This window comes from Manis pentadactyla, chromosome 4 (assembly GCF_030020395.1).
Source record: "Manis pentadactyla isolate mManPen7 chromosome 4, mManPen7.hap1, whole genome shotgun sequence".
Lineage (NCBI taxonomy): Eukaryota > Metazoa > Chordata > Mammalia > Pholidota > Manidae > Manis > Manis pentadactyla.
Genome location: NC_080022.1, coordinates 23,902,227 through 24,024,122, shown reverse-complemented (window position 1 = coordinate 24,024,122; position 121,896 = coordinate 23,902,227). Strand labels below are relative to the sequence as shown.

At 40.1% G+C, this 121,896-nt stretch overlaps 2 protein-coding genes and 1 long non-coding RNA gene across 11 annotated transcripts; 2 read left to right on the top strand and 1 right to left on the bottom strand.

Annotated features, from left to right (window-relative positions):
- Positions 1 to 438: 438 nt before the first annotated feature.
- KHDRBS1 (KH RNA binding domain containing, signal transduction associated 1) lies at positions 439 to 36,230 on the bottom strand. Of its 5 annotated transcripts, none has more exons than XR_005024760.2 (12): positions 35,703 to 36,230; positions 22,983 to 23,107; positions 22,063 to 22,179; positions 20,789 to 20,935; positions 17,991 to 18,124; positions 17,309 to 17,510; positions 16,719 to 16,786; positions 15,880 to 15,938; positions 13,416 to 13,608; positions 10,769 to 10,825; positions 7,697 to 7,744; positions 439 to 751 (listed from the first exon to the last, which is right to left on the bottom strand). XR_005024760.2 is itself a non-coding variant. In XM_036885154.2 (9 exons), the coding sequence occupies exons 1-9, from the start codon at positions 36,082 to 36,084 to the stop codon at positions 13,511 to 13,513; spliced, it is 1,332 nt and encodes a 443-aa protein (XP_036741049.1). In that variant the 5' UTR covers positions 36,085 to 36,230; the 3' UTR covers positions 12,260 to 13,510. The 5 variants fall into 5 exon arrangements, 1 of the variants encoding a protein (XP_036741049.1); XR_005024761.2 differs by having other exon boundaries at positions 439 to 607; XR_008996954.1 differs by lacking the exon at positions 7,697 to 7,744.
- A 215-nt stretch (positions 36,231 to 36,445) lies between these two features.
- Positions 36,446 to 79,341, top strand: LOC118912278 (uncharacterized). 3 transcript variants are annotated; one of them, XR_008996957.1, is made up of 6 exons: positions 36,446 to 36,582; positions 73,796 to 73,908; positions 74,115 to 74,204; positions 74,824 to 75,375; positions 76,781 to 76,937; positions 77,014 to 79,341. It is a non-coding gene; the product is annotated as an uncharacterized LOC118912278 (long non-coding RNA). The 3 variants fall into 3 exon arrangements; XR_008996956.1 differs by having other exon boundaries at positions 76,781 to 79,341; XR_005024762.2 differs by lacking the exons at positions 76,781 to 76,937; positions 77,014 to 79,341 and having other exon boundaries at positions 74,824 to 76,713.
- Positions 79,342 to 81,102: 1,761 nt separating this feature from the next.
- On the top strand, positions 81,103 to 107,176 carry PTP4A2 (protein tyrosine phosphatase 4A2). 3 transcript variants are annotated; one of them, XM_057499938.1, is made up of 7 exons: positions 81,103 to 81,497; positions 90,015 to 90,048; positions 94,817 to 95,509; positions 97,459 to 97,551; positions 102,232 to 102,362; positions 103,682 to 103,756; positions 104,762 to 107,176. In XM_057499938.1, the coding sequence occupies exons 3-7, from the start codon at positions 95,414 to 95,416 to the stop codon at positions 104,868 to 104,870; spliced, it is 504 nt and encodes a 167-aa protein (XP_057355921.1). In that variant the 5' UTR covers positions 81,103 to 81,497; positions 90,015 to 90,048; positions 94,817 to 95,413; the 3' UTR covers positions 104,871 to 107,176. The 3 variants fall into 3 exon arrangements, with proteins under 3 accessions (XP_057355921.1, XP_036741030.1, XP_057355922.1); XM_036885135.2 differs by lacking the exon at positions 90,015 to 90,048; XM_057499939.1 differs by lacking the exons at positions 81,103 to 81,497; positions 90,015 to 90,048 and adding an exon at positions 90,955 to 90,973.
- The last annotated feature ends 14,720 nt before the right edge of the window (positions 107,177 to 121,896 follow it).

Sequence of the window (121,896 nt, the reverse complement as noted above, 5' to 3'; positions counted from 1 at the left end):
AGGGAGCTGGACAGAAGGCCTTTGGCTTGCTCCCCAAGCTGAGAGAAGCTACTAGAGTGGGACCATTCTTCACTTGACCATACATTTATTGAGCACCTCAGTGCCAGCTATTTGCTGGGTAAGCGATATATAATACAGAGGTGAAGAAGGAAAAGACCTACTCTTCAAGAGCTTTTTGGACAGTTAATAATCAATGAGAAACACAGGCTCCGAGGCTAAGTAACTTGCCCTAAGTGTATAAACCTACTCATTTGGCTTTCCTCAGCCTGTTACAGAGGTGGTGATGAGCCTCCCTCTGGGAGCCCTCTGGAAGTCTCCAGGGGCTTGAAGCTGGCACCCCACAATACAGGTGTGGAGGGTGGGAGTAGGAGACGGTGGTAGGGTGTTCCAGCCAGTTCTTCTGGAGGCGAAGGGGAAGCAGGCAAAGTGGGAATGACACAGTAGAAGCTGTCAGTTTATTGAGATCTGGGAGGCAGTGCTGGTGATACTGTTAGTCTCCTCCGATGTTCAGTCCTGAGCAGGTTTAACGGATAGCATCACAGTCCCCTGCAGCCCTGAGGACTCCATTCTGGGCCTAGAGGCTCTCTTAGGGATCCTGGCTGGTTTTCTGTGGGTAAATCAGACAGATCAAATGGTGGGGAGGGAAAAGACTGTTGAACTCCTCTCCTGGGTTTCTCTGTGCTCAGGAAATGCCCTCAGGCCAGCCTTGACAGAGCAGGCAGTTTTCCTGGTTTCCGGGGTCCTCCAACAGCTGAAAACACAGAGGTAGAACATTAAGAAACATGAAGCTGCCATATCAGGGGGCTCCCCAGCCTCCTATTTGGCCAGGTGTGTCCCTCACCACCTCCCCATCCCATGGACACAGCTCCAGTTGTTTCATGCAGTACAAGTATCTAGGTACACAGACAGGGAGAAAATACAAGTCCACAGCCCATGAGCTCTCTTTTTGCTGTCCATCCAGCAGTGAAAATGGAGCCTCACATCTCATGCTTCCCAACTTTGGCCATATCTGAGCTGAGTGATCGAGGGTAAAATCAACTAAATCTTTGGGTCCTTCAGCTACATAAACTTTGGGGCTTCCAGCTATACAAAGGGGAAAATGATTTCTACTCTGCCAGATATAAAAAAGATAAAGATTAACAAAGGCTTAAAAGCCTTTGGAAGAAAGAGAACAGGAAATAGGCATTTTCTTATAAGCTATTATTAGTACTTAAATCCTAGGTTCAAGGGTTCATCCCTTTTGGCCTTATGAGGGGTTCACCCAATCCCGAATATGCAGGAGAGACACATCCTAAGCCTGGCATGTAGGCAGAGCCCAACTTTAAAAGAAATTAAAGTACAATTCTCCCAGTTCTTTAAGCCAGTAACTCAGGAGCCCTCCTTAATGCCTCCCTCTTCTCCCACATCTAATTAATCACCAAATTAGGATCATGTAATCTCCTAAAAGTCCTTGAATCCATTCACTTCTCTTCATTTTCACTGATATATTCATGTCTCCACAGGTGTTCCTTATTTCTTGTCTGGACTAATGTAGTTTCCTAACTGGTTCCCACAATCATTCACCATACAGGGGAAAGTGAAGTTTAAAAAGCAGAAATCTAAGCATGCCATTTCCTACCCTTCATCCCTGGATTCAGTGGTCTTCAGTGATGACCTCAGAATGAGGTCCAGATCCTGCCTCACTTTGAATCTCCCATGGTCCTAACCCTCTGCCTAGAATGTGCTTCATGTCCTTTCCACAAACTATCTCCCAAACCTACTACCTAGTTAATGCTTCCTTTAGATGTCAGCTTAAACATCATTTCCTCAAGGAAAACCCCCAGAGCCAGACTATGTTCTATGTCCTCACAGCACCCTGCTCTTCTCTTTTACAACACTTATCACAACTGAAGTCATTTTTTTAATAAGATTGATTTCTGTTTATTGTCTGTCTCCCCAAATATATTATATGCTCCATGAGGTCAGGGACCAATTTTATCTTGTTCACTTGCTACTGAATCTCCAGGGTCTAGCACACAGGAGGTGTTACAATTTATAATAGTATGAACATATTTTAAAAAAATGAATGAAAGGGGCCATTTATACTGATCTCTGCAGAGAAGCTTATGAAGAATCCTATCAGAGCACAAGGTATTTCTCTTGCTCAAAGACAGATACAGAGTGTGTTTCCTATATTCCAATCCTAGAGAGCCTGAGAGATGAAGAGCACCCACTTTATAGCTAAAGCTGGGCCATAAACAGCAAGCATGAAGGCTGCAGGAACCAGAGACCCTGGAGAGGGATTAGCTTGGTATCTGACCCCAAATTCTTTGATCTCAAGTTCATATATAGTGCCTGGAGATAAGAGACAGGCTAACCTGAGGTGGGCCAAGGTGGGCTAGAGGTTGACAAGGGAAAATCTAATTCAGACATCTTAATGCAGCATTAAGAACAGAAATAGTGCCCTCATTTCTGGTAATGTGTTCTACTTGGGCAACTGAACTGATAGCCTGGCTATGCCTATGCTCTGCTTGGAAACATCTCAGATGATTTTTTCAGGAGTCCCCACAACCTCCCCAAATTTGCCCTGAAAAAGACAAGGCCTCCATGAGGCAAAAAGCTCCTAGGCTGAGGTGCGGGTAAGCACCGAGATAGCTCGTGTCCCTGTCTTGAGAACTCCTGCCTGCTTATACCGTGCTTGAGATGCGGCCAAAGACAGTTGTCCTGCCTGGCTAGGAATGAGAAGTACACCCGCTGCTGAGAGGCGGCTGCCTCTGCAGTCAAGGAGCTCAAGAAGCTAAACCCCAGCAGCATGGTTATGAAATTCAAGTCCCTTCCAGATCAAGTCTCCCTCCCTTTAGAAAAGAGCTGCAGTTGCCAGAGCACTAGATGAGAACACATCCTCAGCCCGAGGTTGAACAAGCTATAGAGTAGAGGACCTCCAACCCAGGGGTTAGAAAATCGACTTTAGAGGTCACTGTCCATATCTGCTCCTCATTACCCGAAACAAAGGGTTTGGTCTGCTGCTTAAATGCAGCATCCTTGGTAGCTCAGGGCAGCAATTGGGCCACAATAGGACTAAGGTGCAGTCCACCATAGGCTTTTGCTCCTCAGGGCCTACAAAGGCTTCGCAGGGGAACAAAAGAGCAGTTAGGCCCTGCAGTGCACTTCCTCCCCTCCCCCCAACAGCTGCTGTCTCAGACAGCTGTATCCAGCCTGCCTGCTCAAGGCTATTAAATATTCATCAGCTGCTTGCTAGCTTTAAACATGCAATGACTTTAATCCAGAGAGTAGGAGATATATGAGGGTCTGGAGAGAAAGGCAAAGGGAGGGCTTAGAAGAATCTTAATTTTTTGAATTTCAGAAATCTGAAAACTAAGGTAGGGGTACTCATCCTGTACACCAAAGACGGGAATTACTTTCTGTGTAAGCTGCTCTTCTGCTGGTCATTCTAGGTACAAAGGAAAGACTAGGAGGCAGTTAAGTGGGAGCAGAAAGACTTGGGTCTAAACTCCAGCTCTTGAACCCTGTGGTCATCCTGAACTTTACCCATCAGTTTCTCAGGATAACCCAGGGTTGTCTGTGAGAATTTATTGGGATGCTGCTGCATGTGCTATTTCCAGTAGAGTTAGCACAGAATTTGGAGCATAAAATGGAGGAAGAAACTTGATTCATTCAGGACTTAAGAGTGGTAAAGCAAAGCCTTGCTTATTAATTCCTTAAGAGCAAAGTTTCTATCAGGGGGACTCACAGTTTTGATCTCTAATTCATGGGGTTGGATGAAAGGGACAGGATCCTAGCATCCCACCTTCAACTGCTTGGATATCTGAAAGGATATTATTTTTCTGCGAAAGGTAACTAAAAGGCCCTCAGGCAGGAGGGAGAGCAGAGGGCAGGCAGGGGAGGGGAGAATGACCCCTTCACTCTTCCACAAAGGCAAGGTGCCACTTTATAGAATGCTTTTTTTTTCCCTCTTCTGCTCCCTTACCTCCCCATTCACCATCACAAAGGCCTCAGGTCTGCTCAAGTCACTCTTAAACAGAGTCCTTAAACAGATCCTCACGCTGTGGAATGAAGTTCAGAACTGGCACTAACCTACCCTTTCAGATTTTACAGCAGACATTTATTGAGTGCTTAGTATATGTCATGTTCAATGTTGTACTTGTATAATTCACTCAATCTTTGTTTTTAGCAGCAAACTATGGTTTATTCTTATAATGGAATAATTTCACAGTAATAAGAATGAATTATATCCTATACAGGCAAAAATATGGATAAGTCTCAAAAGCATTATGTTAAGTGAAAACAAAAGAATGAATGTTAATTCACTCTATCTTCACGACAATATTGTATTATCCCCACTCAGATGATAAAACTGAGACTTGGGGAGATTAACTCATGCACAGGTCCAAAGCTAGTTGAAGTAGTTTTAGAGGCGGCATGAATTTGAAATCAGTCCGTTTAATGCCACAATAAAGTTCTACGTTAACCTCTATCTATTTGTCTGCCTGGCAAATTCTGTTATCCTTTAAGACTCAACCTGAATGTTCCTCCCCTTCTCTGGTGTTCCCTAAGCCTTTAGACAACTCCTTCAGGATCCCTGAACAAAAGAACTTGATCACACACTACTGTAACTATTTAAGACTTATTTTTTCCCATTAGACAGAGTTTATTGAAGGCAGAGACTATCAATTGATGCAGACCTGTGATGCCAGCCAGCATAAGGGCCTAAGTGGCCTCAGCAGATGTTTACTCCATTAGTAGTAACATTCCTGCAGAAGAAGCCTCCTTCCAGGATAGAGAGTGACTGACTGTACAGGCTCCCTGGTTCTGCCTGAAACTGCTTCTGGTAAAACTGCTTCTAAATTCCAGTATTATCTAGGAGTTGAGACTGATCACAGACTCTGAAGTCAGACTGCCTGAACTTGAATCCTACTTCTGCTACGTAACAGCTGCATGATCTTAGTTTTTTAATTTTTCTGGGCCTCAGTTTCATCATTATGTAAAAATGGGGTAATAGCTACTTTATGCTAAAACTCTTTATGCTAAAAACCATGAAATGTACACTTTAAATGGGTAAATAGTATGGCATATTAAATTATATCCCAATAATCCTAACATGTCTTTTAATCAGGTGGAGAAGATAGTGCATGGCATATAGTTAGAACTGACCAAATGCAATAGTTGCTAAGACACATATTTTTCCTCACATTTTAACATCTCTGTAATCAGGATGCATCTTACACTCGAAATGAAAAGAAGTAAAAAAAAAATTGTGTAGGTTTAATTAGTATTTTTTCTTTCTTTGCAGTACTTAATGATACATCTTATAATAAAAGGCTTCAGTGTCAATGAAATACAGTGTTTTAGAAGCAGCAAGCTTTCAGCATTAAGAATGGACTTTGGTATACAAAAATGTTGATATCCTCTAACCCCCAACATCTTGCTATGCAGCTGTGGTAAATTACTTCACCTCTCCTAGTATCACCTGCCTCATTCACAAAAAATAGGGGCACATAGTAGGCATTCAACTTAAGTTCTTTTCTCCTTTAGCCAGGCAAAGCTATTTTCCCTATGTCACTTCTTCCTCTTTTAAAAAAATGGGCTTAAGATCAATGAATGGAAGTAAATTGAGAATAAAATGAAGGAAAATTAAAATGACTACTTAATAGTAACGCTGTCAGCAAACAGCAGCTCACACAAACAGAAGAGGCTCACACCAAGTCCGAGAATTTATCAAGAAACAGAGCCCATATGCTGCCTGAGGCATTCTAACCCAGAAATGTTCTTTGGGCAAAACCTTGGGAGGACCAGAGCCTCAGAGTTTGAGGCCAGTACTTAAGTTTCAAAAACCTGAGCAAAACATCTACCACCATTATCTATCTCCCTTGGTCACTTCGTTTGGGAGCACTCTGCATATGTGGAGGCAAGGAGTCTTTTGTGTCCCAACTTTTAGGCTGCTGCTCTTGAAACAAAATGGTCTGAGTCTGTTTCATCACTGGTTGCCAGAAAGCCCCAGCAGCTGCTGCTGCATCCCTACCTTCATTCTTAGCTTGAGGTTGGCGGGTGGGAGGGAAGTGGTGGGAGAAAAAGCAAGAGTAGACAAATCCTAAGGCTATCTGAGTAACTGTCACAACGGGTGAGAGTGTTCCCTTAGCAGCAACTGTCAGTGCCAACAGCACCACGGAGGCTCCAAGGAAACTCTGGAGGGAGAAGGGGAGAGGAGCAAAGGAGGGTGATTGTGGGAGAAGGGCAGGTTGGAACTCAGCCTCTGGAGATCTACATATGGCCAGGCATGGCAGCTAGAATAGCCTTATTTCCACTTTAGCAGCCTCAAGTATAATGCACAGGATAAAGTCATGACTTGGAGTCACCCCTACCTGGGCTCAAATTCCAGCCCCACTGCTGACCAGCTCTTAGTGATGCCAAAACAATCCAATCAGCTATTATTTAGTATTAAGTAGCTACTATATACCAGAAACTCTATTAATCACTTAAAGTAATACCTACTTCAAAAGGCAATAAATCTATATACAACTATATGGCCAACAGGTGCACTAATATGGACAAGGATGACAAAATCATTCAGTGTAGAAGGAATAGTCTTCTCAATAAATGGTGTTGGGACAAGTGGATATTGACATACAAAAAGAACAAATAAATATGAAACCTCCACCTCACACCATATACAAAAGTTAATGCAAAATGGATCATAGACTTAAATTTAAGAATTACAACTATAACCTTAGAAGGAAATAGAAATAAATCTTTAGGATCTTGAATGACACACGGCTTCTTACCTATGACACCAAAAGTACAAGCAAGAAAAGAAAGTAACAGATAAACTGGACTTCATCCAAATGAAAAACCTTTGTGTTTCAAAGAAAATAAAGAGACAACCCATGGAATGGGAGAAAACATACTTATAAATATCATGATATCTGATAAGGGTCTAGCATCAGAACATATAAAGAACTTACAATTTAATAATAGTAAGACAAATTTGAAAATTGACAGAAGATTTAAATAAGCATTTCTCCAAAAAAGATATACACAAATGGTGGATAAGCACATGAAAAGATGCTCAACAGAATTAGTCATTAGGGAAGTAAAAATCAAAACTACAATGAGATACCAATTCATGCCCAGTACGACAGCTATAATGAACAAAACAGAAAATAACAAGTGTTGGTGAGGATATGGGGGATTAGAAACCTCAGATGTTGCTGGCAGGAATGGTGCAGTCTCTGAGCATAAAGAGTTTGGCAGTCCCTCAAAAAATTAAACATATAATTACCATATGACCCAGCAATTCCTCTCCTAGGTATATATCTAAGAAATTGAAAACATATGCCTACACAAAAACTTGCTATGGGTAGCATTTGGCTGCAACAGATGTTTTATAGGGACTAATAAAATGCTGAGCAAACATTAAAAAATTGCCAGTATATAAAATTCAAATTTCTATTTTTTCTTGAAAATCAGATCCAGCAAATTTAACAAAAACTTTTAGAACTGGAAGAGAAACATGAAAGAAAATGATCTTCAAATGCTTGAAATGATGTTTCTTCAGGGATCCAAAGTAGAACCAGTGTAAGTTACTGGAGTTACTCATTAAAAGTGATGGAAAACTAATACTTGGAGCTGTCTTAAATGAAATGGGTTATTTTTGGAAATAATATATTTCCTGTCACTAGTATGAAACACTGATACATACCAGAACATGAATGATCCTTGCAGAAAATAGGTTAGTGGTTGCCAGGGGCTGGAGAGAGAGGGGAATTGGGAGTGATTACTAATAGGTATGGGATTTCTTTTTAGGGTAAGGGGAATTTCCTGGAATTAAACAGTGTTGATGGTTGCATAGCATTGTGAATATCCTTAACTGTACACCTTAAAATAGTTAAAATGGTAAATTTTATATTATGTGAATTTTATCTCAATTAAAAAGAAAAAGGTAGAGAGGACCAAATGCAGTCATCCTTATTAACTGCTTAGGATATTATGATGCACATAGTGAGAAAGGTTAGCCATTATTAATTTCATCTGTTGATAAAGATATGAGGCATAGAGAGGGGTTAAGGTTTTTCTGTCAAGACAAAGACAAAGGCTGTGATGAGGCACCGCCAGGATAGGTCCCCAGTCTTGCTTGGCCCTAGAACTGTATAAAAGTTCACTGGTAGTGACAGAAGGTTATAGAAAACACTGGGACCAACTGACTAAGCTACACTCCCAGAACAGGCAGACCACTAGGCTTGGAATTGCCAACAATGGAGCCTGCCTTTCTAATCACAAATTATAGACCAAGTGAGGAAGAAGTTTCCCCCAAATTCTGTCCTTAAGGCTACCCTAGGAAGAACTGACACTAAATTTTCTGCATTCAGGGACTTTGTCCTAAAATTTCTTGACATTCATGTGACTGATACCAAACTTCAAATTCTGCATACCCAGAACCCTGCTCAATACACATAGCCCTCCTCACACCTCCAGACTGAGGCTCCTGGCTTAACAGGCAGTTTTGGAAGAAATGATCTCGAAGAAGGAAGATTTCACTGTCAGGAGGCCTTATGTGCCTTTGGCCTACCTAGTTAGATCCTTTCCCTTCAGAGTCCAACCCAACCCTAGCAACTCAGGGGCAGAGGGAAAAATCATCCAGTTAGTTTCTGGATGGCTTCAAGCAACAGGAAGGCTCACTCAATTGTCAGAGCCCCCATTTACTTAAACCAAGGGTTTAAACTTTCTTAGGGAAAGAATACCAGTATTTACTATTCACAGGGCACTTAATTGGTTGGCCTTATATATATATATATTAGAACTCGTTCAGTTCACCGACCATTGTAAGGTGTACTTTATCACTATATTCCTTCCCAAATGTGGAAATAAGATTAGTGATTTGTTTTAGGTCACTAAACAAAAGACAGCCCACAGATTCAACTCTAGGTTTGTCAGGTTCCATGTCTTTTGGACTAAGCCACAATATCCTTACAAGGATCTCCAAAATGTGAGAAATACCCCTTTCTTAGATTAAAACAGAAGAGTGTAAGAATCAAGATTAGATTCTGAAATTTTTTTATGTTGACACTAGTGGGGGTGAAGATTTAATATGGGAAACTGTCAAACCACTGTTTGTTCACTTAAAATTAAGACTGTATATCAATTTTAAAAAATTAGGTTCTGCAACCTAAGACAGGCACAGTCGCAGGGGGGTCATCAGGTGAGAAATTGGGGATCAACAGAGGTGAGGCTTAGAACCTCACCCCCCCCTGTTCTGAGAGAAATCTTCTGCATACGTGGATGTTTTATTGCCCTTGTCTAGCTTGGATTAACACATAGTCTACAGGCACACACCTGATCATCTACATTTGCTCTCTTACAACACTAAACTATGTTTTCTACCTTTATCTTGTATCTACCTACCACTTCAGCATTTTATTAAAAATAATAATAATAAAGAGAGAAATGTGGTATCCACATATAAATCAAGTATAAAAATCAAATGAGTATTCATATTTGAACTGTTTATAGTTCATAATGCATGAGCAAAACCGAAGGTTTCTGTGATGGCTGCCCTTGTACTGTTCACCATGTAAGAACTTATTCACTATTTAAGAATTTGTTCTCCATGTAAGAACTTGTTTGTTATGCCTCAGAAGATTGGAGACTGATGAAAATTAGGCTTGGGGTTTTATTAATGATTGTGCATTGAGCACTGACTCCCCTATACAGAATTTTATTGTTGTTAACAACCATTTGATCAATAAATATGAGAGAGGCCCTCACAAAAAAAAAAAAAAAAAAAAAAAAAAGTACACACTTCCAATGGTAAAATAATAAGTAACCGTGATGTAATGAATATAGTCAAGATATTGTAACAGCTTGGTATGGTGATAGCTGGTACCTAGAATTGTCATGTATATAAATGTTGAATCACTATGTTGTACACCTGAAACTAATGTAATGTAATACTGTGTGTCAACTACCCTTCAATAAAAAATAATTATCTACAAAAAAAAAAAAAAAAAAATAGGTTCTGAAAAAAACTTGGGCTTGATTACTAAGCATACTAGTTATGTGACCCTGGGAAATCATTTAACCTCATTAAGTCTCAGTTACTTCTTGTGTAATACATGGATATTACTGTACTATTGTTTTTTGTCTGCCTAGTATCCATTTCCCTTTTCTAATACTCTGCTTTCTTTTGAGAAATGCTTTTTTTCTTACTGGTAAAGTGCGGGCACGTGACTCAAGCTAATCTAGTCTGACATTCTCTCCCTAGGATTTGAAGTTTGAGAGGAGGAAGAAAGAAGCTAAACACGACTAGGGTTTACTTATCCCAGCAATAGTACCTAGGTAGCCAGTCCTGGCTTCAAGACCATTTCTGTGGCCTATCACTGCTATCCCAGGTCTCTGCAGCTGCTCTAGTTCCCAAGGCAGATTTTCTAGCCTTCACACCCAATCTGTGAGCCCCTAACATTCTTTTAATGAATTCCCTTTTATCTACATTAGCGAGTGACTTTGTTCTTACAACCAATGAACTCCAAATGAAATACTGCCTTATCAGGTTATTGACAGACTAGAGTGGGATTCAACAGATAAGCTGATACATGATAATTACAAGCCAATTCAATACAGACCTAAACCAACAGATAAGCATGGTCATGTTGTAAATATGGCACAAATGGCATATAAGAAAAATGTGCCTGTTGATCACCTCCCAGGCCACCTCCTGGCTAGACTGTTCTATAGTATAAAAATCCCACATCCTTAATAGAAAGCCACCTTAACATACCTGACATGGGTCTTCACTACCCATACTCCAGGAAATGCCTCATGAGTTTCCAATCACCTGAAAATGGAGAAGTAAGAGATCAGTCTTTTGAAGTAGTTTTCAAGACATACAAAATAAAAGATAAGAGATCCTGCATGCAGTTTACACATTACAGGAGAGAAACATGCAACTTTAAAGAAATTCTAAGTAACATTTCATTGTGAATATCAATATGGGGACCTCTGGGGCTCATCCTTATACATTTTAAAACAGCTGAGCAGAAAGCTTTACTTTGGGGAGCAGCAGGTCTAATCTACAGTCATTGAAATTTTACAATGTGTCATTTAAGCTGTCAGACTTTGTGCCCAGGTTAATTACAGTTCACTGGTGATGGGCAGGATTATTAAGAGTTATGGCTAATTTATGCGGCAGCATATGGTTTTTCTTTTTACAGCTATTTTTATTAAACAAGTTTTGCAAAGTTTTAACATTAAAATTAACAGCTAAAGAATTGTTTATGCAAGTTGCTGTCACAATTTATGTAAAAGAGAAATATGTGCTATTAAAATCAGACATTTAGGTTACCTTTGGTTTTTTGCGATGCATGTTAGCTTTACACATCCTGATTCTCTTGCGATAATTTTCCTTTAAAAAGGGGGGTATAGAGTGATCTCTTTTCATCAAAACAAGACATAATGCCCTGAAAGCTGACTTCAAACCATGGTTGAAAATTCAGTTATTTACACTTTATCACAATCTACAAATACATTTTTTTTGTTGGTGTGTTTTAAAAAGAAAAAAAATGTCCATCATGCACTGCTGCAGGCTGCTTGGTACTTCATACAAGAGGATTTTTCACCCCCGAGCAGTTTAGGTGTCTTCCTTATGGAAGGCATGAGAATTAACACAGAGGAATGGACACAGGGCCAACTAATGTTGTCATTTCCTCTCTTGGTCTTTCGGGAGGGAGTTCAGAACCAGCTTATCATGCTAGAACCTGTCCCAGCCCAGCTGATTTATTAACAGTATTTCTGGGATTGGAAGGGAAACCCTTAAGGGCACCCAGGATTTGCTGAATTGTCATATCTAAAGGCAGGGCTATCCCTTTCCAAACTCACAGAGATTATTTGTTGTCACTCTTAGGGCCACCTAGGGGCTTTACAGAAGGTGCAAACTAGGGTGGCTGGCACTTTAAATATTGAAGCCTATGTATGGAAACCAATTCAAGTTTCAGCTCAGTTGGGTTTTTCTCTCCAGAAATTAGAGCTTGTGATAGGATTGGATAAAACTGCTTTCAACAACTTCCAGGGGGTGAAAAAGCTTTGGTTATTTTTAAACTAAAACTTAACAACTCGATAAACTTTTTTTTGGTAAACTTAAAATAACCCCACCACCACCACTTTTAAAATGTCTCCAACTTTTAACAAGCCCATTAACTTTAGAATTAATTTAAGTTTATTTGAAAGAGAAAACTATTTTATTGTCCACCCAAAAAAATGACAATTCATCACATTTACTTTGATTAAAAAAGGACTAAACTTTATTGACAAACTGCTGCAGACATTTTGACATAAGTTTAAGCTACCTATTTAGGCAGACTTACACATGTAGCATTTAATCTTCCAAGAACAAAATGGGAGGACAGTACAAATCCAATTAGGACTTTAACTTATGTACAAAGTGGATTTTGATTCCTTTTTCATTCAGCTGCAGTGTCCCTTTTTATATCATGCTAGTGTTGAGACATACTTGACTAACTACCTTAAGAACAGTTCAATATTGACAACCGTCAACTTAAGAAAATCATCAGCTTTTGGCCCCCATGTCCAAGTGAGCTTTTCGTGGAGTGCAGAATCTCAGATGGACAAAATACTTTTGTGTTTTTAAATACTGAAATTTTAATTATTAGTACAATTATTGAAAGATTCTTCATGGCTAAAAAGCTCTGCATCAAATTCATCTCAGGTGGCCAGCCCCTCTCCCAGAATCAACCTCTTCAAAACCTACTTCCCGCTAAGTATCTCTCAACACTGTATGCCTGGGGCTAGATTTCAAAACCCACGTAATGAAAAAGTCAGTTTTACAAACCTAATTTTGTTGTTGTTTTTTTAAATCAATTAACGTTAAAAATTGCATCAACTATTTAATTCATGAGTATCTTTCATATTAAAATTTAACCTTAAGATTCAACCGCCATGTGTTTTTAAAGGAAACATTTTAGAGACGTCTGAGCTCACTTTTACATAGTGGCACCTACTGCCGTTAACGTTTTGTGATTTTAAATCTTAAACAGCCCTGAATTTTGAAATGTAGCCTAGTTTGGGATTCTGCAACTACAACTTTACGGGATGCCTCAAATCAAAACTAAGAGAAAGTTAACAAGCTTTAACTTCAGAACCTTTAAGCAAGCAATGTCACTTTTGAAACTAACAGGTTTGTGGTGTTTTTTTTACTCAACTTCTTTTTTTTATTATAAAAGGTACATTTCTGTTTATATTTAAACAACAAAGAAAAAAAGCATCTACACACTTAAAAAATTAATTCAATATTTCTAAATCTATTTTAACTCATTTTAAAATACTACATACAGAAGCCAGAATGCAGAGTTAAGAATGGAGTAAGGTGGGGAGAAGAAGGGGACCACGAAGAAAAACACTTAGACAATTACTTGTCTGTTGTGGGTAAAGCAACAGGAATCCTGGGAGATACAAGAAATCAGTAACAACTTTGCTCATAACTGATATTTTCCCCTCATGTTTGTTTTTAATAACGTCCATATGGGTGCTCTCTGTATGCTCCCTTCACCGGCCTGGCTGGAGGGGCCTTCAGTGATGGCCTGGTCCCATTCCAGTCGTCTTGGCCTGTGAGGAAAGCAAAAACAGTTTATAAACTATGCACCAGTGGCATTTTGGGATGAGCAGGGGTAGGTCACATAGTAAATACCACCCAAAACACTGCTTTGCTTCTAATGTCTTGCCTACTCTCGGTGGTCCTTGTGTTTTGGCTCTGCTTGGCCCTTCTGGGCAGCTTAGGCAATTTCCCAACTGTAGGGCAGTTTTGAGTGTATGGACAGAAGGAAGCAGCTCAGAAAAGGCCTGGAGTAATAATCTCCAGCAAAGAGGCTTTCCACAGGCAACATCATCACAACTTCAGCCCCCAAACCTAGATGAACCCAACACTGCTTGAGACAGTGAAGAAATCAGTCTCAATAGGTCTGTAATACCCTTTTGGTTCCCAAAGCAATTTGGCACACAACCTTAAGTATTAAGTAATAAGGGGATAGCTTCTGGAAGTCTTTTAGATTGGAAGCAGGAGCTCCCTTTGCATGCAATAACAAGCCAGGTTTCCCTGTGGGGAAGTGTCCTCTGGTTCTCTGCAAGAAGTGCCCCCACCACAAGCAAGGAGCTGTTCCTCTACTCTGGCAGAGGCAAGCACAATCAAATGTGTTTACAGCACTGATTGGGAGAATTCACGATCTCCTTTCTTATGCCAACAGTCCAGAGAAACCAGGCAACATGGTTGACATCCTCAAATGGTTTTCCTTTGTGATAGGGAAAAGCCCAAGGGAGATGATCACTTACTTCTAGGGCTGACCTCTTATGAAAATAAGTTGTGTTTATAAGCTTATTCTACTCAGCCTCATACTTTACACAAACCAGTTCATTCCTGAAGTATTTCTCGGGGGACCTGCATTCACAAACATCAGCCTCCATTACCATAGGTCTAAAACCCCTATCTGGATCTAAAGCCCACAGAACCCTATCTAAGTCTGTTTATATCCCTAGTATAATAGATATGTCCATCACTTCCCAAGTGGCTTCTGGTTACTAGTAAGACAGTTTATTTTCTTAGTTCTGTTTTTATAAAGGCAGAAGTCAGAACAGATTAACTGTGGCAACATCATACTAGGAGTACAAGGAGCAGCCTGCCTCTTTCAGTCCAGTCTTTTCTCAGGCTAAAGAGAAATGCAGTTTAGTCAAACACATACAGAGGCCCTATTGTGCTGCCTCAACAATGGAGGGAAATGCCCTGGAGCAATCATACTGCCCTTCTAAACAGTGGCATAGGAGCAGAGCAGTGCAGTGTTACTGATGGCAGCTGTCCAGTATCATTTAGCTAGAACTGGTAAAAACTGTTTCCCTGGGCAAGCAGCTGATAGTGACTACTACACATTGTGCTGAGGAGTTAAGCTCAGCTTGTCTGTCTGTGGGAGGCCTGAAGAGGCTCCCCCTTTTTAGTTGCGGGTAAAGGGAGACTGTCAACTAGTACCTTAAAGTGAACTGCCAACTGCTGAGCCCCTTTGTCAGGGACTCTGGAATTCCCTCAGGTATGTTGAAATATATCACATTTGAAGGGCTGCCCTCTCTGCATCCACAGCCACATGGTACTCCCTCTGGGGCCCATTAATACAGGGCCATAATTGGCTCTTGAGGACACTCTTGAGCAATGTGTTTTCAACCAAACCTCAGGGAAGGCAGTTTAGCCCTACTGTCATTCCAGCCTCTAAAATTCTCTTGGGATCAAGGACTGAGCTGAGATGTCTCTAAGTCAATAAGGAGCTTGGTGCCAGTGCTGCTCTGAATTGGCAGCAGCCCCTACAGCTTCTAATTCTGAGTCTAACAGGCACTTTTCTTGCCCCCACCCTGCTCTGACTAGCTACTTGCCACCTAGGTCCCTTTGAGCTAGCATTTCTTTTACAATGAGATTCACAATTGTTTTTATAAATGAGGTGTGACAGAGCATAAAGTTGGATATGATTAAGTTCCTGTTATCTACCAGTGTGGCCTAGGTATCAGCAGCAAAGGCCTAGCCATTTCCTGGCCTAAAGTAGAAAAAAGTTAATATCAGCTTAAAAGTCTGCTGCTCCAACCAGGCCAAGTTGGACCCAGGCCCCAGTTTAAGACATTTGCTTAGCCTTCCAAGAGTAACAGTAGCCCCTTTTTACTTGAATAGTCCTCTTTCTGTCACACACTCCAAAATTTAAGTAAGGACTCCTATTGTCACATCTACCGACATCTTGGCCTTCTAAGGTTTCTCCTTAGGTGTGTGACTGACCCCTTGTAACTCAGTCACCAGCATTCTCCCAGGCACTTACTTGCACATTCTGCCCCACCACAGAAATAAAGACATACCATAAGCTTCATAAGAGTCTTGAACCTCCCCATGTCCATAGTCATAATATTCTGAGTCCCTGAAAGCCAAAGATAGAGTATTAAGAGCCACAGAGTAACTATGTTTCAGCTTCACCTTTCTCCCAAATCCTTCCATTCTTTCAGTCATTTTACTGTGTGCATATGACAGGAAAATGCTCATTATGTTTCATCTCCAAACCTCAAAGTATCTCCAAGACCTGTATCACTATGTTTTCATAAAAAAATTGTGGCAAATACTGCAAAGAAAAATGGATGCCACACAATTTAAACTGAAAAAGCACAATCCAAAAGTGACCATCTCAACCATAGTGCACATATACATGGATTCATAGGGCTCACTGGATGAGAACAACAAACATGAAAGGAACTGTTATATTTCCACTGTAGAATTAGGAGATACTTTTTCACTCGCAGGTAAGATACATACACACACAAAAAACGTTTAAGTGCAGAAACAAACCTAAGTTTGGCGGTGGGAGTCTAGTTCCTTTTAAACTTTTATGTAATGTTAAAGTGGCTGTGATATTTTTAAAATAATAAATCAAAATAACTAAAGGGATTTTTCCCTTTGTCTCCATATAGTCACAGCTCAGAAAATTTTCCGTCACTATTCCCAGATTCTACACTATAATTTAAGATTCAGTTACCCAACCTTGCTTATCTAAGTATATGCCTTACACATTACAAAAGCTGAGGAGGTAACTTCAAAAAATGAGCCATACTTCTCTCTAGATTTGTGCTGCCTCAATCTCTCAGCTCCTCCAGCTCACTCCATCCATCCCGAGAACATGAAACAGCACTTCCATTGCCTGACTCACCCTTGGCTCTGGCTGTAATAGCCTTCGTAGCCTTCATAACTCTGTTCTGCATATGTATCATCATATCCCTAGAACAAATAATATGAAATAATCAGAATCACACAGAGTAGCGATGGTAATTATATCCCATCATATGGCAGGCTTCTGGAAGGCATGAGAACATGGAATTTCCCTCCAAAATGTTAATACCCACTGTGGAACAGTCAAAAGGGAAAGAGTTATTATTTTCTTTAATGAAACAAAACAACCAACCAACCAACCAACCAACCAACCAAAAAAAAAAAAAGTCCCCTTCAAGTGTGGGCGAGAAATAAGGTCCAAAGCTGAACTTTACTATTATCAGTAATTGCAGTGGGAGACCCCTTAGCAAAACACTACATTAAGGCATAGTCGGTTTAATCTACACACATATAGAAAACTATGCTTAAAATGGAAAAATCTCATAGTTTAACATTCACTGCAAAAGAGGGCAGATTCTAAATCTTACAAGCAGTCCCCACCATCTAGATCAAGGGCCAAGGCCCTGTCATTCGACTTCCTTTGGCAACCTTCTAGACGTTGGGAAATAGCACATTGTTCAAACTTCTTACATATTCTTCATATGTTTCTGGTGCAGGGGGTGGAGGCAAAGGTATTCTCTGGATGCCTGCTGTCCGTGCTCTTGGTGCTGGAGCACCCCTCACAGTAGGTGGGGGTGGCACTCCTCGAGTCACAGTGGCACCTCTGGTGATGGTTCCTCTCACTGGTGTACCACGCACCAAAGCCCCCCGAGGTGGTCCAACACCACGGCCCCTGCAAAAAGAAAATTCATTTTAAATGGAGCTTTTTATAAATAGGCTGCTTTAAAGTTCAGATATGTTTGCATATTTTGGAGCTAGATAGATTTTAAGATGCCTTAAAAAGACAGAGGAATGAAAGGGCATAATGTAAGGTACTAGATGCATCAGGCCCCACAGGCCACCTGTACATGTCTCATCAGTACATTGCTTTGGTGGATCTAAACACTCCAAAAAGGTCAGTCACAGCAAGTAAAATCCTAAAGTCAGAGACCATTTAAAAATGCTAGAACTATCCAAAATTAAAGGACCAAAAGTTTTAGTAGGACTGCTGCACTTGATTATGGCCAAAGTGCCCAAGATCTAGAATTGCACTCTTGATGCAATATACAAATCCTGGTATCCCTTCTTGGCAGGAGATAAGAGAACCACTAAGAGAGAGATGGTACTAGCAGTTGACTTACATCCTGTGTCTGGCTCTCTCTATTATTTTTACCTTGGAACAGGTGGAGGAGGAGGTGCAGCTCCCCGGCCTCTCACTGGCACTCCACGTCCACGAGAGGGCTCTGGTACTCCGTTCAAGTAGGAGAGCTCGAGAAACTGCTCCTGGCAGATATCATCCATCATATCCTGCAAATGAAAGGTAATGAGAAGTGTTGTGCAACATCAGCTCACATTGAGCCTTGGATGCTAAGAACAGCTTTGAAAGCCCAGGTGACGTCTCAGGTCAAGCATTCTCTGAAGTCAAATGGCATCCTACCTGTCACCTCTATGAAGAAAGTCTTGATGACAGACCCCTCATTATTCAGATGAAGCTCTTCATGAAATGGTCCCTGCCTAGCTCTCCAGATCAATTCCATCCTCTCTTTATGTATAACCTCCTTTCAAGCCATGTCAACAACCTATTGTTCAGAACCTGGCATACTCTTACATACATCCATTCTTGCAAATAGTTTTCTCTTCCTGGAACAGTAAAAGCCACTAACATTAATTAAGCTTTAAGCTCTATGTACTGGGAACTATATAGTCAGCTTTATGTAAATTTTTCCTTTTTATTTTCAAAATAACCCTAAATTAAGGAGGCAGACCTTCCCATTTTACAGTTGGGAAAACAGATGCAGGGCATATAAAGCAATCAGCCTAAGGACATAGAACTAGTAAGTGGCAAACTCTAGATGTGAATTCAGTACTTGTCTTCAAAATCTAGGCTTTGAATCTTTGGACTGTATTGCGTTTTTTGTCTACCTGAGGAAATCTAACATATAAGACTTGACCTAAAATATTACCTCTCTTAAAAAAATTTTCTCTTGATACCACCCCTACTCATTCTTTTTTTCCCACAGCACCATGTAAACTTCTCTATCCAAGCACTTACCACATTATTTTAAAATTGTTTGTCTGTCTTTCTCACTAGATTGTACGCTCTTTAGAAGTCATTTTTGTAACTTCAGACCCAAGCACAGTATTAGACACCTACCAGATACTTAACAAATGTTTGGGATCAACAAGGAACCTGAGGCTCAGAAAGTGAAATAATAACTTGTCCAAGATGATGCAGATAAAGCTCCCAATCCAGTGCTCTTCCTACTGTACCAGGAAGTCTCTCTGGTACAGGTAATGGTTCTAAGGGGAAAATGGAGGGTTCTGGTCATGGATCCAAAATAGGTTCCCTTTTTTTTTTCTTCACATGAGGGAAGAATTGGGTCATATGCCACCTGAAAATCTTTTCACATATTTCCTGATGAGAGCCATTCAGTTTTAATACTTCATGCATTTTTATATATCCCATGTGGATATAGATAGCTTCAAGAATAGAAGACTCTAGTCACCACAGAGACGCCTTTCCTCACTTCCTCACCTCCTCCTACCTTACACATTACTATTCCTTGAGACATGCTGGAGAATCAAGTGACCAATGACAGCCCATTTGCTCAGGTTCTTCCAACTGCCACCATCAACACTGAGAAACCCAGAGCTCCGTGGCAGGTGTCTTTTTTTTGAAGATCCACTTACAGGGAGGCTTTGTGAGCCTGACCCTTTTGAGAACTATGTTGAGACTAAGATAAAGAGGAGACAGGCATTCCCCTACAGTCCTTCAGAAACTTGGGTGGCTCAGGATGAAAATATAATCCCTCAAGGGAAGATCTACCAGCTCTGAATTTATCTCTAGGATATTTTTAATTGGTTGTTTCATGTTGAACAGTCCAATGAAGATGAGGTGATTGGAAGTAAAGCAGCTGCTGAGACATGTGAGACACTGTTGTAATCCTTGGAGCTCAGGATTATCGGTATACACTGCCTATAAATTTCTGCTCAATTTTCACATCCTCTGACACCACATTTAGTTCCAACTCCCTCATTTTACATATATAAGAAAACCAGGAACTGTATCTCACTTCCTCTTAGTTTCTGCAAATAAAATATGATTTATTTTGCAAATAAATATTCTGCAAATAAAATAAATACAGCAATAAAAATACGATGCTTATTCAATTCTAGTTGAATAGTATTCCAAATGTTTCCTAAGGTTTCAGATTCATTCTTAGTTATTAAATATTCAACAGCAGTATGTTAATGACAACTACCAGGCCTTGCTAAAAGGCAAAAATCATACCATTTTCTACCTAGTAAAAGAATGGACCCTTTGACCAGGTGTTAATAAGCAAGACAGGTAACTTGGTCTCTCCCAACTCTTCATGGGCGTTAGTTACAATCTGAAAGCTGCACAAGAATTGGCTTAATATCAATAGTCAAAGCCTGTAACAATCATGCCTTTTTCAAATCAAACTCCGAGTAAACTCTTTCAGGAGAGGAAGCCCTGAATGCCCCTAGGTCAGAATTTAATTCATTAACACTGGCTGCTAGAAGCTTCTTGCTACTATCCTCTAGACTCTGAAATCTAGAATATAAACCCTTGTGTGCAGGGGGTTTATGACTATCTCAGTCATTTTCCTGTCATAACCTCCTGGTTCCACACCAGTACCAAAATACTTCGCTCAGCAAAGACCCTGTTAAATCTTTGTTAACCAGATGTTAGAATGCCAGACACATTGTAGACCCAAGGTAATAAAAACAGATACAGAAATACAACTAAAACCACATTAGACAAGGAGGGGTAGAATGGCCTTGGGGCAAGTGCTTTGAGAACTAGGTACAAGTAACGGACCACCTCAGAAAAATGAACATAAATGCAGAATTTGGTATGCAATTTCAGGTTATGCAGAGATCCTGGTTAAGAATCCCTGCCTCAGCAGTTCTCTTGTTCATAAAGATATAGGATATGGATTTCCTTACAGGTACTAGAAACTTCTTGACTTCTTCCATTGCATGGGCCATAAGAGCATAAGCCTCACATGGGGGTCCAAAGACTTCAATGAAGACATGCAGATCCATATTCAAGTGGGCATATTTGGGGTCTCCACCTTTGCGCAGCTCTTCTTCCTGTGGAAAAATACCAAAAAACATCACATCATGTGGACTAGGGAGAAAACAACACCTTTACATCTAGGTCAAAGGGACAGCAATAAAACTAACCCAATGTCTAAGGAAAATAGTAAAATATAAGAGGGAAGTAAAACAAGCTCTGGAGAACATAAATTTACACAACCTGCTAAACCTGCAACTGGTCTGCTGCTAAAAGTTAACTATTGTCTTAAATTCCTGGTGTATTTTATTCATTGCAGCTCTTATTAGAAAGTACAGAAAAGACAAACTTAAGTCCAGTCTCCATTCAAATAACACCTATTTGCCAAGCATTTGCTTTTAAACCCCAGATAGAGCTGTTAATGGACCAGCTATTCTTTGCTTATATGGTCTGGAGAGTTCTAGGGGATTCAGCCCTAACTGTATTCATTCAGTGAGGAATGTGAATAGACAAAAAAAGAGGGTCTGAGAAAACAATGTTCGTCAATCAGGCAGCAATAAACGGAGTCCTGAAAGATTAAGTTTTTAGGCTGTAGTGGTATGTCTCATCTAAATGTTGATCCTAAAAAGCTAAGACTATTGTGTTTTGGTGGGAAGTTTTTTGGCACTTATAATGGAAAAAAATAAACATTAGATTCTGTTGTCAGAATTACTCACAGTTCCTTCTGGAATAATTTCTTTTAGCAGGCCTCACATTCCAGCTGGCTATAAAAGAAAACCCCAGACAACTAAACCTCAGACTCACCTGTACTTACACTACTGCTCTCACTCTTCTATGTTACTGGAAAGGTAATGCATTGTTCACATTGTAGTGTCTTAACTATAGACACTAGTTTAAAGACACTGTGTAAGTTTTAGTGCATCTAACTCCCCATCCAAGTTTTCACAGATAAGCTTACTAGTGCCCAAGTTGCTACTGTTGTTTCCATTACTATGCAATCAAAAAACAGAAAGAAAACAATCAGTGGGTCATAGTTAGGCTCTTCTTAGGGTTCTTCCAGAAAGCTAAGCAAGTCAATTAACTCTTACATTTAAAAGAGTCACATTCTGTGTATATAAGGCGTTAGCTTTTAAGGCACCCATACTGGACCCTGGGCTATTGGAAGGCAGTGGGGTATCTTTTTGCCTCACTGATATGTCCTTACCTTGGCTTTGTCTCTCATTGAGCCCTTTCCCAACACGGAGATCTTTGCACCAGTTTCTTCTTGAAGTCTTTTGATTGTATTCCCTTGTGGTCCAAGGATCTTTCCCACAAAATTGAACTGAAAGAAAATAAAAATGGATTTTTAAATATACATGCCTTTAAAACATTTTCATACGTATTATCTCACTTGATCTGCAACAACCCTGTAAAACAGAGTATTACCATTCCTGTTTTACTGAGGGGATATATTGAGTTTGTACTGCTAAATTAGCCTAAGTTTAATTACACAACTAGAAAGTGGCAGTAAAGTTGCTTTTTTTTCTGATGCAGTCTGGTGCTCTTTCCATATTATCATACTGCAACCCTTAGTAATTTGACATACATAAACATTTTTAAGGCAATGCCATATTGTCTGTGACCAGACACGGCACCCTTTGGTTGCATTGGTTTTGGTAAACTATATAACTAATTGTTTTCCTAAAAAAAGGATAACAAGGAGGAGAAGGAGAAGGAGGAGGAAGGGGAGATGGAGAAGTAAGTATTTATTTGAAAGTAAAACTTTAAGAAATAAAATTAACTTCATCCTGTCAAGGATCCTTTATTTAGATTCCATGTCAGTCTTGCAGAGAACAACTCTTCAGGATTCAATTTTTTTCTTTGAACTTGGAGTCTGAACAATCATTTGAGAGAGAAACTCTTTTTGATAAAAAAAAAAGATGATTGTATTTCCTTCTTGGATATGACTATGCTATTAGTTATGGACTTAGATGTTTCAACTGCTAGAAATAGGCACTAAAGTATGGAGAGAAGCTTCACAGGTTTAAGTTTCTGATGCATCACAATCTCCAGAATCTTTTTAATAACCCACAACTCTCACATCTACAAAGACAACTCAAAGAAGTGAGGCACTTTTTGCCTTACCTTGGGATACTGCTTGACAGGTATCAGTACCCGCTCCTTAAGCTTCATGTTCTTGTGAGAAAATAAATCCAAGTAATTCTCATCATCATCCTTTTTTGAATCCCCTTTCTGAATCTTCTCAATTTCTGAACAGGACAAAAAGAATTTAATTTAGTTTTGATCCGATAACTAAAAGCATATATCCAAGTCTGCATGAAGCAATAAAACACAGTACTGTATAAGGGGACCACAGTTCAGATTGAGTGTGCTGGGTTCAGGCAGCGACTGGCTGAAAGCACCAAGCTGTATGAAGTTCATTAGGAAACTCAGAGCCTGCTTCTAATAAGAACAGTTTGCTCTTCTCCCCAACCTGAAGCCTCTGATTCAGAGACATTCAAATGTTTCTTAAAAATAAATGGATTTAAAAAGATGCTCCACATCATTAATCATCAGGGAAATGCAAATTAAAACCACAATGAAATATCACCTCACACCAGTAAGGATGGCCAGCATTGAAAAGACTAAGAACAACAAATGCTGACGAGGATGCAGAGAAAGGGGAACCCTCCTATACTGCTGGTGGGAATGTAAGCTAGTTCAACCATTGTGGAAAGCAGTATGGAGGTTCCTCAAAAAACTAAAAATAGAAATACCATCTGACCCAGGAATCCCACTCCTTGGAATTTACCCAAAGAACATAAGTTAACAGATTCAAAAAGACATATGCACCCCTATGTTTATTTATCGCAGCACTATTTACAATAGCTAAGATATGGAAGCAACCTAAGTGTCCATCAGTAGAGGAATGGATAAAGAAGAAGTGGTATATATACACAATGCAATACTATTCAGCCATAAGAAAGAAACAAATCCTACCATTTGCAACAACATGGATGGAGCTGGAGGATATTATGCTCAGTGAAATAGGCCAGGCGGAGAAAGACAAGTGCCAAATGATTTCCCTCATTTGTGGAGTATAACAATGAAGCAAAATTGAAGGAACAAAACAGCAGCAGACTCACAGACTCCAAGAATGAACTAGTAGTTACCAAAGGGGAGGGGTGTGGGAGGGCGGTCGGGAGGGAGGGAGAAGGGGATTGAGGGGTATTATGGTTAGTACACATGGTGTGGGGTATCATGGGGAAAACAGTGTAGCACAGAGAAGGCAAATAGTGAATCTGTGGCATCTTACTATACTGATGGACAGTGACTGCAACGGGATATGGGTGGGGACTTGATAATATGGGTAAATGTAGTAACCACATTGTTTTTTCATGTGAAACCTTCATAAGAGTGTATATCAATAATACCTTAATAAAAAATAAAAAATAAAATAAAATAAAATAATAAATGGGTTTAACAAAACTAATGGGGAGAGATGGGAAAAAGGGGATAAGTGAACTAAAAAAAATCTGCATCACAGTCATATCTTGATGAAGAGATAAAAGTCAGTAATTTACACCTACACTGGTGAGCGCTGTTAAAATTTTACTATGACAGTAGTGCTTTGAATGCAGTCGTCCTTAAGAGTTTGAAAGATTTGATTCTTATCTGCCACTCACTGATGTAAACTTTGAAAAGTTATTTAATTGCTGTGATATTTGGTTTCCTCATTTGTTAAGGTGGAGGCGCAATATCTACCTTATGAGGTTGCTATAAAGACACAATAAAATAACATATGTACATATGCTAATTAAAGCCTGTTTCTTAGAAAGTACTTAATAGTCATCATTATCAAACCCAAATTCAGTCAATGTACTAAAGGAAAAAAATGCACTAAGTTAATTTCAATTCGCAGGTTAAGGCAGTTTCATCAGATAGAACCTTAACATATAAAGAGATTTCCTATCATTAGGGGACTTCATTTATCATTCAGTGATTGCCAAGTGTTTGAGTATTTCCTATGGAAAGGCAGATGAAGAGAGTAATGTATAATAATTTACCCTGTGGGACTTACTAAGGGCCAGGCATCTATGCTATAATGTATGGGAGATACAAGAGAACAAGTCAGATATAGTTCCATCTTCGCTATATTTATTCACTGGAGTTGCCAGTCTATGAAGTTGGCAATTAAGTATAGTTGAGTGCTATGACAGAAGTACTAACAGAGATGGGACAGAGTGTGCAGGTAATGAAGAGCAACTAAGAGGTTTTGTGGTCCACTGAGGACAGTCAAAGAAACAAACTTACTCTCCCTAAAAACAGTGGAGCATTCTAAATAATACAGAATGTTCTCTTTATATAATATTTTTGCACTGTGTTTTTATTTTCTATAATTTTAAAGGAAGCGTTCTCAAACAGAATCACCTGGAAGGCTTGTTAAACTAGATTGCTGGGGCCCATCTCCAGTCTGGGGTTCGTGTTAGGAATCTGCATTTCTAACAAGTTACCAAGTGGTGCTGATTCTGCTGGTGTAGGAACCAAACTTTGAAAACGAGTGGTTTAGGGTATAAAGACACACTACTTTAAGCACAGTCTTAAAATCTATACCTTTAACAGTTTTTAAAAATAAAACTGCGTAGGCTGAGTCCAGCTGTGAAGCACGCAGATGAAGGAAAGTTACTTTTTTGACAGATTTCATGAGAGCCTAGAATTTCAAACTGAAGGTTTCTTTTTTTTTCTCTTGATTTTTCCAAATTTATTTCATAGCAATAACATCATGTTGGAATGCTTGACCCAGCAATTTCATATAAACCAGTATTAAAGTTGTTGGATGTTATTTTCAATTTTCCATAGGATTATTCTCAATTGAATACAATATTAAAAAGCTTTTATGTCTCCAATTCTTTCTCCATTAAAACAAGTGAACCTGACATTTCCCTTTGAAGTATAACCCTCACACTTTTGTATGAAGATTATGTCACACATTGTGATCAACTCAATCATTCCCATTTCATTTGGTTAAGCTGAGGTATTCAACACTGTGTTCCCAAAGGTGAAAGTGAAAACTGAATTTTATTTATTTATTTATTTATTTTGAGAGGGCATCTCTCATATTTATTGATCATATGGTTGTTAACAACAATAAAATTCTGTATAGGGGACTCAATGCACAATCATTAATCAACCCCAAGCCTAATTCTCAACAGTCTCCAATCTTCTGAAGCATAACGAACAAGTTTTTACATGGTGAACAAGTTCTTACATAGTGACTAAGTTCTTACATGGTGAACAATGCAAGGGCAGTCATCACAGAAACTTTCGGTTTTGATCATGCATCATGAACTATAAACAATCAGGTCAATTATGATTATTCGTTTGATTTTTATAAGTGAATCCCACATTTCTCCCTTATTATTATTATTATTATTATTATTATTATTTTTAATAAAATGCTGAAGTGGTAGATAGATGCAAGATAAAGGTAGAAAACACAGTTTAGTGCTGTAAGAGGGCAGATGTAGTTGATCAGGTGTGTGCCTGTAGACTAAGTGTTAATCCAAGCTAGACAAGGGCAACAAAACATCCACGGATGCAGAAGATTTCTCTCAAAACAGTGGGGGTGAGGTTCTAAGCCTCACCTCTGTTGATGCCCAATTTCTCACCTGATGGCCCCCCTGAGACTGTGCCTGTCTTAGGTTGTTCCTCCCTTGAGGGATCTTACCTGTCTCTGGCTAACCAGTCATTGAAGGTTTCTGTTTTTTAAAAAGCTCAATTCATGTATTATAGTATATAGTGAGCTAACTAACTTACTTAATGCTCAAAAGCAAAACTCTCTTGCTTTCTCAAAATTAAAACTGCTAATCATATTGTAAATATTCCGAACCAAACCTTTACTCCTATGAGAAAACTATAATTGCCAGTGCTCTTCACACTCCTGTATTTCATTGCTTGGAACAGAAGACAAATTTGACCTTTTAATTAACAGACCAAATACTTCATTCAACACCCTATTTGTTTGCTGTTTTACTGGTGGTATATCCTGATCTCCACCCCTTCCCACCTACTGCTAATATTAACTTCTAGTCATCACTAGTTTTGAGCCTACCATTCCTGAATACATCTCTTCTTGTTTCTAGGCTGGAAACTGAGTTCTCAATCCTCAAAAATCCTAATGAAACAAACATGCACATTTCTGATCTGAAAACACCACTGAGAAGCTTCTAAAAATGTGGAACAAATTATATACTTCATTTTACCTCTGTGTGTCCTAATTGCTGCCATCTAGTTAGGTCTTCCAGCTGTATTTTGTATGTTTCCAGAAACTTCACTTGGTTAGTACAAGACAAAGTCTATTAATCTGTTATACTCACTCTGGAAGAGGGCTGCAAAAACTGAACCCAGTAGAAAAATTTGTTTATATGCAATGTAACATGTCCTGTGAATTTAAGGCCTTTCTTTAACATGGATCCTTCTGCTATATTTGAACTAGCCAGATCTTAATTAGAATCCCTTTGTCTAATTTATCTCATAATTTTAAAAAGCATATTAAAGCATCTTTAGATAATTCAGAGAATAATTATTTAAATAAGATGGAATTGAAGACTCAGGAGAGTTTAGCCTAGAAAGCATAAGACTGAGAAGCAATTTAAAGCCTTTAATAAGGGTCATTTTCTATATTTGGGAGGGGAAGGACTGAGCATTTATTCAATGCCTACTATGTATCAAAAACTGTAAAAATATGACCTGATTTATCCTAAAAAATAACTCAATGAAGTAGCTGCTACTACCCCTATCCTGAAACTCCTCTGAATTTCTAAACCACAAAGCTCTTAAAGTACCAGAATAAGGATTAAAACCCAGGCTTTCTCTAACTTCAAACCTCATGGTTTTATTATTGCCTCTCAACCAGGGGTTTGTGAAGGGAGCGGCACTTTAAGCAAGAAAAAGCTGATTTGGTAGAAAGTTTGGGAATTAAAGTTTATACCCTCAGACACTGTCATGTGGCTAAAGGCAATGCAAGGGCTCTGGAGATGTCTCAGATGTTCAGCTGCCTGGTCTCTTTTCTTTCTCAATTCCATAGTTCTTTCCTTGGCCTCACTTCTCTTGGGGAGCTAGGAGCAGGCTGTAATGGGAAGAAAAAAAATCAAGCAACAGTTGCCTAAAAATGGCTTACCCTCAGGCAAAAGTACTTTCCAGACAACCTTTTTGAAACTAACTCCTTTAAATGATCTTTACCTGGGCCTCTGGAGACCTTGGATGTCCCAAGAGCCAAAGAAGAGCAAAGGTGTAAACAACACAGAGAGGTAACCCAATGGTTTCCTAGCCAGACGCTTACAATAATTATATTATCTAGTGCCTTCTATGTGTCAGGAATTTTGTATTTATTTCATTTTGTCTTTATAACCAGGATTATACCCATTTAACAGGTCAAGAAACTTGGGCTCAGAAAAGTTACTAACTTGTCCAAGATTACAAAAATAATTAGTGACAGAGCAGGTACATAAACTCAGGTTATTTCTTACATCAGTGAGAGCAAATTCAACTAATCTTGTGGCATTTCTTTTACTCTATCTTTTACTACAACTTCATCTTTCCTTTTTTGGTAGGTCTTACCACAACAAGATTATGAACTCTGAAGGATGAGGACTGTTTCTTAAATGTATGTCTCAGAGGAAAGAGCATGAGTTTTGAAACTCGACAGAAATGAGTGACTCTCAGCTCTGCTACATTTTTGGTACGTGGCTTTCAGTAAGTCATTAAGCCTCTCTTGGTCTTCCAATTTTACTTTTAAAAAAAGGAAGATAACTGACAACAACAACAAACAGAAAGAAAAAAGGAAATTTAATGAACACAAAAATATTATTAGAGAAGTTTGGAAATATTACATATAAACTTTACAAACTGGATTGGCTTAACTAAAAACAGATTACCACATACATTCCATTAACTGAATATTTGATAAGGGCTACATAATGAACAAGACAATGGTCAAGATTTTCTGACTAAGGCATGCAGGTAGAGTGTTTTTAAGATGATTCACAGGATATAGGGGTCATGCCCTCCTATAGACTCTCAATGCACTCGGTTCATACTTCTAACCCAGCACTCCTTCCCGTTAATGAATTTCTAGACCCCTTCCATCACTCGATTGAGTATCTGCCAATTTTAGTTCAATACCTAATACACAAATAGCTATCTATAAACATTTACTGAATGAAAGAAATGTACCATTAACACCACCAACTTCCCTTCCCTTAATGATTCATATGACTTTTATCATTACTAAATTTATAATTCTCTGCCCTATACCTTTTCTGTTGGTATCACCTTTTGGAATCACAAGTTCAGTAATTTTCTATCTTTGTATTAAACTTTCGGTTTATCAAATTACTGCTTTAGACAAGAGCACAGAGCAATAGGTTCTTAATCTTTTTTTGGGTCGTGGGCCCCTATGAGAACCTGATGAAAACTACAGACTAGCACCCCAGAAAAAGACACAAACAGTATTTCATATACAACGTTATTTAACTGTGGGTACTGGTTCAAAAAAATCCCCCCAAAGCCTGGGCTAAGAGCCCTCTGAGGAACTTAATTTACATGACAGGAGAGTGGCAAGCCCTATTACTGCATATCGACAATTAAGAGTTTAGAGGGTTTTTTCTTTAAAAACAAAAAACTTTTTAGATACTTGTAGATTTATATGCAGTTTTAAGAAAGATTTCATATGCCCTTCACCCAATTTTCTCCATAACACTTTGCCTATCTGTAATGTTATAACTAGAAAATTAATATTAACATAATCTACTGACGTTATTCAGATTTCACCAGTTTCACATGCACATATTTGCATGTGACCACCACCACAGTCAAGGTACAGAACAGTTCCATTTTAAGGATTTCTCATGTTATCCTTTTACAGCCACTGTCACCTCCTGCCATCTATCCCTCACCACTGGTAACCACTAATTTGTTCTATTATCTTTTTAAGAATGCTAAATTATAGAATTATATAGTATGTAATCTTTTGAGATTGGCTTTTTTCACTCAGCATAATTATCTTGAGATCCACCCAAGTTGTTTCATTTATCAATAGCTCATTTATTTTTATTGTTGAGTAGTATTTCATGGTATGGATGTACCACTTCGAACCATTCACTTATTGGAGACATATGATTTACTCGCAGTTTTTGACTATTATTATGAATAAAGCTGCTATGAACATTCATGTACAGGTTTTATGTGAATCTAAGTTTTAATTTTTCTGGAATAAATGCTCAAGAGGGCAATTGCTGACTCGTATGGTAAACATGCTTAGTATTGTAAAAAGCTGCTTTATCAGAGATATATGTATGCTAACATATTTTGTTTCATCTTGATAGCATTAAGTTCTAGAAAAATCATATTGTACTGGATGAATGTAGCCTTGTGGGACATATTTTTTCACCTAACATCAGATTTCCAAGATTTTCCATGTTGTTGCATGTAGCTGTAGTTTTCCTTTTCATTGCTGCATAAATATTTCATTTTGAAAATCTCACAGTATCCAATCAATGGTGAAATAAGTTGCACCATTTTGTGAACAAGGTGCAACCATTTTATGAATGAGGCATTCATGTGCAAAAGTTTCTTTGGATATATACCCAAGATTGGTGTTACTGAATTTTAAGGAATTTCAATGTTCAGCTTTCAGATGAAATACCAAACTGTTACCCAAAGTGGATGTACTAATTCCCACTTCTACCAACAATGTTTAAGAGTTCCTTCTAATTCATATCCTCGCAAGCCCTAAGTCTAATTTTTATTAATGTTGCAGGTTTTCTTTATCATCTGGTTCCCAAAATAAATTTTTTTCTCATTTATCTTCATTTCTCTTTTAGCTACTTTATATTCAACATGTCAAGTTGAAAAATATAATAAATGCAGTTGAAATTAATTTGGGAAATGCAAAAAATTAACATGTTAATTTGGAAGTTCTGTCATTTGTTTAACATTAATTCCTCTTCACTGCCAAGACATGGCATGTATCTTTTTATTCAGATCTTCCTTTATCACCTTCAGTAAAATTTTAAGTTGACAATATGTGATTATAGTATTACTCAATTGTGATATTGAGATAAAAATTCTTTCTGCCTCACAGAATGGCCAGAAAGATGAATTAATGAGAAGCACACCAATGGCACATGTTGCACGCTCTACACAAAGGTTAATTACTCATGTTATTGTTTGTTATGATTATTCACATACATTTTGAACTGATTTTTACTGCTTATCTCAAGGTATGTGATACTATTGTAAAAATTAGATCATGTCAATTCTTTTCTAGTTGGCTACTGCTCATACATCTGAAACCTTCTGATTTGTACACCTTTATCTTATAATTAGCTACATGAATGACCACTTTCCTATGTAAACAACCATTATATTATAAAGAGTGATAACTTCTACCTTTTTCTTTCCTAATATTTACACTTAAACATATATTTTGGTCTATAATTCCTTTGCAATTCTACTTTTTAGTTGTAACAGGTTTTGCTAGCCCTGTAGAATAAAATGGGAATGTCTACATATATTGCTATAGCATACTGTAAACAAAGTAAAGGAATTAATTATTCTGAAACTTCAACAGACTTTGTAAATGTTGTTCACTAAGTGCTTCTGGAAAATGCATTTCTGAGTATCCTTTCAAGATACTCCAGGGATTGTTAATGTATTCAAAATGTTTACTTATTCCTGAGTCATTTATACAAACTTCTATTTTCCTAATTGTACAAAGCAGAAAAAGGACACCTAATATACATAAAAGCATTTTATGTTTATTATGTAAATATGTAACACAAAGATCAATTGTTTTGGTTTCAGAAAACAAACATGGGTACACTTGCATGTCTGCAAATATAAGTTGTCATCATAGTTGAAAATAAGTTTGGCTAATATATTAGTCTATATTCAAAATCAAAATCTCTCAGAATTGTGTTGATATTTTTCCATCATGCAGTGAAGATGAATATTCATACATGAAATATTTAGTAAGAGGCCACTCGGTGAGGCACTCTTCAGTAACAGGAAATACAGTGGTGAACAAAGCAGACAAAAGATCCCTACCCTGATGAAGCTGACTTCTAGCTGTGAAAGAGGAGGGGTGAAGAAGGTGTGGTCAACAAATATAACTACAATATATGGTGCACCGATGCTGGTAAGGGCAAAATAAAGCTGGGAAAGGAAAAGGGAGAGGTATGTGGCTGGTGAAGGAAGAGTGGTCTGGGTCTTGCATCACTTCTTTGGTGCCCAGAGGAGTCACAGTCCCAAGTGCTAGGCTCTGTTTTCTGGGTTTCCTCCTCCTTCTGTATCTTGGCTTTGTCATCTTCACTGCCCTGTTAGCTAGCACTTTGTGTTCAAATAGATTTTAGTATTTTGTCCAATTAGTACCATATTATTTTTTAAAGTATAATTTATTGCAGGTACTAGAGTGGGGGCTGGAGAGGGTTAGGAATGAGGATCCACACCCAGACTTGATTTCAAATCCAAGTTATGCTGCTTGCTAATTTCATTACTTCTGGCAAATTTATTAATCTCTATGTGCCTTGATTTCCTCATCTGCAAAAAGTGGTAAGAAGTGGCAAACAGGCACATGAAAAGATGCTCTACATCGCTAATCATCAGAGAAATGCAAATTAAAACCATAAAGAGGTATTACTTCACACCAGTTAGGATGGCCACCATCCAAAAGACAAACAACAAATGCTGGTGAGGATGTGGAGAAAGGGGAACCCTCCTACACTGCTGGTGGGAATGTAAATTAGTTCAGCCATTGTGGAAAGCAGTATGGAGGTTCCTCAAAAAACTCAAAATAGAAATACCATTTGACCCAGGAATTTCACTCCTAGGAATTTACCCTAAGAATGCAGCAGCCCAGTTTCAAAAAGACATATGCACCCCTATGTTTATTGCAGCACTATTTACAATAGCCAAGAAATGGAAGCAACCAAAGTGTCCATCATAGATGAATGGATAAAGAAGATGTGGTACATATACACAATGGAATACCATTCAGCCATAAGAAGAAAACAAAACCTACCATTTGTGACAACATGGATCGAGCTAGAGGGTATTATGCTCAGTAAAATAAGGCAGGCAGAAAAACACAAGTGTCAAATGATTTCACTCATATGTGGAGTATAAAAACAAAAACAAAAAAAACCTGAAGGAACAAAACAGCAGCAGACTCACAGAACCCAAGAATGGACTAGCAGTTACCAAAGGGAAAGGGACTGGGGAGGATGGGTGGGAAGGGAGGGACAAGGGGGAAAAAGGGGCATTACGATTAGCAGACATAATGTAGGGTGGGGAGCACGGGGAGGGCTGTACGACACAGAGAAGACAGTACAACACAGTGATTCTATAGCATCTTACTACGCAAATGGACAGTGACTGTAATGGAGTATGTGGTGGGGACAATGATGAGGGGAGTCTAGTAACCATAATGTTGCTCATGTAATTGTATATTAATGATACCAAAAAAAATTGCTATGGAAAAAACAAACAAACAAAAAGTGGCAAGAAGTGATAAGAGTAACTTCTTCATGGTATCATTGTGAAGACTAAATATTTGATGTAAAGTGCTCAGACTTACCAGCCCAGTGTTAGTTCTATTTTTCTTACATGTATCCTCACCAGAGATTAAATACTATTATTCTGTCTTCTTAGAATTGACTTTACCACAAACCCTTTTCCAGATCATTCAAAAATACCTTGAAAGCCTGGTCCAACATATATTAAGACCTATCCATGCTAAGTATCCATACATACCAAGTCTGTTCTCTCAATTAGCTAGCATTACTTCAATCCCATTTCTCCAATTAGAAGTGCAGTTTGTTTAAAAGACATTAAAAAAGCCCAAGTCAAAAAATTATAGAGCACTCTCTTGTAACAGAATTTAAGCAGTGAAAGAAGGGTAAAGATGTAAGCAACTTTAAAGGATCAATAGTTTCTGATAGTTACCCTAAGAAACCATCTTTTACTTAAAAGAGGATGCTGGGCATTTGGTGTTGTCAGAAAGGCAAAAAATATCTTCCATTTACATACCTTTTGCAGTACCTAGCACAACTAGGAGAAAACTGTGGTGACAAGTTATCTGCTGATTATAGGTGGAAACAAACTGTGCTAGGGCTTTTACACATGGGGCGAGTCTCATAACCATAATGTTGGTCATGTAATTGTAGATTAATGATACCAAAAAAGACCTCACCATCCCACTTTACAGATGAGGTAACTGAGGTTCAGAAAGTTTCTCAAGAGTAGCTCACTAGTTTAGCATCAGAATTTGAAACCCAAGCCAACACCTTAAGGTTCTAAAGTTTATTCCTATACATCTAACCTGGACTGATGAAAGATTTTAGGAAATAAAAATTAGACTAACAAGTCAACCTTTACCATTTAGTATGACATTCCTACATCTGCATGTACTTGCTTTCAGACTCAATCAAACACCTGGCGTTTGCTATTTGCAAGACAAAATATGAAATATATAAAGATAAGAAGCATTCCTTGCCTTCAAAAAGCTTGCCAGAAGAATTGAACAGTAATGTTTCAAACAATCTGTTACAGAACAGTAAAGCACTGAGTTGAAAATGTAAGCAGTTTACCTAAATGTTCTTATTCTTGACCACAGCCTGCTTTATTTATTGTGTTTAAAAGTAAAGACCCCTTACCAATGTTGGGAGATATAGAACAAAGGGAGGGAAATTTTCCTAACCATCTGTCCATTGTATCAACCTTGCCAAAGAGTACAACTATTCATTCAGTGCTGAAGGCTGTGTTTTTACTTCCTTAACAAAACTTAATTATCAGAAGAAATGCTTATTATAACAACGTTCTAACTAGAAGAGAGGGCAAAACAGATGGCATTATGGAAAAATCGCTGCGACCAGGTGATTGGCCAGTCGAGAGCAGGGAAGGAGCGCTAGTATAGAGAACAAAAGACTATTACTGTTAATCCATTTTACTACTGGAGCAAAAAAACAAAACAAAACAAAACAAGACTCAGCCTTTCAAGTACAAGCATCATGCAACTTCTCTCAATTTTTGTCCATCTCTTTGGATAATGTCACTCAAACACCTTTACCTACCTCTAACCCAGTTCACTGAAGTTCCTCCCATCCCCTTTCTTGAATGATGGTGAACACACGCTGTAATATAAAGTGTCCAACCTTCCGGTTCTGTAGCAATTATCATTTTATCCGCCGAAATTGAAAATCTTGTCCGGAAAACCCCAAGCTCGGATTCCCACAGCAACTTCTCCGAGCAACTTAAGCTCCAGTTACCGCTAAGTCCGACCCGACCCCAGAGACCGCGGCGCGCTGGACAGGGCACTCCAACCTCAACCCACCTCACCTCGACCTTCCCTCCCACGGTTCCTCCCCGCTCAGGCTGTCTTCACCTTCTACACTCTCAGTGAAGGCGCCCACCACCACCCGCCATCAAAAAAGCCTTCCCTTTGGGGAAAAGGGGAGATAAAGGTTCACTTCTGGAAGAATCTGAGCACTCGGAGAGCCCGGCAGCTGCAAGAGGTGGGAGGGGAAAGGGTCGGCAAGAAGGCGGAGAGCGCAGGACTATCCATCAAGATCTTTGCACTAAGAGATCGCCAAGTCCCCTACCGGCCTCCATTGCAGCCTAGAAACTCTCCCTAGCACCCTGGGCCGGAATGGGAATGTGGAATCCAGGCTCCTTAAGATGAGGGGGAGAGAAGGGGAGTTCATGAATGCCTCGGTCCCCGGGGCGGGAAGCAAGAGGAACAAAGCCGCTGTCATCCATGTCCCCGGGTGACTGGGGGACCCAGAGGGACCTAGGAGGTCCGCTTACCTGCCGTCAGCAACTGCATGGCGTGAGTGAAGGACGGGTCGAGAGAATCCTTCTCGGCCATGAGTTCGGGCAGGTACTTGTTCTCCGGCTCCATCTTGACCGAGGCAGTGGCAGAGGGAGGCAGCAGTGGGGTCGGCGCTGGACCGCCCACTGTCGCGTCGGGACCCGTGGCCGAGGGCGGCAGCAGAGGTGGCGGCTGCGTGGCGGGAGAGGCCCGGGCGCCCCCCCGGGGGCCTCCTCCGCCTCCCCGGGACCGGTGAGACAGTGGCGGCTGCCGAGACGGCGCCTGACGCACTGAGGGGTGGGCACCTGCGGGGTCCATGGAGCCGCTGCGGCCCGAGGACCGGCTCATGCGCGCGGCGGGGTCGTCCCGGCGCTGCATTGGGGAGGATGTGCGATCGAGAGATCGAGGAAGCGACGCGGCGGCGGCAGAGGCCCGAGCGGCCGTTGGCGGGGGTGGGAGAGCGGGAGCGACGGCGACCGAAGCCGACCCGAGCGACCCAGCGAAAGAGAGCACCGGAAATGAAGCGGCGCGCGTGCGCAGCCAGCCACCGGCACCGCCCTTGGGTCTCTCCGCGGAGAACAAAGTCGCCAGACGTACGACGGCGCCTGCGCACCACCGCGGAACCCCGGACAGGTCGCCTCCTCGCTCTCGGTTTCCCTCCGAGCCCGCCAGGCCAGAGCTTTGTGCGCTTGCGCAGGTGGCCGCGGGCTTCGTTCGTTTTCTTTTCCACGTGACTCTGCTCTAGCAGGACACGTGTCTCCTCCCCCTTCTGGCGGAGTGCGGAGGGGGCGGGAGCTGTGGAATGTCTTTGTCTTGCGCGCGAGCTCGCGGAGTGTGGGGCCGGAGACCTGTTACGTGCAGGGCCCTTCTCTCAAGGTAAATAGTGGACAGTCTCCCACAGCATTGTCCTCATCCTGGGGGGTGCTATATGCAAATTAGCGTAGGTCTCCATTATGTCATAAACTAAAAAACCTGGTGCCTTTAGCCTTTCCTTCCCTCAGATTTTTGCTTCCCCCATTCAAAGCTCTTAACTACCATCCCTTTTCCTTCAGGATCGAACCCCTAATAAGTCCATGCTTTCAGAAGCATTTCTGGAAATTATCTTATAGGTGACTGGAAACTGTTGATTTTTGAATCTGAAACTTAGAAGACTTCAACTAAGGAACATTAAGGCCTGGCTATCTTCTTGGGGGTGGAGGAGAGAAATTACCCACATAAATGAGAACAAAACACAAATATCTCCATAAATTATCACATATATAGCATACATATGTCACCAGTATCTGGTGCAGTAATTTACATTGAAGTCACATAGGTAGTTTATAGTCAAGTAGGAGGGAAAAAAAGAATGGTTTTGAAGAACTGTAATGAAGAATGTAATGTGACAAGTGCCAAAAGATAAGTGAATATTAAATATGACTGGAGTTCAAAGCAGAAGATAGATTTCAACCAGGGGAGAATGAGTTCCAGGCAAAGGGAAGTGTGAATAAATGAGCAGAGATGAGAGTGTCAAGAGATGCACTTAAGGAATGGGAGTAACACAGTTACGGACTGTAAAGAAATAGATGGGTTGAGAGAGCAAGTGCATGGAAGATGGGAAAGGGTGCAAGGAAGATTTATATCTCCCTTGCGACTCATTTCTGCTGCTGTCCTTGAAAATCCTGCTTGGGTGGTGGTGTTACAAATGGCTGAAGTGTCCTTTCTCTGTAATGAGATGTCCAGATGGAGGTACCTTGAGTTGAGGCTAATAAAACTTTGATAAAGAAGGGTCTGAGGAGGAGCTTCGTAGTGAAATCTATAGGTTTCTAGACTAGAATCAACAGTCTTTCCAGATGGCTGCCAAACCTTTACTTACTTCCTCTGAGGGGGGGGAGTTGAAGGGAAGTTTGAGCTCTTCTTCCTGGTGGGACACACACAAGGTAATCGCTGAGGCAATGGGTTGTGAGGCTCCAGTGTAATTACCAAGTAAGCAATGCAGCAGCCTTCTGTTGCAGTGGTGGGGCTGGGAGCTTGCCTGGGATTAGCAAGGGTAATTACTGTCAGGAAAGCCTAGAGGTCTGGAATTCATCTTGCATTGACCATGGTATGCTGCCCCAGGTTGACCTGAAGGTATTAAAGTATGGCCTTGTGAAAAGACTGACTTCAGATTGAGGCAAATTCAAACCCAGCAATGCCTTATCCTGTGTGTCATTAGGAAAAGCACAACTGAGCCATGGTTTCCTCCTCTATAAAATGGAGGTAATGACATCTACCTTCAGAATTGTGAACATCAATAGCAGCACAAACCACCTGACAGTAGGGCCCATAAGCAGAAATAATCATTATTTTTATGTCATTTAGTGCCTAGTAGTTTTGGGTGCTCCATGTTGGCCGTGGATCTGAAGGGCCTGCTCTCTAGTCTTGTCTTGTTTTCACTGTCTATAGCTAGATTTTGTTTTGGAGGGGGGAGGTTCCAAAAAGACTTTCTTGTACCATATTTCCTCCCATAACCCAGTTACTATGGTGTAGGAAGCCAGAGCAATTGAGAGCATAGAGATTCAAATGAAGTTAGGTCAGCATGGTAGCTCTTTCTCTCACCTGCTACTTTATGCAGCCTCTGCTTCCTCCTCTTCGCTAAAACAGGGGTCATAACAATACCTACTACCTCAGGGCTGTTAGGATTAAAAGAGATAGTGCCTGTAAAGCACTTAGCCTGGGGGCTTGCAATTAGTAGGTGCTCAATAACCAATAGTGGCCATTGTTATTGTTATTACACACATTCTTGAGTACTTTATTATAGAATTTCATTTTCATGTGAGTCCCTAATCAGATAGACTGAAAGAGTTAAGTTGGCCTGTAGTTACCTAACCTCTATGATCTCAGAAGTCCTTGTCTAACGCCCCTACTTTGCAGCTAGGTCCCAGGAGAGAGGGCTCGTGCCCTGGACCTGAGAGTTTCTCCTCCAAGAGTGTAGTTCGTCCTTTCAATCTTAAATACCCACTTGATGCCAAATATGTGGAAGGCGGAGAAAATCGGGAGCCCAAGATTTAGCATTTAAAAATTTCCTCTAAGACGTTTTTACTTCAAAAATACATTATTCTACTTTTAAGAAATATACAACCATAAGATAGACATAAATTAAAAAGTAAAATTTCCCCCAAACCTTGCCCATTCATTTGATTGCCCCCTCCCAAGATGGCCACTATTCCATGGTTGCTTGTGCAGCTTTCCAGATGTTTTAATACGTTTACATGCAAGTCTATCTTTGTCTTAAACGCAATCTGCAACATTCTATATGAACAGTTTTTGACTTTTAAAAAATGAAATATTCTGGTCACATTTCCTTGTCAGTATATGTAAATCTACTTCATTTTTCATGGTTGCTTGTTGTTTCATTGAGTACTTTTTAACCAGCTCCCTTCTGATAGAAGTAAGGTTGATTACAGCTTTTCAGCATTGCATACCATAATGCAGTGAACATCACTATGCAGAATATAGTTTGTTTATTAGCATCGATATTTTGACAGAATAATTACTGAAATGGCACAAAAAAACTATGCCAAGGAGCAGGGTAGGTAGCATCCTCTTCTTCCACCTTCTCAATCAATTCTGGGTAACATCTTCCCATATTTTTAGTCTTTGCTAATGTGGTAGATGAAAATGGCATGAGATTCAACATTGAATAAGAGTCAAGAGCTCCTCAAAGAGCTCACTTTTGAGTGAAGGAGACAAATATGTAAACCAAGAGTTAGTGGGTAGTGTGAAAAGTGTTATATTAGAGGACTGTACAAAGAGCTGTAGGAAGGCACAGGAAGGAGTGACTGACCATCTGCGGACATGAATTAGGGAAGTTGGATCTTTGGGAAGTTGCCAGGTGGAGTGGGGGCAGGGCATTTTAATGTCGGGAGTTCAGCAGAGCTTGGTCCCATGCCTGTGTATGCTCTGCCATGTTCATGGCTCTGAAATTTAAATCTCTGGCTCAGACTTCTGAGTTCCAAATCCAGATAGCCAAATTGCATCCCTGTTGCATCCCCATTTGGATGTCTCAGAGACTCCTCAAACTCAACATGTCCCCAACAGAACTCAAACTGCAGCCACTAGCAGTGCTGCTTCAGGGCCCAGATGATTTAATGTAGCTTGGGGCTTGGGAGAAGCTACTCTTCCAGGACCAGGCTGCTCCAGCACCTGGAGAGCCTCAGGGCCAGCAGAACTTAAGGAGGCATTCCCATTCAGGGCCATGCTCTTTACTTGCCTCGCTCTAGTACTAGGGGTGCTCTTAGCATTCCCACAGAAGGCGCCTTTGGTAGGGGCAGTGGGCAGGGTTGGAGGGAATTTGAAGCAGGACCAGTGTGGCCAGTGACTTGGCCCCAGTCACATGTGAAAAGTCCCTAGAAGTGTCCCGAAAACACTTGAAGGGGACTTTGCAGGGGGCAACAACAGGAACTTGAAATGATTAGTGTTCTAGTGGCTTTGCTTGATTTATGAGGCCTCTGTGATATTTGGATTATAGTAATCTTTTTTCTGCCTGTCTCCCCAACCAGAATGTGAATGGCTTGTGCGCAGGAATCATTTCTGTCTTTGTATAGACAGACAGAAGCTGGAACAGAGCAGGCATTTGGTGTAGGTATGTTGACCAAGTAAATATCTGCAAAATATATCAACTCCCATTCTCCCCATTTCCTTCACCATGGACCTGCTCCTCCAGGGTCCCCTGCCTCAGGGAACAGCACCTCCAACTCTCTGCACAGTCAGAAATCTAGGAGTCATCCTTTACTTCTCTCCTCACCACTTTATCCCCCTAACCCCCCATACAATCCATGCCTGAGTCCTATTATTGTTCACTTTGTAAACATTGCAAATCCTATTCATATTTCTCTAGCTCCACTATTTCTGCCTCCATCTGAGGTACCATAACGTCTCACCTGAACTTCTGCCACCTCGACTGGTCTCCCACTTCTGCTCCTGCTCCTGCTGCCTTTCTCCATTCTCACTTCAGAAGCCAGGGTAATGTTTCCAAAGAGCAAATCTGATGTCTGTCTGTCTGCCTGCCTCTCTTTTACACACACACACACAAACGCACATACACACACCTTGTTATACCTTGTCAGAGGCTTCCGCTGCCCTTAGGATAAAGACCAGAAGTCTTACCATGTCTCTTACCCTTCCCTGTCCATATGGCTAGCCCCACCTGGCCTTATTGCCTCAGTTCATGCCATTCTTTTCCCCAATTCCTATACTTGGCAAGCCTGGCCTTTTTCAGTTCTTCTGCCAAGCCAGACTTCTGCCTCACTGAGACTGCATACTTTCTGGTTCCTTAGCCTAAAACTCCAATCACTGTTCCCCTCCTCCTAATCCGGCCCCTTCTGGTACCCCGCTTTCTTAGATACTGTTAATTCCTACACATTGTTCAGATACATGAAAATGTCACTTCTTCAGGGAAGTCTTCCCAGATCCACAGGGCAGATCAGCTTAGCTCTTGTTACATGCTGTCATGGCTCATTCCTAACTCCTGCCTCATTTTAAATTTACTTCTTTGTGTGATTATTTGAGTAACATCTACCTCTGCCACTTGAATGTAAACCCCATGAGGGCAGAAACTTTACTTGTGTTTAAGGTTAGGTCCCCAGCACCCAGCACAATGCCAGGCTGGATTGGCTGATTATGATAAACATTTATTGGTTCAATGAACAGCAATGGGAACAGCACATGCAGAGACATTAAAATATTATAAAATTTGGCATGGTCCTTGGAATGGCAAGTCATGTGATGACCTAGATGAGGGGAATGCATGGAAAATGGCAGAAGAGGCTCAGAAGGTAGTCTGTGTCTTGACACTCAAGTAAGAAATGGAATACTTATGGGGAGCAGTGAGGTGACTTGGTCAGAGGTTTAGAGTAGAGAAGAAAATCAGTGGCTCACATGTGCATATGTTTTAATTGTCTTGCCTAATTAAAAACAATTGAAGTACTTTCCAGTACTTAAACATGTGGAAATTTCACATGAAAAAAAATTCTGGCTCTCTAGTTTTTCTTGAAACATCAGATGATCTAGGAACTCTGGGTTCATATTCCTCCAAGCAATAATTATTAGCTTCTGCCTTTAGAGGGCACTGCCTCTAACTCCCCAGGCGTTTTTGCTACCAGCCTGACTTTTTAAGCCTTTGAGTCGATGTCCCAGTTCCAGAGGGATCACTCTGGTGGTGGAATGGGAGAAGAGACGAAGGGGGGGAAGAAGGGCAAGGGCAGCTTGTGGAACCCAGGGAGAGAAGGGAGTTCACATTCAAGTTGGAGACACCTAGCACCAAGGGACATTACATATGGACTTGGTCAGTCTGGCTCAGGGTTGGGTTGGGCAGGGGAATATGTTTCGGAACCTAGGGCCTCTTTTCCACCCTCAGAAGCTTTGTCTGTGTTGAAGAGAAGATGAAAACAGGAGATCTGCTCCATCCTGGCTGATCTAAGAGTAAATGAATGGAAACTTCGGAATTTTAGCAAGATAAATGCTGCCTTCTGAGCATGCCATTGTTCCCTCCACATCTCAGAGAGATGAAAGATGAATAAGCCCATGTCCTTACTAGGGAGGAAATCAAGAGCCTTGTGGGGAAGGAAGACATCTAAGTAACCAAATGTGCTAGAAAATAGGATAGAAAAGAATTCATTCACTTAGCACATATATTTTGAGCACCTGTCATGTGCCAGACACTGTGCTAGGTGCTAGGGGTATAGTCATGAAGAAGGTATGAGCTTTTGCCCTCACAGAGTTCATACCTAGGGTGTTTGGGAGATCAGAGGATGATAGAATGAATTCTAAAGGAGGTTTACATGGGATGGGAGTTCTGGAAGGCAAACATTTGAGCTGGGCCTGGAAGGAAGAATAAAATTTTGTTAAGAGCTAAGGTTGGAGGTTAGAAGGTCCGTTCTAGTCAGAAGAAAGAACAGGAGAATGGTGGGAATGTGTGAGATGTTTGAGAAATAGCGAGGTATTGGGTTGGAGTGATTTTTGTAGAAAAGAAGGAAGCAAATTGTTTAGATCCTAAGTTGTCTTTAAATCTAAATACCATTGAGTTTTTTTTTCTAGAAATTGGAGTCTTTAAAATGGAACTACTTCAAAAATAATTAAAATGATAAACCAATCCAGATCATTTTAAATCCATACAACACTCTAGAACTTACACGTTGAAATGAGAGGTTTTTAAATTCTTCTTTTCAAATTGTCTTCAGAGCCTAAAGGCCATTCTTCAGACTATTATCAAAGGTGGCAAATTTTTAATTTTGAGGGTGAATTTAATTTTGGGAAACAAATAATTCAGAGCCAAAGTTAGCAAATAAGGTAGAAATCATGTTGGGGAGAAAGATTTTGAGTAAAAAATTAGGTGTGACTATTTACAATAGCCAATATATGGAAGCAACCTAAGTGTCCATCAGTAGATGAATGGATAAAGAAGAGGTGGTACATATACACAATGGAATATTATTCAGCCATAAGAAGAAAACAAATCCTACCATTTGCAACAACATGGATGGAGCTAGAGGGTATTATGCCCAGGGAAATAAGCCAGGCAGAGAAAGACCAGTACCAAATGATTTCACTCATTTGTGGAGTGGAGCAATGAAGCAAAACTGAAGGAACAAAACAGCAGCAGACTCACAGACTCCAAGAAGGGACTAGTGGTTACCAAAAGGGAGGGGTGGGGGAGGAAGGATGGGGAGGGAGGGAGAAGGGGATTGTGGGGTATCATGATTGGTGCACATGGTGTGTATGGGGTCACGGGGAAGACAGTGTAGCTCAGAGAACACAAATAGGGACTCTGTGGCATCTTACTACACTGATGGACAGTGACTGCAATAGGGTATGGAGGGGACTAGATAATAAGGGTGAATGTAATAACCACATTGGTTTTCTTGTGAAACCTTCATAAGAGTATATATCAATGATATCTTAATTAAAAAAAGAAAAACAATTAGGTGTGACCACTGAGTTGTGAATCTGATTTTGTTGTGTAACTTTTAAAGTGTTCCTGAAGTCAGTTCTGAAAGATGAGATCACTTGAGCAATGATGGCACCATTAGAACAAAGGTAGACACACCCATCCAAAACAACTACTTGAAAGATAGCCCGTGTTTCATTCATGCATCCACACATTCATCCATCAATAAATATTTATTAAATACCTACCTAATAGACTCCAAGCATTGTTCTGGGTGTTGAGGTAAGTAGTGAACAAGATAGACAGGGTCCTTGCTTTTATGCAACTTTCTGAAAAAAGGGGAGACAGATGACCACCAACTAAACTGTTAGGGTTGAAATACTTTTTAGAAAGACAATAAAACATGATAATGTGATAGAGTGACTGAGAAGGGATGAGGTTGGATATTTAGGTGGAATAATCCAGGAAGGTCCCTCTGAGGGGGTCATGATGTGGGGGAAGAAGCCAGTTATGGCAAGTGCTGGAGGAGGAGCACTCTGGAGAAAAGGAGCAAGTGCAGGGGTCCTGAAGCAGGAACTGGATGAGTGAATTTTAGGAACAGAAGAAAAGCCATAGACTGGAGAAAAAAGTGAACACAAGGGGTAACTATAGAGGTAAGGTGGGTAAAGTAGGTAAGATCAGAAGCCTGTAAGGCCATGTGGGCTATGACAAGATTTTTCTAGCTATTGTGGAGAAATTGGGTAAGAACAGAAGCAGAAAGACCAATTAGGAGGTTATACAGTAAATACTCAAAAAACATTTCTTGAACGTCTGCTGTGTGCCAGGAACTGTGCTAGAGGCTGGGGATGTAATGGTGAATAAGATGTGGATTCCTGTTCTCAGGCTGTTGATGACACAGACAAGTCCCCCTATGCAAACTGGTAATTGCATGTCAGTGTGATATCTGCTAAAGGAGAGGTAAGTCCAGGTGCTATGAGAGCACAGAGGAGAGTTACCAGTCTGCGGGGATAAGGAATGCTTCCTAGAGGAGGTGTCATTTAAGATGAACTTGAAGGACCTCAGGAATTAGCCAGGTGAAGGGCTGGAGAAGGGCATCCTGGGACAAGCAGATTTAGAGGGGGAGAGAGAACTTGGTGAGCTTGAAGACCCACAAGGAATTCTGCATGGCTGAATCTTAGAGGTATATATGCTATAAAAAGGAAATCAGTCTTAAGTTTTTTTTTTTAATTTTTTTATTTTGGTATCATTAATCTACAATTAACAACGTTTTTTTGGTTTTGTTTTTTCATAACCTTTTGAGTTTGCAGAGGAAAGGCATTCAAGGGTTTTTTAGCAGCAGAATGACATGGTTCAGGGGCCTTCCCAACTGTCAGCTGCCTCTCTCCCTAATCTCCTCGAATTAGTTTTAATAATAATCTGTTAAGCTGTAGCTTTGAACCTGATATTATACTACATGTTGAAAAATCACAAAGCTTGCCAGTTGAACACCACTGTTCTCCCCTAACTAGATGAAAAGGATCAGAGGAGGAACACTCAGGAGTGGAAAAGACCTACCCAGGAAACTACCTGAGACTACTTAGAATATACCATCAATGAGGCCATAGCTGAGGGTTACAGTGTGGTAAAATGACTTGAGGCCTGCTTTAAGCTTTTTTATGGATTTTTGAATAATCCAGTTTATCAAAGGATGGGACCAGTCAGTTGATTCTGTGCTCCAGTCAGCTGACTCATTAAGTTTGTACTGAACCTCTAGTTGTACATGAAATGGATTCCTTATTGGCACAGTTGATCTGCATCTTTTGGGATAGTGGTTCACTGTCTGTACGATCAGATTTTTTCCTGATTCAAGCTCATTAAGGCACTTAAGACTTTCAGATACCTTTTTTTGATAGGACAGGCTGTTCCTATTTCTCTCTACAATGCATTCCTTACTAGGAACTTGAAATCATAAAAAAAATAGTAAGAACCAGCATCTACCTGTGTTCAGTATATTTAATTCTCACAGGGGTCCTATGAGGCTGGTATTGTTATTCCTGTTCTAGTTGAAAAAATAAAAGCACAAGGAAGTTTAAATCACTTGCTCAAAGTTACCAAGGATTTGAACCTAGGTAATCTGACTCAAGAGCGCACATTTTAATCAATAGGTATGACTGATTTAGGGATTTTAAAGACCAAGACATAACCATAAACTCCTAAAATTATATAAATTGGTAAGTTCTGGCCTTTAGTTCTATAAAATTGAGCACAATTATACTGAATTCAGTGATTATACAATGGTATCAATACAATGGCTACAAAAAAAATTTATAAACCATAAAACAATTTCTTTGTACCAATAAGTTGACCTAAATAATTTATTTTCAAACTCCTAGAGTAGTAAATTGCTATGATAATGCTCTTGCTAAGCAACTGTGCTTGCTTGCTTAAAGTTTATCAAATATTTTTTTGAGGGGAGTGGCAGGAGGAAGGGAGGGAAGAAGGTTCCAACTTAAAAAAAAAACAGTCTAAAGGAAACCCAAGTTGGAGTCAGTTCCTCTTGGTAAATTTCCCTCTTATAAACAGAGACTTCTGAAATCTTTCATTTACCTTAGAGCCCAACACCTATAATACATATACACATTATGTATTGCCTAGTACATAGTAACTGCCGCAGATCACAATTACTAACCTTTTTTAGAAGAAGGACTTAGTATATGCCAGACTCTATGTAAGCCTTTATGTCTAGGAAAAAGGACTATAGTTAGATCCACTTTACAGAGGAACGAAGAAACTGCAGTTCAGAGAGTTTAAATAATTTGCCCAAATCATGTAAGTGGTGAATTATGCTTTGGAGCTCAGAGTTGCCTAATTTCGGAGTCCAAGCTTTTAAGACTACAAATAGTTGTAGAGATTTGTTCTAAGAAATAGAATTTTATTTAAATGTATGGGAATGATTATTACAATGAGGTTGTTTCTCCTACAGTTTTGAACAAGTCAGATGCTTCTTTTCATCCCAAACTGCTCCTTAGTTTAATCTAAGTTATCAGATCAAAATAGGAAATGGGAAGCATTAAAGGCCATTCATTATCTTTCTTCTTGACTTCAACACAGGGCCCTCTTGACACTTTGTTGATGTGTTACAGAGTATATCACACTTTATGAATGCTACAGTATTGCCAGGTTGTCTCCTAATCAGAGATCTAAAACATCTCCATGAAAATGGCTGGCATAGGCATAGTGGACAGCTTCTCCACTAGATGGGGTGAGACATTGAGAGCTGAGATAAAACTGGGCATCAGTTAGCATGGCAAAAGCCAAGTATCTTAGGTGGGGTCTGCCTGTGTAACCTAAAAAGATCATTGCAGAGCAAGAGTGTTTTTTATATTCATGGTTTGATTTGTTTTGGTGATGAAAATCCAAGGTGTTCTCAAATAACCAAAATATTCCTTTCACAGAGAGATAATAAATCCACCAGCAAAAACTTCCAATTCAGACATCACACATTAAGACAAATCGCAGATGGCAGAAAAACAAGCTTAGTAAATCACAGCTGGGTGATTTCTGGGAATGCCATCTAGGAGATGGCAACCTGCAAAATTGGGGTGGTGTCAAAGGATGTGGTATATGTCTTAAACAAGCAACTAGTATGTGGTGCTACCTTCTCTGGCCAGAATACAAGAGTCCAGGGTGGAGGTGGGAGTGGTCCTTCTTACATTTATATTTACTAACTTACCCATAGAAGTTTTGCTTTTTGTCCCTGCAACTTTGGATTCAGTGATTTGGAGGTCCTATTTCCCCAGGAATGCTTCCTTCCAGGGAACACAGACATTAACTTGATTCCATTAAACTGGAAGCTGAGACTTCTCACTGGCCATTTTGGGCTCCTTATGTGGCAGAGAAGGGGTTTGCACTATTGGTTAGTAGGGTTCATCCTGATTATCAAGTGGAAATTAGGTTGCTGCTCTCAACAAGGACAAGGAAAACTCTGTCTTTTCCCTGTGGATTCACTAGGGTACCTCTTAGTACTCCCATACCCAATAGCCATCAATGTAAAATTGTAGCAAAGCAGTACAGACAGAACCACTAAGAGCATGAATCCTATGGAAATGAAAGTTTAGGTCATCCCATCAAGCAAAGAATCCTCTCCAGTCAATGTGCTGGCAGTAAATAAGGGGAACATGGAATAAATAGTGGAAGAAGGCAGCTGTCAGTATCAGCTTAGCCTCCTGACCACCTGTTGAGGCAGAATCTGTAGCTACTGTGGATATCTTACATGCATCGATCATTTCTCCTTCTCCCCCACATCTTTACTCTCTGGCATGAAAAACATTGGTGGTGGCTAACTTGGCAATTTAGGTTCCAGATGGAAGCATAACTGAGCTGCTATCACTTGGCTATGATGCGGTTGGTAGCCAAGTTGGTTGGGCTTCATGCCTCCCATGTGGCCTACTCCCATCCATTCTCTGCACTTATTTGCCAGTACCCCAGGAAGCTAAGCTCCATGTACTGTATTACCTGGGCTCATTGCTTTCTTGGGTACTGCCAGTGAGAGGCACTAGCAAGAGATTGGTATGCAGGATAGAAAGGGTTTGGGGTTTTCCCTTACTCTGTACTGAATTTTCTTATTTTCTGGTAGTGGCTGCTTCCTTCCAAGACAACAGCTCCTGCCCGCAGCCCCTCTTCGATTGCTTGGGGTCTCACTGAGTTCAGGAAACTCCATTTCCTTCCCCTTGCCTTCTCAAGCAAGTGTGGCAATAACTTCCTGCTATTGCTAGCCTCTGGCTACCTCAACCTTCTCCTTTGGTTCCCTTAACAGTGCCCACAACTCTTGAATAGTCTCTTCATGCAAGTTTCTTGAATCATCTGAGTTTAGTTCAGTTTCCTGCTGCAACTCTGATAGATCAGTCATTTAAAGGTGAGATGCAAAATTCTCAAAGTTAATCTGTTTATTATTAAAAAATTAAGCTGTGAAACATATTAAGAAGGATGAGATGAAAGTTAAGTCATTCTTTACTAAACAGTTATTGAGTACTTACTATGTGTAAATTAGGTGTTGGGAATATCAAAATTATTGTCAGTTACTGTCCCAGTGTACAGGCCTGGAGGCAGAGGTATACACAAACTGTACAGTGTGATAGGTGCTCTGTAATAGAATTTCTAAGGATATGGAACAGATTTGAAGTTTGCTCATTTATTTCAGAACTTGGATTCATTTTGATCTCCCTCCCATCCTAGCCCATAAAATGGTCATTTTGGGCACATGCAAAATCTAAGAGAAACACAATTTTAAAATGCTACAGAAAAGAATCTAGAGGGATAACCCAGCAATGTGTTCCCAGTGAAAAGTGGGAAAAAGAAAAAAAATTTCATTATTACTTTACATCTTCTATATCATTTTAATGTTTCATAATTTTTAATTAAAAAATTGGTAAAAACTCTATGCAGTGAAATATGTAGTATAAAAGAAGGAAAGAAAAGAAATAATGCTTATGGCAGACCTCAGAGAGGATATTGGTTTAGACGTTAATGAATGAGTAGGAGGAATTCATGGAGTAGAGAAAGGGGAAAGGATAAAACATAATCACAGAATATCTTATCCTTGTTTCAAAGTGTTGTAGTACCTCCTTCACATCTGCCCCTGTAAATTAATTTGTTGATAACATCTTGCCAGAAAACAAATATGTATTCAGTTCTTGCTCTATGACGAGGCAGTATAAGTCAGAGTTGCTGCTCTCAAAGCATTTACAGTCCCAATGGGAAGTTAAGACATTCTCAGAACAGTTAGAGACAGACCATGTAAGTGCCAATGGGTTTGGCCCGTGAAAGAGCAGGAAAAGCTGAGTATACTGCCAATATTTGAGTCTTGGAGCCTTTATAAAAATGGAAAGCTGGAAAAAAGCTGTTTTGAAAGCAGATGTACCTATAGTAAAATGCCACAGTATATGGAAATCACTATTTGGCCATGCAGATGAGCAGTGCACAAGTCATGTTTAGACTGCAGGGTGCCAGGAACTATAATAATCTCTACCTTCTAGTGAATACAGACTGGGTGCGGCTCTGTGCAAATTCGTTTGCATACATTATCATTTAATCTTCACAACAACTTTATGAGGCCCACATGACCCCTGTTTTTCAGATGAGGAGAGTGAGACTTGGAGAGGTTATGTCACTTGTTAAGGCCTTGCAACCAGTGGGAAAGTGACAGATTAGGATTTGAACACCAGTCTGTTCAACTCCAAATCACTCTGATACTGTGTTGTGTCATCCAGGAGGATGTAGGAGATACCAACTCTTCCCTCAGGCATCAGGTGAAGGCATAGACAGGTATGTCAGAAGGTGTTGATCAGCTCCTCAGGCACCTGCCTGTCACCGCAACACCAACGTCATCAAAATAACTCAGAGGAAGTGATGAGTGTGGACTGGACTGGGCAAGGAGGGCTTCAGGAAGGAGTTGAGTTTTGAGCCAGGCCATAAAGGATGGATCAAATTTAAATAAAGGAGGAAATAAAGGAAATGGCCTTCCAAGCAGAGGAGGCTACAGCTGGAAAGGAGAAGGAATGAGCATGGATAAGGTATTAAAGGAATGGAAAGTCTGTATTGGAGCCTGCTGTAAAGTCAAATATAGAAAAATCAGATATGGAAGACCTGGAATGCCCTTGAATCTATTGGAGGAAGGAAAAGGTGTAATAGGATATTGAATGGAGATGGGAAGGTGGTGGAAGGAGAATATCTTGTGTCCTTAAAATAACCTTTTTAGGTAGGCTGCAATATTCAGGATGGATTGGAATTAGCTATTTAAACTAGATCAGACTGGGGTTGATATTGGTCCAGAGTGGCAAGAGGGAAAATAGAAAAGAAGGAGGTGGGTGTGAGAAATATTTTGAAGGAAAAAATAGAGATGCTTGGCAATTGATTGATCTCAGAAAGAAAGGAAAGGAAGCAGACAATAATCTAGGTTTTAATGTGTGGGTGGTCAGGAGGATAATAATACCTTTGAGACCAGGTGCAAGAACAGAGCTTACTTTTGGTGATGTGTTGTGGCCTTTCTTGGGGAAGAGCAGGTAGAATGTGGAAAGCAAAGGACAGAGGAATAAGCCAAGGAGGGTGATGAGCCTGGGAAGAAGGACAGAGAGGGAGGGAGGGGAAGAGGAATTTCAGGGAATCAAAGTCAGGAAAACCAAGGGGGAGAGGGAGGCAGTCTCAAACAAGTCAGAGGTGACCACCAGGTCAAATGGTATAGAGCTGGTAAGAGGAATCACAGCTGTAAAGAGACCACTGACTTCACTGCCCCAAAATAAATCACTTTGATCAGGCTTTCATCTCAGTAAGAACTACCAAACAACCAAGGTGAAGGCTGTTGAAAAAAGGCCTGTGTTTCCTGAGCACCTTCTGTGTGCTCAGGCTCGGGTGATGTTGGACTCTACCTCCTGTTGACGACGCTGGTATCAGACGCTGGTATCAGTGCCTTCTTAGAGAAGAAGACTGAAGCTCAAAGCAGTTAATTAACTCTCTCAAGGCCGCATAATAGAAGTAATGGAATGAGGATTTGGAACCAGGTTTTCCACGTCACCACAGTGTTGTGTTGGAGTGTGCACTGATGACTCCAAAATGATAATACAAACATCTATGTTTAATATGAATATGTACATTTACTATGAACGTTTAATGAGCACTTTCTGGGCACTAAGAACTGTGCTGAATAGCTTATGTATATTAACTTTATTTTATGACACCCTTTGAAGTAGGTTTTATTAATCCTTTTTTTAAATTTTGGTATCATTAATCTACAATTACATGAGCAACATTGTGGTAACTAGTTGAAGTAGGCTATGCATGAAGCTGAGGGCTTCTATTGCCTCTCAAGAATTTCTTAAAAGAAAGTTCTATCTGGGACCCAAAAGGTGACCAACTTGTGCTCCAGAGCTTTATGTCATTAGTTGTGTAAAGCCAGTGCTGTATACTTCCTGGGTGATTTTCAGTGGTTTGAATGCTGAGCCTCCATGCATAGCATTAGTATCACTCAAGATTGCTCTATTGATTCACAGTGCTCTCTTTTTAATCACATTCCTTGCTTTACGCCTGGGGTTGAGGACAGTATGTGGCTTTTGCACTTCCTTTTCATCAGGGATGGAGAAAACATGTTTGTCCATAGCCTTAATTGTTAGAAGTAGCTGGGCAGAATCAGGCACTGTGGCTGATTGGAGCTTCTTTCTGGTAGTTCCAGTGGCTAGCATCACTTTTCCTGTCTGAACTCAGCAGGAGGAGGCTGGCTGGGTGGATAGGGGTGTCTGCCTCACAGTCAGGGGCCTGGGAGACAGAGCTCTGATTCTCTTCCAATAACCTTAGCTGTGATCTGGGCAAGACCTGGGAAAAGCATCATATTGACACCGAATGACAGCATTCTGGGTGGGGAGGGGGTAGACACGGAGATTTCCCTGTGGGGTTCTGTGTGAAAATAGGCTCAGCTGACACTGTGACTTGTAGGCCAGAGCAAGGAGGGGGGGCACTAGGCCAAGCACCTCTCTTTCCCTCAGTCATTTGTCAGAGGGCCTCAGGGAAAACGTCAGCCTTCTGATCTGATATAATTTGGAGCCCCCTGCTGTATAATTGAATGATTCCCTTTGCACATAGCAGATTTTTCTCAAGGTGAAAGCAATTAGGTCTTCATGCCCTCCTCCTTCTCCTGCTAGAAAGAAAAGATGGAAGAGAAGCTGTCCTTGCTTCTGCAAAGGTTAGCCAGGGTGCCCTGGCCTGTTGCAGTCATTGGCTCCCCCACCTGCTCACCTGTCCCAGGTTGTCGTGATCTCAAGCATTTTGGTGTCCCTCAGGGCTGAGGCAGTGGAGAGGTAGGAGCTACTGCTCTTACACTTCTCTCCGTAACAGGAGAAGCATCTCATCTGCCCTGGGCAGAGAATTAGCTGGAATACTGTGAGCTGGGCCTAGGTAGCACACTCAGTAGGGGCTGAGCTGCTCCCCCCTCTCTCTTTGAATTCTTTGAGGAGTCAAAGCCAGACAGGAAAAACCCTTTGAAAGGTGGTAGATTCGTTCATTTGGTTAACAGCTGTGTCAAGCAGTCTGCTGGGAGTTCCTGGTCCCTGTCGTCTTGCAGCTGAGGAGAGCACAGTGGGTGCAGGGGGTGGAGGGGTGGGGGAGGTGGCTTGCAGGCAATTGGGAAAGTGATGAATGTCCCAACAGAGGAGGGCAGGATACCAAGGAGACCTGATCTGCAATAGAAGTCAGGGAAGGCTGCTTGGAGGAAGAGACTTTTGAAAAAGGGATAAAAATCTCATGATAAAATGTTTGAAGATAAAGAATAAAAACTGAAAATAGAAGCTTCTGATTATTCCCAGCCACCTGCCCTATTGACAACAGTGTTAATACAGTGTTATGTACTTCATCAGGATTTTTTTCCAAATGTAGTGAAGTGGCACTCCTTTTTAAAAAATGGGATTGTCTTATGCACCTATTCTGCTGGTTACTTTTTTTTTCACTTCACAATATATGTGGTGCCTTTTTCCTCATCAGTTGAGAGAGCTTTCCCTCAATCCTTTTGAAGGCTGTGTGTGGTATGAGAAAGTGATTTTTGAAAGGTAAAACCTGAAGAATGAATGAGGTTAGCAAGGCAATGGGGTGGTTCTCTAAGGAACAGAGTATGGGAAAACAAAAACAACCTAGATCTCTCTAACTATACCTCCTACCTCCCAACATCTCTCCTCCGCCTGTTTTCAGACCCCTCTCCCTCTCCCTGCTGCCACATTTCCCCTACTCTGATTTGCAAAGCAGTTCAGCTCCCTTTGTCTTGCACTAGCCCTGGGGAATTTTGTTCTTCAGGCCAAAGTAACTTATTAAGTATTTTCCTAAACAAAGAGCCATCTACCCAGAGAAAAATTATGCCACTCCCTTAACAGACAAAAGTAGCTGCAGGCAGTTGTGGTTTTAAATAGCAGTTAAGGGGAAAAAATTCTGCTATACACAGAAAGCACCTGGCAGTTCATAAATGGTGGTTGTTTGTTGCTATTATTATTTTACATGTGCTGACGGATGAGTTGGCTGCTGTAAGAATCTGTCCTTCATCCTGGAGGGCCCTCCTGGTTGGCTGTTTTTTTAAGAGCAGGGATGCTGTTTCGTTTGTCTTCATACTCGCAGCTCTCAGCACAGGGCCTGGCACAGCGCAGACGCGCAGGAAATGAGTGTTGACACTCTAGGGCTGGGGTATGCTGCTCTGAGCAGTCACAGCAGCCGTGGGCCTGCTGTCATCTGAACCCCAATATAGGTGTTTTAGGGCAGTAGTGATAAACATCGTAAAAAGACTTCCGTTTCTGGGGGATTTCACCATCAAGCTGGGCCTCATGAAATACCAGATCACATCGCAAACTAAAATACCCATAATCCCTGGATCAGTGCTGTCTTTGCTGCTTTTTTCTTTTGGAGGAGGGGAGGAGCTTTCTCCCCATTCTTTGGATATGAAATGGATACAGGAGTGTGCACATCTCTTAAACGAACAGCTGGAGCATTTGTCATATATTTATACACCTGTGGTTATAACCACTAGCCAGATCAAGGCACAGAATATTTCTTGCACCCCAGCAGGCTCTCTTGGCCCCCTTTCAGGTGTTACACCCCCCACACAATGGAAAACACAATTTTTGACCTCTATCACCATCAGATAGTCATATCTGTTTGTGAGCTTTTTATAAATGGAATTATACAGTTTTTTTTTTTTTACATCTGATTTCTTTCATTCAACATTATACCTATAAGATTCTCCATGTTGGTACTTAGATCTCTGTGTGTGTGGTGCAGTATTGTATTTACTGAACATTTAACAGTGGACATTTGATTTGTTTCTAGCTTTTGGTTCTTTTGAATAATGATTTTTTGAACAGTCTTTTACACATCTTTTGGCAGACTTAAGCACTTATTTCTCCAGGCTACATATATTTGAGAGTAGAGTTGCTAGGTCTTAGAGGTGGACATATTTCATTTTAGAAAACATTGGCAGTTTTCCAAGTGGTTGTGCTAATTAACACTATCAGTGGTATATGGAATTCCATTTGAATTCCATTTGTTCTTCCTCTTTTTTGACACCTGATATTATCAATCCTTTTAATTTCAGCCATTCTGGTGAGTGGGTAGTGGTATATCCCGGGTTTCACAAGATTACCATAACAAGCTGTGATGTTTTCATATGCTTATTTCACATGCTTATCAGCCTTTGTATGTGATTATTGGCCATTTGGATGTCCTATTTGAAGAGGACATCCTGTTTAGCCTTAGATCCTCCCATCCAGGGATGTCTCACCTACTTTATTGACCATCCTTGTGGTGGTAATATCCTTGTGCTGTCGCCCGAGATCCCACTCCTAAACTCCACACTCACACCTCAGCGGGCTCTTTGATGGCTCTGGCAGGGCTATGTCGCATGGGCCCCCTCAACTGAAAGCTTCATCTCCTCTTCAGCCCCAAATCCACTCTCATTCCTTTCTGCTCAGGCCCACTTCATGATCTGACCCATCATCTTCATTCTCACCATTCCTGTTGATATTCAGGCCACACACAGCCTCATGTATCTCAAAAACTGTGCACAACCTCTTTCCTGTCCCCACCCCACACCCCTCCTTGCCCCTCATACACGTAATTTCTTCTGGGTTAGATATTTCCTGTGTGCTCCTCTAGTGCATGTCATTTATCACATCGTGCTGTAATGACTGGTATCATTGCCTGAATCCCTGGACCAGACATCTGTCATTTTTGCCTACTCAGCATTCATCATTCAGCCCCCACTTCTTGTTTAGTACTCCAGTTTTCCCAGGGGATCATTACTCCATTCTCAATCCATGTGATCTGGGGGAGGCTGCACAAAACAGTGTGCATGTCACCGAGGCCTGGCCAGTCAGCATATTCTATCTGTAAGCCCCATAACCGGGCCACTGTTAAGCACAGAATTCAGGTAATTGATCAGAGTCAGTGTTAGGATTTTTACTGGAACAACTGGGAAAGAAACTTCTTTTTCTGAGGGCTTACCGACAGGCTAAGATCAATGGCAGCCATCATGCCACACCATGAGACAGGCTGCCGGAGAATGGAGGAAATGCAAAGGAGAGCAAGGTCAAGATAGGAAGAGACTGACTCCCACTGACACCTTTGAGCTGCTAGATCAACTAGCCTGAAGCCCTTGCTAGCAGTCAACTTTTCAATTAAGTGAGGCAATAAATTCCTTTTTGCTTAGGCCAATTTGAATTGGTTTTAGTCACCTGTAACCAAAAATATGCTGACTAATACATTGCCTCACCAGACTGCAAACTCCTTGCAGGCAGCAATGCCTGAGACATGAAAGGAATTCAGCAAATAGGGGCTTAAGGAAGAAAAGAGGGGGAAGGTCCCCACTCCTCACTTTGCTAGGTCTTTTCTCCCAACTTCCTCTGCCAGCTGAGGCTCCAGCTGGCTATCCTCAAGTTTGCTCCCAGCGTCCCAGGGTCGCTCACACATTCTCAGCCATGGATCTCTGCTCCCTGATTTCTCTAAGCTTAGTTGTTTGTCTTACTAGAGACTCTGAAGGCTGTTCCTCAGCTGTCCCGTTCTCCAGATTTTTTTGTTGGTCAATCCAGCCAGTCACACATTCTGGATGGGGGTAACTCTCTTCCACCTATGGCTGGAGGGCCTAGATTCTTGCAAAAAGGACTCCTCCACATCCCTTTTTGCATTTTCAGTGCTTTGATGGATTTTCTAATTATCTTCACTTACCTTTACTGTCAAACTACAGAATAGCACTTGTTAAAAGCATAGGTTCAGGAGGTCGACTCAAGGGTTTGATTCCCAGCACTCCCACTTACCAGCTGTGGGACTTGGAGGAAGTTACTTAACATGCCCCAGTTTCCTCATCTATAAAATGGAAATAACAGTACTTTATAGTGTTCTTGTGAAAATTATGTAACTTGATTAATGTAAAAAGTCTTGTTTACACTGGGGAAAAATACCACACAGGACATTTCACAAAGAAAGTAAAAACATGGCCATGTTTCCAAGTGGCTAAAGATGGTTTTATTGGTGGTGGGAAATGCATCAGGCTAATAGCCTGAGTGTCTCACCAGTAACTTCTGGTAAGTTCCTTTGTTTTCTCTATTTTGTCTGTATGTGTTCTTAATCTCACACTGACGTCACTAATGAAATTATTTCAAGTATTTGGCATCTCACTGGGATTAGAGAGTCAGAATGGTGGACAAGTGGGTTTAACCACAAAGGGACAGGGTGCTGTTTGCTACAAAAACTTGGGAGATAACACTGTTTGCAATGTACAGAGTATGTATTTCATTTGCATAATAAGTGAGTTTCACTGACTGTGATTCCAGCACATGTTATCCATGTTGCAGAGAAGATTCAGGAACTCTTCAGTCACTACCTTACTCTGGGATTGCACCTTGCTGAGACGCAGTACAACATTGCAGTTTTAATAGCATGGGCTTTGCAGTTGGTCACACCTGGGTCTAGGTCTCACCTCTGCCTTTTGCTTGCTTGTGTGAACTCCTTCCTGAGCCTCAGTGTTCTCCTTGGTAGAAATGGGTAAAGTAATTGCTCCTAAGGTTGCCTTCTGGCACAATCTGAAGGATGCCAGTCACAACATAACCTATATATTGATAGCACCCACTTTATAAGGTGGTTTTGAGGATTAAATGCGATGGTTTCTGTAAGGCAGTTAGCTCAGTATTGGGCACATAGGAAGTACTCAGTAAATATGAGTTGCTATTATTAATTATTTCCATGCAAAAAGTACTTCTAATAATAATCATAGTAGCAGGAAAATGTAGACTCAGGTAAAGTAATGAGAAAAGATTTTTGAGGAGATGCTAAGTTTTTAAAATGGATTTGAGAGGTGGGAGGAACCCGTTTTAGCAAAGAAGATTAGGGGAAGTGTTTGGGAAGGAAGAACAGGGAACAGGTGTCTGTGTGACCAAAATGAGATACTTGGATGCAGCTTGGTCCTGTCCTCAGGGCACTTTTGGGCCCTTGCCAGTAGTGGGAATCCCAGAAGCTTCTCTGGCTTGGCTGCAGAAGGAAACAGACATCTCCTACAGAGAAAGGAAAGTCGCGGAGCTGCTCTCTGGTGGTGCCTGAGATTGGGGCCAAAGCTGCCAGCAGGCAGATTTCTGTAGGGACAAGAAAGCTGGCAGGGTGAAGGCTGAGGGTCAGCCCAGGAGTCTGGGCATGTGGACAGCTGCACTGCCTTCTTTCGGCAAAGGTAGCAGGGCTGGCTCAGTGGTGTCTTCCTGGATGCTCAGTGTCCCTATCTTTGATCTGCCATCCTATGGGGTCTTCTCAAGGGAAGGAGAGAGAGTACTATGTAGGAAAGACCAAAGGGAACCACGAGAGCTTTAAAACGGATCCAAGCCATCAAAAGATCATCATGGGACTGTGGGAGAGAGAGCCAACAAGGCTGTGCCACTGTCTTGTTGGGCCAGCTACCTCCTGTCCACCCCTTCAGGTGCACGCTTCACCTTTGCTGGCTCTGACTTGTTTTGACACACTGGCGGGCTCCTTTACCTTCTGGCTTCTGGCTGGGCTCAGCCAATCCAGAGTCAGTAGCTGAGAGGCAAGAGGAGAAAGAGGTCAGGGTATTTATTCTCCTGGCTCTCTTCATAGGCCTGCAGTTACATGATTGACAGTAATTGCTCTTCTTAAGGAGGTCTCTTTTCCAAAGCTCCCTCCCTTGGGTACAGGTGACTCTCTCCTCTGTCCCTTCAGGCCTCAGGGTTGTTAGCTCCTCTGTTGTTAGCAGCCCCCGGTTGCCACACTATCCTTTGTGGTTCTTCTGTGCAAATAAACCCTCTTCAATTTTATTCTAATTTGAGTGTGCCTTCTGTTTTCAGCTGGGACCCTGACTGATACATTTACCAAATAAGGATTATTTTGGTTGTCTTGAGACAGAGAAAGAGAATGTGAATTATTGCCTCATTACTGCCTCTTGTATCTGGAAGTTGAGGTGTAGACTTTAGACATATTTGTTTAAGTGTTTAGACAGCTCAGAGTTTGCAGGCTGTGGTCCCTTTCCCTCCTTCAGCTCTATTTCCTTTGGATTAGCTTTGCATTCAAGCACTTTTGCCGCCTTGCCACCCCCAGCAGCTCCAAGCTTGTATCTTTCCAGTGTCAAATTTGTATAGGTTCATTTCTTCCCCAGTGGACTCAACAAAGTTCTAGTGCTGTCATTGATTTGGCATGGGTCACTAGTCCACTCTAAAGCTGATCCCTTTGACCAGAGAAATGGAATAAGCAACTGGCCAGATCTGGGTCACATACCCACCCCTTGAGCTTGAAATAGAGGTGTCAACCCCACCCAAATCACATGGCCTGGGAGTGGGGGAGGGTGATTCCCAAACAAGTGAGAAGATAATCTAACAAAAAGGGTGGGCATGGATGCCGAGCGGGGCACAACCATGAGTCTGTTCTACTTGGATGTGTGAATTTGGGTAGGCGACCTAACCTAAGGAACTCTTGTGTCTTCTTCTCTCAGAGTACTAAGACTATCTAATGATTATGGAGCAGTTACTGTGTACCAGGCCCTACACCAATGATTTTAGATGAATCTTTGGTAGGTGCCATTATTTTCCCTACTCTACAGATGAGCAAACTAAGACTCAGAAAAGGAAAGTAGCTTTCCCAGTCACAAAAGCCTAGGTGTGGCATAGCTAAGGTTTGAACCCAGATTTATCTGACACAAGAGCACCAGTTATACCATACTGCCTCTCATGCTTGTGAGGATTAAAAGAGACACAGTATTCTGTAACATCTTCCTATGTTGACAGATAGTAACCACACTAGTGGGGATGAGGATTTAATAATACTGGTAATTGTTGAATCACTGTGTTGTCTACTTGAAACCAATAGAAGATTGTATATTGATACTTTAATAAAAAATTTTTAAAGAGATAGAATAAAAATAATCTTCGTGCTCTTCATTTATTATGCTCTCACTACTTCCAGTCTCTGAGCCAAATGCTCTATATGGATACAAATTTAATCATTGCAACAACTCTCTCAGCCCTGAAGACAGCTCCTGGTCCAGTAGGAACTCAATGGTAGCCTCTCTGTCCTTATGCTTCTTGACTTTCCTCTTCACATTTGCTCAAATATCTCCCCAGTGTTTGCCATTCTAGGTTCTTCAGTGATGCACAGGGTCTCTGAGCTGCTTCCCCTGCTGCCTAGAAGCTGAGAAGAACCAGGCTCAGGGATTGCAAGAGACTGGAGAAGTCCTGATGGAGGGAGAGGACTCAGTGGAGGAGAGAGGGGGAGGAAATAGGCATGGGCAAGTGATGTGAGCATCATTGCTCAGTTTTTCACCTGAGCAACTTTGGACACTTTTTAACATTTCCGGGGGATTGGGGTTTACCCTAATGGGGGAGTGAGAGGCAGAGGGTCAATGAGTCCAAGCTTCCCAGCAAACTAGTGTGAGGAAAAGATACACGTTCTGGTTTGCCCTCCAATCCCCTGGACTACTTCCATGCTGAGGCTAGTTGTCCATTATCATCGACTTTTCTTTAGTATCTGTGTCCAGTTGGGTGCCAGGACCTGATGATTCTCCCAAATGATCAGTGTTACCTGAGAGATTGTTTGTTGAAAGCTTTGACCAAGTTTTCTCCATTGAGACTGAGGGTAGGGGCTGTATCTTTTATTTGTTGCATTTCCAGCAACTAAATGCATGTTTAATTGAACTTGGTAATAGTGATAATTTATTTTTTGTGAACCAGTTACTTTACTGATCATCAGATTTAATCTGTTGTGAGGACAACATACTTGTGTTATAGCTACTGCTTTTTCCTTTGTTTTATAGAAGAGGAAATTATGGCTCTGAGAATTTAGATGACTTGTCCAAGGTCATAAGGATAGCAAATGGCTAAATGGTAATCCAGTAAGTAACTTGGACCTCCATCTTGAACTCCAGACTCAACGTGTCCAACTGCCTATTTAACATACCACTTGAATGTCCAATGGGCATCTGAAAATCAACATGTCCAAGGCTGAGTTCCTGATGTCCGTTCCCCCAACCTGGTCGGTAATTGTAACTGCATCTTTCAGTTGCTCAGGACAAAATCCTTGAGTTATCCTTAACTTTTCTCTTTCTCATACAGCCTAGCTCCAATCTACCAACACACTTGGATGACTTTATCTTCAAAACAGCTCCAGAAGGGACCACATCTCTCTCTCTCCTGCTCCCTTTCTGGCTCAAGCCATCATCGTGCACCTGAGTTACTGTAAAAGCCTCCTCACTGATTTCCTTGCTTCTGCCTTTGCTCCCTTTCGTGCATTCTCAACAGATTCAGATGTCACCCCTCTGCTGAAACCCTTCAGTGGGTAAATTGATGAGTAAATGCCAAACCCTTACTCAGAGCTACAAGGTGTCATTTGAGCTGGCTTCCTGAGACTTCTCTTACCACATTTTCTTCCCCTCCCATCACGGCTACACTGGCTCTGCCTCAGACTGTTCACTCTTACTTCAGAGACTCTGCGTATTCTGTTTACTCTGCCTGGAAATCTCTCTCCCAAAATACCCATGTGACTGGCTTTCAGATCTCTTTCTTTATTCCAATGCTGCCTTCTTGGTGAAAATTTTCCTGGACACTGTACGCAAAATTTCACACCCTCCACTGATATTATTTCCCATTCTCCTTCCCTATGGTGTTTTCTGTTCTTTACTTTTCTTTCTTTCTTTCTTTCTTTTTTTGTTTTTTTGGCCCTTAGGACTTATCACCATTGAAGAGAACATATATCCTGGTTTATTGCCAGTTTTCCCACTAAAATGTACACTTCATTTATAGCAGGGTTTTGGTCAATTTTATTCACTCTTGAATCTCCATCTCCTTTAACAATGACTGTCATATACTAGGTTATTAAATATTTATTGAATAGATGTATGAATGAATGAATTTGGAAAGAGAAATGAGGTCTGTTGACTCATTCCATTGCTCTATGCTATCCATCCAAACTCAGTGTCTCTGTGATATACAAGTAGCTATTTGATGATACCCACACCAGGCCGCCTGTGCTGCTGGGGTTCTTGGAGAGTAGCCAATAGATGGTACCCTCCTTGCTTGGAAAAGTTCTGAACCATTTGAGAAATAAGATGAAGGGATAAGGCATATAGAAACCAAAATACCAGCCTTAGTATTGAGAACCCTGCTCTTGGGGATAGTGGCTTATGTCTGTGAATAGATGTGCTTCCTAATATTGACCCCAGAATTAGACCAACTTAACCAGCCATTCACTGGCAGTGTCCGATACTGTAGAACTGCATATACCAGCTCTTTATCCCAAACCCACAAATCAAATAACTTCTCTTCTTTAGGGGAGGAGTGAGTTGGAGGCAGAGAGAAGCTGGGAGAGTTATACGAATGGGTGCCTTTCCCATGGAAGGGAAATGTCAGGAGGAAGCTTTGAGTGTTTCCCATATAAAAATCCCAAACTCTTCTTTAAAAAAAAACCAAAACACCTTTATTGATATATAATTAACATACCACAAAATTCATTCTTTTAAAGTATACAAGTCAGTGATTTTTAGTATATTCACGGAGTTGGACAACCATCATCATGCTCTAATTCCAGAATATTTTCACTGCCCCCAAAAGAAACCCCATACTCATTAGCAGTCACTCCCCATCCCTCACTGACCCCTGGCATCTGCTTTCTGTTTCTGCGGACTTGACTGTTCTGGCCATAAATGGAATCACAAAATATGTGACTTTTGTGGTTGGCTTCTTTCATTTAGCATAATGTTTTCAAGGCTCATCCATGTTGTACTATGAATCAGCACTTCATTCTTTTTTATTACCAAGTAATAGTCTATTGTATCGATATATCACATTTTGTTTATCCATTAATCAGTGATGGACATTAGTTGTTTCCACTTTTTAGCTATTATGAATAATGCTGGTATCAACGCTCATGTACATGGTTTTTGGTGTGGACATATTTTAATTTTCTTGTGTGTATAACTAGAGGTGGAATTGCTGGGTCATGCAGTAGTAGCTCAATGTTTAACATTTTGAGGAGCTGCCAAACTGTTTTCCAAAGTAGCTGTACCATTTTGCTTTCCTACCAGCAATGTTTAAAGTATACAAAGGCTCTAATATCTCCATATTTTCACCAACACTTGTTATCGTCTATTTTAATTGTAGCCATCTTAGTGGGTGTGAAGTAGTATCTCATCATGGTTTTGATTTTAAGCATCTTTTCATATGCTTCTTGGGCATTTGTATATCTCCTTTGGAGAAATGTCTTTCCAAATTCTTTGCCTATTTTTAAATTGAACTATTTGGCTTTTTATTGTTGAGTTTCAAGGGTTCTTTCTAGGAGTTTTATGTTTTCTTCTAAGAGTTTTATGGTTTTAGTTCTTACATTTAGGTCTATAATACATTTTGAATTAACTTGTTTATATGGTGTGAATAGGAGTCCAACTTCATTCTTTTACATGTGGATATACAGTTGTTGTCTTCACATTCATATCTAAAATTAATTGACCTTAAATATAAGGGTTTATTTCTGGACTTTCATTTCTATTCCATTAATCTATATAGTTATCCTTATGCCAGTACCACATGTTATTTTAGCTATGTAACAAGCTATGTAATAAGTCTTGAAAATATTTTTTCAAGATTGTTTTTGCTCTCCTGTGTCCCTTGCATTTCCACATGAATTTTAGAATCAGCTTGTCAATTCCTGCAAAGAATGAGCTGAAATTTTGATAGGCATTGCATTGAAAGCATAGATCATTTTGGGGACCATTAACCATTTTATACCCCAGAATGCCAACTGTCCATTTTAATCCATAAACATGAGATTTATTTCATTTAGGTCTTCTTTTATTTCTTTCAACAGTGTTTTGCAATTTTCAGTATACAAGTCTTGTACTTCTGTTAAATTTATTCTTAAGTATATTATTATTCTTGATGTTATTGTAAATGAAGTCATTTTCTCAATTTTATTTTCAAATTGTTCATTGTTAGTTATTATGTATCGAACATGTCCCCACAAGATTCATATGTTGAAATCTTAACCTCCACTGTGATGGTGTTAGGAGGTGGGGCTTTTGGGAGGTGATCAGGTCATGAGGGTGGAGACCTCATGAGTGGGATTAGACCCCTTATGAAAGGGACCCCAGAGAAAACACCTGTCTGCAACCTGGAAGAGGGCTCTCACCAGAACTCGGCCATGCTGACACCTTCATCTCAGACTTCCAGCCTCCAGAACTATGAGAAATAAATTTCTGTTGTTTAGGTCACTCAGCCTATGGTATTCTATTATAGTGTATAAAAATTCAACTGATTTTTGTGTATTGATTTTGTATCCTGCAACCTTGATGAACTCACTAGTTCTAATAGCTTTTTTTTGGTACCTTAGGATGTTCTACATATTATCATAATACCTGCAAATAGAGAGTTTTACTTTTGACTTGCCAATCTAGATGCATGATTCCCAACTCTTATCCTGTCTTTCATTCTTCTCACACATTGGCTAATCTCCTGGTGTTTTGCTTTCACCTTGGAGTAGGGATTTGGAGACCCATGTTCCAAACCAAGCTTGGCTGCTGATCCATTCCTGTTTCTTCAGGTATAAAATTCTTTGAAACGATGACAAATTACAGTGAGATAATATATATGAAAATTATAATTTTCCCCCTTCATCTTCTAGGTACCAGGTCCCATATTTAACAGGGCTGGCTATTGCAATGTTTCATCTCCAGAAGGCACCAGTCACATAGAAAACAATGTGAATAATGCTCCCTGGAGGTGTGCAACAAGATTATCCTGATTCTAAGTGCTTATCTTTAATCTTCACAATAATGCCACGAAATTGATGTTACTAATCCCAATTTAGATATGAGAAAATTGGGGTTCAGAGTATTTAAGTGATTTACTTATAGTCATACAATTGGTGAGTCTGAAAGGCTAGATTTGAACCCTCGTCTTTCTGATCCCATTTTATCAAACTGTCTTCTGAAACATATTATTTAAAATAAAATTTATCTTGGAAAAAATAACACATGAACATGGTAAAGAATTTAACAGTACAAAAAGATATACAGTGAGAGTAGTTCTTCTACTGCCATACTCTCAGTCCGTCCATCCCCAGAGGCAGACAATATTATTGGTTTCTGGTGTTTCCTTCTGATATAGTCTATATATATCTAGATACAAATGTGTAGTTACACAGATCCTTATTTAAGACACACACACTCACACTACTGTTACATGTCTTTTTTTTTTCAAACTTAATCATAGATCTTAGAAGTCATTCCACAGGAGCATATACAGGTCTACCTCATTTTTTAACAGCTGTGTACTATTACATTTCGTCTAAACATACCCATCCTGAAGGGTATTTAGATTATTTCCACTCTTATTGTTACCAGCAATTCTGTAGCAAACATCTTTGTATGAATTTATTTGAACATGTCAAGCTGCCTTCTTGGGAAATAACATTAAAAGGTAAAAAGAACCATACAAGGACGAGGGATTTTATGAGTAGATTGATTGCAGTTGCCTTTTTGCAACCCTCTTTCTGCTTTCTCAAGCCTCACATCCTGACCGTCAGTGCTCTCTAGTAAACAGGAAAGCTCTCCATCACTTGCTCTAGCAGTTGGAATAGAATGTCTACTGAGAGCCTCTGGCTTAGAGTGGACAGCACTGTCCAGATGGGTTTGCAGTCATTAGGCTCAGCCTGGCTAAGGCCAGGTCATGGTCTGTTTTGGGGTGGGGTACTGATGCTAGTGTGCAGCACACTGATGACTGTAGGGAGTAGCTCCAAGTCACGCCTCTGGGTGGGGATGACTGGCCATCAGCATACACTGAGTGTGGGGTTTGGCTAGATCAGGCTCTGACATGTTCTGACCAGGAGAGGGCAGTAGGGAGCTACCTAGCACTTGTGTGGGCTCATGGAAGACTCCTCCCTGTACCAGTTGATTCTGTCTGGAGCATCTCCACAGAACATTGGGCAGCTAGGTAAATCTCCCCATTCCTGAAGAAGGAAGATGTGTTAGAAGACGTCTGGTAGTACATGCATTGAGGACAGTCTAGGAGAAAATAAAATAAAGGCCCCCATGAAAACAGCTAAAATTTTTTCTAATACAATGCACATACACTATAAAAACTTCAAATAATATGTTAAAGTACAAAGAAGAAAAAAAGCCACCTGAAATCCATGGCAAGAGATAACCACTGTTCATATTTTGGGTAATATTTTTGTAACCTTTCTTTTTTTTTAAACTCAGAAAATGTTGTAGACATCTGTTTTTGTCAATGCCTTTAATGTTAGGGGCCTCAGGACTTGTACTTACATAAATGCTTCTTAAATTTTTCCACCCAAGTTGCCCCAAAGGCAGAGAAGATGAATGAGTGCATTGCTGGACAGGTGAGACAGTGTGTATGGTGCTGGAATGTAAGAGAGAGGAGGGAGAAATGTTTTTAATGGGCTTTTACCTTAAAATTCAGAGAAAATTTGCATTATTATACCTCACGACATTTTACATTCTACTTGATATTTATTTCATTTCAAAATACTGTATCTTCTCTCCTCCAAATCTTCATAATATTATATTGTATGTATATATCATCATCTAATAAGCGAAGCATGGTATTGGACATTTAAATCACTTCAGTTGCACTCTGAACACTACTGCAGTGAGCATCCTTTTGCATATGTACTTTTTCTTGTTTGATTATATTATTAAAGTTCCAGAAAGGGCATTTTTAAAAATAAAGATACTGTCTCCCTCCTCAATGATTTTGAAAAATTGGCACAAATGAGATGACAAAAGTATTGGTAGGGAGAAGAGTTGTCCCTTGAAGCTCCCTTTTCTAGCCTGGGCTGGTACCTACCAGTGGACTGGCTCTGGGCTTAAGCACAACCCCTCTTCTGCATTCAGCACATACTGATTACATCAATTATTGGTGCCCAGCACTGTGCTAGGCTCTTTTTCTACCTTATTGGTCTTCACAACAACATGATAAGTAGTCATTATTATTCCCCTTTTACAGAGGAGGAAGCCAGTGAATCCAGGTGCTTTGGCTGAGGTTATACAGCTAGTAATTGGATGTGAGGGTGTCTCAATTCAGGAAGCCAGGACCTTTGTCAGCTTAGTTAACAGGACACTTAGCTGTAGACTTATTCGTAGGATGGTTGTCTAAAATCCTTTTGGTTATAAGCAAAAACAAAACAAAACAAAACAAAACAACCCAACTCTAGAGCTATTTTAAGTTAAAAAAAGGTGGGGGAGGGTGATGGTAGGGGAATTTATGAACACAGAAATTTCATGGAACCTAGAAGAAGTAATGAGTCTCATGAGGGATGAGAAAGTGACTCTTCTCTCTCCCTCTCTCTTTGGGAAATCATGGGCCTGGACCTCTACTTCCATATGTGCATCAACCTCATTCTTCTGTGACAAGTTGGCGCCATGAATGTGACCTTCTCCCAGCTCCCAATTTCACATCCTAAGTTTAAGCACGAAGCTCAGAGTGAACTAGGACCTCTCAGTCCTAAATCCAAATCCCCAGGAGAGATAATCTGATCTGATTATGACATGGTACATGTCCACTTCTGGGCCCATCCAGTTGTGACCTTATGGTCAGGGTTTGGTGTTAGAAATAGGGCTCTGTCTAGTCTGTGGGTAGGGAGCAGTTCTTAGAGAGAGGGGATCATTGTGGTCTGGGCAGATTCCTATAAAACTCTATGTGTTTGTCTACCATGACTCCCTATCTATAAAATCCAAATATTTAGTAAGTGAAAGAAACTTAACTCAAGATGACTTAACAAAAAAGGGAATTTATTGTCTCTCACAGAATAATCAAGGGTTTGGCTTCAGGTGCAGTTGCAACTATTTACTCAAAAAATACTGTCAGGAAATTCAACCATTGTGGAAAGCAATATGGTGGTTCCTCCAAAAACTAAAAATAGAAATACCATTTGACCCGGGAATTCCACTGCTAGGAATATACCCAAAGAACATAAGTTATCAGATTCAAAAAGACATATGCACCCCTATGTTTATTGCAGCACTATTTACAATAGCCAAGCTATGGAAGCAACCTAAGTGTCCATCAGTAGATGAATGGATAAAGAAGATGTGGTACATATACACAATGAAATACTATTCAGCCATAAGAAAGAAACAAATCCTACCATTTGCAACAACATGGATGGAGCTGGAGGATATTATGCTCAGTGAAATAAGCCAGGCGGAGAAAGACAAGTGCCAAATGATTTCCCTCATTTGTGGAGTATAACAACGAAGCAAAACTGAAGGAACCAAACAGTAACAGACTCACAGACTCCAAGAAGGGACTAGTGGTTATCAAAGGGGAGGAGTGTGGGAGGGGCGGGTGGGGAGGAGGGAGAAGGGGATTGAGGGGTACTTTGATTGGCACACATGGTGTGGGGAGGATCATGGGGAAGATAGTGTAGCACAGAGAAGGCAAATAGTGACTCTGTGGCATCTTACTATAGTGATGGGCAGTGACTGCAATGGGGTGTGTGGGGGGACATGATAATATGTGTGAATGTAGTAACCACATTGTTTTTCAATGTGAAACCTTTATAACAGTGTATATCCATAATTCTTTGGTAAAAAAGAAATTAAAGGTAAAGATTAGCCTGACCCTACTGAATCATCATAAATTTTTAAAGCATTTATTTTTATTAAGTTTTAGCCAATATTGTTAAAAGAAAAATCCTATGACAATAAGCTGAAGCTACCACACAGGATGGTAGTTTCCACAGCTGTCTGGTGTACTGCAAAAAAAAAAAAAAAATGACACCGCAAGCTTGGAGGCCTACAGACCTCCATTCAACTTCAGTTCCTACAGTGGAACAAATTGTTTAACCTTTCTCAGTCTCATTTTTTTATCTTTAATATGAGGATAATAACATCTATCTCAGCAGATTGTTGTGATGATTTTCTAACGATAAATCACCTATCACAGTATAATTAATATTTATGAAACATTGGAAGAGAATTCTCTACTTACAGAATTTGTTTTCTAGGACACTGGCTTGGTGGAGCAAGTCTATTAAGAAAACTTCAGCAGGATATCAAAAGTTACAAAAATAATGTCATTGCCTTCCCACTTAAAAAATCCATTTTAGCAATCCTATTTTGAGATTTCCATATATTTTTTAATTCTGTCATGATATATTTATTATTTATTCATTGAAAATAAAAGTTTATATGTTTAACTGTAAAAAAAAAAGTAACTGTCAGGAACCTCTTTCCATATCTCAGATATTTTTCTGTGCTTTAGATAGGCTTTCTCCTCATGGTGGTAATATGACCACTAGCAGCTCTAGGCTCATATTCTAAAGACTTCGTTTCCTCCGTGGAAAGCAAACTTCTTTCCAATAGTTTCAGCCTCGATTGGCTTTGATTGGGTTTTAAGTCCACCCTGAACCAAACATAGTGGCCAGGGGATAGCCATCTCTGATTGGCTAGCCCTGGGTCACATGACCAACCCTAGCGCTGAGGTGAGTCAGTCACCTTGAGCTGGTGAAAGAGAGTTCCCCAAAGGAAAAATAGGATGCTGTTAACAGAGATTCCAGAGCTTTCTATGTTAAAGCAGTGGACTGCGATTTACACCAATAACCTAGATGTGTTAAAGAATCCTAGTGGTGAGGAGATGCTTTTCATTTCTTTTATTCAATATATGTTTATTGAGGGTTCTATATGTGCCTAGCACTGTACTAGGCTCAAGGGATGTAATAGTGAATCAGACAGATAAATGAGTATCTATTATGTGCAAAACATTGTCCCAACTCCATTTCCTTTCCCTCCCCTCCATGTAAAGAAAGAGAAAATGGTGACCTTCTCCTCTAGGAGTTTACAATACATGAAGGCAGCTAAAACAGTGCTATGTGATAAGAGTAAATGGCAAATGCCCAGAAAGTGTGCTGAGAGGGCTGGGCTTAGAAGGAATACTACTACTGGCAATAATAACGATTATGACGGCTGACATTCATCTAGCACTTACAGGATGCCGGCACTGTGCTAAGAGCTTTCTGGACAATATCTCCTTTTAATCCAAATAACAAGCATATGAAGAATACACCCCATTTTACAGAGGAAGGGACTGAGGCTCAGAGAGGTGAAGTGTCTGGCTCAAGAGCACACAGTCAGGGAGTGTGCACTTGAATGAAGATGTCTGACGCCAAAGCTTCTAACTTTATTGTATAGTCCTGGGCCTGGAAAGAAGGGCATGAGGTTGGGGCAAGAAATGCGAGCATGTAGTATACTTGGGGGCAAGGAGCCAACAAGAAGAGGCTTTGTTCTTCCCTCTATGTAGAAGGTTTTCTCTATTTCTCCATTCACAAAGCAGAAAGGGGCTGTTCTCAGCTTTGGGTCCAGTGCCTAAACCTGACTCTCTGGTGCCAATTATACTGGCAGCCCAGTAGGCCAAATATGGTGCACAAGATATGCTTAGCTTGCGGCATTTAAAAGAATGAATTAGTGCCCAATATTCAAAAATTAGGAAATTTCACATAAAAATCTGGAAAATCAGAATATCTGATGGTCTGAGGCTGTATTCCCATGGCAACCATTTGCTAGAGCAAAGTAGCAGCTGCTACCTTTAGATGAGGCACACACCCTCCATTTGCCACACTTGCCCATTCCACATTGCCTTTCAGTGGGCTGTCTCACTCATTTTCACTACTGGTGTGACCCTTGGTGGCATTTGGACTAGAGTCACTATTTCCAGTTTCAGATTCCCAGGAGATAGAATCAGCTCAGCTTGGGTCAAATGTGTACCTCTGCTTCAAAGCACTGTGATGATACCAGGGGAGGTTTCAGTGAAGTCAACATGAGGTCTAGGGGTACCTCTTCAGCAAGGGCTGTGAGTGCCCATGGGTCCTCAAGAAAAGGACTATAGTTGGGCAGACATGCCAAGACAAGTCTAGTACAAAGGGAAGAGAATGAAGGCCTAGAAACCACATAAAACATAATAATCTAGGCTTCAGGTCATGGAAGGCCTGAACTAGAGCAGAAACAGTGGGGATGGAGGGGAAAGGGAGAGATTTATGCAGAGTCTGGTGATTTGTGGATAGGGCAGGCAGGGGCAATGATGATGGACATTTGAGTCTCTGGCTTGCATAACAGGTAAAAGGTGGTGTTGTTCATCGAGGTTGGCAACACAGGAGGAGGAACAGGTTTTGGGTGGAGATAGTTCAGTTTTGGGCATGTTGAACTGGCTGTGCCTGGGGTCATTCAAGAAGAGTTGTGGTTTGGGAAGTCACCAGCAAAGACCTGGGTGCAGATTAAAACTGGGATGGGGCATGAAGAATCGGAAGGGAAGAGGGCCAAGAGCAGAACTGTGAAGAGCAACATTAAGGAATGGAGAGCAGGCAGCAGTCTGAACCAAAAAAGTGCTTGTTTCAGAGAGAGGAGGACCAGGGGGCTGGGGCCTCCCAGAAGCTTAGGAAGGAGAGTTTAAAGAGGAGAGTGGTCAAGTGTTTAGAGAGGGCAAGAAGGAAGGGCCCGAGACAGTCTTGGATTTGGCAATTGAGAGATCATCAATGTGTGTGATGGGAGTGGAGTGATTGGGCAGAAATCAAGTTCAGCAGGGGCTGAAAAATGAGTGGCAGGAAGGATGAGAGGCATGGTGTCCATTCTCCCAGGACAGGGGTGTAGAGAGAAGGAGAGAATTTGTCTCAGGACAGCTTGTGTCAAGATTCCATGGGAAGGTCTGGCTGCAGGGTAAAGACTCAGGTGTAGCTAATGATTTGCTCTGGGTACAGGAGGTCCTGGGAAGGACTCAGGTGTCAAGTGCTGTCTTGTATGTCTAACCTGAATGAGAGCTCATCTTAAGGGCCAGAAGAGGGAATTACCCTAAGAGGAGGCCGCAGCTTTGTGGCTGGGTTTTCGCCACTCTGCATCTGGTTTCCTTGATCACTGATTATCTTGGGCTGGTTTTGCTGAATGACTCAGGAGCTTGAGCAAGCTTGGCTTACTTGGTTTCACGGCTCTGGGGGAGGGGAGGTTAGAGTCTTTCCTGATAACAGGGAAATAGTCATTAGATATTGAAAGAAGGACAGTTAGGTTGCAGCTTCAAGAAAAAGAAAAAAGACTCTTTAAGTACTAAAGAGTCCTAGTGCTTGGATCTGGGAGCAAATAGCTAATGCTGGGATCCTTTTCCTCTCTGCCTTCCCTGAAATCTTAATACAAATAACAGTATCTAACAGTTACTGAATGCATTTACCATTGTCAGGCACAGCTCTATGGGCCTGTAGGCTTTGTCAATGACTCTTATTATTCCATTTGACATGAAGAAGTTGAGAGTTAAGAGACTCGAAGTAACTTGCCTGGGGCATCCAGCCAGTAGCTGGAAGAGCTGAGAATTGACTGCCAGGGGCCTGTGTTCTTTACAGCTATACAACACTGAGCTGCTTAGGATGGCTCCAGGTGACCAAGCAAGGCTGTGGGATTGGTGAAGGGCCTCCTAAATGAAGATCTTAGGCAAATGACTGGAAAACAAGCTTCTCTCCAGCTAGAATTTGTACTGGGAAGGAAGGTACAGGATCCTCTGAGCTGGTTCTGAGACTCCTGGTCACCTGAGACCCCCTTCCAGGGATCCCTCCTAAAGCTTATTCCTTAGAAGCTCAGGGATAAAGTGTCTATTCATTAGGGCCCCCAGAGCTGGGTCTAGAAGCTGACCCTGGCATCAGCCAGTGGTTATTCCCTCCCTCCTTGAGCCTGCCTTCCCTGCCCCTCCCTCTGGACTCCCACCTGTTATCTTTTTCCTGTGTCCCTGAGCCCAGGGTACATGAGGCTCCGGTGGGCACAGTATCATTTTCTCCCTAAACTGTCCCCAGAGCAGGGACAATTTTGTGTGTTGCTGGCCCCTTCTGTCAGTATGTTACTTCCAAGGGTTCCTGTGGAATCCAGGCTTCAGTAAATCTAAAGAGGAGCAAGTGGGCCACGCCGTGAGCCTGCGATTGCATTAGGTGTGATGCACTCCCTGCCCTTTCCCCCAACTCAGTCTCCAGGGGAGCCCTGTGGGGCCAGCCCCATTCCTCTCCGTTTCATTCAGCCTAGGAGAGTTAAGGCTAAGGTCAAGGTGAAAAGGAGGATGCTGGGGAGGGATGCGGACTTCAAACTGTACTCTCCTTGGCCTGGAAGAGAAATAGCCAGCACATTTGAAAACTGAAGAAGGTGCAAAAGTAGAGTGGCCAGAGGAAGGGGTCCAAGAAGGCTGGGAAAGTAATGTTTAGAGAATGCCAACCAGGTGCCATGTAATGATAGTAACAATAATATCTGACTCAGGATGCATCAAGCACTGAATCAGGAGCTCTACTTCTGGAATAAGAAGTAACTAGCATTTTATCCTATGCTGGCCCTATGTGGTTTACATGTATTCTCTTATCTAGTTCTATTAACACTCTTATGAGTTAGTATGATTATGATTACTCATTTACAGGTGAGGAAACTGAGATTCAAAGGGGTTAAAGTTCAGAATTATCCATTGTTACTCAGTGGTGCATTGGAGAGTCAGGATTTGGATCCAGGTCTGTCTGCTGTTTTTCATCATTATAAATGAACGTAATTTTTCTCAATAATAAGGCAGTTGTAATTAGCTTTGGTTTACAGATGGAGAAACTGAGGCTCGGGAAAGTGAATTGACTTGCTGAGGTTATAGTGCAAGTCTCCACTTAATTTTATGCCCTCAGGCAGAGCTCTTGTGGGCCCTAGAGGGAGGAACCCTTGCTGGAGTGTTCTAGAGAGTCCCATTCAATACAGTGTGGGTTTCATATCCTTTCTCCCCTTCCTACAGGGTCACCTCTCTGGGCAGAGATAGAACTGGCACCTGCCTCTGTGAAGTCACTTAGAATTCTGACTTACAGTCATCTGCTGACCCAGCTTTCCCTCTGGACAGCCAGCTCTCTGAGGGTCAACTCTGTGGCAGGGGCTGCAGCTCAGCCACAGATGGCTATTCTTTCATCTTTCTGCTAGTGCCTGGCCCACAGGAGAGCTTGTTTGAATGAATAAATGGTTCACTGAGGAGCTGGGATTTGAACTTAGGTATTTGAGGCTACACCAGAGCTGTTTCCACTCCCTCCGTCTGCAGCAGGCCCCTCTCACCTAGTGAGGGCTTGTTACACAGGCTGAAACACAAATGGCCAAGGCAGCAGGCAAGCTGACTTAGACTCCTTCCCCTCACCTCCCCTTTCTTTTTCTAGAAGCCAAGGAGAAACATAAAAACTCAAATGTGCCCTGAACCAGTCTCAACCCCTGAGTCAAGGAATGCAGAAGGTAAGGAGTCACCATGGTAACAACAGCGTCAGGTGTGTAGGTGAGTACTTAGTTCCTGCAGACTCTGTGGGAAGGCCTGCCCAGGACTGGTCTGAGGGTTTGCGCTTTCTGGCTACAGGGGAGCTGCATTTCATTTGTTCCTCTTAATGGGACATTACAGGAGGCTTTTGCTTTTCATTGCTTCCATTTTCTTAAAAGTGGAGAAGGAGGAAAAACCCCATTTTCCTTCCCCTCCCACCCTCTCAGAGAAACTTCAGAACACCAGCATTCCCATCAGAGGCCCTGCTGCCGCTGATCATGAAACCCCGTCATCACTTAAATCGCTTTATTTTAAAGGTTTGTGAAAACTACACCAAATTGATTTTCCCCATATCACTTCTCTCTGTTATTTCTGTGGTTTCTCCTCTTCAGTGCTGTATTTTCTGGGAGCAGGAGAGCAAGTCTATATGGAAACTGGAGGTACTCTTCTGTCGTTTGGGAACCAAAAATTAAAGTTTCTGAGAGGGTAGAACATTGTTTTTCTTTCTTTTACTTACTCACGTACTTATGTATTTATTTTTACCTTGAGTCAGTTGGCTTACAGATTCCAAACTTAATTTAGCCTCAGAACTTAATCACTTTGAGCAGAGAATCTTAACACCACAGGGATGGAAAGAACCTTAGAAGTCACCTGTCTCGAAAGTCCTCAGACTTTTAGATGTCATCAATTGTCAAAAGTTTAAAAAATGAGGAGGGGGACCCAGATATGGTTGCCAGCTTTTAGTCTGGCCAAATGAAAACATTAAAGAAAAACAACTATCATGTTCTACAACCACTGCTTCATAAGAAAAGGACATTTGAATACCAAAATAAGTAAGAAGGGTATACTCTCAGAATGAAAGGACTGTCCCTTACACTGACTGAATGTAGTATATGAAAATTCACCTCTTTATCCTTATTTTTCTCCCTTCCCCAGGCACTAGCACCAGACTGAAGGTAGACATTTGAGAACCATTGACATGGTTTACTGTCCTGTATTCCTTGGAGATGGTGTTGTGGCCTCTGTTTGGATACCTCTGGCAGCTGGGGTGCTGACTACCTTACCTCTTTGGATCATGCAAGCTGGATCATGTTACCTTTTCTCATCACCCCTCTCTTGCCTGCCCTTCCTCAGGCTGGTTAATGTCCCTCCTATGTGCTCCTGTGTCTCCCCTGCGGTTACCACTTTTGGAGTACTTATCTCATGGTGTTGTAATCGCCAGCTGACACATCCCTCAACAGCAAGATTGCCAGCTTCTTCAGGGCAAGGTCTCTATCTGTTCACTGTTGTTGGATTCTCAGGCCCGTCACATGGCAGAAGCTCATCAGTAATTATTGACTGAAGAAACGAACTTTTACCCACCAGACTAATGAAATAATAATCATGAAAATAACACTTATTTAATATGTACTGTACCGTCAGCACTTTATATGCTTTTTGATCAGCAACAGGTTTTTATGTCAAGGCATTCGGGATAAAATGAAAATGGTAAGCATGTTGTTTTAAAAGGAACAGTCTCTCTGGGAATTTATCCCACAGAATTCCCCTAAAAGGGTTCCAAGATGTATGTACAAAAAAGTCCATTGCAGTATTGCTTATAATATAAAAAAATTGGAAATAATCCAAATAGCTATCACTAGAGAACCTGTTAAATAAATTATAATTCAGCCATACTATGTAGGCAGTCTTTAAATGATTAAGGTAGATCTAAATGTACTGACATGGAAAACTGTCCAAGCCATTATAGTTAAGAGAAACCATTTCTGTTACACACACACACGTGCATGCATATATGAATACACAAAAAAATATGACTGTACAGAGAAAAATCTAGAGGAGCAATATAATACAAGGTGTTGATATCACTTCTTTCTCTGGATATGATTGTGGGGGACTTTTACTTTATTAAGCATTCATCTCTACAATTAAATATTTTAAAAATAAGAAGAATGTCTTATTCTTTTACAGCTTTATTTGAGTATAATTTCATACCATAAAATGCACATATCATTTTTAAGGCTGGGAATGGTGGAAGATTTTAAAAAATACAACCAGAAGAAAAGATTTCTGACATTGAGGCTAATCTAATCTTTTGTCCCTTTGCTTGACCTTCTATTCCCTTCCCCACAATGGGTCCCCCCACCCCTGCTCAAACCTTCAATACCTCTGAATGGCCTGGGGAACTCCTTTTCTTTACCTGGGCCTATAAAAGGAAGAGTTGCAGGGGATGACTTCTGAAGTTCTTTCAGGCATTAATTCAGGTGTTAGGTGAGTTTGTAGTCCTTCTGCTCTCTCTCCTACCAAAACTGGGGAAAGGAGTCCTCTCAATTTCACAATGTGACCTTGATTGCCCCATTCCTGGTGCTTTGATGCCTCAGTGTGCAGAAACATTATCATGGTCAGAGAGCATATATTAAACATTTATACACACACAGATAACTTAAGTCACTCTGAAAGAGGCTGCAATAATGAAAAGTGTTTACACTGTTAAACCAACATCCAGAATGTAGGTAGATTGTAACCACATTCCCATTAGGAGAGGCAGATGGCATAGTGGTTGAGGGTGTGGGGCCCTGGAAAAATGCTCCCTGGGCTTAAATCCTATCTCTATCATGTTCTAGCTGGATGACCTTGGTCAAGTGGCTTTGTTTCATCCATCTCAGGCTCCCCATAAGTAAAATGAGGATACTAATAATTCCCACCTCCTAGGATTGCTCTGAAAATTGGTTAGTATACATATACAGTGCTTAGCACATAGTACGTGCCGAATAAATGTTAACTGTGAACATCACCTCCTAATTCCTTTCGTTGTGTTGGCAAATTTGCTGCTTCACTTCCAACAGCTCGTTTCAGTTATTAATAAATTCTTTGTTATTTTCCAACTGCCAAACAGGGAAACTTAAGTCTTGAGGAACCAGAGAATGCTGTGAACTGAAGCCAGCAGGCAGGGCAGCGCCAGAGGTTAAAGTACTGGCTGGAGTCAGCAGCTGATTCTCAGTACCGCCTGGAGCAGATCCCCACGCTCTCTAGCCTCAGTTGCTCCACCTTTGGTGAGATAAAATGAGGAAGTTGAGACAAGTTTCTGAAAGCTTGCTCTACCTGCCAGTTCCTAAAGTTTTCTTTCAGGATTTCTGACTGGAATCCGGTTACACCTGACGGCTGTGGAGATGGGGATCCTGATAGCTGGCCGCGGGAAGGATCCTGAAGGAGGCCTCGGCCTTCCAGGGCACTCAGGCCACAGCCAGGAATCAGCCTCGTGCACCCACCCCCCCCGAGCGAGCCTTGAAGTTTCTCGGGATTCACAGCTTCTCCGCCTCCCGGTTGCCTCTCCACCCGCCACCCCCACCCTCATCCCCTGGCCCCAACAGCACGCAGGGAAGTTCTTCGGTCGCAGGCAGCTGCTGAGAGCAAACTGCCGGGGTCTGTGCATGACTCCGGGGCTTCCCGCAGAAGAAGATCGGCCAGGGAGGTTCCTGCAGCCGGCGGTAATCGGCGCCCTGCCCCTTTGCCTCCGCCCCAGTATAAGACGGTTGTAAAATTCCGGAAAGAGATTAGAGGCAGGGGATGGGTGGGGTGGTGAATCAGTACATTCCTTCCTCCCCCTGCCTCCTCCTCCCCCGTTATCACTTTGGGAGGGTTGGGTCCTCTCATGGCCTTCTGACCGGTCCACTGGCAGGGTCCCGACAAGCTAAGCAGTGCTGGGCTGGAACCTCCCAATCTCAGCTGAATTTGTAGGGGCTAGATCGCTTATTTTGCAGCTCATGACCCCATTTGGTTTCAGGTTGGGAATTTTGGTCGTTCCTTCCAGTTCGGCCTTTTCCATCAGAGCAGTTCATAGGCCTACGTGTGCAATTCTTAGTAGCACCCATTTACTGAGTAAGCTCCTACTCTGTGGCAGGGTCTGTGCTGGGTCAGTCAGTCTTAGCTTCCTAAATCTTTGCAACGTAGGCATGCCTTGTCTCTTGTTAGAAGCAAGCAATCTGGAAGCTCAGAAAGGTTAGGTAAATTGTCCACGGCACACAGTGGCAGAACCAGGAATGATTCCAGCTCTATGGTTCGCACCAGTCCATGTTCCATACATTTCCATCAGTCTGCCTTTATTTTAGGACATTGAGAGGCAATACTTATTAAAGGGTAGGGAAGTAACATGTATGGACCACCTCCCAACATGCTGGGACTTTAAATATATTGTCTTTAATCATTTACTTTTTTATGACAACCCCCTGAGACAGATGTGATCACCAGGCCCATATTACACATGAGGAAGCTTTAGAAGTCAGTAATTCAAGGGGCAGAGCTGGGATTCTTGTACAGTCATAGTACAAACCACAGTTAATGTGTATATATACTTAACAGCTTACAGAGCACTTCATTTTACTTCAGTTTACAAGATCTTCATTTCAGAACTATCCCATTTCACAGATGAGTATAGAGGTTCACTCATGAAGTTAAGCCATCTGTCCAAGGTCACCAAGCTAATAGTAGGTAGTACAGCCTGCAATTTTGAAATAAACGCTATTGGGCCAGAGTAACAAAGCTCACATGTATGGAATACTTACTATATGTCCAGCATGGTGCTACCTGAGTTATATATACTGACTCCTATAATGCTCAAAACTGCCTTAGGAGGTAAGTACTATTATCTTTTCCATTTTACAGATGGGAAAACTGAGGTTAGATGAAATAACTTCCCAAAGTTACAGAATGACTAAATGGTAATGCAAGGATGCCAGATGAAACAGTCTAGAGTCTCAGGGTGGGAACCAGGCACCTGGGTTGTGTCCCCACTTCTGTCTACAGCCATATTTTCAAGGATCTCGGTTTCTTTGTCATACCACCATTACTTCTTCCTCTAACCTCTGTGTGTGGCAGGCCCACACAGTGCTCTATAAAACCAGTCAGGAATACTGCTAGCTTTGCCTCACGGGGACCCTGGGAGGATTAATAAGTTAATGGCACTTAGAATGCTACAGCAAAGACACTGGATAAACTCAGGGAACTTACTATGTGTGAAACTCACTGCCAAGGGCAGTTCACACTGTAATAAAGGCACCTGCAGCCCGATTCCTCATCTATTTGAGGTGTGTAGTCTTTCTTGGGAAACCCTTTGGATGAGGTTATTCATGTCAGGAGTTAAAGCATTTCCCTGCTGTCCCAGGGTGCTGAGAGGGGTGTGGGGAGTGAGTGGGGAGTGTCTCAGGCCTTTGGCTCTCAGAGGGGGGTGTTTCCAACATCTTGGAAAGGATTCTAACTTACTCTGAGGGACACCAGTTATTGACTGGAGTCTAGAGCCTAGCTAGTATCATGCTTATTTGGGCTTTAGAAGCAGACACTTGGGCTGAATCCTGCTTCTGTCACTTCATCTGGGCAACCAATCCCTTTTAAAATAAAGATAATACCTTCCTCATAAGGTTCTTTTGAAGCATAAACTTGATAATATATTTAAAAACACCTTGCCCAGGACTTGGAATAGAGTGGATGCTTAATAAATGGTAAGCATTATCATAGCCATTATTATTTTCATGTTATATTATTTACTGACAGTTTAGGGCTAGGCTGAGAGCTAGATGGAGGGGAGATTTATTCGTTTGACAGTCTACTATTTTGCCCCAATAGGTCAGTCTAAGTAGGGAGAATCCTGAAAATAGGCATTTACAATACGAAGTGATAAGTGCTATGATAGGGGATTGCAGAAGAGTCCATCACCAGGAGACTCAGCAAACTTTGCAGAGGAGGGAGGTCTGTTTCAAGTCAGCTTTGAGCAAGTGGAAAATCTGCCTGCTGGAGGTAGGTAGAATGCAAACAGTAGCTGAGCCTGTGTTCTTCACCCAAGGGCCTTGATGCTGATCTGCAACCCCTTTTGCTTCAAGGCCTTTTAACTCCCACACAGTCCTGCCAGCCAGCCTTGCCCTGGAATACCCTCTCCTGGGCCACCTGCTGGTAGTGAACATCCTGGGTTCTGGGCTGTGGCTTGATGTCGCTGAGTCATAAGACCTTTCTTTTTACTGCTAAATTCTAATGGAAGGCTTCTGGTCAGGAGCAATGTCCGGGTCTGCCTTGTGGGGAAGGCCTAATGACTACTGACTGACCATTGCTTCTCCCCACAGGGCTAGATGAGCACGTGTGCTGTGGTGGTGGAGGGGAGGCAACCCAAGGGGCAGGAAGAGTCTCTTCTGGATAGGTGCTAGTTCTGGGCAGGAGAGACTTCCTAGAGTAGATAGGGAGGACAGAGCTTCCCTTCCCAGAGCAGACATGCATAAGCCTCCCCTCTTACCCCCAAACCAGCCTCCAGTGCCTCTTTCTAGCTGCTATGAGGCAGTGGCCCAGACCAGTCTCTCAACTCACCTGTGACATTTCCCAAACCAAAACTCAGAACTCATGGTCTGGCAAAGTAAATAATTTCTGGCCATCTTCCAAATGCAAGAGAGAATAGTGAAATCTCTATAATCCCTGTCATTAAAAGGACTCTAGGTTGGAACCTTGAAATTCAGGGTCTCATATTTATCAAGCATTTTGCATATATTATATCATAAATAGTGAAAAGGGTCCCCATGAGGTAGCTATTTCCATTTAATAGATGAATAGAATACTCAGAGGAAATAACTTGCCCAAGATATTACATCCCGGAAGTTTGAATTTTGACTTGTCAGGGTGTGTGTGCGCGCGCGAGTGTGTGGAGAGCGGGGTGGTTGGGGGTTAAGTGCGGAATCCTTCGCAATTGCAGACTTTCAGGCCATTTATTTGGGGCCTCGAGAAGGAGCAGCCAAGAGGCGGGCTGCCCTGCTTCTCAGTTCGGTGTTGGAAATCCCCGAGCAAAGGGCTTGGTCGCCGTCGCGTGCCATTACCATCTGGCCCCAGGCCGCACGGCCCCGTTTTCGGGAAAAGGCCCTTCGACCTTGCGGGTCACGCCGCGGCCTCGAGCCCTCTCCCCCAGCCCAGGTGCGGTAGGGTGGGCCGCGGCGAGGGCAAACGACTCCCCAGGCCCCTTCTGCGGCTGCCGCCCGGTCACAAGGACGCGCCTTCCGCACCCGGGAGCGCGGAGCGGAACGAACCTAGGGGTGCAGCGAGGGAGGTGCCGAGGGCAGTAGGTCAGCGCCCCGCGGGGCAGGTGGGCGGGCCCAAACGTCCTCGAGCAGGCCGGCCAGCCAGTAGGCGGGCGCTGGGGGCGGGCCGGCGGGAGCGCGCGCCGCGCCCCGCAGCGCCCCCTGAGGGGCGGCGGCGGGAGCTGGTTCCGGCTGCGCGCGCAGCGGTGGTGGCGGCGGCGCGATCGGCAGGGCTGTAACCGTCGTCCGTCCGGTAGCGGCTGGAGTGGCAGCGGCGGCCGGGCGCAGCGCGAGGCGACGCCACAGGGCAGCGGCGGCAGTGGGGCCAGCGGCGGCAGCAGGGGACGCAGCGGCGGCCGCAGCAGCAGCAGCACGACGGACTCGTGTACACGCGCCGGCGCCGCCGCCAGACCGGGCCGGGTGTCGCGCACCGAGGCTGGGGGGGAGTCGTCGCCGCCGCCGCTACCGCTACCGCCGCCGCCGCCGCCGCCGAGGTGACTGAGGAGAGAGGCGCCTCCTCGCTCCCGCCGCCGCCGGACTTCAATGCCCAGTCTCCAGCTCGCCAGCGTGAGTGCGCTTCTCCTGGGCGGCCCCGCGCCGGCTCCCGGGGACTCGGGGAAGGGGAGGGCCGGAGGCGCCGCGGCCATTAGTGCAGGCCCGAGACACGTCCCCGGAAGGAGGGCCGGGCCGGGGCGGGGGCGCAGCCGGGAAGCGCGGAGAACGCGGGCGGGTGAGGAAGGGGGGACGTGTGCAGTGGGGAGGAATGTGTGTGGGGGAAATGTGCGTGCGTGAGGGGGAGAGTGAGTTGGAGAGGGCTGTGTGCGCAAGTAGGGGTGAGGCGAGAGGTGGGAGTGGGAGAGTGGACGGGGAGAGCTGGGGGCAGTATCTGGGGGAGTGTGAGTGTGGGTGAGAGTAGAGGAGAGGGAGGGATGGGTGGGGGGAGAGCGGGAGCGGGGGAGTTTGGAGGGGACAGGATCTGTGCGGGGCGTGAGGGAGTGTAGGGGAGAGTGAGTGAGTGCATGAGAAGAATGAGTGGGGGTGGCGTGTGGGAATGAGTGAGCGAGTGTGGGGAGACGAGTGAGCGGGAGCGCGGGCTAAATGGGAGAATGAGTGAGTGGGGGACGGAGAGTTGAGTGTGTGGGGTAGAGTGGGAGAGATTGGGGAGAAGGTGAATGGCAGATGAGGGAGTGTGGAAGGGTGTGCTTGTAATTGTCCGGTGTGTGAGCAGCCATCCTGGAGGCTGTCCTTGATACGTGTGTATGGTGATTGTGAACCCTGGTGCCCTGAGTCATGGAGTTCTTTCCAGGAGCATCGTGTTCCTGGGTTCTTGGGTTAAAATCTAAGGAAGGGTATAGGAGTCTTTTCTAGCAGCACTATCATTTTCTGGTTCTGGGATTTTTAAAAATAAAGGTGTTTTTTTTTGGTTAAAATTTCCCTCATGTTCCATGACATTGACATGCGTTTCTAAATTTGTCCAGGATATGGTTGCCATCCCGCTCTAGTACGGGGCTCTGAGAGCTAACTAAAACAAGCTCGTCTGTTGCCCAGGAGCCTTAAGCTCTTGCCTTTAGAAGGTTCAGAAGCATAGGCTGTTCTGTAAAATACTGCTAGTTTTTCGAGTGAAAGGTATTTATTGTTAGGTAAGTAGAAGTAGTATTTTTTTTTTGCCTGTGGTTCTTTCCTGCCCTTTTGGAGAAAAGCTTTTAAGAAAATATGATGATGATGATGATATAACGATGATGAAGACCCTTAGGCTTGTTTGTTATTTCCCAGATAAAGTGTCTAGCAGTTCTAGCATCCCTGTAAGTATTCAGTAAATGCTTGTTTGGAGTTACCAAACTACAGCCACTGCTGGATTAGAATAGGGAGTTACTTGCTGCCATGCTCTCTGTATTTGAGTAGTTTCAGACAGGAAGTGAGTAAAGTTATGCCTTGTTCAGTGTGCAAAAGGAAATTAAGGCTACAGAATGACACATTTGAAGGCTTCAGAATCACTTGCCAGCAAACCATTGTGTAGGTGAAGAAAGAAGTTTGCCAGTATTCTGATCTTGACAGATTTAAAGTTACTTCATGTTGGCTAGTGAACGGACATTGTCATAGATTTTTCCTAGATCCTTGTGTTATGAAAGCAGAGGTTTTTGATGAAGAGTACCTTGATAAGGGTCTTACATTTTAATAATAGGGAAGTCTCTTAGAAGTTGCAAATCTTTCCATACAATTAAGCAAAGATTAGGGTGGTCCTCTTCATAGTAGAGGTAGTAGAATTATAGGCAAAAGCATTGATGTATAATTAGAAGTCAGAAATTACATTTTTCTTAGTGTCCTCTTTCTCAGTCACTAGCATGCTGCTTTCAGAAATAGTAAAAAGTATTGTTACTACTATTTAGTGGGGGACCAAATTAGTATTACGTGCCTGCTGTGCACCAGGTGCTTTTTATATTCTCGTTTTATTCTTACAGCTACTGTAAAGGTGGTAGGTGTCCTCATCTGCATTCATTTGGTACATACTGAGTGGTTTCTATCTGCCAGGCATTAGGGATACAGTGATGAACCCTCATTGACTTACCATTATGAAATGAAAAGGTACAGAGACTCCAAGAGGTTAACTAACTTGTACCACGTCACAAGATAGTAAGAATTGGAGCTGGATTAAAAATCGAGGTCAGTCTGATTCCAGAGTTCTTGATTTTTCCACCGTAACATTATGACCCTTGAAATAGGTTGTCTCACTTCGAGGTTTTTCATCCACACAGTGACCTAGCAGCTTGTACAGGTGAGAGACGTTGAAGATAATGCAGAAGACTGAATGGCTGGAGGCAAGGGGATCATTTAGAAGATGCTGACTTGAGGCTCTTTGGGGCCTAAACTAAGTTTTTATGTGGGTGGAGATTCTGCCTTGAAACTCTCTAGAGGCCCCAGGGTGTGTGCTTTGAGACAGAGTTTTTATGAGGCATCTGGGATATGTCTGGGAGAGGAAAGTCTGATTAAAGAAACCCAGTAGACTTTTTTTTTGGGGGGTGATGGAGCTAGGGGGAGGAAGAGTGTATTTACTGGGGCTAAGAGTCAAGTTATCACTTCTTTGGGAAAGTCTTACTGTTCAGCTGTGTGGGATAGTTTCTTCCGGAGATTGTGAAGGTGATGTGAGAAAATATATGAAAGCACTTTGTTAATTATAAATTGGACTACAGATTCAAAGTATTACCACTAAGACTTTTCTACTAAGGAACAGTTTAATTGATATATTTAGTAGCTGGAAAGAACATTTTAGAACATCTATACAAATGAAAAATTGTTTAGAACTGCTGAACCGGGTATATTCTGACTCAGAACAGCGAAAGTCATACCACTCCCTCCATGAGTCAGTCAAATAATATTTAATTTGAACAAACCAAATTTATAGGCAGAAACCATTTACAACATCATTGAACTTTGTGGCACTAGGGAAAAGTAAACGTTTGAATGTTTTTGCATATAACTTTTTCTTAAAAAGTCTGAGACGCCCATATTTATAGTTTACTTGAAAAGACATTTGTGTGAACAAGGTTAAACATTTATTCTTAGGATTTAACTTATTTATTTTGTCTTTTAAAAGTAACATTTCTGTGTGCAGTAGTTACAGAATGCTTTGATTTTGAGACACAAAGTTGAAATTTAGTAGAGTTATTTTACAGGGTTTGTACTGTTCCTTTTTGTTGGAGTGTGGGATTGGTAACCACTGAAACCTCTAGAAAAAGCTTTTACAAATAAGATGCAGAGGAGCAATACATAAATTTTTAGCTGTTGCTCTTGGAAGAGAGAAACTTAAGTTAGAGTGAAACCTAACTTTGGTTGATTTCTTCAAGTGCTATACCATCAACTATACTACTATGGGAGTTGGGGATTTTTAAAGATTTGAGCAGTTGGAAGTCAGGATCCATAGTTTCCATATGGTAGACTTAGTTAATGTTTATTGAGTACCATAGTGGTAGAGATCTGAAGTCGGGATATTTGTGAAGTCAACATTATGCATTAGATTTCAACATTCCCTTCATGAGAATCTTTTGTGCTGATTCACAAATCATCTAATTTAAAATTTGTAACCTGTAAGTGGCCTTCTTTCAGTTTTACAGATAAGGAAATTGATTTACAGATCAGTCGTTGAATCCCAATTTTGAGATCCAAGTTAAAAAGTATCAGTAAATAGGTAGCAGTGAATAAAAATAAAATTTCTCTCTGAGGCTTAGAGTACTTAAATCTCTGGCTACATTTTTTTAAAATTAACTCTAATAATTTTACGGGGAGCTATGTAGGAGTTCAGTAGATGTTGAGGAAGTTGGCCTTTTTTTGCTTGAAATTTAGGTTTTTTTTTTTTAAAGGATACTTTAGTTAACTTGTATACTTTTTCTGCTCTTCTGGGAATATTACTGCTTTGATGTCTTTCTTAACACACTAGTTGGGTTATATAGAAACTGATGATGATTCTCTAAAAGCAAGAATCTGATGTTACAGTTCAGATAATTTTGTACCTTGGGTTTATTAAATGAACAGTGGGTGCCTCTAATAATCATTTCTTTCGGAAATTGTGATCTGAGTCTGTTAATCTGGAATGAAATTTTATCCATTTTAACTTCAGAACTAGTCTATGTATGGAGGTGTCTAGTAGCTTTCTCCAGTTACCTTTTGTTTTATTGACTGAACCATATTCTCTAGCTTTTTTGACTTCACTCTCGTGGGATTTGAAGCCTTATAGGATTGCTTTGGTGTAGAGCACAAGTGGATTTTTGTATGTAAATCTTCTGCACGTTGGTGCTGTAGAAGTCTAAGCTGAACCCACAGTTAATCTTTGGAGTTACCAGTACTTAGGTGAGAAAATGACCCATTTCCTGTACGTCTTAAGGTGGTTTTCTCTGCACTACTTAGTTGTTCAATCAGTATAGATTTACAGGGCACAAAATCTTTCCCAGAAAAATAACTGAGGTTTTGACAGATTATACCAACAGTTTTTATGTGACTTTAAAACCAAATGTTTTTTGTTTGCCCACATTGATTTCTTACCCATACTTTCTATAACACAGCATCCACTCCATTTTAAGTGGCGTGGAAACTAAATTTTGTCATTTGAATATAAATTTACATTGTACAACATTGCCTTTTTAAACTGGAACCATTTTTAAGATTAAGTTTTTCTGTGACCCTTTCTTTGCTAGTTGAACCAGTTTTGAAAAAATATTTTGACCTTTAGAATGGGCTTTACCTTTAGAAAATTGGTGTATTGGTGTATTTAATTCCTTTCATAGTATTTTTGGGTTGAAATTTCATTCTTCTCAGAGAATGTTAATTCTTTTGGCATAAAATGCACACATGATATATTTGCTTTAGCAGATCAGATAAATTACTTTATATTTTTATTTCTGCAGTGGTAAAAAATGTTGGCTCTTAACTAATGTATTGTTTGACAAGAATTCAAATTCATAATCAGGTCTGCTTTTTTCTAGTTATCCTTTAGTTTTAGTTGAGATTTAAGCATAACTTTTTTTTTTCGCACTTGCAGGAAAAATTCACTAGGTTATGCCACCACAGTATTTGTAAATTGGATTTATATACATATGTTAATATTTACTTTTTTAGTAGCAAAACAAATTGATATATTTTCTGCTTTCCATCATTGTTGAAAAGCCTAGCATGAAGGAACAGAGTAACTGGTTAGTAGAAGGATATGAGTCATTGGCAGGATTTGTCAGCAAATGGAGAAGGATGTGATGGAGAAACAATAGATTCTAGTGACATTATTCTTCATTCTGCACGTGTGGTTACAAACAAGTTTCCTTTTGATTATTGGTTTAAATTATTCAAATAATTTAGATCTTTCTGGATGAAAAGATTTTTTCAAATTTAAGTCATAGATTGTATCCTGAATTGTTTTTCTAGTGAGATGACATCTTCATTTGGAGGTCATCAACAAGTAAAATTTAGTTAAACTCGTATCTGTTTATTAGAAAAAGTAATTCAGCTGTTAGGTAGGAGTAACTTGAAGGCCTATTTTTGTGAAGCTTGTTGGTAATTATGGGGCTGCTCAGTATATATCCAGAAGATGCCCACCAATATGACAATATTTGTTTTCTCTCAGTGAGCAGAGTTGCTCCCTGACTGCTACTGTATTTTTAAATTCCTAAGAGCTTTTATTGTATTTGAGTGGGTCTGAAATTCTCTGCATGGTCAAGGCCTCCCAGAGTAATCTAAATCAAAGACTCAACTCCTTTCTCATGCCATGCTCTGTGGCTCTTCACTATTTCTATCAGTCTTGTCATAAAAGCTTTCTTTCCTCAGTCTGTTAATCCTTCTCCATTCTAGTCACACTTACTTTGTGTCTTCAAAATATATAGCATTAATATGAAATTTTAATGTCCCTCATCAAATATTTTTTACCCACATTGATTCTTCTAGGATCTTGATCCTGGACAGTGTTTATATGGTGTGCACACAGAGCGCCACGAATGCTTGTTGTAAGACTGGATGTGCTGCATTTTAGTATCATTCAGAAGTGGTATATTGTCCCTCATCTGAGTAGACATTTGGAGGAAGAGGACAAGAAAATTCAAGTTTTAAAAACCGTTTCCATTCTTTAAGTGGGAAGAGAAGGAAGGTGAATCTATCATATTGAACTAAGCTAATGAGCAAAGAATAATAACTCCTTGACGTGGCTTTATAGAGGTGTTTCACTATTTTTATTTCACATTCATATGTAATGTGAAGCAACTTTGTATGGTTTTTAAAGATTGTGAATATTGTATTTTACAAAAATAAACATAAACATCAAGCCATTATTGGACAATTAGTGGGTAGACAGTATATTTTAAAAGGCTACTAGCAGCTCCAAATAAATGATTTGGGTTCATGTCTGTTAATCTTGTACTATACTCAGTACACAAAGAGATGGCTGTGAAGTATACTGTGATTTACAAAAAGCAAGTTTAGGAGAGGAAGTGAAGTATAACTTACCCAGTTTTAGGGGAAACTTGGACCAAAATGTCCTAACAGCAGAAAAATTTCTGGGGCTCAAACAAAATAATTTACACTGACAAAATGTAATTTAGACTGTTTTTATTGTATATCCTTTACATAGAGAGCTTCTCCCCACCCCTCTTTCAGTGGTGAATACTTGAACAGGACCTTTAAATATGCTCAGTACATTTGACAAAATGAGGAAATGAAAGAGTTAAGCTGACCCATAAACTGCTAAGCTCTGAAACATGTATTTTAAATAAGGCTAACAATAGCCTGGAAGTTTTTGCTTTGCATGCTGCTCCTGTGCTAAGGTTATTTTGAAAGGTGATTCAAATAACCTTTTCCCAAGTATCTGTTTTGCAACTTCAGGGAACTTGCAGCTGTTACAGTCATTCTAACTATCCTGATATAGCTCAGAAAACATTTCAAAGTGTTGACAGGGTGAATCCAGGTGTCCTTTTGGATTTTGAATTTGCTTTATTACAATTGAAGTTCAAAATCTCAAATTTTTTTTGTTAATGAAATAATCGACTCATTGGTTCTGGGTTAATGTATGTATAGTGATATTGGAAACTGAATTAAAATGATTAAGACTTAAGTTGTTCTCCAGGAAAATTATTTAGCCTTTTGAGTTTATAAAGAAAGAAGGTTAGGAAAGAGGAAAGTAAGTATTAGGATTCATTTTTATGGGAATGTGTTTGAATTTGAGATAGTTCTTATTGTATAAAGCTGGTTTCCACAGTTATTTAGGAAAAGAATGTGCTTAAGCTTTATAATAAAAAGGCTTGGGTGTCTTAAAGTGCACATAAACTCAAGTATTTAAATATAAAGCCCATGGAGAGAAGAGCCATGATACCTTTTCCTGGAAATGAAAGTATGGATGGATAGAATCAATTTAATAGAGTTATTTAACTTAATTTTTGAAAGATTCACTGAAAACAGATTAATGCCCAATACTAGATTGTGCTGTTAGGATTTTTAATGTTACTACCAGTATTCAAATAATTTTTTAGAAAAAGTGGAAATTGGCTCTAGTGCTGTTACCTCCGTTTGAATTTTATTTATGAAGGGGAAAATAACATTTTTGGAGAAGAGATTCAACTGGAGAATTGCTTATCTTTAGAGGAACAATGGAGTACAAAATTAGAAAGTAAATATTTTCAAATGTGGCATGAAAACACTTAATGCAATTTTTGTCTTAGTTATTTGTAGAGGCAGGAATTACTAGAAAAGGACAACTAATCCAAATTTGAAAACCACTCCTTTTCATTTGTGTGGGAACAGGACCCACAGGACTTCAGTAAATAACTGTCACTGTTCTCAGAAGCAGGTGTGAGTGTTGGTTAATTACTTTTCTTTCCTTTCTGAGAGGCATGCCGTGTATCTCCTGCCTGTTCTGAAATGTTAAGATATTTTCCCACTGTCAAGGTCATAATTTCTTTTTATAGAACTGATTATTGATTTCTGTACTGGAACTTGATTCTCGAGTTCCCTCCTTAAATGAGGAAGTGGAAAAGTGGGAATAACCAAGGGAGTAACTATGAGACTTTTCTTTTTTAAACAATAAAGAAACATCTGGCTATTTTTAGCTTGTTTATGATATTTTGGATTCTAATTTGTGTAGTATTTAATGGGTACCTTTTTTCTTATCAACTCCCCAGGACTGTAGTCAGTAGGGGAGTAAACTAACAGTAATTTGAATAGCCTTAGTTTAAGGAGCCAGATATATTCAATTTTAGTTTGATAAATGCAACAGTAAAGGGATGAACAAAGGTAAGTAGCACAGAACAAAGGTGTTTCTACAGGGCTCTGATGAGTTGGGGGGGTATGAAAGATGAGTAAAATTTCAATTTGAGAAGTTAACCAAAAGATGAATGTTTACAGAGTTGAGTTCTTGTAGTGTAAACATCTTAAGATACTTTTTTTTCCCCTCAAATGGTTAAAATGCAGTAGACACAGTAGTACCTTTAAAGAGGAATTTTCCTACTTTTCTTCCTTGATGATTGTGAAGATTTTATGGTCTGTTCTCTCATAGTCTCTGAATATTAAGTTAGGCTTCTTTGAGTTCTTACAGTTACGCAATTGCTCTTTTTTTCACAGACCCCGTGTCTGGTCTGTGGACAAATCCTCAAAGGTATATCTTGAAATGGATCCCTTCTTACCCTCTCTGCTGCTACTACCCTGTTCTTACCTACCATTATCTCTCTCCTGGATTATAGCAATAGGCTCCTACAGGATCCACCTGCTTCTACCCTAACTACTTGTATAGTCTGGCTCCACGTAGCAGCTACAGTGGTCCTTTTAATGTTAAGTTGTTGCTTTTGCTTGAAACCTTCTCATTTTTTTCCAAATAAAAGCCAAATACTGTATTTATGTTCACATAAGGTACTTGCTTTTCTGATCCTATTCATCCTGTTGCTTTCTCTTCTCCAGTAGCACTCTTGCTGTTTCTTGAACACTCCAAACATGGCTCCACCTCATAACCTTTGCAACAGCTAATCCCTCTGCCTAGAATGTTCCCTCAAATATCTATTTGGCTCACACCCCGAGGTCTTGGATAAGATGTCGCTTTTTTCAGTGAGGCCTTTCCTGATAGCCTTATTTACTGTTGGAATCCCCACTCCTTTCTGGCACTGTAGGTTCCCCTACTCTGCATTTTTCTCTTAGCAGTGGCATATTTTGTCTGTCTTTTTCCTCGTACTAAATATAAGATCCATCCTGACGGGAATTTTGGTTTGGTTTGTATACTACTCTTGCTGCACCTGTAAGAGTATGTGACACGTAGTATATATCCACTAAATAATTGAATCAATTACTATTCTTAACTAGCTAAATTCCAAGAAAAATGTCTTAACTCTTCATGAGAATGAATTATTTTCTATTGACAGATTATTCTTATTTTAAGGCCAGCACAGGTTTCTTTGAAGTGAAATGAATTTGTTTTAGGAAAAAATTGATGCAAGGTTTTTGTCTTACATACAGTAGTATTATGCTTTCATGTTGCTTGTTTGTAGAAGCCAAGATGATTCAAATTTGCCTGACTTCCTGTAGAATTTCTGGTAAGAAAGTAACAGTAAATGTATGCTTACTGTTCTTCAGATCTTAGAGCTTTTAGATTTTACTTTCTTAAATCTAGAATTTTTTTTGTGCATTTGTTATGTACTGTTTTAATTTGGTAAATATTGGCATAACCCATCAAATTAGAAGGTTTATCATTATTTTAACTTGGAAATAGAATGTAATTTCTCACTGCAAAGCTTGATGTGAGTGAATTGACAGTAATTTTAAAAGGATGTCCAGTAAGTTTTGGGTTACATTAAATGGAGCTGATTTTGTAACACTTCCTCATGCCCTTGAATTCTTTATATTTATATTTGAACTTAGACTTAGTTGCTAAAGCAGGACCTACGTTTTGCTCAATAATTTAGTATCTTTAATAACACAGAAGAAAACTGTCCTTCTGGAATTGTGTAGGTACAGGCCTGCCTGGGATAGAGGCTGCTTGTAGTCCCATGATTATAGCACTGTTAAGAGTGTAGTTAAATTGTAAATCATCGTAGTGTTATCCTAGAATTAAGAAAAAAATTAAGGTAATATATATGCATGGAAAAAAATCAAAACAGTTCAAAAGCATAAATTATGATAAAGTAAATAATAATGCTCCTGGCCTCCATCTCTAGTCCCCTCCACCCCCAGACAATCAATGTTAGTTTTCTTTGTAACTTTCAGATAGTCCATAGGTATGAAAGCAGGTACGGTACTCATAGTTATTTCTATATGTACTTTTCATACTGTCATGTACCTTGCTCTTTTCATTTACTGGTGTCTCTTAGCTGTCTTCCCATACCGTTTCATATAGATCTGTTGTTGACTTCTGCATAGTTGTCCATTTTAAGAATGTGCCATGAATAAAAAATAGCTATTGTATTATTTCATGTGTTTTGATTTTTTATTCTCATTTAGGTAGATGTTAGCGGTATTGACAATGGGCATTTAAACTTTAGCATACTCCTATTCAGAGTTTTGAGTAGTCTCTGTTGTGTTATTGACTTAGTTTTCACTGGTAGTGCACTGTCTTAGCTTGGTAGGCCTCTGCTTACTTGCTCTTCTAGCCCACTTTTCATTCTTTCTCCTTTTCCTTCCTCCTTCCTCTTCTTAATTTAAAAGGATTTCTCTGCCACAGACCATACTTTCTAATCCTTCCGTGAAGTTATATTCTTTTACTAAAAATGGAAATTTGCCTAGGAAGTGGAGGTGTCCCAAATTCAACATTTTAAAAGTTAGGTTCTATAAGAGATACAATTAAAGGGTGCAGAGAATGTTTGGATGCTTATTTGAATTTGACTGCTGTTATTTGTCAGGTAGACCAGGTAAATCTTCCTCACCTGGTAAATGAAAACAAATACCAATTTTTACTTAAGTGGATAGAGCAAAATTAATGCCAGATAGTCAACTTCAGAAAAAAGTTGTCCTGTAAGGTGTACAGGTGCAGAGCTTATGTTAGACAGCTCGGTAACTTTTGAGTACTTCCTAGCTGTGGTAGGTTGTTTATGATTTTTTCAGACAGTTTGCTTTGCATTCTTATGTGTGTTAGGGGAATTAACATGAGTTTATCTGAATTGACAGGTGCAAGAACATTTAACTGCTGATGTGTAGTCTCTTGGGGGAGGGGAGAGAAACAAGCTTGCTTTTATCATGTATCTGCTAACATTGATATAATATACTGCATCATTTGGCAGAAATTCTTTTGCTGGGGATCTCAGTATGGTGTTAAGAATTGAAAATCTAATAATGAATTATTCTTATCTCTTGAAGTGGTCCTTCCAAAATGAGTCAGGAGGAATAAGATTGGGGTAAAGCTTGTTGGTTTGCTGAGCAGACAAACCCTGGAGACTACATAGAAAACTAAATGCTAGAACTGTAACCTATTAAGGCTGGCCATCACTCCAATGCAGGTCTTTCAGTGCCTTTACTCAGCTGACACATATTAGCTGTGTTAACAAAAGGGGTACAAACAGGTGAAAATTTTCCTTGTGTTTTGCCTTTGCACTGCATGCAAACCATTGTTCTTTGAGTAGTTACTTTAATAATCTTTCTCTCCTCATTATAAGGTCATAGAGTTGCAGATGAACGTCCAAACAAATATTTGAAGAAAAGTTGCACTTGCATGAAAAAGATTATGAAAAATGCGGGGGTACCTCCACTTGTCAAAATTAGAAAAATAAATAGGGAGTTAGGAGACCTGGGTTCTTGTCCTTGATCTGCTACTAATTAGTATGGTTTTAGTTAAGTCATTTTAGTTAACTCTCTTGATCCCAAACATCATCTTCTTTCTTTGAAAGATCAGAGTTGTTGATTTCCAGTTTCTCCTAGCTTTAAAATTTCTTGACTGTCCAAGGAGTACTCAATAAATATGTAACCTAAGGTAGCTGCATTTTGGGGTTACAGCTACAAATACAAGTTAGTAAGAGTGGTGGTGTATATATATATTTTTTAGTTTGAATGGAGAAGTTTTGTGTCTTTAACCATGGTGTGTAATTCATTCTGCTGAAGTATTGAAGTTACTGAATGTATTAAAGTCTTAGAATGTCATTTTGAATTTCCTTTGTATCTTTCATATTTTAGGAGTGTTTTAGTTTTATGTCCATGATTATATCACAAATATGTTACTTACGAAATAAAATGCCATATTGTAAAAAGACTTGAGGTTTGAAGAATAGGCATGACGGTTTGTAGGCCTAGGTTTGTTCTTATCTGTATTTCAGTTTCTTCCTTAAAATGGTTCTCTAGTCATTATCTTTCATGTCTTTTTCTGTCTGGTTGCAATCATCCTTTTTAGAGAGTTCTAAATAAGCATTTATTGGTGGCTTAGGGAAGGGGCAAGTGAAAGGACTTAGACCTTGTCCCTATTTCCAGAGGAATTTATAATTATGTTGATACTGTGACTGAGCCAGCTAGAAAGAATACTGTGTTTCAATGCAGCAAGCCTAAAATAATATTAAAAATTCTGCCACTTCTTTTTCTTGTCTTGTTTTTGAAAGGGATTAATATTTGGTCAGGAAAATGCTGTTTTAATCACTGACCTTTAAACGTTTTGGTATTCTTGGGGTAGTGATGTGAGAAATAGTAAAAAGGTAAACTGGACTAGAAATGAGATGATGGGATTTATACTTTGTGTCAGCAGGCATTATCGTACATTGGAAAAAACGAGATTTATGGAAGACTTGGGCTTGAATTGGGCTCAACTAACTCATTCACCTTAGACAAGTCACTTGACTTTTCTGATCCTCTTTCCTCATTCCTCATAGGTAGTAACAACTACTCAGAGTTGTGAGGAAAAAAAGGAAATTTTTTAAAGTACTTAATGAACTGGTATCATAATTGGGGGCCAGTGTACATACTTTGATAGAAAGAATTAAATCTTCAAAGTGGAGTTTTGGTAAATATCTTCTATTCATTTACAGATAATACTTACTTTAAGCTAAGTTTATCTGTGAAGGACTTAACCATCAAAGCAGGAAAATAAGATTGTTGTGAACTTTTTGAAGAGTTATGGAGGAAAGGCTTCCTTAAGAGTCTTCTAATCATTTAAAAATGACTTAAAGTGAATTTTAAAATTCAGTCATTTAAAAATGACTTGTTAGAAATAATCTTATTAGCACAGAAACTTTGTTGAACCCTGTTTTGAAAAGACATACTTGAGTTTTAAAAGTACTTTGGAATTTCTAACTTTTAAAACTCTTGGTATACACTTTTATCCTGTTCTTTATAGAAGGCAGTAATTTAGAATTGGTGGCATTTCAGATGTCTGTGGGGTCATAAAGAATTATTCTTGACTTTGGGTATTGTGTTTACTATGCTATCAACCTCCAGTTCATTTTACTTATGCTTTTTTCTTCCAGGTTTTTCGTTGGAATATACGTTGCACATTTATGGCGATTCTGAGCGTGAGGGCAGACTTCTGCCAGGCTCAGCACAGCGTTTTTGCTGACAAGTGAGCTTGGGGGTTCTATGTGCCATAATTAACATTGCCTTGAAGACTCTGGACACCCAGACTGGCCTCAGAAATAGTTGGCTTTTTTTTTTTTTTATTGCAAGCGTATTTCTTTTAATGACTCCAGTAAAATTAAGCATCAAGTAAACAAAAGTGGAAAACGTCTACACTTTTAACTTGTTTCACTAGTGCCTAAATGTAGTAAAGGCTGCTTAAGTTTTGTATGTAGTTGGATTTTTTTGGAGTCCAAAGGTATCCATCTGCAGACATCGAGGCCCAAGTTGAATTTGGATTCAAGTGGATTCTAAATACTTCTGCTTATCTTGAAGAGAGAAGCTTCTTGAAGAATAAACAAGTTGAATAGAGAAAACACTGATTGATAATAGGCAGTTTAGTGATCTTTTTAATGTTTTCTGCTGTGAAACATTTCAAGATTTATTGACTTTTTTTTTCCATTTTCCCCATCACACTCACACACGCACGCTCACACTTTTAATTTGCCATAATGAACCGTCCAGCCCCTGTGGAAATCTCCTATGAGAACATGCGTTTTCTGATAACTCACAACCCTACCAATGCTACCCTCAACAAGTTCACAGAGGTAAGACTGTAGCATGGTCTAGTTTTTGGATTGATTTATAGGTAACATCCCAATAAAAATTAACACCATTGTAAAGAAATCTCCTATCACAAAGCCGTTTATTTTTGTGATTAGAGTATGGATGGTCATCCTATCAATTTTTGTTTGAATTGGGTTGAATTAGTTTCAAATGATTGTTAAGAGAACATTTATGAAATTTGGGGTGACCTTAGAGATCTAGTTTTGTTTTTTCTAATATCCTTTCTGCATTATTAGTAGTTCTTTTGTCATGCTTTAATTCAAAAAATCATGAATGTTAATGAATATTTAGTATATATCCAGCATTACAATAAGCGGTTTGTATGCATTGTATCTTTTATTTCTCACAATAACCTTATGTGGCTTAGAGACCATTATTACATCTCTCTCACAGATGAGAAAACTGAGGTTCAGAGTGATTTAGTTATTTAGTAATTTGCCTAGAGCCATGCAATATGTGGTCGAACTGTCTCTGACAGTAAAGCCCATGTCTACCTCAAATATGCTAACTACTGTTGATGAAAAGTTATCCCAGAACTACTTAGCAATAGTAGCCATCATATACAAGTAGTCATTCCTTGGTTGTTCAGTTTGATTGTGATTTCTATTACTGTGTTTATGGAGTAGACTCTGCTGGATGAACTCGTAGGGATTCTAAGTTCACTCCTCTCATTTTACAGGTGGCAAAACTGAGTTCAAAAGAGGTTTTGGCTTGCTTAAGGACACAAATGTTTACCATAAAAAATTCTACCATAACCTTTCAGTGAATGGCTACTGTGGAGTTCATTTTAATGTGATTTTATTTGCATTTTAAAACTTGTAAAATTCCTGACTCAGAGTAATAGTAACAACTTTCCTGAGTCTGTTTCAGAGAGCCTTTCTGTGAAAAATAAAGCCCTTTAACAAGTATAATTTTACTCCCTAGATAATCAAATGATGGACATTTCTTGTAGGATATCTCTGTTACTGCTTATAATTCCCTGAGCTTCTTAACTTTTTGTACACAGTATGCAAGTTGATTCCTGGCCTGTGTGTCCTCAGTTTGTTCAGTCACCTTTAAGCCTGGCTGCATTACATGATACCATTTTCAGCCTGTGGATTCCTTTGCTATATACTCCAAAAGGAGTAGAGGCCACTGTCCTGCAACTATAAAAAGATGTTGGTGGCTTCTTGAAGATAGGTAGTCACTGGATTAGGCATTACTGTAGGAAAATTTTTAAAGGAGCAAGGCTTCTGGCTATAATTGTGTTAGTTGGCTTTTAATATAATACCACTTTTTAATCTTAATGTCAAAATTACTTGTTTTCTTTAAATTAAAAAAAGCATTAAGTACTCACTATTAAAAATCAGAAGATAAGCCGAAGACAATTAAAAAATTCTTAACTGGCTTCTAGATGTTTTTCTCTGCACATATGTGTATATTTGTATATATGGATAGGAAGGATCACACTGTATATTTTACAGCGTCTTCCCCTAGCCTCTTCAGTATTATTTTTATAGCTGTCATAGTATTCCCAATGCATGTGCCATACTTTATTTAACCATTCTCTTTTTTTGACCATTAATGTTTCTAGCTTTTCACCATTCCAAGCAGCCTGTACTGAACAAGCTGGTACCTAAATCTTTGCGTATATCTTTAATTATTTCATTAGTATAGATTTTCAGAAATAGCATTTCTAGGTCAAAGTATATGTGTACTTTTAAAGTTTTTGTTTTATGCTACCAAATTGCCCTTTATTTATAGGAGGTGAATCTTACTAAAGCTTCCTTGAGTGTGCAAGAGTGTCCCTTATATATGTTGCCACAATGAGAATGATTTTGATCTTTGTCTAAGAATGATGTCTCATTGTTTCAATTTATAATAGTACATTTTTAAAGTTTTGGGTGCAGATTCTAAAAGCAAGTTCCCTTGTATTTATTTTTCTTTAAAGGAACTTAAGAAATATGGAGTGACAACTTTGGTTCGAGTTTGTGATGCTACATATGATAAAGCTCCAGTTGAAAAAGAAGGAATCCACGTTCTAGTGAGTGTTGTAGTGTTTTAATTTTTCACAACAAGCAAGTTGTACCTTATGAACATAGATACATGAAAAACATGGCACTCAGTAGTTTACATTTATAAGCTTATATTGGACTTTACAGTATTCAAATCATCTTTTAAAATCCCTTTGGATTGGCAACTTTGTTCATTTATGCCCACGTAGTCTACATATGCATAGTATTTTCTATAAATAAAAAGCAAAATTTAGTGCACACTTATTTCAAGAAAATGGAAATTGTATTTTGTTTTCTCGAGGAAATTAATGCTTTTGTTTCTAGTCTATTAGTTTGAAGCTAACTGAAAGAAATTTCCATCAGATGCTCTTAAGTCACATGGAAATGTTCTCTCTCACTTTGCAAGTACAAGTTACTTAATATTTTGTGGGTAATTTGTAGGGGACAAAAAGGTGAGAGAAGAGAATGGAGAGGGAGAAGGCATCTTGCTTCAGAATAATCAGCAATAGTTTCTGACACTTTTTGGTAGGTTTCTAAGAAGGCTATGTGTGATTAAACTTTCATAGTTCAGTTTAAATATAAAGTGATGGGGATTATTTTAAATTAAATTCCTCCTTATCTCCTAAATCTATTTAATTATTGGAAACAGGAACCTCAGATTAGGTAAAATTTCATACCTTTTCTTTCCTAAATAGTTGTCTAAATTGTAGGAATATACAATGAAATGACCTTGTGGGTCTTAGTTGTCTTGAAGCTGTTTGATCTGATTGTGGGGAAGCAGTGTAGTAGGAAGAGAACTGGAGATTTTTGAAGTAGTTGGTTAGGAAGAAAGTATTAAGAAGATACTGGCCCAACAAAGATCCACGCACTGCTACAGCTGTAGATGCACTCATCCCACCAGTTCCTGGACTTGCCATGGGAATGAGGAAGGAGATATCTAAGCTGGCCTGTGCATACAGTAAAACAACAAAATTGGACTAGATCTATACTGTTGGAACTCAACCAAGAATTTGGAGAAGTGCAAATTGTAGCGCTCCAAAGTCTTACAACTACAAACTATTTATTGTTAAAAGAACGTATGGCATGTGAACAGTCCCCAGGAATGGGTTGTTTTAATTTGTCTGATTTCTCTCAGACTGTTCAAGTTCATTTGGACAATATCCACCATATCATAGATAAGTTTTCACAAATGCCTAAGGTGCCTAACTGGTTTTCTTGGTTTCACTGCAGATGGCTGGTAATCACAGATATGCTTTGGTTATGTAACTATACTCCTATTATGTTAATGTGTGTGTGCAATTTAAGTAGTAGCTTAAAACCTATACATGCTGAAGTTACTCTACAAGAAGATATATCAAAGAAATAATCAATCTTCCCATGTTTTCTTCCGCCTGCTACTTCTATAGCTTTTCTTCTTCCTTCCTAATTACAACCCTTAAATAGAATTCGTGCCTCATATCAAATTTACCGAGTATCATAATTCTTCCAAGTGGTAAAGATACCTCAAGACAAATGCTGGGCATAGAAGCCACAGGGCATAAATATGCAAAGAAGTAAAAAGCTAACTTTTTCAAACAATAAGGCTTCTCTCTCACTTACCAACTTCACATTTCCCTGTATGGCCCCGGAAGATGACTGGTTAGCCAGAGACGGGTAAGATTCCTCAAGGGAGGAACAACCTAAGACAGGCACAGTCGCAGGGGGGCCATCAGGTGAGAAATTGGGGATCAACAGAGGTGAGGCTTAGAACCTCACCCCCCCGTTCTGAGAGAAATCTTCTGCATATGTGGATGTTTTATTGCCCTGGTCTAGCTTGGATTAACACATAGTCTACAGGCACACACCTGATCATCTACATGTGCTCTCTTACAACACTAAACTGTTTTCTACCTTTATCTTGTATCTACCTACCACTTCAGCATTTTATTAAAAATAATAATAATAAAGAGAGAAATGTGGTATCCACATATAAATCAAGTATAAAAACCAAATGAGTATTCATATTTGAACTGACTGTTTATAGTTCATAATGCATGAGCAAAACCGAAAGTTTCTGTGATGACTGCCCTTGTACTGTTCACTATGTAACTTATTCATTATGTAAGAATTTGTTCTACATGTAAAAACTTGTTTGTTATGCCTCAGAAGATTGGAGACTGACAAAAATTAGGCTTGGGGTGGAATAATGATTGTGCATTGAGCATTGACTCCCCTATACAGAATTTTATTGTCGTTAACAACCATTTGATCAATAAATATGAGAGATGCCCTCACAAAAAATAAAAAAATAAAAAATAAAAAAATAAAATAAAAAAAAAAAGGGACAGACTTCCAATAGTAAAATAAATTAGTAACCGGGATGTAATGTATAGCATAAGGAATATAGTCAAGATATTGTAACAGCCTGGTAGGATGATAGCTGGAACCTAGAATTATGTATATAAATGTTCTACCACTGTGTTGTACACTTGAAACTCATGTAATGTAATACTGTGTGTCAACTACCCTTCAATAAAAAATAATTATTAAAAAAAAAAAAAAAAAAAGAAGATACTGGTATAAAGTTATGTTCCTACTTTGTATTGAGAGGTAGTTCTGTAGTCTTGATTGCATTGGTCAGTAGTTGGCAAGGCAGTTCATGCAAAGAAAACCAAACGTCCTGTTGGTAAGCAGTCTTGTCTTATAAAAAGTTTTCTCACCTGAATTTTGGTGAAAACACAAAAATGAAATAGTTAAGCATTATGTTTTTAAAAAATGTATATTAATAGTATAGTATGGTAATACTTTGCTTGCATTCTCATTTCTAAATGACTTTAAGGTTCCTTGGCTGGAAATCACTGGGCATCAGTAAAAACATGTGTAAAACATAGCCCTGTGTTTAAAAAAACTGAAAACTAAACTTGAACTTCTGAAACTAGGCTGAATACAAGTTCTTTTTCCTGTGTTGTGAGTAGGTTCTGCAGTAGGTAGATGAGAAATCAGTTTGTTCTGACAGATGGCAGGGTGAGAAAATGAACTGTGGACTGACCATAGTCTGTTTGAGTCAGTAATGTTGGTAAACACCTTTATGAAATAGAAAAGAACCAAAGAACTAGTTTGTAGAAGATAATGGTAGGTTTGGGATTTATTCCAGGCCTTTAAATCCAGGCTTCTGTTTTGTTTTAAATAGCTGTGATCAGATAAAATTAAAGGTCTAACTTAAGCTTGAAAAAACAAGGACATTTAGAATTAAGTTTAGAATTTCTTTCCTTTTCCCAGACAGAGATTTTAAGGCAGATTTGTTAATTTACTTTTGCTTAGATGAAGAGAGTTTGGAACACTTTATAAAAGGATACCCCTGAAATTTGACCAATGCTATTAGAAATGCGAGGCACATTGGAAAAGCCTAATGGTGGTTTTTCAGCTATGCCAGTTTGAAGTTCAGATGCTTCTAAATTAATACTTTAATGATTTTTTGATAGAAATTACTTATATGAGTAAGTGAAGCATGTTTCATATTATTGTTTCTTAACTAGGTGCATTTTAGGGAATATCAGATGAAGTAAATTCTCAACTAAGGTACTTAGTCATTTTACTGCTATTTACAGTTAAATTCTGTAGTGACATTTATAATTATAACACTGATAGTCCTTTAATTATGGGGTATAGTTGACAAATCAAACATAATGTGCTGTCATGGCTAATGGGCTATGTGAAATGTTCTAGTGGTGCTAGTAATGTGTGCAGAATCAATTTAGCACTCACTTTTTTCTTTGTCCTTTTCTAGTATCTTAAAGGATCCTTAGTCAATCTCATTAGAATAGTCTTAGGTTTAAAAAAAATTGTAGTGTTTTTGCATTTCTGTTCTTGAAGCTGGATAGGAGAGAGGGTATGTAAAATGTGAATCCCCCCTCCCTTCTTTCTTCAAAGTTTCTTTGTGTTGGTTTCTTGGGACCTCTTGCTGGGTAGCAAGGACGATAAACCCCTGCCTGTATTGTGAATGCACATGGGGTTGGTCTTAATTAAAAAGAAATCCAAATCAATGAATATAAGAAGAGAAAAGAATACTTTAGAGAAAGGTTTCCATTTGCTCAGGACCCTATCATATGGCACTGTTAGTTAAATGGAATATGTATAATTTAGGTAGAGCTTTAAAAATATTAACTACTTGGCTTCTTAAAAACATTTAAGCACAGTAGATATGCTAACCTAGAAATTTCTCATCAGACAGCCTCTCTCTACAGAAGAGATGTCATTACTTAAAGCTATTTGGGGATAATCCTCAAAAATATTTGTAGAGACCAGTGAGATACCAGTTGGTATACTTCTTTGCCAGAGTGGAATTTTAAAGCATAATGACAGGTGTGTGTCCTGTCTTATTTTGTCTTGACTTTAATTTCAGTTTTCTCTATTATGTCTAATTACTGCTATGTTCAGATAAAATATTTGTAGAACACTAGCCTCTTATTCTGATAAGAGATTTAAATAAGATAAAATGAGACATGATGCTGACTACACTTCATTGAGAAAGCTAAGTTATTTGCCACACTTGAATTTTGATCTTGGATCATTTTTCAGCGGTGATCAGAATTGAGTTATTAAGAATAGGTATGTATAGTACTGTTAGTTCAATTGGACCTGCCCTGTGTACATACAGCTATTCTGCATTAGGATATTATCCTTGGTGAAAATAAAATGTCAATTTAATGTAAAAGATATTTTCTTTCCAGGATTGGCCATTTGATGATGGAGCACCACCCCCTAATCAGATAGTAGATGATTGGCTAAACCTACTAAAAACCAAATTTCGTGAAGAGCCAGGTTGCTGTGTTGCAGTGCATTGTGTTGCAGGATTGGGAAGGTAAGCTCTTACCCTTTTGTCTGTGAATTAATTATAAAAAATTTCACTTTGGTAGAAATTTACATTTATTATAATATTAAATTGCCTGAAAGGAAAGGAAATGAGAGCAGAAGCTGGTGTAATAATTTCTCAAAACAGCGTTTTGTGTTTCATTGGTTGTCTGATTCTGATGCCATACTAAATGTGGGTGATAATTCAGAAGTTGTTTTGAAACTGATTTAATGTAATTATCTTTGAGTCTTAGTTCAGTATGTGTTTTTTCTTTGCATTTCAAGTAATCAAAGTTCAGGTCTTTGAAGTGGGCAAGAAAAATAAAATAAATGTAGAATTTGAAGAATCTATACATTAATTTTGGATGAAGATGAATGAGAAGTGAATAGGCAGAGGGCAGATGGCAGAACTCTAAACTCCTTAAAGGAGATGTATGGAGAATGAAAATTAACTTTGATTTTAAAATGATTTTCCTTGAGCATTGCATGGAATGGTGTTGCCACACTTACTAACAGCATATTAAATGTCAATTTATGTGTGCACTTTGACTCAAAACATTAGTGCAGGCTGCTGTCGCCTCAAGTGCTGGTGACTGAGGTGTTACCTCTGCTTAGCCCTTTTGTTTGCTCTTTTCCTCTCTTGCAGTGTAGTGTAGTACAATTTCTTCCAGTCAGAAGTTTCAGTCCTTATCCTGATGGGTGAAGGTAGTATTCTCACTTCATTTGGGGCAGTCTTATAACTTGTAGTTATCCTAGGTACATAGTCCAAAGTTGATGCCTTGTAATGGATGTCTTTTAAACATCATTTCCTTTGTCAGATTTTAAAGAAATATACTTACAAAAAGAACTGTTTCTAATTACCAATTCTCTGACACACTCCTTGCTCACAAAAAGGATTATGATTATGTTGAAGAAGTCTAACTCCTTTTTAGTATTTGATGAGGAAATTATAATCGATTTGTAATGAAAATTCTGAGACACTCAAGATAATACATTTGGTCATTAATTTTACTGTAATAGTGGTTAAAGACCATTGAAGAATTTTTGATGAGTATAGTGATGTGAAAATTTGATGTATAATGTGATGTTTTAAAGAGTAAAGGTTTCTTAATAAAGGTTTAGAATTTAGTGCTTTACTAAAAATTTATAATACCATAGAAGCTATAATGATATAAATATTTTTACTGTATAGAAAAAGATCAGATATTTTAGTATATGGGAAAAAGGAGACTCAAGCTTTGCATTGTTTTGATAATATGTAGTCCTGGATTTTAAAATCCTTTAATTCCAAAGACCTGTGGATATTTACAAATGAGTTTCTCTCTGCAGGGCACCTGTGCTTGTTGCACTTGCTTTGATTGAATGTGGAATGAAGTATGAGGATGCAGTTCAGTTTATAAGGCAGTAAGTATGAAGTTTTATGTTCAGAAACACATGAAGCATGATCTTCATACAAGTATTCATTTGTAGTGTGGAGTAATTTGCTGACTTTGGCTTAAAATATTGTTTGAAGAAATCAAAAAGAGCAAGTGATAAAGAGACTCATAATAATACTAGTGGCTTCCAGAGTTAAAGATTTTCTAATTTGGATGGCAAATTTGGACATTGTAGAATAGTCTGGCATATGATTTCAGTATCTTTGAACCTTTAAAATGAATAGCTAGGTGGTAGAGTCTCAGTGATCTAGTGTCTCTTTTAATGGATGTCCCAAATACCTTCCAAATGCAACTTTCTATGAGCAAGAGTGAAGGAAGAATCTATAGAGGAGCAGTTAATCATCTAGGACTCTTTGGTGACCTTTTCAGGCACAAAATCAGGATGGTAGTGCCCAGACAGAATCTTGGCATCAGTTTGGAATAAAGGGCCATGCTATTTTGTTGTCTGAAAATTCTTTCGCAACTATTACCTTGCCCTTTCCCTTTCAACCTTTCCTTTAAAACGAAAAGAAAAGAAAAAAGAAAAAGACTGTTTGTGATAGAGGGCATGAAATGTGTGGTAGCAGCTCTAGGAGGTAACATTTCAAAGAATGCCATCTGTGCCTCCTGCTTCATATAATACTTGTTCATTCATCCTAAATACTTGGTATTAATTCTGCTCTGAAGAATATATTAATGTAATTGGCAAGAGTGTAGTCATATGTTTCTGGATAAACCATTCTGATATTTATTAAATGGTTAATAGACTAATGAAAGTCAGCAAAGAAAATTTGTCTATTCCGTCTAGGAAGGCATAGAAAGTTCATGTTTCTAAGTTAGCCCTTTCACTTAAGAAGTGATGTTGTATGAGAACTACACTGGTTTTCAGCTGTGTAGAGTTAGAAAGGCCTTAGGCCATAAGTAATGCATTTCAGTGTATCAGGCAGCTCTTTTTTTTTTTACATGATAAAGTTTGCCATTCTTGTATTTTCAGAAAAAGAAGGGGAGCATTCAATTCCAAACAGCTACTTTACCTGGAGAAATACCGACCTAAGATGCGATTACGCTTCAGAGATACCAATGGGCATTGCTGTGTTCAATAGAAAGAAATGTAAACGAAGGCTGACTTGATTGTGGCATTTAGAGGGAACTCTTGGTACCTGGAAATGTGAATCTGGAATCTTAACTGTGTCATCAAAGTAGTGATGGATTCAGTACTCCTCAACCACTCTCCTAATGATTGGAAAAAGGAAACAAAAAGAAATCCCTCTATAACATGAATAAAATATTTAAGAAAAGAAAAAGAGAAAGAAAAAAGGAATTAATTTAGTGAAGGATGATTTTCCTCCTAGTGTTAAGTTTGAATTTCTGCCAGGATTGAATTATTTCAAAATCTCCTGTCTTTTTTAACTTTTTCAAAATAGGTCTCTAAGGAAAACCAGCAGAACATTAGCCTGTGCAGAACCATCTGTTTGGGGAGCACACTCTTCCATTATGCTTGGCACATAGATCTCCCTGTTGTGGGATTTCTTCTTTTTTGTGGGGAGGGTATATATTATTCTTCTCTCCTTTCTCTTTTCTCTTTTTCCCCTGATACAAGTTGTAGATGAAATAGGAGAAGCCCTTGTTGCTCTAGATGTGTGTGCAGTCTGGCAGCCTTAAGCCCACCTGGGCACTTTTAGAAAAAAAAAAACATGAAAAAAAAAAAGCAGTGGCATATAAACTATATGATCCAGGTGGTTTTTAGTCTTTATTAATGATGAGTGTTCATGTTAGTTTCTTTTCTTAAAAACCCTATTCAACATTAGGCAAAGTAGCCAAGAGCCTTTTGCTTTGGTTTGTTTTGGAAAATTAGTGGGGAAATGGTATTTTGAGAAGGGTCTCTCTTCTCAGAGAACTTAGCTGAGAGTCGAATTCTTTTCCAACCAGTGAAGCTAAGTGGGTTTTCTGAAGGGGAGTTCTCCAGACCATCGTAAAGATGTGTCCAGGCAGGGAGTTAGTACACTTTATACTCCTTATAGAATTGGACTATGGCATTATTCTGATTTTCTGTCTAATGATGTCAGAGAATGCCAGTGGTTTAAAATTTTTATTTTAGGACTTACTTGTTTTCTGAATTTTCAGGAAGAGTCAAAGGAGTAACAGCAAAGACATAAAATTTTGGACTTGAGAAATACCTGTGATGGGTATTTTCCAAACTGCCCCCTATATGTATAGTTCAGTTTAACCACTGATTGCCTTGTTATTTTCTTACTAGGTTCTTTATGAGATTAAAAAAAAATTGCTGGTTTAAAACCAACAATGCCTAGTGAGTGTGTGTCCACAGGCCGTAACAGGGTAGAAGAGAGACATAGAGCAGCCCAACGAGCCGCAGAGGGACTGTGTTGCTAAAGAAATGGTGTAGTATCATTTTTGCAGATTCTTTGTTGGGGTCAATGTGCTGATCTAGAAAAGCTGCTCTTCTCCTTTGCAAGAAGGGAGTTGTGACTGGGCTACTTTGACAAAGCAAATTGAAGGATACCATTAGGAGCTCTTGCACTCTTCATCTAAATATTATATACTTAATGCTCTGCTTCTAAGAATTTGAATAAAGGCTTTGGGTCATCTTGTCCTGCTGGAATTTGCTGTGCAGAGCCATAAACTTCTCACTTTATTAGGATCAGCGAGGCCAGTAGGAATGGACGGGGACCTTGTTTCACACTGATGATACCTCAGATGTCGGCTGGCTGTGTGAACTGCCTATTTCCTATGCTGAACTTCTGATTTTTAACAAAATGAAAATCTGTGTAGATTCTCTCCTCCCCCATTCCAGAAAACAAAACAAAATAATGCTTTTTGAGACTATTTCTAGGATTTTAAAGTGAAAAATGATGGTACTATTCAAAATTCTTCATTTCAGAACATGACAATAGATTCTTCTAACATAGGCTTATGATCAAAACAGCGTACCCTCTAAACCCAGACAGACGTCTGTTGACTCCAAGGGTTTTGATGAATACCATAACAAACTTTCCTTTGACATGCTCTGATTTTTGTTGTTTGTTGGGGGAGTGTGTGTATGTGCGCGTGTGTATGTGTGTGTGCGCGATGCAGTGTCCACCAGTATCAGTGCCTGCCTGAGTTAGGAAAATTACATTCCTGGTTCTGTGTGAGGAGAAGGGTGTATAAAGCAACATGAAACATTAGCCCTCATTTTGTTTTAAATTACAAACTAATGTTAATTGTTCTCAGAACTGGATTTTCTTCCTCAAAATTTAAAGTTTTTTTTTCTTTTGGATTTAATGAGGTATTGCTAGCTGAAGCCAGTTTGACATGGTGAGAGAGATGTCAGACTGATGAAAGGTATGCAGCCTGATTTAAAACCAAACCCTGAACCCTTTTAAAGAACAATAAAACATATTTTACATGCTCTTTGTGCATTTGTTCTCTCCCCCCAGGTTGAATCTCATTTATGTCTTCTTGGAAAACTTAGTATTCTTAAGGCCTGTTTTGGATTCTGCTAATTACTGCAAGGAGGTTAAATAACTAGAGGTTGGGAAGTTCAAAAATTTCATGCCATTCAGGTGTTCAATATGGGCAAATTTAACTGTAGTTGGACTATCTCAGATACATTTTCTGATTCAGTTCTTGGACACAACACTGTAGAAACTGAGCATCTTATCTCATCCCAAAGGATTTGTTTATACCATAGGTTTTGATTAAAGATCTTAACTTGAACTCTTAACAGTGAGCAAGGAGGAACTTTACATATGAAATTAGAGATGAGGAATTTCCCTTAAACCATGGGTAAGCATCCATCCATCCATTCAGACAACAAACTTATGTGCTGAGGTACTAAGAGTGAAAGATAAAGACACTGATCCCACTTTGGAGGACGTTAGTCTAGAAGAGGAGTTAGATACGTAGACATGTACAGTGAGTGGTTACAGTAGTGTGTCTTAAAATTCACTGATCTCCTCACGTGTCTTTAATTTTCCACTTCATATCCTTCGTTAGCCAGCTTAGATTCAGTGATCTTTTGTTACAGTCACCCTTAGCTACACAGTAAATTGTTTTGCTCCATCTCTTGCTTCAGTATACTTATCTGGCTAAACTCCCAATTTTAGTTAGTTCAGTTCACCACCTTTTCTGTACTTTAGTGCACTCATGCATCTGAACTGGCTGGCTCAGTATGTGTGTTTAAGGTAATGACCTCAAGTAGACCTTAGTACCATCTGGCAATCGTACTGCATTTCTCTATCCCATTTACTCTTATACTTTCCTTGAAAACACCTTTGCCAGCATCACTCTCAGCTTATCGTCTTTTTTGTTCTTTTCTCTTTTTTAACTTTGAAAATAGAAACAAGGAAATTTCTGCAGACTTCTACCATTACATCTAGTTACCTAACTACACCTGTGCTCGTATGCTCTGTCTGTCCTACGGTTACTATAGACAGATTGTCCTTGCCCTACCTAAAGCAAGCTCTTCCAGTTGTGTGCTAGATTCCATTCTTTGACCTGTTCAAAGAGCCCCGATTTAGCTGTTCTTCCTTCTGTTAACTTTTCCCTGTACTAGATCATTCCCATCAGCCTACAAGCATGCTATTAATTCTTCCATATTAAAAATAAATCTTGTTTGACCCACATCCACCCCTTAAACTACCATCCCTTTTTCTGCTCTTCCTAGCAAATCTCGGTTACCTGTGCACTTTTTTCTTTTGAACCCACTCCAGTGAGATTTTGACACCACGGAACCTGCCTACATAAAGATCACCAGAACGTCCATGGTATTTAGTCCAGTGGTCATTTCTCAATCCTTAACTTTTTGACACGTCAGTCTATGACACAGTTGATCACTCCTCTTTGAAATGCTTTGTTCATTTACTGTGTGTATGCAGAATAATGGCCCCCTAAAGATGGTCATGTTCCAATCCCGGAACCTGTTAGCTTCTGGCAAAAGGGACTTTGTGGCTGTGATTAAGGATCTTGAGATGGGGAGATTTATCCCAGGTTTGTCTGGACGGGCCTGATCTAATTGCATGGATCCTTAAAAGCAGACACTCTTTCCTAGCTGAGGTCAGAAGGAGATGAGACTAGGGAAGAATGGTTGGAGAGATGCAATGTTGCTGGCTTTGGAAAATAAGAGGAAGGGAGCCTCTAGAGTCTGGAAAAATGGAGGAAACTTTATTTTACAGCCTCCAAAAAGGAACTCTGCTGTTACCTTTGTTTTAGTCACATGTGAGACTTACACAGAACTATTGGATAATAAATATGCATTGTTTAAAGCCACTAAATTTGCATTAATTTATTACAGCAGCAATAGAAACTAACACAGATTTTTGCTGACTAGGACACCACACACTGAAGTTTTTGCCTACTTTAGTACCCACACTTCAGTGTGAATTTCTGGTTTTTCATTAGCTCTTCCACTTCTATCTACCTGGACTCTATTCTCTGGACTCCAGACCTGTTATCCAATGCCTACTTGACATGTCTCATGGATGTTTCACAGTTCAAATTCCAATTCCTGCTCAAATGTAACTTAAATGACAACTTCCATGATACCCTATTTACAATTGCCACCCCCATACCACTGGCATGTTCTATTGCCGTGCTGTGCTTTATTTAGTTTTCTCCATTGCACTTAACCACTGTTTGACAAACTTTTTATTGTTTGTCTTCCCCCACTGGAATATAAGCTCCACAAAGGCATGGGGCTTATGTTTGTTTTGTTCACTGTATCTTCACCTGGAATGATGATAGGCATATAGTGGGTGTTCAGTAAGTAAATACTGAATTGATGGGCACTGATAGAGGCATAGCTAAATGATGATGAAACTGGAGAAGTGAGTAAACCTGCCCTGGAGCATGTTAGGAAGTTCTACAGTGGTCATAATTGAGCTGGCCTCTGAAGTGTGAGGTAGAAAGGTTGATGCATGAGATAGCACTTCGTGTTCACTAGGATAACTATAATAAAAAAGATGGACAACGACAAGTCTTGGCAAGGGTGTGGATAAATTGGAACTCTCCTGTGTTGCTGATGGAAGAGATGCAGCCACTTTGGGAAAGAGTTCAGCAGATTCTCGAAAAGTTGCCAATGATCTGGCAACTCTAATATATCCAATATCTGATTCTAGATATATACCTGAGAGAACTGAAAACAATAATGGTCTGGGGTGGAAGTGGGGAATGACTGCCAATGGGTATGTGGTTTCTTTTTGTAATGATGAAAATGTCCTGGAATTAGTAGTCAAGGTTGTACAAAAACGTGAGTGTACAAAATGCCACTGAATTGTACACTTAACCATAAAAGGTTGATGTTGGGGAAGTACATATCAGGCAGAAGAAATAACCCTAGAGAGGAAGTATGAAAGAGCAAGGTATGCTTGGGAGAAGTATGATTTGGAGGGAATGGATTTGTACCAGGCAGACTTGGTCATCATCAGACCCTAGGAAATGTGCTAGACCCTCCTTGTGCCTCTCTCTTTGCTCCCGAGGCTTCAACTAAATGGGTCAGATGGCATAAGCTAACAAGTGGTCAGAATATTCTTAATTTCAAAGGAAACTCTTGGATGAGAGAAGCCAGTAGGACCAGTGCATATGTTGGGTCATATGTGAGATGAGTAAACAAAGGAGAAGTAGGTGGAGTAGCAGCCTAGGGAAGCAAAATGGAGAGACTCTGGCCTGAGAATAGGGGGAAAATACCTTGGCTCCAGCCAAATTCCGGGTTCCACCTCCCATGAGGACCAGCCATTTGCCTCCCCTGGAGTTCTTTCATTGGTTACTGCCCCTTGCTCCTGATTTGAAGGAGCTTCAGTTCGTTTCCAAATAACCAACAGAACCTTGATGTAAAGGGATTTTACAAATAGCATGTCAAGTGCTGTGACTGAAGCATCCACAGGAGGAGTGGTAATTTATTTGCCAAGTGTTTGAGCACTAGCTATATACTAAACATTATTCTAGGCATTGAGGATACAGTGGCAAACGAGACAAACTGTCCTTGAAGGGCTCAAATTCTAGTGAAGACAGAGCACGAACAGGTACACCATTAAGTAATATATTTTTAGATAATGATGAGTGCTATGAAAATTGGAATAGAGTAAAGCAGGTGAGGTGTTAGTGACTGGGGTTATATCTGGAGTTGGATGGTCAGGGAAAGTCTCTGAGGAGGTGAAGAAGCCTACAATGTGCAAGTGCTACGTGAAGGTGGAAGCACTTTCCAACCAGGATGTGTAATAGCCTGTGTAAACTTGAAAAAATGAACTTCAGGAAAAAGTGGGCTGGGTAATATGACTGGAGTATAGTAAGGAGTGAAGGTGAAATTTAAGCAGAGGCCAAATTGTGTTGATCTGGTAAGGCTGGGAATGTTGGGGTATTGCAGAGGGTATTACATATCACATATAACAAGAGGTCCGAAAGTAATCTACTGTTTCTCAATCGGGAGGAAACATCAGACTCAACTATATGGGTTATTTAAACTGTCCATGTCCAGGCACCACCAAGGTCATTCTGAATCAGAATTTGTGCTTTGATCAATGGGGAGCATCTGAAGGTTGGTAAGCACAGCAGTTAACGCAGTCAGATTTGTGCTCAAAAAGGGTATTCAAGAAGCTCCTTAAACTAGAGACCAACCCCTCTTACATAAACTCAGTGCCTGATTTGTATTCTGTGTGCGATAAATGCCAGTGGAATGAAAGAATGAACTGGAAAGAATAGAAGCTGAGAGACCACTTATGGATGGTGGGTTGATGATGACTTGCAGGAGGCCAGGACAGGTGTTGTGGCCTCAACTGAACAGAGGAGGAATAGAGTAGAAGACCATCTTTCCTTTCAGCCTCTGGAGCTTGGATTACATGTAAAGATGACCAGTGCATCTGCATTCACATTTCAATGGCTTAATGTACATTAACTGGGATATCTGGCCTTGGGAAAGATTTGTAAAACCTCTCCCACCTCTGATTTTCTCCAGAGATCACACATGTAAATGAAAGCAATTGAGCTCCTCACTGCTTGCAGCCTTGCTCACCACCCTGTAACATTCATTGGCAAGTGTGATGAAAATGCAGGGCCTCTGTGTCCTTTGCTGCTTTGGGGTCGGACAGTCAGGAAAATGGAGGAACAAGGGGACAAGCCAACATCTGCTGTGTATGGCCATGCTCAAAATTTCAAATGCTTCACCTTATTTAATCGTCATAGGCTTCTACTCATTGCTAACCCCATTTTACAGATGAGAAAATTAAGAAGTGAAATAATCACATGCAGGGGATTAGGCCAGTATTTGAATTCAGTAAGTTTGGTACTTATTGATTGGCTGTACTGCTGGAGGGGAATGGGAAGGTGTTTCTGTTGAGGACATTGCTGTGGGTTTTTGCACTCAGTGAAAGTCCCTGTTAATTGAGTTGCATCTTTATGTTTTGTGTGTGTGTGTGTGTAGTGCATGTGTGCATGTGTATAGCAGTCCTCTCTCGTCAGTGGATTTAACTTGTGCAAACTGTGTGTAATGGGCCCTACCAGTAACAAGCCAGGACATTTGAGCAGAGTGGTTTATAGTTTATAATTGGCTTCCTGTTACTGTTGGCTGATTCTCCTGCACACAGAATTTTACTCCAGGATTGGTATTTGATTTAAGAAATTTTCAAATTGATTTTATCTTCAGTGCATTAATGTGTGGCCTAAATGCCTGCAGAGGCATTAGATAACCAGCTTGGACATGCTTTAGCAGTTGTAACTGGATCTGAGCCACCAGTGTCACAGCTTTTATTCGGCATAGATAAATCACATTTCTGAAAACACTTTTCTGTCTAAGCCCTGTGACTTATTTTTTTGGGCACCTCAAGCTAAGGCCCCTTGAAATTGGAATATATCCCCTAAATCATGCTAAAACACACAAACAGGGATTTGCTCACATGAGTAGATTTTGTACCTATCTTCCTGTCAGAATGGAACACATAAACATTCAAGGAATGGTGTGGAAATAGTATCGTTTTCAAGGGTGCACAATTGCGATGCCTTTTAAAATCGGGAAATAAGAGATGTGACTCCAGTAATGATCATGCTATAAATGTAGCTGAGTACATGGAAAACTGGAGGGTGTTCTGGGGTTTCATGAGGCTTAGTATAGGTAAATGTTTGTAGAATTTTTTCAGCTCTAGAAGTGCAGAATAGATCACAGTTGCATGAAAATACCAATTAATCATCTAATGCTTTTATGCAAATGACTATATTTGACTTTCACTTAGAGTTGCCGTTAACACCTGGACCTCTAAGATTGAAAATAGGTAAAATTTTAATGAATACGTAAAGATTTGAATCATGTTTAGATTAATTTATAGCACCTTTATTCATTAGTGTAAGTCCTCTTGAAATCTAAAAACCACAGAAATATTTCCTTCCTATGCATCCTCCTTGCTTTAAAAAGTTTTTTTTTCAGAATGAAAGTAAAAATAGGGTTATTGTAAAAGTTTTGGGAAATAGAGGAAGTAAAGGGAAAAACCTCATTGTCCTGCCACCCCAGGACAACTGTCAACTAACAAAATGATGCTAACAATATGTGCTCCTCATCCCCAGGTGTAACTGTAGTTATATAATTATGTATTTTGCTTTCACTTATATAGCCACAATAATATTTACAATTTATTGAAAGTTTACCATGTGTCAGGCACTGTGTTAGTGTTTTAAGTATATTATCTTTTGAGTTGTAGGTAATGTCTCTTTTTCATGGATTAGGACATGAAAGCTCAGAGAGGGTAAGTAGCTTGCCCAATATCACACATCTAGTAAGTAGAAGAGCCAGAATTCTAACCTGAAATGCCTAACTCAGAAGCCTTGATCATATCACTGCATCACACTTCCCTTGCATTCAGTGAGTGGAAGTTATTACTAACTGAAACCAAATTGTCCCCTGAGGACACAGCTTTCTCTGACCTCAAAAATGGAGGCTACTCATTCTCCCATGACCCATGTGCCACAAAGGCTAGTAGGAGATGAGGGATCAGCTCTTGACAGCTACATCCAGACCATTGCTCTTCTGCCCTTGGATAATACCAGTTTGAGACAGTTATCATCAGGCTGTAAACAACCACTGTCCATCATTGCTGCTATCCTCTGCCACCCTCCTCATTACTTAATGCACGGAGTTGTTTGGGCCTTAAAGGCCCACCCCTCATCATTCTCTCATCCTGGGCAAATTCACTGCCTCTTTAAGTCCCTCAGCATTGAAGGCCTTTACTACTTTAATTCCAATGACCTATCCCCATGGGAGTGAGGCTGGGCTGCTCTGCTTCTGATGTAGTCAGGAGATTGAACGTCTGGGGGAAAACAATTGCGTGTGTGTGTACATATATGCATATATACATACACATTTGTTTACTGTATTTACCGGTATAAAGGATGTATAACATACAATTTAAAAATAAACATGCATTACTCTTTATTGTAAATCCCATACAGCCAATTGATTCTCAGAGAATGCTTTTCTTGATCTTTGCCAAACTCTTATATCCTAAACCACCCATGGTTGCACTTGACAAGCCCAACATACATATTGGTTGATATTTTCCTTTATCTTAAAGACTTAAAAGTGAAACAATGAAGACCTACTTCCAAACTTCACTCATTCATCAGTGGTATGAGTGACTTCTTTGTGGATAATAGGTTTTGAGTACTGGAAGACTATTTCCTCAATTTTTTGGTGCTGTTTACAATGCAATGGCTATAGGCATGATGCACTTTTAAAGTTTATTATGCATTACTAACATTTTCTTACTTTCTCAAGTGTAGACATTCAAGAAAACAATAAATCAAGTTCTGATTTGTAGCACTTGCTAATTTCCATCCATGGTCTGAGTACTCCAAGCATGGCTAATTTCAAGCTATCATTTTATGTCACTGAACATAGATTTGGGAAGAGATGTGCAGTGAGTGCACATTATAGTATTTCTACCATACAGATGCAATAAATAATAGCATAGATAATAGTAAATTATAGTAAAATAATTAGGGAGTGATGAGTTTGAAGAACTTATGACCTCTGTCTCTAAATATAATTTATTTAGTTATAAATTTCTTACAACTTAATGTTTAATAATGGCTGTATTTAACAACCAGCTTGCAAGATTGCTGAAATAACATTCACTTGGTACAAGCTACTCAGCACAGGACTGTGTATAGTCATCTCTGCACCTACACTCTGATTCCAGCCCATCAGGCCTTCTCTCTCACTTTATCACCTGCAACACACATACTTACCCTCTGGTTCATTTTCTGTTCACACCTCAACCCATGGCAACCTGACTTTTGTCCTTTCCATGACAGATTCTGTGCTAGTAAGTAAAATCTCCTTTTTCTTCACTGGCCTCCTGAATTCTGGTTTTCCCAGCGCTTGCTTTTCGGTGGTCCGCTTTCTCTTCTACACATTTTGCTTTGGTGATCTCATCTAAACCCTTGACATTAAGTACACTGATGGTTCCCAAATCTATACAGGCATACCTTGTTTTATTGTGCTTTACTTTATATTGTATAACATTTATATTTATATATTGTGCTTTGCTTTGCAGATACTGTGTTTTTCACAAATGGAAGGTTTGTGGCCGCCCTGTGTTGAGCAAGTCTATTAGTGCCATTTTTCCAACAGCATTTGCTCACTTTTGTCTCTGTGTCACAGTTTGGTAATTTGGCAATATTTCAGACTTTTTCATTATTATTATACCCGTTATGGTGAGCTTTGATGTTACTATTGTAATGGTTTTGGAGTGCCATGAACAGTGCCCATGTAAGATGTCCAACTTCATCCATATATGTGTTTTCCGACTGCTCCGCTCAACAGCTATTCCTTACCAGTCCCCTCTCCTCAGGCCTCCCTATTCCCTGAGACACAACAATATTAAAATTAGGCCAATGAATAACCCTACAATGGTCTGTAAGTGTTCAAGTGAAAGGAAGAGTCCCACATCTCTCACTTTAAATCAAAAGCTAGAAATGATAAAATAAGGAAGGTATATTGAAAGCTGAGATAGGCTGAAAGCTAGGGTTCTTGTGCCAAACATCCAAGTTGTGAATGCAAAGGACACATTTTTTAAAGGAAATTAAAAGTGCTAGTCCAGTGAACACACAAATGATAAGAAAGCAAAATGGCTTTATTGCTGATATGGAGAAAGTTTTAGTGGTCTATAGAAGATCAAACCAGCTACAACAGTCCTATAAGTCAAAACCTGATCCAGAGCAAGGGCCTAACTTTCTTCCATTCTATGAAAGCTGAGACATGAGGAAGCTGCAGAAGAAAAATTTGAAGCTAGCAGAGGTTTTATTCATGAGGTCTAAGGAAAGAAGCTGTCTCTGTAACATAAAAAGCACCAGGTGAAGCAGCAAGTGCTGATGTAGACGCTGCAGCAAGTTACCCGAAAGATCTAGCTAAGATCATTAACAAAGTGGCTGCACTAAACAACAGGTTTTCAATGCAGAAAACAGCTTTCTATTGGAGGACGATGCCATCTAGGACTTTTGTAGCTACAGAGGAGAAGTCAAGCCTGGCTTCAAAGCTTCGAAAGAGGCTGACTCTCTTGTTAGGCACTAATATAGTTGGTGACTTTAAATTGAAGCCAATGCTCATTTACATTCTAAAAATCCTATGGCCCATAAGAGATACGCTAAATATACTTTGCCTGACAACAAAGCCTGAATGACAGCACATTTGCCTAAAACATGGTTTACTGAATATTGTAAGCCCATTGTTGAGACCTACTGCTCAGAAGAAAAAGACTCCTTTCTTTTTAAAAACATCTAAAAATATTATTGCTCATTGACAACATACCTGGTAACCCAAGAGCTCTGATGGAGATGTACAATGAGATTAATGTTGTTTTCAAGCCTGCTAACACAACATTTATTCTTCATTCAGCCCATGGATCGAGGAGTTATTTTGACTTTCAAATCTTATTATTTAAAAAATACATTTCTTGAGGCTATCACTGCCATAGATAGTGATTCCTCTGATGCATCTGGGCAAAGTAAATAGAAAACCTTCTGAAAAGGATTTACTACTTTAGATGCCATTAAGAACATCCATGATCACGGAAAGAGGTCAAAATATCAACCTTAACAGGAGTTTGGAAGAAGTTGATTCCATGATCCAAAAAATCATGGTTGACTTCAGTGAAGGAAGTAACTGCAGATGTGGTAGAAATAGCAAGAGAATTAGAATTTGAAGTGGAGCCTGAAGCAGTACAGCACGGAGAAGACAAGTAGTGACTCTATAGCATCTTACTACGCTGATGGACAGTGACTGCAATGGGGGGGTGGGGGAGACTTGATAATATGGGTGAATGTTATAACCATAGTGTTGCTAATTTGAAACCTTCATAAGATTGTATATCAATGATACAAATAATTTAACAAAAAGAAGTGGAGCCTGAAGACATGAGTGAATTGCTGCAATCTCATGATATGACTTAAACAGCTGAGGAGTGTTTCTTATGAACGAGTAAAGAAAGTGGTTCCTTGAGATGGAACTACTCCTGGTGAAGATGCTGTGAAGATTGTCAAATGACAGCAAAGGATTTAGAATATGATATAAACTTAGCTGATAAAGCAGCAGCAAGGTTTGAGAGGACTGACTTCAATTTTGAAAGAAGTTCTACTGTGGGTAAAATGTTATCAAACAGCATCACATGCTCCAGAGAAATGCTTCATGAAAGGAAGAGTCAGTCAATGTGGAATGTCATGGGTGTCCTATTTAAGAAATTGCCACAGCCACCCCAGCCTCCAGCAGTCACCACTTTAATCATTCAGCAGCCATTACATTGAGGCAAGACCCTCCACCAGCAAAAAGATTGATTATAAGTCTCTGAAAGCTCAGATGATGGTCAGCATCTTTTAACAGTAAAGTATTTTTGAATTAAGGTATTACATTTTTTTAGACATAATGCTGTTACATACTTAGTGAACTATAATATAGTGTAAGCATAACTTTTACATTTGCTGGGATACCAAAAAATTCTCTTGACTCACTTTATTATGATATTTGCTTTATTGTGGTGGTCTGGAAGTAAATCTGCATTATCTCTGAGGTATGTCTGTAATTCCAATCCACATCTCTCCCTGAAGATGCAGAACCATCTGTCCAACAGTCTATTGGACATCTCACTTGCTTGCCTCCTACCAATTCAAACTCAGCATTTCAAGAATGTATTCATTGTTACCCCAGTCTTCAACCTCCACCCCTAAATCTGACTTTGCGCCCCCCTTTCCTACCTCTGTAAATGGAGATCCCTTATTTACTCAGTCATCTGACCAAGGAACCTGCGAATCATCCTTGATTCCTCTCTTTTCTTTATCACCCCTACCTTTCACTCTCGGTACCAAATCCAGATTTGCTCATTCATTCATTCATTCATCCACTCATAGAAACTTTCAGCAAATATATTCAGCCTGCCAAGTACCAAATCCCAGCTCTGCCATTCACCTTTGTGACCTATGGAAATTTGCTTGACCATCCTCTGTTTCAAATAAAAGTGGAATAATACTAGAATCTTCCTCACAGGGAATTGAGAGGATGAAATGGCTACTCTGAGTAAAGCATTTAAAGCACAGTCTGACACAGAGTAAGCACCTAAGAAACATTGGTTGTTGGTGTTTATTGAGCTAAATAATTATGCTAGGACAGCATTCTAAGTAAGTGGGAGTGTATTAGTCTCCTAGGGCTGCAGTTACAAAATACACAGACTGGGTGGCTTAAACAACAGACATTTATTGTCTTATAGATCTGGAGGCTAGAAGTCCAAGGTCAAGGTGTCCGCAGGACCTCTGCAACCTATAGGAGAATCTCTCCTTACCTCTTCCTAGCTTCTGGTGGTTTGCTAGCAATCTTTGGTTGTCCTTGGCTTGCAGCTGCCTGTCTCCAACCTCTGCCTTTGTCATCACATGGCATTTTCCCTGTGTATCTGTCTTCACATGTCTGTCTTATAAGGACACTAGTCATATTGGATCAGGGACCCACCCTACTCTAATATAACCTCATCTTAACTAATTACATCTGCAAGACACTATCTCAAATAAGATCACATCCTGAGGTACTGGGGGTTAGTACTCCAACATATCTGTTTTGGGAGGACACAATCCAACCCATAACAGGGTAGACATATCTGATATATTATCAATCAATAGCATCTGACAGACATTAGTGTCATTTTTCAATCTTTTCACTACTGTAAATAATATTGCAATAAAATCTTTAAATACTTTTCAAATTTAAAATGATTTCCTTAGGCATAACTCAACAACAAAAAGACAAACAACCCAATTTAAAAAATGGGCAAGAGTTGAAGAGACATTTCTCCAAAGATATACAAATGGCCAATAAGCACACGAAAAGATGCTCAAAGCCATTAGTCATTAGGAAAATGCAAATCAAAACCACAATGAGTTAACACTTCACACTCACTAGGATAGCCATAAAAACAAAAAAAAAACAAAACAATTGCCAGGAGAATGTGGAGACAGAGGGGCCGATGCATTGCTATTGGAGATGTAAAATGGTGGGGCTGCTGTGGAAAACAGGCTGTTGGTCCCTCAGTAACTTATATCTAAAATCACCACAGGACCTAGCAATTCCACTCTTAGGTATATGCCCCAGAGAGCTGAAAACAGGTGCTCAAACAAAAATTTCTACACAAATGTCCACAGCAGCACTGTTTACGATAACCAAAAGGTGGGAATGACTCAAATGTCTATCAACAGGTAAATGGATAAACAAAATGTGGTTTATCCATTCCATGAAATACTAATCATGAAAGGGTGTGAAGTACTGAGACAGTTACAGTGCGGACGAACCTTGAAACGTCATGCTAACTAAAAGAAGCCAAATACAAAAGGTCACATAATATGTGGTTCCATTTATGGGAAATATCCAGAATAGATAATCCCATGGAGACAGAAAACAGATTGATAGTTGCCAGGGACTAGGGGGAGGGGAGAATTGGAATTAACCGCTCAGTGGATATGGGCTTTATTTTGGGGTGGTGAAGTGTTTTGGAACTAGATAGAGTTGTAGTTGCACAACATTGTGAATGTACTAAATGACAGAATTGTACACTTTAATATGTTTACTTTTACATTATGTGAATTTTACCTAAATAAAAACAATTAAAACACAAAAAAAGGAATGAAGTACTGATATATGCTATAATTAGGTGAACCTTGCAAACATTATTCTGAGTGAAGGAATCCAGACACAGAAGGTCACACACTATGTGATTCCAATTTATATGAATATCCAGAATGGATACATTCATAGAGAAAGAGAACAGATTAGTGGTTGCCAGAGGCTCGGGCAGAGGGACCAGGGAGTAACTTGAATCGATACCAGGTTTCCTTTTGGGATGATGAAATGTTCTGGAGCTATAGATAGTGGTGCTGGTTGCACAACTTCATGAATGTACTAAATGCTACTGAGTTGCACACTTGAAAATGTTTAAAATTGTAAATTTTATGTAATGTGTGTTTTGCCACACACACAAAATATTTCCTTACGGAAGGTTTTCTGAAGTGGAGCCAGAGTCAAAGGATGGGATGTGTTGCTGAATTTCTGTTGAGAAGGGGCAGTGACTGCCTTCCCACCTGCAGCGTTTGAGAGAATCCGTATTGTGTTTTCACTGGAGTTGGGTATTGTGGCTTTAAAAAACAAAAAACTTCATTAATTTGATATAATACTGTTCCTCTTCAGGAAGTTCCTTGTGCTTGTAAGCTTAAGGTTAAATTGAATGGGAAGAGTTGTTTGGGAACTTAGAGTACCTAGGTTTTAGAGCTGGGAGAGACCTAGAGAGCATCTAGGCTATTCGATCTCATTCTTATCAGATCAGTATTTAGCAATAACCTTACCATACTGAAATAAAATTCATAGAAACCTACCTGAAGTCGCTATGATGTAGTGTTTCAGGCAATATAAATTTTGGGGTTAATTTCCTGGGTTTAAATTCCCGTTCTGCCTCTTATTAACTGTGTGAACTGGGGTCCTACTCTGTGCTGACCTTCCTCATCTATGAAGTGGGGCCAACGACAGTGTCTACCTTGTAGCATTGTTTTGAGGATTAAATGTGTTTATATATGTATATATAGTATGTTTAGAATTACAATCTCAACTGTAAAAAAAGAGAAATAGAAGGAAAATGATTTATGATAAAATGCATTTTAAATCTAAATACTAGGCATGATTACCCTGGAAGAGACTGAAAGAGTCAGATGTTTGCACCTATGTCCCCATAGCATTACTCTGGATACTACAGCTGAAAATGTAGACTGAGATGGGGGTCTACAAAAACTATGAACATTGCTATTGGTGACACGCTCTTCCAAAATCAATTCCTGGGCAAATCTCTAACCAGGTCAAATCCCTTGATCTTCACTTGCGTTGCATTCTTGGGAAGTCTTTTTAAAAACCATGCTTGTATGTAAATGGAGTTAGATTCCAGGCTCAGGTAATCTTACAGGTTTTTCATCTTCATAAATGTGCGGTGGGATGTTTGAAAGTGGGACATGGGACCGTTCCTTATTGTGTGGGATGTCCTACGTATTCCCAGACATCTACAATCCCTGGCTCCTCCTCTAAATGTTGTCTTGTGTAGCGGGAGTTCAAACCCCCACTGAGGACCACTGTACCTATTCCAGCCACCTGCTTTCCCAGACCAGCTTACTGAGGCCTAGAGAGGGAATCTAAAACAAGCACGTATTACTTTGACTGCTGGTTCACCCCATCCCCACTTCTTCCATCTGTTAGTAAGTGGGACTCCACTCCGCCACGTTAATCCACGTTATCTCTCTTTGCCTACACACCATCTTTCTTCCCTATCCCTCTCACTCTTTCTTCCCCAACACCCAAGCCAAGTACTGTTGGCTGCACCTTCAACATGTGAGACCATGGTAGCCTTCTCCTGGTGGCCTGCTCCCTCTCTTGCCCCACAACACCCTGTTCTTTTCCTAGCAGCCATAGGAGCTTTTGGAAAAAAAAATGCATCAAGCCAGTGCTCTGCTTCAACTGCTCCAGAGGCTTCCTAGGACACTGGAAACAAAAGGCAAACTCCTCTTCCTGCCCTGCAAGGCCTTACATGATCTGGCCTCATCTCCTTACGTTCTCCTGACTGTGCTCCAGCCACACTGGTC

Bases quoted from the DNA above. Each gene is read 5' to 3' on its own strand.
- PTP4A2 (XM_036885135.2), top strand. From the start codon at position 95,414: ATGAACCGTCCAGCCCCTGTGGAAATCTCCTATGAGAACATGCGTTTT. The intron at 97,552-102,231 runs GTGAGTGTTGTA...TTTTCTTTCCAG, and splicing joins AAGAAGGAATCCACGTTCTA to GATTGGCCATTTGATGATGG. The intron at 103,757-104,761 runs GTAAGTATGAAG...TTGTATTTTCAG, and splicing joins GCAGTTCAGTTTATAAGGCA to AAAAAGAAGGGGAGCATTCA.
- KHDRBS1 (XM_036885154.2), bottom strand. From the start codon at position 36,084: ATGCAGCGCCGGGACGACCCCGCCGCGCGCATGAGCCGGTCCTCGGGC. The intron at 17,511-17,990 runs GTAAAAATAATA...TTCTTTTTGCAG, and splicing joins CCTCCTCCACCTGTTCCAAG to GGGCCGTGGTGTTGGACCAC. The intron at 15,939-16,718 runs GTGAGTCAGGCA...TTTGGCTTTCAG, and splicing joins TATTACAGCCAGAGCCAAGG to GGACTCAGAATATTATGACT.